The 144,179-nt window shown below is 38.9% G+C and overlaps 2 protein-coding genes across 2 annotated transcripts; one reads left to right on the top strand and one right to left on the bottom strand.

The window, feature by feature from the left end:
• Positions 1–25,726: 25,726 nt before the first annotated feature.
• LOC149820941 (S-adenosylmethionine synthase 1-like) lies at positions 25,727–29,189 on the top strand. The gene is made up of 2 exons (XM_089982553.1): positions 25,727–25,807; positions 27,731–29,189. The coding sequence occupies exon 2, from the start codon at positions 27,740–27,742 to the stop codon at positions 28,919–28,921; it is 1,182 nt and encodes a 393-aa protein (XP_089838679.1). The 5' UTR covers positions 25,727–25,807; positions 27,731–27,739; the 3' UTR covers positions 28,922–29,189.
• An 18,474-nt stretch (positions 29,190–47,663) lies between these two features.
• On the bottom strand, positions 47,664–96,705 carry CAF2 (RNA-binding CRS1 / YhbY (CRM) domain-containing protein). The gene is made up of 8 exons (XM_089982554.1): positions 96,019–96,705; positions 80,181–80,308; positions 60,963–61,188; positions 53,132–53,259; positions 49,679–49,826; positions 49,512–49,586; positions 48,445–48,771; positions 47,664–48,348 (listed from the first exon to the last, which is right to left on the bottom strand). Exons 1-8 carry the CDS (start codon positions 96,671–96,673, stop codon positions 48,284–48,286), a joined length of 1,752 nt encoding a protein of 583 aa, XP_089838680.1. The 5' UTR covers positions 96,674–96,705; the 3' UTR covers positions 47,664–48,283.
• Positions 96,706–144,179: the final 47,474 nt, after the last annotated feature.

Here is a 144,179-nt window from a genome sequence, read left to right on the forward strand (position 1 = left end):
ACAAGCTTCTAATACGAGCCATATGCAAAATCATATATCACATGCATAATCATCATAACTTAGCCATTGTTAACATTTCATTACTTCATGCATAAGTAGTCTGGTTTTTCAAAAGTTAATATGCTCATAATTGAAAACTAACCAAAATATAGGAAATATGGTAAGGACTGAATTCATCACAATTAATCATACCTCTATCCAGTTAAAGAACTTGTTTTTGGGTTCAAACCATCGTAAACCCAGAACCAAGGTCAAAGAAGGGGTAATTTCAACTTAGGAGTCACTTACCTAACACAGGAGACTACTCACAAAGTTTTGAGGGCAACTCTTGTTTAAAAGAGTTGATTCATAAACATACAAAGGGTCGACTCAAAACACAGAGGGTTGATTCAAAATACAAAGGATCGACTCAAAACACAAAAGGTCGACTCAAAAGAACATAGCCAAAGTATTTTGGAAGACTCAACTCTTTATCGGTGAGAGTCGACCCTTGCTAGTTTAGATAAACACGGCCATTTCGAGAGTCGATTCTTCAAAAGCAAGAGTCGACCCTCAGCTTGTCTAACCATTCTCTGAAGCAAAGAGGGGTCAACCTTGACCTACTAGAGTCGACTCTTGTACTTAACAGTATAGTTTTCTTCTTCAAAACCGAGAGTTTTATCAAATTTTGTCGAGTTAATTTTGTGTGATAAATGTATGAATTATATATATATACATTTTAACCTCGCATAATCCCAAGCAATATGCTTAAGATTTTAAGAAAATCAGGAAAAGTATCAAAAACATGTTGGATATTATATTATATGCGAGATAAAATTACTAATTTATTCTCATCTTAAAAGTTTGACTGTACCATTTAAAATGATACTTGAACTCATGACCTCTTTAACATAAAATAAAATGCTAACTACTATACCAAATGTACAAATGTTGACAATTCAAAAAAATATATATAACTATGTTTAAATTCGAGCAAACCAATAAACCCATTAATGACCCAACCAACTAATAATACAATCAGGTTCGTGTTTCGTATGCATAAAGTTTCAAGTTTCCAAACATAAAATTGGTTATGCTATTAGTGGGTTCAGTCATTGTTATGTTAATAGGTTTTAGGGTTGCCAACGGGTCTGGTTCCCGACCTATCAAAATCTATCCAAACCTAATAAAGTAATAAATTGTTGGTTCAGGCTTTGCTAAGTCATGATCATGCATAGCAAAACACGAACATGAATATGCTATTAGTGGTTGGGTCGTTATTCTTTGATTGACTTGTTAGAATTTATACATGGTTATAATTTTTTTTTCTAAAAATTGTTAACAAATAAATATTTTGTGTAGTGGCAATCATCATGTTTTATGTTAGAGAGGTAATGAGTTAAAGCATCATTGAAATCATTAAGGGTCAAACTTCTAAAATAAGGGTAAATTAGTATTTTTTTCTCAAGAGTTATAGGAGTAAAATGGTAACTTCAAAACATGAGTTGGTGTTTACCCAAGAACAACCTAATATTAATTCATAATTGAGGCAATTTGATTAACCCAAGTAAAAACTTTTGTGTGAATTTGCAAACTTTTAAACTTTTGGGGTGCGCAAAAAAGTTTGTGGGGTATTTAATTTTTTTTTAAATGCAAGGTTACTTTTTTTTTTGGTATTATAGGTTTTTTTAACTTTGAGTTAATTGAAAAGGAAAACACTTCTTTTTCAAAAAAGTGTCTTTATGAAGCTATCAAAGTTACCTTTTTGACCTCAAAAAGTAACCTTGCATTTGCAAAAATACCATTATTTTAAAAATGCTGTAGCCATTTTTTTAAATTTGAATTTATCTAATGTTAAACACAACTAATTTAATGTTAGATTAATCTATAAATATGCTGCCCCTTTTTTGTTAGGTCATGCTAGGACCCTAAAAAAAATCATAGTTTTGTGTGTTTTATGCTAAATCCAAATTGCTAGATATGTTTATCATTGCTTATTTATTAAGAATTAAGCTTTATTTCAAATTGATTTGATGTAAAAATATGAATATTTTATCATCAAATTTTAGTATAATATCAACTATTGATTTTTTTTTACCTCTTCAAAATACACATCTGCACATAAAAATGCTTAGTCATAAACATATTTTCTATTGAATAAACAATAATAAGTACATCTAACGGTTCAGATCTGGCATAAACACCTAAAACTATGATTTTTGCAGGGTTTTAATGCGATATAACTTTAAAAAACACCCCAATCCCAATCTTTATTTTGGGGCTATGAAATTTATTTATTCCTTTGTTTTTTGTATATTCTAAATCTCTTGATATCATGTTGGAGTTGTCCCTTAAAAAAACGGCATTATTTGTGAGCAAGTTTGGCTTGTCGAGTCCGAGTTCATATCATACAAGCCTAGGAATTTGACTCTCACTATGGGTGGCTGACCCATTGTGATCCGAACAAAAGTGATTTGACTTGCACTGTGGTGGTTGGCACGTACGAGTTTGGTGATCATGGCTTCACCGACCAAGCGGGGACCCACCACAGCCATAAACATTGTTTGGTTCCATCATGCATTACTAGGGTTTGGTAGCAAAATTGACTCTTAAAATAATGCCAGCATTTTTTTCTTTTTTTCAAAGGCAAGCTGGCGTTAGGCAGACCCTACAACGATATCATTGGGATTTGAACTTGCAACGTCCAAACACAAGGTGACGTGCACTAACTGCTCCTATGAGACACGTGGAGCCCCGGTTAGTAATGCCAGCATCTTTTAGAAAGCTTGCCAATGTGATTTAGCATTGGCATTTTTTGTTATTATTAGAAGCTTGTGTTTTAGGTGTGCACTAATTTCATAATGCACACAATTAATATGCTTGAAGGCCGTTCAAGTGGGGCAACACCACACACTCCCAATTAATGGACCCCACGTCCGGTTGGGACCTGGATATCCATGAAGGGATCCAGGTTCGTATCTCATTTTATGCACTAAATGAGCCACATGAGACAGTTGTGAACGGTCGTCTATGGATGTGGATCCACAATATTCTTTTGCGTTTGGAACAGGGAACTAGGAGCTCCAATTGATAATTAGCATTATCCAAAATCTATGTCACGTAGGGGGGGGGTACATGTACATAAGGTTCCATGTGAAAAAAATCAAAATTCAAAATTTATGATCACCCTTTTGAAAGTACCCATGTTATATAGCATGAAAAAACAAAATTTAAGAAAGAATGAAGACGTTACTAAAAACTTTTTACACTAAAAAAGATGAATGGACAAAGTTATAAAAAGGATTTAGTAAATAACATAAATATAAAGTGTAGCAACTCTCTTGGAGAGAGGGGTAAGCCCTAAGAGTTTTACGCTATCACGACAACAATCGTAAGTATGGCAGGCAGAGCCAACATGACTAGGTCTATGATCTTAGAGTGGTTTCTTCGATTAAAAAACAAACATAAAGTAAAGAAAGGACTCACAAATGATATTTTTTATTGTGAATAAATTGTTGGACATTTCGGATCGGGTCCAACCCTGACTGACTCGGTTTAACACAAGGCACTAATGAAGACAGTAATGGGGAGGGGGTTATGTGAATGTGAAGAGTTCACGTTTAATATGGCATGTGAAGGATTTACATACATGAATATCATGTATGTAATCCCCCACTCTCCCCCCACTATAAATTGAGGCATGGTTGCTTGATGAGTGCAACCAAGATGTCCTATTTCTCTCGTTTGGGTTTAGGGTTCTGCTAACCATCGACTTAACAACATGAGCTCATCATGAGTGTCGATAGGCTGAAGAGAATGCCGAGCGCCCACATCAATTCTCATTTCGTTCATGGTGCCTACCGGCATGCATTTTTGGTTTTTTACATTTTGGTTCTATCTTAGAACACCAACATTGGGTTATGGGCCCACACCTCGCATTTCACTATGTGTGTGGGTGCGTTGGTGCACTTTGTCGATTACTCATAAAAAAAATGGTTGCCTTTTTCTTGATGGTCTCTCATTTGGTCTCTCGGATGTCGAACATGATGAGGAAGAAGAAGGTCGGCGCACCATCGCCTACAAGTCGGCAGTTGTTGCTGCCTTCTTGGGGAGGCAGTAGTGGTTTTCGCTAGTGATCATCCCTTCGCCTTTTTTTGAATGCCCTCATGGGGTTTGTCGGCGTTGCGGATGACCTTGGTGTCTAGGGGCGATGCCAACACCGGTGGGTACCTTCAGCTGACCATCGTTGGTGACGATCGGTGGCGGAGGCTGGTTTTTGCCGAATGGAGTAGTATAATAGCATGGGGGGATGAAATCCCTATTTTCCTTTTTTTTGTGACCTCCACCACCACAACCATCGACGGTTGGCCCAGGGTGTCGACGACTGGCCCTCATCAACGACATACGGGGCTGGCTGCCAGTAGTGGGGTTTGTTTTAGGGGGGTTGCAGGAATAGGGAACATTGTCCCCTATGTGCAACCTCCCCATTGTTGCAGCCATTGGTGGATGGCTCGTCGTCATCGACCGGCCTTCATCGTTGGCTGCAGTGGCCGACCGTCGATGGCAACAACAACTGACGGAGGGTGGAGGCTGTCTACATAAAAAACAAAAGGGGAATATTGTTCTCCTTACTCGACGTCACTGGCGAAGGGAGACCGTCGGCCAAGGTGGGGGTCGTTGTCGCCAACGACATTTCGGCTGGCTGCCAGTGCCTGTGATCGCAGGTAGACAAAATGGGTGAGGGCAGCATGGTTGTGGCATTCAGTTTTTTGTGTAAATTGAACATCGTCAAGTTTCCATTGTGTAAACCGGGTAGATCGGGTATCAAATCCGCATTTGCGGGAGGACCTTATCCAGGACTGAGATTCATTATGGACTGGGTGGATCGGGTCTAGACTTGATGTTTGGGTCAGACTCGTACTTGGAGACCGAACTGGACCCAGACCCATTTAGGGTTTCAGGTCTGGTTTTGACCCAGATAGACCAAACCAGGATTCGGATCCAACCCAAATCCTTTGTGGAACGGGTCTGGATCTGGACCAATTTAAGGATCTGAATCTGACCTAGAACTTGTTTAGACCAGATCTGGATCATGATCAGGTCTGAATCATAGGATCCAACTCATGAACCGGTAATTAATGGGTCTAGATCCATACTGGATTCAGATCGGGAGGAATCCAACCCTAGTTCCATTGAAACTAAAACTGGATCTGGATTAAATTAGACCAGGTCCGAAATAAGGTCTGTGACGCCCCAAACCCCGACCTTGTAAAAACCTTTGGTTTTTGAGAATTTTTTTTTTTTGAAGGATATACAAAGTGAAAAACAACTAGCGGAAGTAAAGGAGGGAAACAGGGGTAAGGCAAGGGTCGCAAGTCTGAGCGAGCCACAGTGAGAAAACCAAACCACAGTAGACAAGTAAAGTATTCTTTATTTCCACAATAGTTACAATGATACAAAAACGAGACTGGGTACAAAAGGGACAGTCTCACAAAAAGGAGAGGTACAACCCCTCAAAACCCCAAAACCAGTAGAAGCCAGAATCTGCTGCAAAATGTGGGTCTCAAGGCTCCTGCTGTGCGCCGTCGCATCGCGCTGCGTCTACTCGTCACCTGCATCCCCATAAAACGGGGTCAGTACTCTTGCGAGTTGGTGAGACAAACCATCCATATATTATCATTTTTAAGAAAAAACAGAAAGTAAGCAACAAGCTACAAGTGTGCTAAGTACCAAACTATAACTATCATGATGGAACAGTTAGAAGCATTTGAAATAAATGTACCAGTGCGTGTCAAGTAAGTGCACGTGCCACAAGACTGTAAAACTACAAATAAGTAACAGTGCAGTCACTAAAGTAACAAAGCAGAACTGAACAACAGGAAGTAGCAGCTAAAGTAACCGAGTAGGAACTAACCAACAAAAGTAGTCACTGAACGCAAGTACATACGGCTCTGGAGTAACAACTACTGTAAGTCAGTGTGATTGGTTAGTCCTTATATTCATCTTTTTACCTCCTTCGGGTACGCGAAGGAAAACCCTCGAGTTCTGTGAGACATGCACCCGGCGTCTGTTATTCAATTTCTAATGTGGTAACCGGAGATGCTACAGAACGAGAAAACCACCTGCAGGAGACATGCAGCCAGGAGAGACCTTTCGCAGGGGTAAAGGATTGCAATCCGTACTACTGCAGTAGTAAAGGTCCCTGCAGAGGGTACCTTGACCTCCCTAACTCCGAGTGACTGGAGGTCAGAGGGCACATCGGCTCCTCTAAAGAACAAGTCGTAGTAACGACACGTCACTCGGGGCTGTACCATTCACCCTCTCCGTGGGTGACCAAATTGTGAATGGGGTGCGGCAGGTTTATCTTATTTAGGCTCATACTTCAAGTCATACCTTCTCTCGAGGTAGTCGTACCTCGTGGTCCCCGCGGGGTACGCAAACGAGGACTTGGCCTGCTCATTCACGTGCTCAGCCTCACACGGCCACCACGAGCACACCGCCTGTGAGGGCGATAATATACCATTTTATTCCATGCCTAGGGTGACACGAACATGTGAGCACATTCTCACGAACCCGAGCTATTGCCCGCAGACTCCAATCGAGTCTCAAAACCTCAACAGGGCAAAAGTGTCAACCCCTACGATAATTCGAGTACCCTTTCAAGTGTATGCCATGTAAAGCGCACCTCTGGTGCAGTGTATATCTATCGATATACGAGAGGGGTCCAAACACGAAGATGCTCGACAAGTGAGCTGGTGATGTAAGTGTCCGAACGTGCCAACTTGCTGTCACGAGACGGGACAACCCGCATAGGTGCAAGTTTGTCAAACCAAACGCGTACCATTTTAACACGACAACTCTCGTGTAGCGAGGCCATCCACCAGGGGTCCTCGCGAGTCCCACACTCACAAGTGTCAGGGGAAGAGAATTCAATATTATCCCATGCTAATGGGAATAACATTGGCATATCCAAAAGTGGGGTCCGCACGTCTGGGGCACGAATGTGACCGCAACTCTAAAGGTTCATAGAGTCGGACATCCCTATGCGTGTATGTGTCACACACCGCTTGAACCCCGTCCGCACTGCCTCTCTTACGAGTTTGCGGGGTACGAGCAACGAAAGCCTCCAACCGCAACATAGGTTGTTTGCCAGCTACACCCACCGCCTATAAGGCTCGACATTCCCTAACGGAACAAAAGGGCGACCGTTGTCACTGATGAGTTCCCTTGAAACTCCATGAGCTCGCGCCGACCTTGGTGCTACCCATAAGGGGGTTCAGACCCCGGGTTAGAGCACTCCAAGGGGCTGCCCAACAAGGGGACAAGGTTACCGGGTGCCTTAGCACCCGGTGCCACTGTGGCGCCATCGGGGAACCAAAAACCCGAAAGGGGGCTGGACAAGAGGCCTGGCTACGGGGGCCCTACCACCCTTGGTCCCCGCCTATCCACTGGCCAAGTGGGGCTGACAGCCTTACTGGCCTCAGCCCGCACGCGCCAACCCGGGTGTGCCCGCACCCGGCTAAGCCTAGTGCGCCCTTAAGGGTGCTAGGCCTAGCCCGGGGCCCACCAAACAAAACAAGGCCCCAAACGGGGTCTTGCCAGCACCCGACCAGACCCAGCTGGGTCCCTAAACCCTTTGGCCTGAACCCAGCCATGGGTTCGGACCATGGTGTTGGGCCTTAGCCCACACCCGGAGGGGAGCGGCTAACTCAACCACCCGGCTGGGTGGTTCAAGCCTATGGCCCAGGCCTGGACCCTGTTGGTCTAAGCCCAGCCGACCACCAGGGGTAGGGGCACCAGTTGAGGTGCCCCACAAGCACCCCTGGTCTGACCCACGGATGGGTCCAGACCAGGACACCCAGTGGGTGCATACCAGCCCACAAGGGCGCAAAAAGGGGAGATGGTGGGGCGCCCACCCAAACTAGGTGGTGCCACACCAAGGCGAGGGCCTAGACCACAGGGGGTCTAGACCCAGCTCCACTACCCCAGCGACAGAGGTTGCTGGGGGGGGGGGGCTACGCCTGGTCTGACCCAGCTGTGGGTCCAGACCAGGCCCACAAAGGGGCCAGCGCACCACTAAGTGGTGCGCCCAGCACCAAGCCCCGGGTGCTCTAAGCACCCGACTCCCAGCTGCTTAGTAGCCAACAGGCCAAGGGGGAGGGGGAGGTTGCCTGCTACAGACTCCAAGTCTGTAGCATCTGGCTCAGCCCAACCATGGGCCGAGCCAGGTCGCACCCACCTGGCGCACCCACTCAGTGGCTGCGCCAAAGAGGTGGCCCGGGTGCCATGCGCACCAGGCCACCCGCTTGCCAAAGGGCCTTGGCCCGGGCAAAGCACAAAGAAAAGGGGCCCATGCAAGCCCCTGGTTCGAGCCAAGTGGTGGCTCGAGCCAGGGCCTGCAGCCCCGATTTGGCAGGTCAAACCCTAACCAAAAAAAAAATCCCCGGGTGCTAAGGCACCCGGGTGGTGCGTGTGCACCCACCAAGGAAAGAAGGGGGGGGGGGGGGGTGTTCACCCATGGTGGGCTCACCTGTGGTGGGCTCGCCCCTGGGTGGGTTAACCCCGGGTAGGTCTGGGTCCAGGGTGGCCCAGACCACCCAAGCCAACCGCTGGCTGCAGCACCAGCTGCAGTCAGCCCATCCAAAAGGAGGAGCCGGACTGACCAACTTGGGGTCAGTCCAGGGCTCATCCCAGGGCCTGCAACGGCCTAGCCCACCACTTGTGGGCTCAGCCAGGCCACCAAACGGCCTGGGCTGGGCGTACAAGGGTCCAGCCATGGACCTTGCCCAGCACCAGCCCCCAAGGGGCGTTCTACAGCCATGAACAAGGAAAAAAAAAGAAAACGAGCATGCTACAACATTTTTTTTTTGGCAAAAGCTAAAATGAAAACAAAGGAAGGAGGGCTCACCTTGTGCTAGGTTGGCCCAACTGAACAGCAGCTCCAAGGGGAAAGGAGGGAGTGTAGAAAAGGAAGAAGGAGAAGAGTGGAAGGAGAGAGAGAGAAGTAGGAGAAGGGAGGAAGAAGGGAGCATCGACCCTCCCCCTCTTCCCTTGCTTTGCTTAAAAAGAGGGAGGGGGGAGATGGATGGTGGGGAGTGAAGGAGGGGAGATGTGTGGTCTCCCCCTCCCACGCCCCACCCTACTCTAAAACCCTAAGGGGGGGGGGGGGGGGGGTCTAAGGTACCATGTACCTTCCAACCACTCCCCTTAATCAAAGGGGAGTGGTTGGCCTTGACCTTTTAAGGTAAAGGTCAAAGCCTCCCACCAAAAATCGCCCACCCCTTTATATATATATATATATATATATATATATATATATATATATATATATATATATATATATATATATATATATATATATATATATTTTGAAAAACCTTGTAGGGGCTACCCCCTAAGGGGGCGCCCAGCCTACTCCCAAAAACGTGGGCTGAGCCCACCCACTTTTAAAAATGCCTTTTTAAGGCTTTCATTTGAAGATTTTCCAACTTTTAAAAATCTCCATTTTGAAAAGTGGTTTTTTGTAAATATGCCTTTTTATAAGCCTTTAAAAGGAGACATGGGCTGAGGTGGAGCCCATGTCAACTTCTCTAAATTCACAAACCTACCCCTTGTAAAATATTTTTCAAAAACCCTCTACTAGGTTTTGAGGATTTTGCAATTTACCTCTTTTCTTTCCTTTTGTAAAATCTCAAAAAGTATTTAAGAAAAGAACCATTCTAAACCAATTTAAAACTCAAGATTTTAAATTATATTTTGTAAATTAAGGTTTAAGCTTTCATAAAGTATATTTAACTTCTCAATTACGGTGAAATTGGGCCTCAGTATGATTCATAAATATCGATATACCCCCGTCTCGCCAAAATCCATGGAATAACGAGATATTGCTCTCGTTTAAACCCCAAATCCGGGGTGAACACAATATACACATAATCTATAAATATTGAGGTTGGATCCGTCGCGGTTTGCCCCGAATCGCCTCGTAGAGCAAATCCACACGATTCAAAACCTCAGAAAGCGATAATTGCTAAAATTGCGAGTATTGCCCGTGCCTAAACAAGAATTTCTCAACAAGTAGAAATATTTCATTTAAAATTCTTCAGAAAAACAGTGGGGCTTACAAGGTCCATGTACTATTTAAACCTATAAAAGACTGAATCAGTTCTGTGACCAATATAGGGCATTTCAAGACCGCTTCAGAGGTGTTTAAGACTAGTTCAGAGCATTTTGAGGCTGGTTTCAATATGAGGACCCTGGGTTTTACCCATTAAAGCATGTTTTGTCATTTTTTCATATTTTATACATGTTTATTATTATGGAAGCATGACTTATGCATGTCTAATACATGCATCTTATGTTATTTAAGTTATGCATGATATTTAAGTATGAATTGTAACTGAATTCATGATATATGTGATGTGTTTTCATCAAAATTTATGCATATAAGTTGAAACATGAATTTATATTTTTTAATAATATGATACATATTTTGTTATAAATATACATGTATCATTAGTGTGCATGGGCATGCTCCATAATACAAATATGTTTGTAGTAAAAAATCTTGATTAACTGACTCATGCAATCACCAAAGTGATATGAGTTGTATTGATTTAGAAATCTTTAGACTGTGTTAAGATACAATATTATGATTGTATATAACTTTATGAAACAATGATTATACCCAAAGGTAGGTCATTGTGTTTCAAATTCATACGGAGTGTAATAGTAAATGTGTATATCAGCCTATGAAACATGTTCGTACCTAAAGGTACAATGCTGAGTTGCCTTCAGTTACATGATTTACTAGTTTCACCAATTAAAGTCAATTTCTTGTGAATTGATGTGACAAAACAACTAAAAATATTATTATTTTAACCAAAGTGGAACGATAATGACCCAATTATGCTTGTGTCAAAAAAGATAAAATAATAAAGGGTCTCAATTTTTACTTTTTCAGCACGAGTCTCATTTATTTAATTACAAGGTTTTTTCCTTTCGTTTCATGTTGTACCGGGTTCTTTCATCATTGACTATTTTAGTAACATCCTCATGTTAGACATATCTAATTTTTCATATTGAAAAAAATTAATATTATGCACTCCGGGTCACATGGTCTTAAATTTGACTCTTAAGATTGATGAACCTCCCACTCTTATATAGCATCTCGAATAGACTTAACATGTTGCTTTTGCAATCTCAAGTAACTAAGAATATTTGAGGCGCCATGCATCAATGCAGGACAGTGAAGGAATTCCTGAGAGCCATTGAGGCTTAGTTCATCAGTTTTAATAAGGTTAGGGCCAGTACACTAATATCCAAGTTTGTGTCTATGAAATCATCTGGCGAAGCAGATTATATGCCCCCCCCCCCCCGAACAGGGCATCTCATGTTCAGGGGTCCCAAAAAGCACCATGTATTTAAGCCTGTGCATCTCGTATCCCCATGTTTGTCAGCATTAATTAGCATTGAAGTTTGATGCGATTGCAAAGACTTAATTACCCTCTCCTCCATTGGTGCCAAAAAAAATAACGATTATAGAAAAGGAGTGATTGTAAAGACTTAAGTGCCCCGAAGATGATTATTTAAGACCCAGTCTCTACACTGCAGGATTATCCGAGAAAAAAATCTCTCCTGGAGGAGGCCATGAACATCAACCCTCTCACTCACTCTCTCCCTTCTCTTTCTGCTTCTATGCATATCCAACAGAAGATCCTACATTGCTCCATCAAGCACCGACTGACCTGCACATTGACTGTTGTGGAGCCTAATTCAAAGTTTTTACCCTTACAGGAGGAGGGTTTGGGGGCTCCTCCCAGCGTGGGTAGCATCATTCAACTAAATGAGTTGTGGATCCTGATTCAGAGTTTTTACCCTTACAGGAGAGGGGTCTGGGGGCTCCTCCCAGCGTGGGTAGCATCATTCAACTTGAAGAGTTGTGGAGCCTGATTCAGAGTTTTTATCCTTACAGAAGAGGGGTCTGAGGGTTCCTCCCAGCGTGGGTAGCATCATTCAACTTGATGAGTTGTGGAGCTTGATTCAGAGTTTTTGCCCTTACAGGAGGAGGGTTTGGGGGCTCCTCCCAACATGGATAACATCATTCAACTTGATGAGTTATGGAGCCTGATTCAAAGTTTTTGCCCTTACAGGAGGGAGGTTTGGGGGCTCCTCCCAACGTGGGTAGCATCGAAACGAACCTTAATCATTTCGTCGATGGTGATTCGGCAAAACAATGGTGAGTCGGCGATCCGATGGTCATCCGATGAAACGAACCTGAGTCATCAAAAATGTCTGTTTAAACTTTTCATCGTCATCGTCTTCTTCTTCCTTCTCCGTAAAACACTGTAAAACCCTCTCTCTCTTTAGAGAAGAAATCAAGGGAGGCAAAGAGTTCCCCTTGGAGAAGGCCATGAACATCAACCCTCTCACTCTCTCTCCCTTCTCTTTCTACTTTTGTGCACATCCAGCGATTTGAAATATGACCTCCGGTTAGGGCGACATGGCCCTAACAAGTTGGTTCTAATTCGGGTAGCGATTTACAGCGATTTGCTTATTGAATAACACTACAAATCGTTATAGTGATTTGCGAAAGACACTACAAATCGCTATAGTGAGATCCAACAACACTATAAATCATTGTGGGGCTCAATGGAGACCCAAAAACACTATAAATTGCTATAGTGATTTGTGCAAGACACTACAAATCGCTGTTGGAAGACCGAATAACACTATAAATCGCTATGAGGCTTGTTGGAGACCCGAAAATACTACAAGTTATTGTACGAAGGCCCGACAATACTACAAATCGTTGTTGGGAGGCCGGATAATACTATAAATTGTTGTTGAGCTCGTTGGAGATCCGAAAACACTACAAATCGTTATAGGAAGGCTCGACAATACTACAAATCACTGTTGAAAGACCAGACAACACTATAAATCGTTGTAGAGCTCGTTGGAGACCCGACAACACTAAAAAACGCTGTAGGGGAGTCATTGAAAAAATCATGGGAAAGAAACAGAAAAAGAAAAATAGAAAAATCGTGAGAAGGGGTGTTACAAAAACCTCAAGCAAGAAATAACCGAAGGAAACTTGAGCCCCACGATTAAAAAAAATGCTTTATTGCTCTTTTTCGATAGTTAAAAGAGATAAAGAAAAAAAATTATACAAGGCCCCAAAAAAATTTGGTCCGGGGGGTGCTGCCCCCCCGAGCCCCCCCGCCAGGGGCGGCCCCCTTTGGACCCCGCCCGCTGACCGTGCAGCGGGATCCGCGCCGGGGGGGGGGAGCCCTAGGACCCCCCTCCTGTAAGGGCAAAAACTCTAAATCAGGCTCCACAACTCATCAAGTTGAATGATGCTACTCACGCTTGGAGGAGCCCCCAAACCCCCTCCTGTAAGGGCAAAAACTATGAATCAGGCTCCACAACTCATCAAGTTGAACGATGTTATAGTCAGTGTGCAGATCAGTCTATGTTTGATGGAGAAATGTAGGACCATATGCTGGATGTGCACAAAAGTAGAGAGAGAAGGGAGAGAGAGTGAGAGGGTTGATGTTCATGGCCTTCTCTAGGAGGAACTCTTTGCCTCCCTTGATTTCTTCTCTAGAGAGAGAGAGGGATTTACAGTGTTTTACAGAGAAGGAAGAAGAAGAAGATGACGATGAAAAGTTCAAACAGACATTTTTGATGGCTCAGGTTCGTTTCGCTGTGTAGACTTTAAAGAGTCAACATCATCTCCGACTTTCTGGATGGAGGACATGTTTGTCCTTTTTTTGAATCGTTTGTTTTTTCTTTTTTGAATGAAGGGCATTTTTGTCATTTTCTCAAACCATCATTTTATGAGAAGAATAGCAAGAAAGGGTACTTAAGTCTTTGCAACCACACCAGACTCCAATGCTAAGTGATGTCAACATACACGGGAATACGACTCCCATGTGCTTGTATACGTGGTGCTCATTCAGACCCCCGAACACAGATGTGGGATTCAGTGAATCATCGGGAGAGAACATACACCACTCTCTCATCATCTGCTAATAGTCACATCTGACAACACATCTTGGAGATGAGAAACATTGTATTTCAGTTGAATAACATGAAGTTTGCAATTTTATACTCCTTTTTGGTTCATCTAATTTTGATATCGTTGCCTATTGAATATGAACCCTTCAAGATTTTCTATAATACACATAGCGATGAGTGATCTTTTAATGACCTCATAACAAAGTGTGTTGAAGAGAAAAAAATACTGAAGGGTGAGAGGGTGCCAAGTGCACATATGACTTATCATAAGAAAAAACATAGGCCGGAGGCAAAAAAAAGTTTCTTTAAGAAGAACAAAAAAAAAAACTTCTGGAGAGAGTTCAAACTCTCAGGCAAAAGCTAAATCTCAAGCAAGAAGTTCTTCTATAAAGTGTTTCTTCTACAAGAAGAAGGGACATACAAATATGGACTGCTTGAAGTATAATAAATGACTCAAGAATAAATGTAATAAGTCATTTGTTTCTCATGAGTGCAATTTAATCCATGTTTTATTGCATAGTTGATGAAATGATGCTAGTGCTACGGTGCATATTGTCAACTCTTTGCAGGTATTTCTAAATAAAAGAAAACCAACAAAGTATGAAAAAACATCTTTTCAAGAAATAAGATATGTTTGCATGTCAAGAACATTGAAACCTACAGAGTTGTGTTGGAGTCAAGATTCATTTCGAATTTGGTTGATACATTTTATATTTCATCATATAGTTAGAACCTTATTTCGATTTCAAAACTTGATAAGTTTGGTTTATTTTTAAATTTGAAAACTTCAGGCTTATTATTATTAAAAATTATATTCTTGTAGGTTCTACTTATGTGTGTGATGGTTTGTATCGTTTGAAAACCAAATTTCGAATTTGAGAATCTCACTCTATTGAGAACATAATGATTGACAATAAACGTAACCTAAAAAAAGATTAATCTTATTTGCTTTGTCATTGAAGGTTAAGATACATCTCAAAAGCAAGAGTCCAAAGACTTGTGAAAGAATGAATTCTTGGATCCCTTGATTTCATAGATATTAAACCATGTGTTGATTGCACAAAGGCTAAGTAGTCTAAGACATATAAGAAAGATGTCAAACACAACAATGAAAAACTGAAAATCGTGTATACAAATGTTTGTGGGCTTTTTTCTTCGTATTACATAGGTGAAAAATATTTTGTTACCTTTATAGATGATTATTCATGGTATATGTATCTCTACTTATTATTTAAAAAAATTGAAGTCTTTCAAGTTTTTAAGGACTTCAAAAAAGAAGTAGAAAAACATACCAGTGAAGTTATAAAAGTGGTTAGGTATGATAGAAGTGACAAATATTATGGTTATTTCATTGAGATGAGACAAAAGAAATGACCATTAGTATGGTTTATAAAAGAAGAAGGTATTGTACCTCAATATACCCTTCTTGGTAGTGCATACCAGAATGATATAACTGAAAAAAGAAACCATGTGCTTAAAGAAATGGTTCGAGTGATGTTGAATCACTCAAGCCTTCCTTTGACCTTGTGGGGTGAAGCTTTTAGGATAACAATGCATATTTTGAATCATATTTCTACGAAGGCTATTTAAAAGACTCCTTATGAGCTATGGACTGGTAGAAAATATTCTTTGTCATATATGCACATATGGGAATGTCCAGCTGAAGCTAAATTATATAACTCATATATAAAAGTCTTTTATCCGATGATGACTAGTAGATTTTTCATTGGTTATCTAGAAAGATCAAAGGGTTTTATGTTTTATTGTCTATCTTATACACCACGGATAGTGAAAATATATAAAACAAGATTTATTGAAAATAGTTCTATTAAAATAGATTTATCTCAAAGTTTTAAATTTAAGAAAATGTAGGATTCAGGTTCCATACCTGTGAAGGATAATAACTCAATTTTTCTTATCATTGTCCCTTTAGATAATGCAAAAAAAAAAAAATGGGCAATGAACATCAATCCCAAATAAAACAAGTTGTTGATGAGGATATACAACAACAACAATATGATACACAGGTTCATTTGAATAGAGGTCTACGAGGACCAAAAAGTCTACTATCTATTCCTACTATGTGGTGTATTTGTAAGAGCTCAATGATGTCATAGACATTGATAATGACCTTTGTAGAAACCATTGAAAGTAAAAGATCAATACATTGGATCAATGCCACGAAAGAAAAGCTTGACTCTATAGCAAAAAACCAAGTGTAAGATCTTATACCTTGACCTAATGAAGTTAAGATATGTTAGTTGTAAGTGAGTTTTAAGACCAAGACAGACTCCAAAGGGCAAGTAGAGAGGTACAAGTCTCATTGCAAAGGGTTTTAAACAGATGGGGGACATTGATTATAATGAAACTTTTTCTCTTGTCTCAACTAAGGAATCATTGAGGATAATCATGACCCTCATAGCTTATTTTAATTTAAAGTTATATCAAATGGATATGAAAACTGCTTTCCTGAATGGGGATCAGGAAGATGAGGTATATATGCAACAACCTCTTGGCTTCAGTGTGGAAAACTCAAATCATTTAGTTTGCAAATTGAAAAAATCAATTTATGGACTTAAACAAGTCTTTCGCTAGTGGTATAAAAAGTTCAACAAGATAATTTTGAACTTTGGATTAACTGAAAACATTATTCATCAGTGTATATATCTTAAAACTAGTGGGAGTAAGTTCATAATTCTCGTTTTATATGTTGATATTCTTCTTGCAACAAATGATTTAAGCATATTATATAAGACAAAAGATTTTCTTGTGTCTCATTTTGATATGAAGGCTATGGGTGAGGCCGCATATGTCCTTGAAATTGAGATCCGTCGTGATAGAACTAAGGGTGTCTTTGGTCTCTCTAAAAGATCCTATATCTTTAAGGTTCTTAAAAGATATGTGATGATGAATTGTTCTCCTAGATCGGCACTCATAATGAAAGATGATAAATTGAACATAAATGATTGTCCTTAGAATGATAATGAAAAAGGTTAGATGACAATTGTCCCATATGCTTTGGCGGTTAGAAGTTTGCAGTACGCACATATCTTCACACGACTAGATATCACATTTGTTATAAGAATGCTTAGCAGATATCAGTCTAATCCAGGCATTGTGTATTAGAAGGCAACAAAAAAGGTCATGTGTTATTTGCAAGGAATAATGGACTATATATTGACCTACAAAAATGTTAACCACTTTGAAGTTGTTGAATACTCTGATGCAGACTTGGGAGGATGTCTTGATAATAGAAAATCCACTACCGGATACATTATTTTACTGACAGGTGGTGCCATCTCATAGAGAAGCGAAAAGCAGTCTACAACCGCTTCTCATACCATAGAGGCAAAATTTATCTTAGGTCATTTGAATAAGAAACTTCTTTATGTGTATTGGGATTGTTGACTCTATTGAGAGGCCACTAAAGATCTTTTATGATAATGAAGCTATAGTATCTTTCTTGAATAACAACAGGAGCTCAACCTTGTGTCGACATATGAAGTTAAAGTATTTTGTTGTTAAAGAAAGGACTGAGAATCATCAAATGTGTATTGATATAATCGGTACAAAGAAAATGACTGTAAATCTCCTTACTAAAGGGCTACCACTGTGATTATATTCTCAACATGTAAAGGGGATGGGTTTGTTTGATTCCTTCTGATGTATGAAAATATATTATGGTTATATGTGATCACATTTGTGAAGCTAAATTGATTCTTTATAATTTTGTGTATTGTTGATTCTGTATAAAAGATCTCACATTTGGGTAGAGAGAATAACATAATAACAATATTAAAGGACCAATAAAATGGGTTAGAGATTGACCTATTCATAAAGGTGAATTATATTACAATGCATGAAAATATGATATTTCATAAAGAGATGTTCATCTCTATAACTTGTATAGTTTATTCTTGTGATACCAAATAGCATGTGAACTCATATGAAAATTGAATCGAGATAACGGTAAAGAACCTCAATTTTGTGACTTTCTGTGTCAATGGGTCAAGTGAGAGAATATTGGATATTTCAGATTGGGTTCAACCCTGACTGACCCGGTTTGACATAAGGTACTAATGAAGGTGTTAGTGGGGAGTTAGTGGAGAGGAGGTTACGTGAATATGAAGAGTTCACATTCAATATGGCATGTGAAGGGTTCACATACATGAATGTATGTAATCTCTCACTCTCCTTCCACTATAAATTGAAGCGTCGGTGCTTGATGAGTGTAACCAAGGTGCCCTCTTTCTCTCATTTCGGTTAAGGGTCTTGCTCATCATCAACTTGACAGCTTGGGCTCATCATGGGCATCAATAGGCTGAGGAGAACATTGAGCACTCGCGTCAACGCTCATGACAAATGTATTTTTTATTTTTTTACATTCCTCTTTTGTCTTAGAACATCAACATAAATGTAATGTAATTACAAAATAAGATCCAAAACTAATGTGATACCAAGATCCAGTAAAGCTAGATCCATGCTATATTTAAAAAAAAATTATTTTTAATGCTACTTTTTGTGTTCTAGACTTTTCTTTCAAAAGGAGTTTTTTTTTGTTGCTGAAGAGGGTATGTTATAAACGGATTTTTGCTAACCATGTTCCCAACTGGGCAATGAATTGAACCTTTTGTGGCTTAAGTTGCACGGCTCAAAGATATTTAAGCAGGTTCCCAAACAAATATCACTCATGTTCTCAAAGAAATAGTCTCAGGCAGACAACTATATAAAGGTAAGCTGCAAAGGCTTTCTAGAGATTGATTCTTGAGTGCAGAGACAAAAAGAATCTTGATTATTCATTTTTTTTTCAAACTGGAGTTAGGCAGACCCCTACCTGTTTATTTAAAAAACCATACGAAAACCAGTTTGGACCAAGATTAGTCCACTTAATGTTGACATTCACTGCAGCCAATAGTCTGGGAATATCTTTTTGCAATTTTGAAGCTAGTTTGCACATCTTACGTATATTCAACAAGGTTGAATCTCCGAAACTCATTTAATTTCTTCCCATCCCAAAACTAACAATATAACTCAAACACCGCGTAGCCAGTAGGGGTGGCATGGATCGGAGAAAAATGGACCTCTGCCCGCCTCGCCTCGCCTTGCCTCGTTTGGATCGAGATGGAGGATATGAAACAAGAAATGGACCAAGGATGGAAGTTAAAATCAAAACACATGCGAGAATGGGGTGGGGATGAACTTACTCTTACTCCCACCCTTCCCCATCCTCGTCTCCGCCCCCGATACCCATTAATATATATATAGATATATATAGATAGAGAGAGAGAGAGCCGAACTATAACCATCAACATTACGAAACAGGTTCAACCAACATTGAACCTACCAGAACACCCACCAGACCCAAGACATGCCAAGGAGCCCCAAAAAGAAGGAAAAAGAAGAAAAAGAGAAATGAAAAAAGATAACAGAGAAACACGAAACAACTACAGTTAGACGGCGAGCATCACCCTGGATCATGAGTGGTCCTTGTAGGCAGATTGTGTTGTAGATCAGGGATGTTGATGCGAAGAATGGCGTACACGTCTGCCAAAATAAGGTTCACCATTTTGTTGAACACTGCTGGAATATGCCGAAAAATAGCATTGTTGTGAGTCATCCATACGGCCCACCATGACGAGAGAAGCCAGGTTCGCCAAATAATCCGCCAATAGTTGCAATGATGAACTTGCTTAGGACCCCACAGCAAGTCGCTGGCGAACAATTCCTGGTGCACGCTGACCCTCGGCTTATTCCAAGTCACCTTGAAGATGTTTTGAAAGACAGAGCACTCCCAAAAAAGGTGAAACGCATATTCTTCGGCCGCCTTGCACAACACACATTTACTCGGCAGATGGAATCCGATGGATTTGAGGAAGTTGTCAGTCTGCACCCGATCGTGTAAGATTAGCCAAGCCAGAAAACAAGATCTCGAAGTCGGACCCTTGCCCCAGAGCAGGCTCGTCGGAAACCGGTCCACCCCCCACGGAAGGAGAGCGAGGCAACCTTCTTTTGAGCGGAAAGATCCGTTCGGAGCAAAGATGTGTCCCACGAACTGAGACTGCGAGTCAACATTACCATTATGTAACAGAACCGCAAACCAAGCTTGGATCCATGATCGATGAAGCTTTGACATTGTTCGCTGACGCACGCTTGTGGCCCCCACCAATGATTCCACACCTCTGTATTTAGCCAGAAGCATGCTTGCACACGGGGACCCAGGTTGGTGTGCAAGCCAGCTCTGCTTCACGACGAGAATCATACTCCTCAGCCTTGGATCCTTGATTCCCAAACCTCCCCTATATAGAGGAAGTCGAAGTGTGTCCCACCCTATGAGGTGGCGTTTGTTGTTGGTACCTCGCCCCGACCAAAGGAAGTTCGCTACTACCCGAGTTAGCTTCTTACTAACCCCCATAGGCATCAGGAACATAGACATAAAAAATTCTGGCATAGCAGAAAGAACATGCTTGATGAGAGTCAGTCTACCCGCGATAGAAAGGTAGGAAGCTTGCCAGCCCGATATTTTGTTCTGAACCCTTTGAATAGTAGCGCTCCAGGCTGCCGTTGTTACACGACTGATTTGAAGCGGCAGACCCAGGTAAGAAAAAGAGTTTTTCGATACCGAGCACCCGAATATCCGCTGGCCCATGTCCAACATTGACGGAGGGGCATTGACCATGGATAGACAACACTTATCGTAGTTCACGAATAGCTCTGACATCGATAGGAAAAAAAGAAGGACAAGCTTGAATCTTAACATTTGTTGGATGGTAGCCCTTCCGAAGATAATTATGTCATCAGCAAAGGTCAGGATCTGACTACGACACTCCTGTATACCGAGAGACTCAATTAGACCATCCTCCACTACCCTCTTAACCAAAACCACAAGGCCTTCCGAGATGATGTTAAAGAGTAATAGAGACAGAGGACATCATTGCCGAAGACCACGACCAAGTTTGAACTGATTTCCCTTGACCCCATTGATCTGAATCTGTGACTGGGCATTGGTTACCAGCTCATGCACCCAGCTAGAGAAACGTCTACCGAAGCCCAGGTTCGCCAACATGTTGAAGAGGAACGGCCAATGAACCGAGTCATAGGCTTTATGAAAGTCAAGCTTAAGAGTGAAGAAGGCCACGCCGCTGATCTTGAGAGAGTGCAATACTTCTGTGGCCAAAATGAAGGAATGTTGAAGCCTTCTGTTAGGAATGAAGACAAACTGAGCCTCCGAAAAAATCCTAGGAGCGACTGAGCGCATCCTATTAGCCAAGACCTTGGCGATAATGTGATATAAGCTCCCTAACACTGATATAGGGCGAAACCGCTAGATATCCGATGTGGCTTCCTCCTTAGGAATAAGTGACACAATTGCTAGGTGAGAATGAACCGGCAGTCTGCCATTGCGATGAAACTCAGCGAAGACCCTAAGAATGTCACTCTTAACGCATTGCCAGAATATGCGAAAGAAATCCACTGGATACCCATCAAAACCTGGAGCTTTCCACCCAGACGAATCCTGCACCACCAAGACGATTTCTTCTTCGGTGAATAACCCCTGAATCGAGTTGGAGAGCGCTCGATCCAAGGACAAAAATAACGTCGTACCCATATTGCCACCTGCAGCTTGGTTGCAGGAATACAGATTAGAGAAATAGTTGGTGACAACATTGATTACATGATCGCCCGAAAAGGAGACACCGTTGATATACATAGAGTGAATCGCATGTCTTCGATGCCTGTGCGATGCTACAGAATGAAAGAACCTTGTATTCCCGTCACCCGCCTTAAGCCAAGTCACTCTTGACTGCTGCTTCCAACGAATCTCATCCTTTAGACGCCAAGATTGCACTAGAAGAGTCAACTCAGTCGATCTAGCATTGAGTCTTTCAATATCTGATGCATTCATATAGGTCGTATCCAAGAGAGACTGATTGCTAGAAGACAGCTCATGCTCCCAATCCTCCATATTTTAGAATTTGCTTATTTTATTGGAGATAAGCCAAGATTTGATATCGCAGGATAAGCGAAAAAGCTTAACCATGCATCTAGTAGCCGCCCGAACCGCATAACAAGGTCTACTCCAAGATTGTTGGACTAATGACTCGAAACCCGCCTCCTTAAGCCACCATTGCTCAAATCTAAAGGATTTGTCGTCGGTGAAGCCTTGTCCCCATCGGATAACAATCTGACTATGGTCCGAGATAGATGGTGGAAGTAGGTAACATGAAATGTCATTAATGTAACTCAGCAAATCTGACGAAACAAACACCCTGTCTAGCAGACGAAAGCATGGTCTAGATCGCCGATTGGTCCACGAGAAAGCTTCACCTACATGGGGAACGTGGTACAACCGGTTCATCTGAATAAAGTTTTGAAAAATCCTCATTGAAGCCGAGTAGGGCACCAGAATACTTGAGTCGATAGAAGACAGAAAGCAGTTGAAATCTCCCATGATAATATGTTGGTCCCCAAATGAAGCAATGACCCTATTCAAGTCCAACCAAAACTCCTCCCGCCGGCTTTGACGGTAGGGACCATACACCATAGTGACCACAACTCCATTTTTGCGTTTGGAGGAAGTGCAAGAGAGATGGATATGGAAAACATACCTTCATCCACCTGTTGTAAGGCTAGAGAATGCTTCCCGAGGATGAGGATGCCTCCCGCATATTGAATCGCAGGCTTGAAGAAGAAATCTGCGCCACGCCATATTTCGGAGACGACGGAGTTCGAGATATCTGTCATCTTCGTTTCACAAAGAGCAATCAGATCAGGCTTTTCTTGACGGATCCAACTCGCCAGGAAAAGACGTTTGGAGGGGCAATTCAGTCCCCGAATATTCCAACACAAGATCTTCATAACTGAAAGTCTGGAAATCCCCGAGGAGTGCGGATCCTCACAGACCGCCTAGGAGAGACCCCAGACTCGCCGGATGGAGAAAGCGAAGGTTGATGACGTCTCCTTATTGGGAGACCACCCCGCTCAGGTTGAGATAACCCCCCGACCGAAGGAGATAGGGAGCTGACGTTCGTGAAACGCCCATCATCCGCGACCAAGGTCGGTAAACGATCTGCGATCGCAGCCAAGGACTCACGCATAACAGAATCGATGTTGAGTAACTGGTTGTGGGTAAGCACGAGTTTGAGACGTCGAGCTGCATCGTCCACAGACAGACCCATAATAGATGAAAGATGACCACTCATAGATGACGAACCCACAAGCGACGAATAGACCGAGTTTGGGGAACAAGCTAATGGGCGAGGCTGCAAAATGGGAGACAACAGGGTTGGCCGGAAAAGGGGAGGTGAGTTAGGCTGGCGCTGATGGGGAGATGCGGAGTGCCCTTCACGATACTGGATCAACCTTTGCAGCAACGAGACACAGATTTTCTCCAATGGTTGATGGGGTGCTCAGCCTTTTGCGCAACTCTAGAAGTGCTCTAGAGAGAGAGAGAGAGAGAGAGAGAGAGAGAGAGAGAGAGAGAGGTGGTGGAGGCTGCAGATTTCAGAGAGAGAGAGATAGGCCTCCAGTGAGAGGCTGGAGGGAGCAGAGGACACCAGAGCTAAGTATGCTAGGGAAGGGGAAAATCCATCGGGGTGGGGTGGAGGTGACAGTGTAATACCCCGCTGGGAGCAGAGGACGCCGGAGCTAAGGATGGCGGGGAAGGGGAAAAACCATCGGGATGGGGTGGAGGTGTCAGGGTAATACCCCGGTGGGAGCAGAGGACGCCGGAGCTAAGGATGGTGGGGAAGGGGAAAAGCGAGAGAGAGAGAGAGAGAGAGAGAGAGAGAGAGAGAGAGAGAGAGGTTTACTCCACTGACAAAACTATTCAAAAGTGACTGAAATATTAGAGAGAGAGAGAGAGAGAGAGATGAAATGAAAAATGGACTAGCGATAGAGGTTAAAATCAAAACCCGTGGGGGATGAAGGTAAGGATGAAGGGAAAATTTTTGAGATGGGGCGGGGCTGGAGACCTTGTCCCCCGCCTCAACCTTGGTCCATTGCCATCCCTAGTAGCCAGCCTGACGCGAATCTAAAACCCCGGTGAGGGGCATAAAAAGCAATGTTATCAAAAGTGTATCAGCTATCAAATCGTTCGGCCAATGAGTCAGGTGAATCCAGAGGCGGAGCTGGGGGAGGGGGGGGGGAGGACTAGTCACCCAGTCCTGCCTCCTGAAACAGTTTTTTTTTGTAAAGCCCAGTCCTAGCCTAGCCTTGATTTCATATGAAATAGATTTTTATCTATTTTTTTAGCCCAGTCCTAGCCCTGCCCTGACTGCAGCAAATAATTTGATTTGTCCATATGAAATAGATTTTTATTAATAATTCTAGCCATTTTTTATTTTATCTCAATTTTTTTTTTTGGGGCGCTGCCCCCGAACCCCCGACTATCTCACCAATTTTTTTTCTACACCCCTGTTTGCCCCCCCCCCCACATGAATCCTAGCTACGCCACTGGGTGAATCGGCCGTTCTGAATACACTAAAAAATAATAAGAAAATATTTTGTGTCAATAAGAAACGTAACATATGTTAAAACCTTTAAATAATATAAAAAATAATTTTAAGTATTTTTTATATATTTATTAAAAAATAGCCGATTCAGGTCGGTATGGTATCAATTTTCTGCCAATACGACATGAATCGGACACCGATACTGACAACATCGATAAAAAGTGCCAGCCCAAATATTACTTAGGTCGTCCGGAACTAATATGCAGGTCGGATTTGGGTTAAGATTTTTGTTAGATATCCGATCTAACTTAGCTTTACCCTTGTGCTTTGTATGCATCTTTAGTGAATATAATCTCCTTATGGATCTAGGTTTGGGATTTTATGTTTTTTAACAAGAAAAAACCTGAATCCGACCACAAGTTATTTGGGTTGGTTTGGGACTTTGGGTGCGCCCGATGAATCTGAGAACCAACCCATTGACAGCCCTACTCCAGTCTGAATCTTTGTTATAGTGCTGAACCGTGTTCGTCTTGCATACACCGGATGTGGACCCAAAATGGCCTTGATTTTGATCCATATCTGACCTGTTCGAATCTATGTCACAAATATACAGCTACGACCCGATACATGACTCGAGTTCAACACACGTCTTCAAATTATTATTATTATTTTTTTTTGCAAATAAGATACGGCGAAACAGATTTTTGAATGTTTTAATCAATAAAAAATTATGATGTTTTAATATATAGAATTGTATTTTTTTACTGAAATATGATTAGAGAGCAACAAGATAATATTTAACAGTATTAAATAAATGTTTGTACGTGTCATAACCGTGTCATAGTGTCCGCCTCGTTTCGGAGACACTCGACCCTAAAATGGCGTGTCATTGTGACAGTGATGTCGAAGAGAGAGAGAGGTCTGGTCCGGGAGTTAGTCTAAACGGTCACGGGCAAAATGGTCATTGCAGCTGAAAGGGTCTGCAAATTGTCGGCAGCGGGGCTGGAGCCAAGAACTCGGGCAGCCAATGTTTGGGCCGGGGTTAGTGGGAGTGACCGGCTAGAAGCGGTGACCAAAGAGTCGTAACGCGTCGCTGTCGACCACCGACTCCCGAGGAGATCTGGCCGCACGATGGTCCACGATCCGACGATGGGATCCCTCGCTGGGGGTGAACCGCGGCCGTCCGATCTGGACTCTGAATCTTTGGCAGCTGGAGCACCCCGTCATGTGCGGACCGTGTGCTCTATAAATACTGTGTTGAGTTCCCTCCTCTCAATCCGCCGAAGAGCGTATCGTTTTGTATCGAGGGGTGGCTCTTCTACTCTGAGAGGATCCACGCACTACTCTCTTGCCCACCTAAGGTGCGTCTTCTCCGTGCTCTTTTCTTCCTCCTCCTTCCATTTCGTCTTTCCGTCATACTTTCTGAACCCAGATCTGTGGTGTCTCTAGTTTTCTCGGTTGAGATCTGGGAAATTTTTAGGGTTTTTTCTCTAGGACTTAGGGTTTTGCTTTTAAAAGGAACATATCTTATGCGAATCACTGTTTTTTATGCCCCTTTTTGGAGATTTTCTGAAGTTTCGGAACGAAACAGTGTTTTTCTTTGTGATTTGAATGTCAATAGTTGAATCCGTTGTAGATCTGTTTGTAGTGATAGTTTTTTCTGCGGGATCTAGGGATTTGGATCTGTAATAGACCTTATATCACTAATTTTACTTGGATCAGTTTAGGATATTGTAGATCTCTATAGATTTCCTCTATATTTCTTTCATTGGGACGGAATGATGGTTTTTTTTTCTTTTTAATGTGTTAAATAGTTTTTCTGGAGGACGTGGTTTGAATCTTAATTTTCATTTAGTTTCCTTTTTCCATGATTCTTGATGATAGTGTTAAAGACTGTAAACATCTGACTCGTTTGGGGTTTTCTCTGTTCTGTGATTTATTTGCATCTGGGATTATATTTTCATGCTGTCTATTGTAGTTTATCTGAGGCGAAGTTCATAATTGAGTTGATTTTGTAAGCCTAGATCTGATTTTTTTTCTTATTTCGCTATCATCATGTTTATGAAGGCATCTCGCTATTCGACTTATACTCTGCTTGATCCGGTCCAGAATTATGATTTTGATCTCTCTTTTCATGTCAAAGCTATTTGCTTCAGTACAGATTCAGTGGTTCCTCTTTGCAAAATCTCGACTTGCTTCCTTATTTCAGATTTAGAAAGAATAGGTTTTATTATGATTATAAATTTCCCTATGATGCCGAATTAAAACAAAAATGCTAGTCACAGTGCTATGAGAAATAGAATTTGTGTTAGCTTGACACCATTGGTTTTTTGGGTAGGTGTCCACCTTTTCAAAAATCTTTTCTTTTTGTTCTCCTGATACAGATTGGCTTATACCTTGTCGAGAACATGGTTTCCCCCTTAATTTTGTCCTCCATTTTTGTTGGTGTGACTATGTACCGAGTACTGTCTTGTCTGTAAGTCTTTTCGATCACAGGGATAAGGTTCAACGGTGTCCTTATCTTTGTTTTTGGTCTTTCTGTTTGCAATTCTCTGATGGATTCATCAGGCACTTTCTATCTTTCTTGCCTCCTCCTTTTCACAAGGCAGTGACTTCTTACTGATGTCATTCTGCTTTGGTATACTTCTGTTAGATGTTCAAAGTTTCTAAAATAGTGGGTTTTGCTTACAATTTTTTTGTGATTCATGCAAACGTGTAGGTCTTCTTTGTTTGTTTCTGGATCTTCACTAATATCTTGTCGTTGGCAAGTTCCACACAGCACAGCCTGATCTGTTCCATCAAATGCTGCACCATTTGGGCAGTCTGGTCATTCTTTTTCCATCCTACCTTTGACTTCCATTAGTATCCAGGCCACTCTGTGTGCTAGTTTAATTGTTCGTGCTTGAAACAAAATTATTGACATGCTCTGTCAATTTCACTTGTGTGCCACAGTGCCAGTGTTTTGTTTAAGCAATTTCTTGTTTGTTTATTAAGTTTGCCGGTACCTCTGTCAAACTGAGGTAATTCTTCCTATAAACACTGCAGCAAGAATCAGTATTCACAAAATCGGGATGACTTCCTGATTAGTGTTATCTGTTTCTGAGAATCAGGTTAGCTGCATGTATATTATTTGATACCATTTCTTGGTGTCTTTTGATTGTCCTTTGGGAATTCACAGGAGATGTAGAATGTAGTCCATGGCGTCTTGTAGTCTGGATGATGCTTAATTCAGATGTTCGTTAAAATCATGGGTTATACTGAACGGTTTCCCATGTTGTATGCAGCTTGGAGAAATGGAGACCTTCCTCTTTACCTCAGAGTCCGTCAACGAGGGCCACCCCGACAAGCTCTGCGACCAGATCTCTGATGCCGTCCTCGATGCCTGCCTTGAGCAGGACCCAGACAGCAAGGTCGCCTGCGAGACCTGCACAAAGACCAACATGGTGATGGTGTTCGGTGAGATCACCACCAAGGCCAATATAGACTATGAGAAGATTGTCCGTGATACTTGCCGCTCCATTGGCTTCGTATCGGACGATGTTGGGCTTGATGCTGACAACTGCAAGGTCCTTGTCAACATTGAGCAGCAGAGTCCTGATATCGCCCAGGGTGTCCATGGTCATTTCACCAAGCGCCCCGAGGAGATTGGTGCTGGTGATCAGGGGCACATGTTTGGCTACGCCACTGATGAAACCCCTGAGTTCATGCCCCTCAGCCATGTCCTAGCCACCAAGCTTGGTGCTCGCCTCACTGAGGTCCGCAAGAACGGCACCTGCCCTTGGCTCCGCCCTGATGGCAAGACCCAAGTGACCGTAGAATACTACAATGACAAGGGTGCCATGGTTCCGGTCCGTGTCCACACTGTGCTCATCTCCACCCAGCACGACGAGACTGTGACCAACGATGAGATCGCAGCTGACCTCAAGGAGCATGTCATCAAGCCTGTGATCCCGGAGAAGTACCTTGACGAGAAGACCATCTTCCACCTTAACCCATCAGGCCGTTTTGTCATTGGTGGCCCACACGGTGATGCTGGGCTCACAGGTCGCAAGATCATCATCGACACATACGGTGGGTGGGGAGCCCACGGTGGTGGTGCCTTCTCCGGCAAGGACCCAACCAAGGTCGACAGGAGTGGTGCATACATCGTCCGCCAAGCTGCAAAGAGCATTGTGGCCAGCGGGCTTGCTCGCCGCTGCATTGTTCAGGTCTCTTATGCTATCGGTGTGCCGGAGCCACTCTCGGTGTTTGTTGACAGCTATGGCACCGGGAAGATTCCAGACAAGGAGATCCTGAACATCGTGAAGGAGAACTTCGACTTCAGGCCTGGGATGATTACCATCAACCTAGATCTGAAGAGAGGAGGGAACGGAAGGTTCTTGAAGACCGCTGCCTATGGTCACTTCGGAAGGGACGACCAGGACTTCACATGGGAGGTTGTGAAGCCGCTCAAGTGGGAGAAACCCGCTGCTTGAATCGTTTGTTCCGTGCTATGTTTGGTTTCGTTTCCCTACTCCCTTCGTATCTTTTACCTGCCAAAGAATAGGTTGAGGATGTTTGACGCTAAAACTCGTACTGCTATTCTTTGTAGTAAAAATATGTGGTTTTTTGTTTTTTGGGGGTCTTGTTCCTTTTGGAATTTAGTATTTATATCAGTTTGTGTCATTCCCTCTCTGTTTGGAGACGGGCTATATCTTGATGTCTTGATTAAGCAAAATTTATGGGATTTGTTCTTAACTACAACTCAGTATCTATTTTCCTGTTAAGGTGGAAAACGTCATGCTGATGCAATAAGCATCTTCTGCATTCCTACTCTAATTGGTATTTTCGGGTGTCCTGAATGGTGATGTGGGCCTGTGGCGTTTTAAAGTTTTAAAGTACATGTCATGACTTGTCTTCTGCCTTTAACACGAGCTCTCTGCAAAAGGGGGGCACGGCATGTTTGTTTTGTTCAAGAAGCAATGCAGCATGGTCTGGCAACTACCAGTCAGGTGCTTCCATCACTCTTTGTGGGCTGGCTACGGAGGGTTCCATAAGAGGTTGCCTGTCATATGTCATCTCATTCTATTTCTGGATTCGATCAACTCTTTCCAAAGACCCAATGAATCCGTTTCGCTTAGGGATGGCATTGGACCGTAAGGGATGCAGGGAACAAGAACAAGGTCACCACCCTTGCTCTGTCTCAAAATTCTGCCTTCCATCCTCGCATTCATCCCTACACAGGTTTTGATTTTAACCTCTATTTTTGCCTTCATCCTCATTTCATGTCTTCCATCTTCGGTTCAAACGGGGTGAGGCAGTGCGCGGGACTTTGTTTCTTCTCGGTTCAGTGTTATTCTTATAAGTATTTTAGTTATTTTACTAATGAGAAAATCTTAAGTTCATCCCGGCTTTCATCTCTGCACTGGAACCATCATCCCCGTTTTATGCCCTCCATCTTTGGCCCAAACGGGGAGAGGTAAGGCGTAGCCCGTTTTTCCCCGGTCCACTACCATCCTTAGTTCCACTCTTCTTGATGACTGTCTAAGCTAGTGTTACTGGTGGCTTGCCTGAGTTTCAAGTCCAATTGCCCGAGGTAATCAAGTTCCTTTGAGTCCGGCCATCGGCTTCCACAAGCTTGGACCTGGTTTAATCCATTGACTAGCCAGGCTGCACAGTCCAATCGGGTATGATTTGTTCGTACAGTTTGTGTTGGGGTTTGGTTTGCTTTGCTTTGACCCAGGAGTCAAAAAGGTTCTTTGAAATTTGAGCGATTACCCACTTTGACGGGAAACTTCGTCAGCACAAAGGCCGCAGATTCATTGAATCTGGACAAGGAAAAGTTTATGGCTAAGTGCAGTGCGTGCTTGCTCCGGGCCAAACGCTTGTCACATTCGGGATCGGGATAGTTGACGAATGTTGAGGTGCCTCCAAAATTCGGAAGAGGGGAAGATCAGATCAGGTGCATTCACATTGCACACTTTGAGCGTGCCGCTGCAACTGACTGCCCTCCAGTCCATTCATTCCGGGAGTACAGCTTGACAGCTGTGGCACCCAACATAAATCAGGTGCAGCCGCACTGCAATGTGATTGCACCTGATCTACCGTCAATTCGGGATGCTCTTTATGTCAGCATATCCTTGCATGGCACCTGGTTGGTTTTAACATCGTCTTCTGATTTGGGATTATTTTATTTTTTTTCTGAAATTACGGAATTCTATCGGGCATTTTTCTTGGAAACAGAAAAGGAGATTTTGGATATTTTTTTGACAATTTTCAATGTTGAGCCTTTTTTATTTTACTAGGCCAAGAGAAAACCCCACTCTAGACTGCGAATTGGCGGATCATTCTTTTGGTAAAGCCTTGAGGGTCCTCCCTGCCCGCTTGGCAGTAGGTAGGGCTGGTGAACCAGCCTAAGAAACTGAAGGGTGTTCAAGCTTGGCTCCTTGTGGTGTGCCGAGCTGACCTCAAGCTTATGGTGAGATCATTAAGCACAAAGCTAGATTGTTTACAAAAGAAAAAAAATATATACGTTTTTAAATATTACAAATAATATTATTTGAACTGAAAACCTAGTGAGCTAAGGTGCTGAAACTGGTTCGTTTTACAAAATTGAACTCTAAATTTATTGTTTGCAAGCCAAGCATTTCAACCATTACACTCTAAAATATAAAATACATGCAAAATACTGAACCAAGCCCAGCCGAACACTCATTGTCTTTCTTCAGCTTGCCGAGTCTATTTCACAACACTAGCCAAGCCATTAGCAGTTTTTCTCGATTCTCAGCTAGGGATGGCAATGGACCGGGGTGGGGGGTGAGGGACAAGGTCTCCACCCCCGCCCCGTCTCAAAATCCTGCCCTTCATTGCCACCTTCATCCCCGCAAGGGTTTCGATTTTAACCTCAATCCCCGTTTCATGTTCTCCATCCCCGGTCCAAACGGGGCTAGGCGGGGTGGGACCCCATTTTCCCTCAGTCCACTGTCATCTCTAAAGAAGGATTGAGGAGGACAGGTCAAGGTGGGGATCGGGACGGGAATGGGGCAGGGTGGGGAAAAGCGTAAGTCCATCCCCGCATGGGTTTTGATTTTAACCTCCATCCCAGGTTCAACAGGAGTGAAGCAGGGCATGACCCCGTCTTCCCATGATCCACTGCCATCCCTATTCTCAGCCCTACCAAAGAGTACACCTAGCTTTGACCTTGCAATAAGGGATGGCTCCGTTGAACTATGGTTGTCCTGTATCAAGTGTTGTCCCTAGCCAGGAAGCTAGAGCCCTTGTGAAAAACAAAGTCTTAATGAAGAGCATTTGGTTTCATTTGCCGAACCCTTCCTGACAACTGGCTCCACATTGGACCTGAATCCAATTGAGAGTCATACAAATGTGTCGGGGCTAGCCTGCAGGGTCTGGTGATCTCGGACCTGGGTTAGGCCCATGAGATCCCGATCGACTTTTACCAAGGCCTGCGTGATGCCATACCCTATTATAGTCAAAAAGCATGAGCGGACACTCATCTCATTTGGTCAAGACCCATGATTAACTCATGTACATGTGCAACTGGGTCGGGTAGGGCCAAGCTAGGCTACATTGACTAGATATTTTGCCTAGATCCGAGCCTGCCAGAATTAGTTGTTGGGGCCAGGACCATGACTAATCGGGTCTTATGTACACATGTTGGGGTTATTGTCTCAAAATTATGTAGGTTGCACATAAATTGTCCACATATTACCCATCATTTCCTTAAATCTAGTTTTAAAAAAAAAATCTATTGAATATTGCTTGGTCCTAAATTGAAAGACAGAATATTTCACATGGGTTTATATGGGGTAGCATTGTTTGACTTTTTAGGACAATTGAACTTTGGATTGGCATAAATTTAATACACAAGATTTTGGTTGAACTTTTAGTAAGTTTTGATTGACCGCTTTGACCTCAACCCAATCCACTTAACTTTTTGTGCCGCCTTTGACTACAACCTAACCTGTCTTGCATGCACCCATTTATGAACAAACTTTTCAGAGCCCCTCCATTTATACCTGCCCATTTGACTTGCTTTGACTTTTTCTCGCCATCCTATTTTTTGGACCGTTTTGAAGCTAGTAAGGTCATATGTAACTGGTTGGCTCCCTTTTAGGTTTATTAAGTGCAACATGCCCATAACCCTCATTTTCTTAGCCATTCCCCCCTTTTTGGACCGTTTATTAACATGCCTTTCTTTTAAAAAAAATATGTAGTCATCTTTTTTTAATCTACTGATTTGCTTCAACAACAGTGACTCATCCACTTTCATCAAAACCATCCTCCTGAGTAACCCTGTCCATATAAAAGGGTATCTTGATGATTGTCTGCTCACCATCCTCTTTAAATGGTTACCTATTTGTGGTTAACTTTTGGCTGCTAAGATGCAGGTAGACCATGTCAACGGCAAACCCGTTAGTTACTTTTGCTATAAAGTTTAAGGACTAATTAATGAAGAAAATTAGATATAGAGCACAAGAAAATGAACCAAAAAGTCTCATTCATGCTCTCTCTCCAACAGAATAGGGCTGCACAAAGTCTCATTAGTCTTGCTCCTAAATTTTTTGAAGAAAATAATTGTATTGTCATCTCGTGGCTGGTCGAGCTATGCTCCACTAAAGTGTATTAAATAGTAAATCAATTTTTTTTTTAAATTTTTTTTTGTCAAATACTGCATGCAATATCCAACACGACATATAGGTCATGTATAGGGAGGCATTATACTTTAGACCTTCATGCTTATTTGAGATAACAGTAAGTTGTATTCCCTCATTATATTCATCGAAGCGTATGCATTCTTTCTTTAAATGTTTCAAAAACTATGCTCATGAATTCTTTGACTCTTTATTAATAACTGCAATTGCTTCTGAGAACATCTCACTACAAAGATTAATACTATAGGCCGACAACAATATACTCATATATCTTTCTTTTATGAATGTGCTATTTATGATAAGAACTGGAGGACATCTTTTAAAAAAATCATCGATGCTTAGATAGAAGGATAAAAAATTTTATTGAAATCAATATTTTTGATCGGTCTCAATGTATCCTAGCAATCCTCGATTAATCTTCATCAAATAATCTAAATAAGCAAGAAGCATATTGAAGGATTCTTCGAATGAACCATATAGCAACTCCTTGTTATATTTTCATCTATGCCATGTTTGATTGTAAGTAACCTCCACACCTTTCTCACGACTGATGTCATTCATAATTTTTTTTTGGAATTATCTTTGGGTTATCATGCATGTGTCTGTAAATAACACCTGAAATTCACTTGAAAGATACTTTTTCCACTACAATGTTGCCCAATGATTCACTACATGTATGCTCGCTTTGATACATTTTCACTTGAAAGAACACTTCTCATTGCACCTTTGTGCAATGAATCTTTCAAGGGCAATCAACTGTCATCTGCAGGTTCTTTCTTGTGCATACGACAGCGACTCTGTTATTGCAGCTCTTTAAAAATTTTGATTTATAGGTATTCCCGATTACATGATCTTTCAAAAACTCACGATAGTGATAGAGACCATTAAACCTTTTGCTGAAAGTAATTTCTTGATTGTTTGAACCTATTGTTAGCCACTAGAATTGTTTAAAATTATTAAGTTCGTTATACAAGAAGTTATACAAATGAGATGCCTCCACTTTAATGGTTTTCAATTGATCCTCATTATAGGAGAATTCATCGAACGAGAACCTATTCAACTATGTCTCGTTAGTATAATAACATAAAACAACTATATTGTGCAACAAATATTCATATAACTTATAAAACATACCAATGGTTCGACTTTTCAAATGTTATTTGTCCTATGTTATTATTATCTTCCTCCTCTCCCATCAACATGAAATAATCATCATCATCGATATCATCTGATTCTCTACTGTCAACGTGATAGCTATTGACACTAATTGATAGTTCTGTTATACAAACTAAATCAAAATTTATCGTATCTATTGCTTCCTTTACTTTTATACATTCAACATTCTTTCATTTTCAACATCCAAGATTGACCATAAAAACTTCATATTCATCATAAATTGCAAAGTCTAACAACTTATACTTAACATTGCCATCTGTCTGGGAAGGTTGAATGACATTCAAATTACTGTGATGAAGATCATTAGCACTAGTTTGCCTATGTGGTTCCATATCCTCTGCAGTGATCCTTTGATTATGTACATTAATTGTTTGTTCTTCATTGCTTGAACGTTGAACATCTATATCCCTAATCGATTCAAGAAACTGCATACCCCCCTCATGCTTGAACTGAATGTTTGGGACATTAATATCGTTCGTTGTTTAGGATAATTGGATGATTGCCAAATGACTGAGCTCGATAAATGGTACTTCAGATATATGCATATTCTTCACTTTTTTAACTTTGCGAGCAACTAAGTAAATGTCACAACGAAATAACATTTATTTCATATCATCATTGTCAAACACATCCATCAAGACATCCATCCATGTATGTTGGCTATTTAGGTTTGAAGAAAAACTGTATTAGATGATTATTGACTCTTTCATATATTCGGTTTTACGAGACATCAAAGCTACAAATTTCTTATAGTTATTATTTTTAAAGACAATTATAGATCTCCAAGTAGGGTGGTCAGGGTTACGGTAGTGTACTCTAACCATTTTACAATCTATGATTAATTATCTTACACCAACAACACAACATATAATTCATCTAATGAAAATAGCATGTGAGAAAAAGATCATTCATATACACTTCATACATTCAATTAATATAACTACCTACAACAACTACTCTGAAAACCAACTACCCTCAATAACCCCCTAACCCCTATTTAATGATTGTGCACAGTAAATATAAAATTTATGAATTTTACAAAATATTTAAATAAATAAAAGAGGATTTTATTTTAATTCTTGAATTATAATTTCTATTTAATTTTATCAAAAATAAATAAAAATTTAAAATTATCAATTATAGTGAAATTAAAGGTTTCAATGAATTTACAACTTGAAATTGAATTCCATAATAAAAAAAAATCTATTTAGATTTAAAATTTAGATCTGAACCTGGGGTAGATCCAGAATTCATTATCGAAAGTGCTTGGATCTAGTATTTGAATCAGGATCTCGGGTAGATCCGTAATTCATTAGTGAAAGTGGTTGAATTTGGTATTTGGATCTAGATCTTGAGAGGATCCAAAATCTACTTTAGAATTGGATATGGTTTGGGTTTGATCCAAATAGAATTGAATCCAATCTGGATCAAGGATCAAATAGAAAACTTGGATTAAGGTTTTAATTAATATTTTAAATTTAATATTAAATAGTCTATCTACTTGATATTTACCTAAAACTAAAAACCATCTTAATGTTTTCCTAAAATTTAATCTAAGCCATTAAGGAAAAACTAAATTAAATAATATATATAAAAAAAGAAGGAAGCAAGTGAGGGTCGCCCCTCCCTAGTGGGCCCCTCCTTAAATAAATGAGATACCACATTTGGAGGGCTTATTATTTTTGCTTGTAATTATGAGAGGAAGAGGAAAGGTGAATCACCCCTCCCACATCTCTAAGAGAAAAAAAATAGCATTTGATGTATGAAAAAAGAAGAAACACCATAATGGAACGTGACCTCTCCCGCTCCCTTTCTATATTAATGAGGCCCCATTTAAATCGCCTCACACGCATATCTCTCCCTCTACCTATCTTTCTCACTTATCTTCTCTCTTCCCTCTCATCTCCTTCCACATGGTTGAGAAATGAATTACTTTAATGGAGCTCATGTTGATCGAATGAGCGTACAAGCATCTGAGGTTTGATCAAACCCTGTTCCATTGTTGCTAATCGACCGATACATGGTATGGTTCTTTTATCATCGTGCGTGGGTGATGGGCCAGCATGTAGCGTATTGATCTACCTTCATCGATGATATTGATGGCATATTATGTGTGATTGAACCACACTAATATGTGTGTGATTCGAGTCTAATAAAAGAAAAAAGGGGTTTATATTATGTACATGTCAACATCACATGTTTTTGTCGTGTGTTGATTTATATGATGTTCAATACACACACACACACACACACACACACACGTATCGTTAGCATAAAAATCTCATTCATGAAAATTGTATTCATGTATTAGAGCATGCGTATTTAAATATCATTTTCCTTTATGTGAAATAAAAAAGATCAAGCATGAAATTAGGATTTCATGTTCGTATAAGATTTATCTCGTTTTGATTCCACGATCACTTGAACACACTTTGCGTGAATTAGTTTGTGTTATTTGTCTAAAAAAAGTTAGACATGAATGATTATTATTTATTTATTTTCAAGGTGATAAGAAAAACAATTTGGCTAAAAATTTAGATAAATTTTGGAATGTTACAACTTTGGTAATAGAGCCCAGATCTAGAAAAATGTAATTCACCACCCACGACAATGCTCTATAAGTAGAAAGTTACTTTTAGTTTTGAACTTTTTTTATGTAGAAATTATCTCGTGATTGCTAGATGGCATTAGAAATCCAGATGGATGAGTTGGTTAATGCCCTACACGATCTCATAGAGGCTACTATCATACATGATCTAGAGAAGTGCCAACCTTTGAGCAGTGGCTGAGTCTTGGACCCAATCGAGACTTGGTTGTTGGTGGTGTCGTCACCGCCTTAAGGGACAAACTTACCCTCGTAACATGGAGGATTGTCTTCTCTTTGTTGAGGCAGACCACACTATTCAGGACTGCCCAATAAGAAAGGTTGCGGATAGGAAGCGTATTGCTATGACAACTCTCGTTGTCTCGAGTCATTCGGTGGGACGTTCCCTTTCATACACTTTGGTAAATGAGGTGGATGAGAACCCGCCAAAGCAAAGGTGCATGGATAACACAAGAGAGTACTTCAGGATGTACTCATGCTACTCGTAAAAGATAGAGATTTTTTAGTAGTTGATATGAGTCGATGAATGGATTCGTAATAAATAAGTTCTTTTGTGGTAGTATTTTTGTAAGATCGAACATGGTTTGATGCCACAAAAAATTAATGGAAACACTACTATTATAATTAATAAGGCTTCAAAATTTCCTAATGATTATAAATAGATATGTTAGAATTTACACTTATTACAAAACCCTGACTAATATAACAGATGAGTCACTGCACGAATACCAATGCAAACGTGATTGTGAATATTTGCCAATGACTGATGGGTGTAAAGAGGCTTCATCATGGAGGCTCTTAACAACTTGGCGCAGACAATCAATACACACATCCAAAATTAGGGTAGACAGACCGTACCGACCCATGAAAATGTCAATCATGCTCAAGTAACTTATGAGAAGTTCTTGAAGTTGAACCCTCCTACTAACTCGAGAAAGGGCGATCTTGACATGGCCGAAAGTTGGCTCAAGGAGATTGAGTGAGCTTTACGTGTCCTGCCTATATCTAAGGACCGCTAGACTGACTTTGACATTTATCGACTGAAGGGAGATGCACAAAAGTGGTGGGATATAGTCTATGCAGTCCGAACAAGACCGATTCCTTGGGCTGAGTTCAAGGAGGCTTTCCTAGAGACTTATTTCCCTTTGCATGCTCGAGAGTGGAAAGAAGTAAGAACTTTTGGAACTCACCCAGGAAAACATGAGTTTGGTGGAGTACACTACTAAATTCAGAAGTTTAGAGTGTTGTTGCTCGAACCTATTTACCAATGATAAGGCTAGGACAACTAAATTCGTAAGGAGACTTAAGGACGACTTGAGATATCAGGTCATGACCAACATATCCAATTCATTTAGTGATGTCATAGAAGTGGCCACTACTCTTAGTGAGGAGTGAAAAAAGTCAAGAAAGGATAACATCAAGTCTAGTGATAAGGGTGGAGTCCGTAGGCCACCATTCACCGGAGGAAAGGGGCAACCTCTCTTCAAGAAGTAGACACAACAGAGAGGGAACCGCCCACCACTGAAGTAGAAGCAATTGTACCCAAAGTGCAATCATTTTCATCCATGACAATCGTCTCCTCGTAACACAGGAACTTGCCACTATTGTGAGAAAGTTGGTCATTACACTCGGGATGAAGACGATAGCGGACACACAGGGATAGACCACTAGAGGAAGGTAGCAGCAACACCATTAGCAACAACAACAACAAACCACCTAGAAGAAGGTTTAGGGGCGAGTTTATGCAACTACCGTTGAACAACTGAAGAAAGGCGACCTAGTGCAAGGTACAATTTTTGTTGTTGAACAAACGACACTTGCTTTATTTGATTACTGTGCAACACATTATTTTATCTTATTCGATTTTACAAAACAACTTAGGATATACATAAAACCATTAAATCATGATCTAGATGTGTATAACCCTATAGGTTTTAATTCAACATGTGTAACATATGTGGAGTTAGATATGTGCAGTCTACCTATTGATCTAATCATGCTTGACATAACCAAGTATGATGTGATCTTGGGTATAGATTAGTTGTACGAACACTATGCATGTGTTATGTACCATAAGGAAAATGTTGTATTGTCCCAACCTAGATGCCCAAAAGTAGAATTCAAACTCTCAAGACTTGTTCTAAAGAGTCGGGTCATCTCCACATTGAAAGCCTAAAAATATATAAGAAAATGATATACCACTTTCCTAGTCAACATGACAGTAGTGGATCCAAAACTAGTATCGATTGAAAGGGTTGAAAATTGTTCAAGAATTCCCATGTGTTTTCAAAAGAACTACTTAGACTTCCTGCATCTTTAATATCGAATTAGTACCGGGAACAACACTTATCTCCAAAGCAGCCTATCACATGACACCAACAAAACTAAAGTAGTTAAAGAAACAATTACAGGATATATCACCTTAGAGTGCACTTGTATTATTTGTGTAGAAGGATGGGTCAATTAGACTATGCATCGACTGTAAGATGTTGAATCAGGCCGCCATTAAGAACAAGTACACATTGCCCTGTATTAAAGACTTGTTTGATAAATTACAGATGGTGAATGTGTTATCAAATATTGAACTCAAGTCAGGCTATCATAAAGTCTGAGTTAAAGATGAAGATGTTCATAAGACGATTTTCAAGACAAGATATAAACATTATGAGTTTATGATAATGTCGTTCGGACTCATGAATGCTCCTGCAACATTCATGGATTTGATGAATCAGTTGTTCTGCCCTTACCTAGACTCATTTGCAATAGTGTTTATTGATGATATCTTGATATACTCTAAAGGCAGGGAATAACATCGAGATTATCTGTGGATCATATTGAAAACACTTAGGAGACACTAGCTATATGTGAAGTTCTTCAAGTATGAATTCTGACTCGATCAAGTGATGTTCTTGGGCTATATGATCTCGAAGGATGGTATGACAATGAACCCTACTGAGGTAAATAATCGATAAAAAACTTTTAAAGGTTTAAATTATGAAACAAATTGAAATTTGAAAACCCCAATCTTAATGATGCAATAGGTAGAAGCAATATTAAACTAAGAGCAGCCGAAGAATGTTAGTGATATAAGGAGCTTTTTGAGATTGACAGGCTACTACAGATATTTTACCCAGGACTTCTCATGAATAGCCATGCCCATGACTAAGTTACTGTGAAATGACACCAAGTTCGAGTGAAATGACAAGTGTGAGAAGAGCTTTCAGACCCTGAAGCAGAAGCTCACCTCAACCCCAGTACTAACTTTGCCATCAAGACATTGAGATTTTGTAGTTTACACAAATGCCTTAGGAACCAATTTAGGATGTATCCTGATGCAACACAGAAAGGTCATAGCTTATGCATCATGATAGTTGAAGATTCATGAGAGAAACTACCCCACCCATGATCTAGAATTTATCGTCGTCGTATTCATATTGAAAATATGATGACATTACTTATATGAAGAGCAGTTTGAGGTATTCACAGACCACAAGAGTATGAAGTGCCTATTCTCGCAAAAGGAGTTGAACATGAGACAACGACCCTGGTTGGAGTTCATAAAAGATTATGAGTTTACCATCTCGTATCATCCTGGGAAGGTCAACATCATGGCTAATGCGCTTAGCCGAAATGTGAGAGAAAATACCTTGTCTAGTCTGGTAGGACAAGGTTGAAAGCTTTTAAAAGAATTTATGGACTAGAAGTCTTTCTTTGATGATTCAAGAGTTGTTCAAATATCCTGTTTGATCATTCATCCTGAGTTCACTACCAAAATCACTGATGCACAAAAGGTGGATCCTCATAACGAGAAGCTAAAGGCGCCCGTTTAGTAAAAAAAATATTCTTTTAGAATAAAGGATAATGGCAACTTATGGATGAATGACCAAATCTAGGTACCGAATGACCCTAAATTGAGAGAAGAACTAATGGACGAGGCTCACATATCTAAGTACACCATACATCCAGGTAGTACCAAAATGTATAAGGACCTGCGATAGAAGTATTGGTGAAAGAGAATGAAATGAGACATTGCCAAGTATGTTTCGAGATGACTGACCTATCAACAAGTCAAAATTGAGCAATAAAGACCTAGTGATATGATGCAAAATGAAACTTTCACAGTAGAAATGGGAGGATATCATGATAAATTTTATGACAGGTTTATCCAAGACTCAATGAAAGCATGATGAGATTTGGATGATCGTTGATAGATACACTAAATCGGCTCACTTTCTACCCATTTGAGTCAATCAACCATTGAAAAGTCTTGCAGAGTTGTACATCATGAAGATAGTACGACTGCACAGGGTACCAATTTTGATTATATCAGACCGAGATCTTCGTTTCACTTTGCAATTTTGGAGACAACTGTTGAAATTCAGTATCACCTTTCATCCCTAACCAGACGGACAGTCAGAAAGAACAATCCAAACACTCGAGGATATGTTGCGAGTTTGCGTTCTCGACTGGAAGGGTGATTGTGATACACATATAGCATTAACGGAATTCGCCTATAACAATAGCTACCATGCGAGTATTGGGATGATACCCTATGAAGCCATATATGAACAACCATGTCAATCTTGAGTTTACTAAGACGAGGTTGGTGAGAGAACATTGGAGTCACCTATGGTGCTACAATACTACATGTAGTAGGTGCAAATGATCAGAGATAGACTTTGTGCCACCCATAGTCGACAGAAGAGCTACGCGGATAAATGTCGTAGGGAACTCATTTTTGAAGTGGAAGATTTTGTCTTTGTTAGGGTATCTCCTATCAAAAGTGCTTTTTGATTTAGAAAGAAAGGGAAGATGAGTCCTAGATATGTCAGACCATTCTTGGTATTAGTATTAGTGAGATAGTGTATAGAGTAGCACTACCTTCTCAATATTCGCAGATACACAACATCTTTCATGTGTCTATGCTGCTAAAGTATGTATCTAATTCATCCCACATAATACAGTGTGAATATATGGATATACGAGAAAATCTGATAATAGATGAGAGACCAGTGGAGATTTTGGACAAGAAAGAGCAGGTGTTGAGCATCAAGACCATTCTTTTGGTCAAGGTACGATGGCAATATCATGGCATCGAGCAGTGCACATGGGAATCCGAAGATGGTATGCAAGAAAAATACCCCCACTTGTTTGACTGAAGCTTGTACTAAATTTCGAGAACGAAATTCCTTTAAGGGGGAAGGATGTAAAACCTGTGAATTTTGTATAATATTTAAATAAATAAAAGAGGATTTTATTTTAATTCTTGAATTTTAATTTTATTAGAAATAAATGAAAATTTAAAATTCTCAATTATAGTGAAGTTAAAGGTTTCAAGGAATTTAAAACTTGAAATTGAATTCTACAATATCTATTTGGATTTGGAATTTAGAACTGGACCTCGGGTAGATTCGAAATCCATTATCGAAAGTGATTTGATCTAATATTTGGATCAGGATCTCGAGTAGATATGAAATCCATTAGTGAAATTGATTGAATTTGGTATTTGGATTTGGATCTCAAGAGGATTTGAAATCCACATTTGAATTGGATATGATTTGGGTTTGATTCAAATACAATTGGATCTAATCCGGGTCTAGGATCAAATAGAAAACTTAGATTAAGGTTTTAATTAATATTTTAAAATTTAATATTAAATAGTCTATCTACTTAATATATTACCTAAAACTAAAAACCATCTTAATATTTTTCTAAAATTAAATCTAAGGCATTAAGGAAAAACTAAACTAAATAATATATAAAAAAAGAAGCAAGTAAGGGTCGCCCCTCCTTAAATAAATGAGATACCACCTTTGGTGTGCTCATTTTTGTTTATTTGTAATTATGAGAGGAAGAGGAAAGGTGAATCAACCCTCCTTTCTAAGAAAAAAAATAGCATTTGATGTATGAAAAAGAAAGAAACACCATGATGGAACATGGTCTCGCCCTCTCCCTTTCCATATTAATGAGGCCCCATTTAAATAGGGAGCCTCACACGCATCTCTCTCTCTCTCTCTCTCTCTCTCTCTCTCTCTCTCTCTCTCTCTCTCTCTCTCTCTCTTCCCTCTCATCTCCTTCCACACAGTTGAGGAAGGAATTCCTTTAACGAAGCTTGTGTTGATCAAAAGAGTGTAGAAGCGTATGAGGTTTAATCAAACCCTGTACCACCGTTGCCAATCGACCGATACATGATAGGGTTCTTTTACCATCGTGTGTAGGTGATGGGCCAGCATGTAGGGTCATGCTGGACCACACATCAATATGTGTATCGATCCACCTTCATCAGATCGATGGCATATTATGTGTGATCTAACCAAGCTAATATGCATGTGATTCGAGTCTAATAAAAGAGAAAAGAAATGAGTTTATATTATGTACGTGACAACATCACATGTTTTTGTAGTGTGTTGATTTATGTAATGTTCAATCTATATATATATATATATATACATACACACATTGTTAGCATAAAAATCTCATGCATGAACATTTTATTTATGTATTAGATCTTGCATGTTTAAATATCATTTTCCTTTATGTGAAATAAAAAAGATCAAGCATGCAATTAGGATTTCATGTTCATATAAACTCTATCTCATTTTGATTCCACGATCACTTGAACACACTTTGTGCGAATTAGTTTGTGTTATTTGTTAAAAATATATATATAGTTAGACATGAATGGTTATTATTTATTCATTTCTAGCATGATAAGAAAAAAAATTGCTTGAAATTTTGAATAAATTTTGGGGCATTACAATAAACCCTAACTCCATTACACCAACATAAAAAATACTTAATATTAACTAAATAACAAGTAACCAAACATTAATCAGTTACAACACAAACAAATATATATCTATGAAAAAAAACCTAAACATAGAAAACCCTAAACGGTAAATCTGATAATAAATATTAAATAAAACACATAAAAACATACAAAAAATATCCACAACAACAACAAAAAACAAATACACATGAGGCTATTAAATGCTCATATCTACAAAAAAGAAAAAGATCAGAATGAAATATAACAATATGCATATATATTATTCGTATGAAACTCATCTTTCGACCTAACCATGAAGTCGATAAGAAGGATGATACTACAACCTCGTTAGAATGCAGCAAAAAAAATTCATGGGACTTGCCGCAAGAGGAGAGAAAAAATATTTAGGGTTCTAGAGGAAAAAGAGTTACGATTCTTTCGAGAAACAAAATAAAAAAAGACTTTATATATGATTAAGCAAAGTATGCTAAGTTACGCATGCTCGCACACTAAAAATTTGCATAAATCGATATGTATTTGCAGTTCTCTAGGGAGAAAATTTGCATATCTGAAAGAAAATTCGCATATCTGGGAGGAACTTCACATATTTGGAAGATATATATGCAAACTTAGTTAGGTATTTGCAAAGTTTTGAGGTTTGGCTTAAAAAGATGTTTGCAAATACTATTATGCAAACTTCATGATGTTTACAAAGAAAAACAATGTGAATCTCCTTTTAAGTGGGAGATTGTGATACCCGATGAGCGGAGCAAGATATAGCGCAAACCTCATGAGTTTTATATATGCAAAAGGTAAAAAGGTCTTAACAAAATTCGTTATTTATGGTTTTGGTCATTAAGCAGATTTTGGCAAATTATAGAGTTTTTAGGAAAATGCATCATTTTTATTGTATAATACAATCATTTTATGTTAGAAATTCCCTTTAAAGTTAACCTTAGTGGGCTACATACACATGCTCTACTAACGGGATTCACGGACAAAATTATTGATGACTTAAACAGAACTCGATACCTGTGTTCTTGGCTTCCCGTAACTGAACTACTGGTAAGGTTTCTCTAATCAGCCTAGTTACAAGCAAAAACTTTTGTACCATCCCCCAAAAAGTAGGTTTGTTATGAACCACTCACACCAAAAAACTTTAACAAAAAGAGCTAGTTAATGGTTGGGGACTCACTGGAAAGAACAATATGAAAATTTCACCACTACTTGCCCTAGAAAGAAAGATTGATTTGATTCACAGTCAACTTGACTTGCTTCCCTTGCTTGATTGGTAGCTAAAGCCGACTTACTGGTAACCCTTCATTCTTTTCTCATACGCCTAAGCAAGTGCCTTCTCTTCTAATTGATAGCTGAAAGTGAATAGCCTAACTGACATGGATATCTTCTTCAGTGCCTAAGCTTGAGCGCTTCTCTTTCCAACTGTGTCTACTACTTGAAAGTCACCCTCGACTTCCAGCTGTCCTGCTAACCGAAACTCACTTTCCCTAGCGCTTGACGGTGAGAATGGAAGTCAACTCTCTATGGTTTGCAGCACCTGCCATGGGCACTAGTTACTACTGACCACTATGTGAGTTCATGAACCTGGCCTTAAGGAATCAAGATCAGGTGCAATGTGATTGCATATTTTAGGTATGCGGCTGCACCTAATCTCCCACCATCTGCTGTTGGGCCCCACAGCTGACAGGATGTATCTCAAATATAGTGGGTGATCAGGTGCAGCAGCACACTAAAAGTGTGCAATCACATTGCACCTGATCCTCCCGCTGCATTAAGAGGGAAGGGTTATGTCGCTTCATGGTCAAACACAATCAGTCAGTGGTCACAACTTTTCAAAGCACATTTTCTTTTTGAAAACGATTCAAAGTAAAAATTTGAGAAGCAATTTTATAAAATTTAAATGATCACAATAATTTCACTAATTTAAAAATTAATTGCAACATCCCTCCAATTTCAAAATAATAAGCATCTCATACAAGGCAAATCATATAAACTATATACATAACCAACGGTACCTGATGGGTTTCAGTTAGAGCAAACATGTCAAAGTTCATCAGTGCTTAGTGATAAAATCTTGAACTCAGGAACTTGCAAAATGAACCAAATATTGCAGATTTATAGCTTTCAAGTTTCAAGTATTAATATTGAAATTTGAAAAGCTCAACGTGGTGTGACCTTGTATTGATTCCAGTCTAATTATTGCTATAAGGATAATTCTCATAATGAGCTGTCTAATTTTTACATTTATAAAAGTTAAACTATAAAAGAAACCCTGCAACTTAATTTCTCCAAACACGTAACCTATAAATCAATTAAGAGATACATAATCTCAACCACTCTATTGTTATGGTCATTTCAACAATATGTTCCTTATATGAGCCTAATAAATTCTTCTCAATTCCTTTTACTATATAGTATTTAACTACAACCATTGCAATATCCTGCTTTTACTTTTAAACTTAGGTTTTGGGATCTCCAAAAACTTTAATGTGTTCCCATTAAATACAACATAAGCTTTAGCCCCATCCATCTAGAAGGTAATTATATTAGGTCACCGTTGATCACTTAATCACAGACTAATCATAAGTTGGTTTATTTCAACAATTGATGCAACAAATATACAATCTAAATTCATAAAATTAGATTTTACAAATCATAAATTTATATCAGTATGAAAACCCAGCTAATAATCAATTCTTTCTTTACAATTAAGGCGTTTTATTTTCATGACTTCAGATAAGATTTGAATTATCTCAGAAAGGAGCTACTTTTAAGTCTAGGAGGTTAATATTTGAGAAACTAGTTGCCCTTGAAAGGATGCATGCATTGGATTTAGTAAAGTTCTCAACTAAAAATATTGTTATAAGATATAGGTGGATAAAAAAATCAAGACAAAAGTTGATAATAGTATGTGCAATATAAGGCTAAACTAGCAGCAAAAGGAATCAACAATTTGAAATTGACTATGCAGACACAAGCATCATCTATACGTCCTTGCAATTTGCCCTTGCAGGAACATGTACTTTTCCAACAAATTACATAGGTGAAAGCAAGACACAATACCGACCTTCGGCCAGAACATGGCAGGCATTACATTCATAGGTAGCTACATGGCTAAGATAGAGTGATTACAGGCTTGCTCCCAGGGTCGAATGAGACAGCTTGATGGCTAGGATGCACTATTATAACCAAGAGGTCTTAAGTTCAATCACATGGGTTTAATCCCCCAGCTTGCCTCTTGAAAAAAGAGAAAAAAAGGCTTGCACTCACAAAACCTGGATGTTGCAACAAAACACATTGGGTCCAGCCACTCACCCCTGCTTACAGTGGGTCGATAGGTAGGCCATACGAGAAGAGTATCAGTTTAGCATTCTTGAATCAGCCATAGTAGGGATCTAGGACTCGTGAAACACCATCAGACACAGGGAGGAAGTGAGAATGATCAGCTTGCACAAGCAACCCTTCAATTATAGATAAGCTTTTAATTAAGGATGTCTTTGCATATGATAAGTGATAGCAGCCTCCTTGATTGAGTGGAGGAAAGGAGAATGTAATAGTCAATTCCCTTATTTTTACATACAAGGACAACCACAACCTTTTTTAAGAATACTCCTACCAATTCCATAGGTCAATGAGAATTCTATAGAGCTAAAAATTCATGCAACCCACTACTAAAGTGTGTTCAAATATTTTCTATTTCATAGGAGTCCTCACTAAAGGGGATTCCTATTTACCAGTTAATTTCCTCAGTCAGCCCCTTATCCAAACACACCCTGTAACACCTAGAACACAAAACCGAAATAATGTACTGAAGCAGCACAAAGCATATCACCACAAACCAAAAGTAAATGCAAACAATTGTTTTCCGGTGCTCAGATGAGCTCAGACATTCAGAAAGCAGTTGATGAAATTACCAGGAAAACACGAAAAATGTAGCAAATATTTAACAAAAGGCATCTTTCTAATAGTACAAGGTTATAATTACCCACAAAATGAAGTACAAAATTGTTCCACTACATTCTTGGCATTGTTTACACATAAAGAACGTGAACAATCTTCAAGCATGAATACATGTATTCAACAACAAAGATAGAAGCAAAAAACAGCAAATTGTAAATGTACAAAATTGATTGCATTTTGTTTATTAACAGTGTACCTTAGCATAAAGAGATCTATCCAAGAAGTGCTTTCCATGCATGATTTCATTCTCAGCATATCATTAAGAAATTAAATCTCATATCTGAGCTTTTAAACTCCACAATCTGAAGATAATTCTCGAAGGGAGCAGGTGTGGTCTTCCATATTTTACTTTGTTACAAAAGAATGGCTTCCCAGAGATACTTGCAATGAATCTAAGATTCTAATCTGCCAACCTTTGTCAAAAAGCTAGACCATCCTGGGCCAGCATCACTATTTCAAAATCATCATCCTAGTCACAGCAATTAGTATGTTTTCTGGGAAAGAACAAACTGAATAATCAGCAACCATGAACTCCACAGTAAACACTTAACTGACTCAAACTTGTGATGAGGTTGTGATAGTCACCAGCCATTAGAAGATTCAATGAAATTACACCATAATGAGGCTCCACAGATGCCTATCATTAATATCTCATCAATCAATCAAGATTCTTGAAAATCATTCTATCATAATCCATGCAAGAGTTGTGCTTCATTTGTGGTGCTGCTCATATGGACATTAATGTATATCAATCCCTGCTGAGCCATTTCACAAGATAATCAACCGGAAATGAAAAAAAATAAACCAATTGCTATACACCTTTGAACATGAGATTGTCCCCACCATCACCAGCATCATCATTAACATTTGCAAGATTGGAATCAGAATCACTATCATCATTTACTGAAAATCCATTTGTCAGAATATTAGCACCCATTCCACCTGACAAAATGAGTGCTGGATAAGAATGCTCTGCTGCTTGGGAGTCGCCACTAAACTTTTCCACCTTATCCAAGAGAGAGTCAGGATCTAGATTAATCTCATCCAACAGAAGTGCTTTGCTTGAATCCAAAGCATGCTTCCACAATAGCATCAGTCTCCCACAAGTTGTAGCCGCCAATTTATCATCTGCAGCATCTGTTTGTTCTGCAATTTCCACAAAATTTAACTAATCTGAAATACAAGGGAAAATGTAATTCATCATGCAAGTGGAAGTAGATTGTGACATTTTCAGAAAATGCAAACAAAGACAACCATCTCGTCAACTGGAAATAGTTTGACCATATCGCACCATTTATAATAACTAAGTGATAAAAACTCCTTCACATGCCTAAATAGGAGACCACCACAGCCGTGGAAGGTAGAGTACACATCTTTATATCAAAATGAAGTATCACTATGAGAAATGGTTGTAGGTTAAGTAACATGAGAGACCATTATGGACAAGGGAAAATTTCCAAATAAAGTCTAGAACTTGCCAAGGCCAAGGAGTGAGGAATTTTTATCTTAGAGATGTAGGAGGTTCTAGAAAATAGGAAAATATGGTAAGAATTACAACTTTTAGATAGCTAATAAAACTAGAAGCATGTGGAACTATCATAGCAATGACAAAGAAGCACCATCATAAACAAGAAGTGAGTTTCTGTCTTGCAACTGTAGTTCTGAGAGATTATGCAGGCGGATATATGCATACATTTCAGTCAATCATATTTCAACTTACATGCAGTTCATTAACATTCAGCCAGACAGAATAGTATATATACATATGTCTTGTTTGATGTGAATTTTTTAAATTGAAAATTCTCTCACTAAAATTACGCTATTTTTGAAAAGAAAGAAAATCTTATTTGATTAAGTAGAATTCCATCAGGATGACCAGATCTCACCTTGGCTTGTTCCAGTGGAGTTATCAGAAGATTGAGATGCTATATAATTGAAGTCCGAATCTTCAACTGGACCATCTGTAATTTTAACTTGGAACATGGTCATTTACCAAAATACAGGTCAAAAATCCCATGCTCATACTGCTAAGTTCAGAAGTTCTAAAGCATACCTGAGCCATTCAAACTAGAGATACCACTACCACAAAGTGGATCGACCAGTAAAGAGGGAATTTCCTGGTGCATTGACTTCCAATCTTTACCTCTCCAAATTAAAACCTGCTCATTGTCGAAAGAAAGCAAGACACAGGGAACCAGTTCCTGATAACAAAGAGAACCACTCAATATGCATGATCAGAATCAGTAAACTCTCACTCACTTTACAGCTACATCAAATCTTCTCTGAAGTAGCATCATATCTTATCAAAGTCCTGCATGCATTTCACTCACTCACTCATGCACACACGTGTGCACACACACATAGAGTCAAGTGCATGGATGGGCCTCATACACTAAGAGATTCCATCAATGGTGATGACTGAAACCAGTGGCTTGGGTACACAACCGAGTATGCAGGTGGGGCCTATAAACTGACAGTTTCCAGCATTGGTGATGACAGAAAATGGCAGCTTGATTAACATCGTAAAGGGTGATTCTCATCTATCAATATCTCACATCTCCATGGTTGGAAACTGGCAGTAGCACATCCATTCGTGCAACTAAACTTCGTACCAAGAGGTCAATTAAGACCCAATTTGACAAGAGAAAAACCCACTCCTTTGACTGGCATTTTGGTATCAGATTGCCTTAAAGGATTTCTGGAAACGGATATTTTTTGCATGTCAGACACCAGAGAATTGATTTTTTTTAAGAGAAAAGATAATTACAAATTGAGCAGCAAGTTTCATCAACAATAAAAAAACAAAAAATCATATGCCTAACAGATTGGATCAAGGTATGCATGATTTAATTCAACCGACTCAAATTTGAAGCAATGAAACTGGATCAATGTAGCTATATATATATATATATATATATATATATATAGAGAGAGAGAGAGAGAGAGAGCAGGTTTTCTTTTCTTTTCTTTTTTTCCCATTGAAAGGCAAGGGCTTTCCCAAATCCAAAGCAAGCTACTAGCAGCATGACACAAGAATAAATGTGGTTTTTACCAGTCTCCACATGGCAAAACATAGAGACTCCCCCCTCTTCCATGTAACATGGTACAACCAGGTCCGCGTAGCCATGTAAACATTGTACAGCTCTGGCACTGGTACTACCATGTACAAGTCAAATGGGTTTCTAATCCGACCCATTTTAACCATTTTATGGTCCGTTCAACATGTGGTCAACATGCAGAATCAAAATTGGCCAATGATATGTATATTATATTTTTAATGTGTTTTATCCTTTTATTTCATGATTGACTATATAAATAACCATGTACCATTCTTTTAGAAATTTGTGTCTTAAGCCCTACCTGCACCAATACCTCTATGACCTAGACACGCAAATGCACACACACATATGCATACACGCACATTATACTATATGACTATTTATAGGCCCAACAGTTGTATACACATATGTGTAATTGATAGTTAGGGGTGGACATCGGGCTCGGTACCTGGCCTGCTAAAAGTCGGGCTCAAGAGTGCATTCGAAAATTGAGCCCGATAAGAATTGGGTCGAGCCGATATGTCATCGGATCTGGGTCAGGCTCAAAGTTATCGGAAGCTTCTTAGATAGGTGGGAAGCTCGCTTCCCGGAAACTGGCTTCGGAAGCACGATACTCCACGCTTCCAAAACTTGATGAGAACCTCGATTCCCCCACGCTTCTCCTATGCTTTCCACATGCTTCATCTATTCTTCTTATATGTTCTCCTACTCAACTTTTCATGTTTTTTATGTGTTTTCTCTCACTTTTCTCACTCACTTTCATGTGTTTCCTCTAAATTGGTAGTCATCATTTTTAGATTTTGTTAAAATTTTAATTCTTACACTAAAAAAATCATGAAATTTAATATTAGTTACTTTTATTTTAGTTTTTATTTGTGTCCCATTTTGATTCTCATTCAATTCTTATATTTCTTTTTTTATATTCCTCGCTTCCCGCTTCCTATACATTTTAAAATACATTGCTTCTCGCTTCCGCTTCCCGTATCGTTTCCCGCTTTCACTTCCTAGTCTGACAACCTTGGTCAGGCTTCAGCATAGGCCCAAATCAGACCTTTATTATACCCATTTAAAGCTAAACATGTAAAGGTTATATTATATAAACCTGGCCCACCAACCAAACCCCAAACTTAATTTCAAATTTTGAAATAAAAAAAGTGAATTGTATGTGGTAGTGGGAGCCAGCTGGGTTTGACTTTATAGAAGGCTGACATGATGTGATGGAGAGGGGGAACGTTTACCTCTACTCTCTCTTCTCTTTGGGACATCAATTCTCTCTCTCTCTCCATTGGAGAACTGAACCTCAGACCTTCAATGGAGCACCACCAGCCATGAAATGCAAGGTGGAGGCAGCACCAACCCATCTGACTGGTGATTTATGGTCAAATAGCAGCACATGGTCGAGAAAGGAAGTGATAAGAGCCTCTCACTCTCTCTCTAGTTTCTGGGATTCTGCATCGACCAGCATAGCCCACCAGATGTGATCCTAGTATGTGGGTACTAGGCAGGACTTTTTTACCCACGCCGAGCCTAAACCCGACAAAAGTCAGGTCAGGTTCTCTGCAGGCTTGGGCATGAGTCATGCATGTCGGGCTCCGCCATTCTCGATGTCCACCTTTATTGATAGTATATACACAGAAATTATAGATTCAAACACAAAACTGAAAATCTCCCTGTTTTCTTTTGTGTGTAAAAACACAACAATGAAAAACTGCATTCACTGGTGTTAGTAAACAGAACTGATTTGCAAACAACCTGTGTAGTGATGATTGTTGACTAACAAAGGTCAAGTTCTAGAACCAATCTAACTTCACCAAACCATCCCTTGAGTCAGGCGATCAATCAATAGTTTATAACTAACAAGCCTTTGCATACCCTAGACATCAGCATTTCTTAGTATAATCAGAAAAACATAGATTTGTATGACAAAATTCCAATAGTCACATGAAATTCAAAGGATTATATGGTGAGCTATGTCACACAGATACTCCATTTTGACTCCTGTTCTGTATCCCTTTATATACAAGTCATTGGGAACTTCATAAAAATGGCCATATCCCCATATCCTCAGCCGTACCCATGTGACATAGATAGTGAGAATCCATTGTTCTTCTCGTTTCCTCATTTTCCAGCACATCTGGTTTGATTGTTTTGCAAATCTGAATTTTCCATTTCATAAGAGTTAAGTGCAACAGTCTTCAAATTTTTCAGTGTTTGATATTGAGGTTCTAGAACCCTTTTCTTCTCCATGATTGACACTCATGCCAATTCAGACAAATGTAAGCAAGATATTATGATGTTTTAGATGATAATATCATGTCCTATCCAGAAAAATTATGACCAATACTTTAGATCATTCAAATATCAAATGAAACAATTAATTACAAGTAATCAGCAGCAAAGAACATGATACAGGAAAGACAAGTAAAGATAGTCAAATAGATACTGACCATGAGTTTTGCACCTATTTTCTTATAGTCACTTGCATGCATTCCTTGGCAATTTATCTTCACCAAATGGGTTCCCTCAAAAGCTTCTTGAACTTCCTTCACAAGATTTACATAAACTCCATTTTTGGCTACAAACAAGGTCATAGGTGTAAATAATTAGTTACTACCCACTTCTTTAAAAGGAAAATGAAAAGATCCAAATCTGCAATCCCAATTAGGCCCCTAACGAATAAAATCTTCTTTACACAGCCAGAATGTTGAGGCAAGAAATCAGTCTCTCTCTCACTTCCAAGCAATAACTGAGACCAGTAAAAGTTGTCCACTCAAACAAGTATCACTGAGAAGTTCATTTCATTTATCATTTGTAAAAAAAAGTAAAGGTCAATATCACTTGCAGTTCCTCAGAAATTGAATTTCATATGAGAACATGAGGATGTAATCATCATGAGATTAAAGTAGTGCAGATCTGTAATTGGCTCCCAAAAAACCAATTAATGTGATATAGATAATGAAAAATATTAGCAAATATATTGTTGAGAATAGGTGGTTTTAAGTAGAGTTATTTTTCATTAAGGTGCTTTTTGTAATTTAGTTCTTTATAATAGGGCTGTATTGTAATTAGGTCTTTAAGCCTCTCTCTATTTAACATAGAGAGAGGCCCTAATCTCTATTACGAGTTCTGAGGTTTTCTTTGCAGCCGTCTCTCTCTCTTCTCTCTCTCTCTCTTCTCTCTCTCTCTTCTCTCTCTCTCTAGGGTCCAGGTCATCTTCTACATGGTATCAGAGCTGTACCGACCGTGGGAGCGTGATCGAGCGTGATCGTGGGAGCGTGATCGACCGTGACGAGGGAGTGTGATCGAGTCTAATCAAGGCTCGATCGATCGTGGAGGCCATCGTGATCGTGATTCAATACCTAATCAGATCGTGATCAAGGCCACCAGATCTGTCAACAGATCTAATGAGTAAAACAAAAAATACCTAATCAGGTCAGCGCTGAAATTTTTTTTTTGGATCTGTTGACAGATCTGATCACGCTGTTGGTCGTGGATGCTTGCTGTGAGTTCGCAGCTGTCGTGGATGCTTGCTGTGAGTTCGCAGCTTCTTGTTTTATCGTTTCATGACTACCTACTGTCTCGGTGGTATTTCCTGCCGTCAGTTTCGTGGCTACCTGTTGGGAGTTGATTGTTGTTGGTATAGTATACACTGAACATGTTGTGAGATATTGCTATAGTTGCTGTTGGGAGTCTGATTACTGTTGGTGATTCTACATGCAATATGGGGTATCTGATTACTTAGTGGTGTTGCTCGAAAAAAAATTAATGACGTATTGTCAAACTGTATATGTCTGGGGAGCTGCCCCTGTTATGGAAAAAATTTTCTGCATATGCAGAAGTCGTGTTAGCTGTGAATCACTGAAGTGCTGAATTATTTGTCTGCTTGTGGGCTGCTGCTCACTACTGTAGTGGGGTTTTTTTATTGTTGTTCGTAAGTGAACAACTGCTGGTTGGAATATCAGTTGGCGTGTGGGTGTAACACGCGGTTTTTTTTTTTGTGGTGAGTGTGGAGACTGTCCAGTTTTTTTTTACCTGCAGTATGGCTGAAACTTCGAAAGGTGATTCAAAATTGGAACATATGGGAGAATATAAGGCATTTGCCAATCCCTTTTCGTACGGCTCGTCTGTAAGGTTAAATGAAACTAACTATGCCAGGTGGTCCAGAACATTTATGATGTCGGTATCTGGACATCGTAGAAAACATATCTTGTTGGAAGATGGACCCACTGAAAAGGTGGGAAAATATGTTACCTGGGATGAAGATAATGACATAGTCATGTCATGGATTATGAATAGTGTCGAAGCCCATATTGCAGATGGTTTAATTTATTATAATACAGCCAAACAGATGTGGGACAATCTTCGAGATACATACTCACAAGAAACTAATGTGAGTCGTATCTTACAAGTCGAACAGGAAATATACAATTTACAGCAGGGAGATCAAACCTTGGCCCAGTACTATGCCTCCGTAAAAGCTGCTTTTGAAAGACTTAATGCTCACAGACCTCTCTGTTGTTCGAAACAAAAGGATCATCAAGAACAAACTATGGTTGCTAGGTTTCTTACAGGTTTATCTTCAGAATTTTCTGTTGCAAAAGTCCAAATGTTGACTGGGTCGGATGTGCCTACTCTTGCTGAGGCATATAACCGTCTAAGCAGACTTGTTATATCTCTTCCACATTCTCAGCCTATGACTCAGTCTTCTGCCTTAGTTGTCTCATCTGGTTATGGACGTGGAAATCTTCAGAACATCAGAGGACGAGGTCGCGGCCGAGGTGTGGGAGGCAGAGGAAAGCTTCAATGTACATTCTGTGGAAAATCTGGACATTTAGAAGATCGTTGCTGGGATAAGCATGGCCGACCAACCTCATCTTCATCAAAGTCATATGCTCCTAGAGCTAATACTACTTCTCTCGAGGCAACAAAGGCACAAGACAATATTTCTGCAAGTGACAGTAGTATAACCCTCAATCGTGCTGAATATGATGAGCTGATAACTCTTCGTCCTTTGAGCTATACCTCTCCTGTTGCTGGTGTTGCCTATTCAACCGGAAATCTTCTTCATCCGACTGACAGTAAGTGGATTATTGATTCTGGTGCATCCAGACATTTGTGTGGAAATTCACTTGTTTTTTCAGATCTAAAGGATATTAACGCTCAGCTTGGAGTCTCATTAGCCGATGGGAGTACCTCCCCGGTTGTTGGTCAGGGAAATATTTCTATATCCTCCTCATTACAGTTGAAAAATGCTCTTCATGCCCCAAAATTTCCTCAAAGTTTACTTTCTGTGAGTTGTCTTGTAAAAGAACAAAACTGTAGAGTAATATTTGATCCAATGGGTTGTCATTTTCAGGATTTGCTGACAGGGAAGAAGATTGGTGGAGGCTATGAAGAAAATGGAATCTACTACTTACATCATCCAATGGGTATTGTGCATGTTACAGTGGACCATTCATTTAGTCATGTTCAGTGGCATCGTCGTCTTGGTCATCCTTCATTGTCAAAGCTTCGTTCGGTCTTTCCTCAGATTCCCTCCACCACATCATTTCAGTGTGAAGCATGTCAGTTGGGCAAGCATCATCGAAGTTCGTTCCCTTCGAGTCAGAGTCAGTCTAGTAATAAAGTCTTTGAACTTCTTCATGCAGATGTATGGGGTCCTAGTAAGATTCCTACTAGGACTCAGTGTCGATACTATCTAGTTATTGTTGATGATTTCTCTAAGTTATCATGGGTGTTTTTAATAAAGGAACGATCTGATGTTCCAAATATTATCAAATCTTTAATTCTTGAAATAAAGACTCAGTTTGAATCAAGTGTCAAGATTGTTCGCACTGATAATGCTCTCGAGTTTAAATAAAAAAGTCTGTTACAATTTTACCATGATAGTGGCATCCAACCCCAAACTTCCTGTGCCTATTCATCTCAACAAAATGGGGTGGCTGAGCGAAAACATCGTCACCTACTTGATATTGCCAGGACCATTATGATCCAATCAAATGTTCTTGCGTTATACTGGGGAGATGCAATTACAACCGCTTGCTATCTGATCAACCGCATGCCTTCCTCTTCTGTGGGTGATCAAATTCCAATTCACATCCTAAAACCAAATACCCCTCTCTTCTCCCTCTCGCCCAAAGTGTTTGGATGTGTTTGCTTTGTGCACAAACTTGGCCCTGACCGTGATAAATTAGCTGCTCAAGCTACAAAGTGCATATCTATAGGTTATCCCAAAAATCAAAAGGGATATCGATGTTATGATCCTACTTCTCGCCGAGAGTATGTCAGTGCGGATGTGTCTTTCTTGGAATCCACTCCATATTACTCTAATACTGGTTCCCCGCTGCAGGTTGATCCAGCTGAGTCTTGCCCATTACCTATACCTCCTTTTCCCTTGGAATCCGTGCCCTCATTCCCGAACCACACTTCATCCTCTTCCAGATTTCATAATCCTCCATTGGTATATGTGCATAGAGATCCACCTCCGCAAGTGCCTCCATCTTCCCCTGAGGTAAGTTCTACTGACAATAATGATCTTCATGATGATGATAACAGGCCGATTGCTCTACGAAAGGGGACACGACAATGTACTTTATATCCCATGTCTCGTTTTGTCTCTGAAGCCAGAATTGGAAATCAAATGAAATCTTTTATTTCAGCTTTATCTGCTGAAGTTATTCCTCGGAACTATCAGCAGGCCGAGATTCATACTCACTGGAAGAGGGCTATGCAAGAAGAAATGGATGCCTTAATATCTCAGCATACTTGGGATCTAGTTGATTCCCCTGCAGATGCTGACATTGTTGGATGCAAATAGGTATATACGATAAAGTACAAATCTGATGGTTCAATTGAACGGTACAAGGCCAGATTAGTAGCCAAAGGGTATACTCAGACATATGGTATTGATTTCTTTAAAACTTTTTCTCCTGTTGCACGAATGGGTACCATTTGTCTTGTTCTCTCAGTAGCTGTGCAGCATGGTTGGAGCCTGTCTCAATTAGATGTGAAAAATGCATTTCTATATGGGGACCTATCTGAAACTGTTTACATGCAACAACCTCCAGGATTCGAGGTTGAGGGGGAGTGTCAGAAGGTGTGTAGATTGAAAAAGGCAATTTATGGCTTGAAACAAAGTCCTCGTGCATGGTTTCAGAAGTTGTTTGAAGTAATGTCAGGTTTTGGCTTTGATAGGTCAGCAGCAGATCATACACTATTCATAAAGAAAACTAGCTCTGGCATAGTTGTTATGGTGGTATATGTGGATGACATCATTCTTACAGGTGATGATGTGAAAGCTATTGAAGCCACAAAGGCTCATCTTCACAAACACTTTGTTACAAAAGACCTTGGTTCACTCAGGTATTTTCTGGGTATAGAAGTTGCTAGGAGCCGTGAAGGGATGGTGTTGTCTCAACGAAAGTATGTTATTGACTTATTAAAGGAAACAGGAATGTTGGGAGCTAAACCAGCAAATATTCCCATGGACCATAAAGTTCAGTTGTTTGAAGAAGGGTCAAAACTGGTTGATAGCAAAAGCTATCGCTCCCTAGTTGGGAAACTACTGTATGTAACTGTGACTAGGCCAGATATTGCTTTAGCAGTGAGTAAAGTCAGTCAGTTTATGGACAAACCTACTGAGGTACACTGGAATGCAGCTATTATGATTCTCAGATATCTAAAATCTTCTCCTGGAAAGGGGTTATTGTTCAAGAAAGGTGGACCTCTGGATATAGTGGCCTATTCTGATGCTGACTATGCAGGATCTATAGTAGATAGAAAATCTACCACAGGATTTTGTGTGTTCCTGGGAGACAACTTAATCTCTTGGAGAAGTAAGAAGCAAAATGTGGTTTCTAGGTCTAGTGCAGAATCAGAATATCGGGCTATGGCCCAAACAGTTGCTGAATTGATGTGGGTTCGTACTGTTCTTCTTGATCTCCAGGTGAAGGTTTCTTCTCCCATGACCATGATGTGCGATAACAAAGCTGCAACATACATAGCGAACAATCCTGTATTTCATGAGAGAACAAAGCACATTGAGGTTGATTGCCACTATGTAAGGGATATGGTTCAAGCGGGTCATATCACTACCCAATATCTAAAGTCAGAAGACCAAGTTGCAGATATGTTCACAAAACCTCTTGCCAGACCAAATTTTTCAAAATGTTGTGACAAGCTGAGTATGATCGATATCTATGCTCCAGCTTGAGGGGGAGTGTTGAGAATAGGTGGTTTTAAGTAGAGTTATTTTTCATTAAGGTGCTTTTTGTAATTTAGTTCTTTATAATAGGGCTGTATTGTAATTAGGTCTTTAAGCCTCTCTCTATTTAACATAGAGAGAGGCCCTAATCTCTATTACGAGTTCTGAGGTTTTCTTTGCAGCCGTCTCTCTCTCTTCTCTCTCTCTCTCTTCTCTCTCTCTCTTCTCTATCTCTAGGGTCCAGGTCATCTTCTACATATATAATGGAAAAGGCACCATGCCACAACAAATAACTTGATTTGGATACAAATAAAATGAACCAATGTTATTCCTAGAGTCTTTGATTGCATATACTATGTTCATACTTTTCCTCAATCTAGGGATAAGCATGATCCTAAAGATGTCAAATGTATTTTTCTAGAATACCCCCCCAATCAAAAGCGTTATAAGTGTTATGACACAGTAAACAAGAAAAGCTATGTGACGATGGATGTCATATTTTTTTAATATAAACCATTCTTTCATAGTGAGGGGGAGTTCATTGAGGGGGAAGCAAAAATTGTCCCATGTTTGCCCTTAGTTCATGTGGATACCCATGAGAGTACCTTGGAAATAAAGAGTAACAAGGATGCCAAATAGTTGAAAGTGTACAAAAAAGGTGAAAGGGAAATTGTGATATCCGAACCTCTCACCACCACTATCAATGATACTTCCCAAGAGTTAGATCCTGATGTTGCACAAAGTGAAGAGACTACACATGTCCATTGCACTTCGAAAAGGAAAAAAGATTGGTACTTCTCATCCTTTATGCCACTTCATTCAAGGCATTTGTGGCAAACTCCGAGTCAAATCCTATTCCTAGGAGTGTTGAAGAAGCATTGAGACATCCCAAGTGGACAGAGGCTATGAAGAATGAGATGGAATCATGGAAGCTTTGAAAAAGAACAATACTTGGGAGATAACTTCTTTGTCTGAATGGAGAAAGCCAGTGGGATGTAAATGGGTGTATACTCTAAAGTTTAAAGCAGACGGATCTATTGAGAGACATAAAGCAAGATTAGCAGACAAGGGTTATGGCCAAGCGTATGGGATAGATTATCATGAAACTGAAGAATGATTATTCTAACTTTTTTATAAGAATTGTCATGCCAAGAAATTGTCCATATATAGATTATCATGATCTTACCTTCCAGCCCTCAACCACTGCATTTTCATCTCCACAGTAAGAAAAGTAAAACCTTTTTTAAACAAGATGAGGGGAACAAGATGTCAAATGCCCACGCTTTTCTCTGTTAAAGACTTAAGGTCTTATTGTAAATAGTGTTGTATCTTTTAGTTTACTGTTTGGTAAGAAGAGTAAGTCTTAATTTATGTAAGTCTAATTCTGTCCACATTTTAGTTTCTATTGTAAAAGTCAACAAGAGGCTGTACAGGTGCATTTTAGTCATGAGTTCTTTTATGAATGAATGCAGTTTTTCCTCTTTTGCTCTCTTCTTGAAATGGTATCAGAGCTAGGGTTTAAGGGGAGAAGAGAAGATTGTGAAGAGGAATTGGAGATCAAACTACATCATCTTCACCATCCCTACAGTAGTTGTTGCCTAGACCTCAGCAACACCTGGGCTGACTGGGGTGTGGTGATTTGGTTCTCTTTGATTTGAGTTGGGGATTCAGTAGAGTGTGATTTTAGGAGAATTTACAATCAAACTCAATTAGATTTGGATAAATTTTGGACTATCCTACTTCGCCTCCACTCATGCCTCCTCTCCTTCCCTTTCCACAATCCTCACCTTTTCCCCCAGACGATCTTTTGCAATCTGTACTAGTACAAAATCTATGACCTAAGTATTATTCTGAGACATTTTTATACCTTATTCTGTTACATGATAGAAAGTTATATGTCAAAGAGTTTCAATTGAAACAGGTATAGTGAGGAAGAACGATAAGCCAATTAAAATACTTTAGTTAGTAATTAAACAGAAACTAACATTTTGCCCAAATTACATGGCAGTGGAGTGAAAAGAAATAAGACTATCAAAGTACATAAATAATCTAGAAAAGAGAAAATGAGAAGGTACCTAGCTTACAAATTGGCAGCAAATTCTTCCCCTTCTTTCTCAGTTCATCTGCCTCAACTTTTGTCAGTCCACCTGGAGCTTCTTGGATAAGCTTTGGATAGACTGGAGCAGCAGGCTTCCACAACATTATTGGAAGCTGTGGACGGGTTTTATGGTTGTAGTTTCTGCCTCGGAAGAGATATACAACCCCACCAACTCGGTGGATGATCTTGCCACCAGTTTTTTCCTGCCATTATACAATGAAAACATTTGAAAGACAAGGCTAGAAAAGCAAGCAACTTTATTTTATAAAGCGCTTTCAAAATAAATTCGACTGTGACAACAAAATGGAAGAACCTTTTAATCACATTATGTATCCTGACATCATGAATTAAACATATCAAGGCAAATTGAGTCACTCAAAAGTGTCAATTTATCATACATATCTAAACAGAATACTAAAGAGAAAAAAAAAAAAAAAAATTGACTTAAAGCCTTTTGCTTTGAAGAGTTGGAATACAAAATGTTGAGAAGTGTAATATGTTGATGTATCATATGTAGCAGTCTTGTGGATGACTACATGAGGGTGTAGACACTTGGTATATGTGCTGCTTTTCAGTGTGAGGCTGGTTTACGCCTGCATATAGTGTTGTGGGTGCCATTATTGGTGTGGTGGTTTTCTTGGCTTTGTTTGTGCAGAGTAGTGTAGCACAACTATATTGTTCTTCTTGGGAGTGTGTGTTGCTTGTTTGCTTTGTGTGAAGGTATATCTAATTTTGTAGTTGGAGCTTGGGTGTGATGATGGACAAGAAGGAGAATATTCGGATTATCCCCATTAAATTCAATGGGATGAACTTTGCCTATCGGGCAGAGTTTATGCGAACGGTCGTCAAAGGGTATGGATAGATTTGGTTTTTGGATGGGCTTGGGGGTGATGATGGACAAGAAGGAGAATATTCAGATTATCCCCATTAAATTCAATGGGACGAACTTTGCCTATCAGGCAGAGTTTATGCGAACGGTCATCAAAGGGTATGGATATATTTGGTTTTTGGATGGGACCAAAACCAAGCCCAAGCAAAGGGATGCCAACTATGAGACGACTATTGTAAATTGGGAGAGAGACAATGCCAAAGTGAAGTCATGGCTCTTGGGGTCTGTGGAGCATAATATTTCGATAAATATTATGAAATATGAAAATGCCAATGATGCATGGGAATACAGGTCTATGAGCAATCTAATTGGGCAAAGAGATACCAATCAAAGCAAGAGTTGAAGTCACTAAGGTAAGGAAATGAGTCTATTCATGACTTTTATGCTTGATTTCAGCAAGCATCAGATGCCTTGACTTTTATGATGGTCATCACAAAGTGTGATAAGTGTAGTGAATGTGCTGAGTGTAACAATTGGGATGTGGAGGCCAAGGGCCAGAAATGATAGACTTTCTCATGGTACTACGTCCTGAATTTGATAGTGTATGTAACAATATTCTCCACTGGTCCTTTCTCCTTACATTGGTCCAGACGTTGGGTGAGCTCCTTGTGGAAGAGACTAAGCTCAAGTCTCTCAGTGGTCAGACCCCATCAAAGAGTGTGCTTGCAGTGACTCGTCAATTGGGGAGTAGAGGAGGTAGAGTTGAAGGCCAGAAACTCCATCCAATGCCATTATTGTATAAGCTTTGGGCACATGAAGAATTCTTGCCTAGTGTTTAAAAAGAAGGGTGGAGTAGTGGTTGTCTCTACTGAGAAAGAGAGTCCCAAGGCTAAGACTAGTCCATCTGATGTGAGCAGCATTGGTTCTCAAGCTGGTGTGTCTCCTATGCAACATACTCAATATTAGTTATTAGAGCAAATGCAACAACTACTTCTTATGCAATCTACCACTGCCCCCTCTATCTGTGGTCCTTCTTCTTCTAGTACTGCTTATGTAGGTATTCTTGGTAGTCCCTATGGTTGGTTGATAGTGCTAGATTTCTAGGCACGTGGTACGCCTTACTTCAAAAAGGTTGAACCTAAGGAAAAGGACACTGGTGATTTCTCTTTCTTAATACATTTTCCTGTGGCAAAGGAAGTTAAAAAAACTATGGGGGTTTAAGGGGGGATAACTCAAGGGAAAGAGTGGGTTGGGTCTATCCTACTCCATAAGACAAAACAATGTAGTAGAAATACCAGTTTTGGATCTGATAGAATCAGAGAAAACAGGAAATTCAGACTCATCGTTAAAGCAATTTTGATCCCCTTCCAGTTGATTCGGAGCACACATGTCAATATTCTTCTCCTTCTGCATCTTCTCCTCCTCAAATATGTTGTAGCTATAGAATTTATATTCCTCCCACTCATTTTGTGTCTTATGATTTCTTCTTTCCTCACTATCGTGCTTTTCTTACTTTAATCTACTCCTAATGTCGAGTCTATTCCTATACAAAGGCAACTTCAAAAGAGAAGTGGCAACAGCAGATGGATCAATTGAGAGATAATAAGGTGTGACTTGTGGCTAAGGGTTACAACCAACAATTTGGAATTGAATTTGCTGGGACGTTTGACTCGGTGGCTCATATGACAACTATAAGAACTTTGTTTGCAGTGGATGAAATTTGTCAGTGAAACCTTTGGCAGCTAGATGTGAAAAATGCTTTCTTGAATGGAGACTTGAAAGAGGAAGTTTATATGAAACTGCCTTAAGGGTATTCAGACTCTTGGGGTCGAGTATGCAGGTTGAGGAGAGCTCTATATGGGCTCAAACAAACACCACGTGCACTGTTTGAGAAGTTTAACAATCCGGTAAAATCTGTTGATTTTGAGCAGAGTTATCATAACCTTGCTTTGTTTGCCCTTTTCTAAATATGGAAAATGTATATTGCTCTTATATATTGATGATATGATCATCATGGGAGATGATGTGCAGAAAATTGTGGACACCAAGAAAATACTGGCCACCATATTTAAGATGAAAGATCTAGGAAATTTGAAGTATTTCCTAGGATTGAAAGTTGCATACTGAAGAAGAGGGCTATACCTGTCTCAACATAAGTATGCAAAACATCTAGTGATGAAGGCTTGACTAGCAGATGATTATAAGAGAGTTGTTACTCCTATGAACATGTTTTTTGTTTAGATTCTTTAGAACAACAATGGAAGGGGTTTCTTCTGCAAGTACTAGCAGATCCACTACAAGTTCTACATTTTGAGAATTGGAAGATGTGCATAACTTGAAGCAAAAAACTAATGATCCATCATGGAATTGGGCCTACTGTAAGGATAAAAAATATTTGAATTTTGTGATGTGTGGTCAATGTAGATCAACTTATAAATGAGGCATATACAAAATAAAGCAACATCTATTTGGGAATGGAAGCAACGTGAAGACCTATGATAAAACAAATGCAGAAATCAAGCAAGTACTTTCTAAGTACATGGAGGAATCAAAGAAAAAAAAAGATGGAAGAAATAAGAAAAAGAGTTAATATATACAAAAGATATGAATACATGTTCTCAGCTTCTGATTCTGGTAAAGGACCTATTGCAATTTTGCAAATAGAGGGGCAACCGAATAATACATTTGGCTTAAAAGGACCTATAGATCTATTGTTATATTATGTCTATTGCTATTAATTTTTTTGTATACATGATTTTATTTTTTGTATATTGCTTATTCACATTGTTAGTTATATGGTTTGGTTATTCAATTGTTTATTTATTCTTAAATTTTTTTAGCGGGTTATCAATTGCATGGTAAGTTTATTCAATTGTTCATTTTTTTCTTCTTATTTTTCAATTGCTTATATTATGTCTATTGTTGGCTTGTTAATTTTTTTGTATACATGATTTTATTTTTTGTATATTGTTCATTCACATTGTTAGTTGTATGGTTTTTTATTCAATTATTTATTTATTCTTTATTTTTTAGTAGATGATGTAATATAATTATTTTGTAGTGTTTTGATCATGCATATATTTTGCATCTTATATATATATTTTTGTAGAAGTTCCAATGAGATGCACAAGAACCGAGGCAGAGAGAGAGACGGCAGTGAGATGAGAAAACTCGTTAACCTTGATTAGGGCTAATTTCTATGTTAAATAGAGAGAGACCAATATAAAAAAATTACATACAAGTCCCTCATTCAGCAAGAAATATCAAATAACCTACTTTTAAGAAACCTTAAACTTAAAACCTCTTAATCTCAACACTCCCCCTCAAGCTGGAGCATAAATATCGATCATGCTCAGCTTGTCACAGCATTTTGAGAAATTTGGTCTAGCAAGAGGCTTTGTAAACATATCTGCAACTTGGTCCTCAGACTTCAGATATTTGGTAGTGATATGACCAGCTTGAACCATATCTCTTACATAGTGGCAATCAGCCTCAATATGCTTTGTCCCCTCATGAAAGACAGGATTGTTCGCTATATATGTGGCAGCCTTGTTATCACACATCATGGTCATAGGAGAGGAAACCTTCACCTGAAAATCATTCAGAACCGTACGAACCCACATGAATTCAGCAATTGTTTGGGTCATAGCCCTATATTCTGATTCTGCACTCGACCTAGCAACCACATTTTGCTTCTTACTTCTTCATGAAATTAAGTTATCTACCAAAAACACACAGAATCCTGTGGTAGATTTTCTATCCACTACAGATCCTGCATAGTCAGCATCAGAGTAAGCCACTATTTCTAGAGTTCCACCTTTCTTGAATAATAACCCTTTTCCAGGAGAAAATTTTAAATATCTGAGAATCATTATAGCTGCATTCCAGTGTACCTCAGTTGGTTTGTCCATAAATTGACTACCTTTGCTTACTGCTAAAGCAATATCAGGCCTGGTCACAGTTACATATAGTAGCTTCCCTACTAGTGAGCGATAGCTTTTGCTGTCAACGGGTTTCGACCCTTCTTCAAACAACTGAACTTTATGGTCCATGGGGATATTAGCTGGTTTAGCTCCCAACATTCCAGTTTCCTTTAATAAGTCAAGAACATACTTCCGTTGGGACAAAACCATCCCTTCACGACTCCTGGCAACTTCTATACCCAGAAAATATCTAAGTGAGACAAGGTCTTTTGTAACAAAGTGTTTTTGAAGATGAGCCTTTGTGGCTTCAATATCTTTTACATCATCTCCTGTAAGAATGATGTCATCCACATATACCACCATAACAACTATGCCTGAGTTGGTTTTCTTGATAAATAATGTATGGTCTGTCGCTGACCTATTAAAGCCAAAACTCGACATCACTTCAAACAACTTTTGAAACCATGCACGCGGACTCTGTTTCAAGACATATATCATCTTTCTCAATCTACACACCTTCGGACTGTAAAGCCCCTGAAAAAAAATCCGTGTCGGACACGTGCCTTGCACGTGTCACAGTCGGTCCTTCGTGTCGGACCCGGACCCGAGCCCGAACTCGGACCCGGCTTCTCGATCGTTCGAGAAGCATGTGACTTTAATAAGTCACAGGCGTCTCGGGCGAGGGGCAGAACCCCTCGCCCATTCTCTCTCCTCGCCCGATCTCCTCTGCTCTGTTACCCTCGCGCTGCCGCCGGCGATCGGAGACGCCGACGAGCGATTCAGTCCGGCGATCCACCCTGCGGCCACCGACGTCGGCCACTCGTGGCCGGCCACCTCTTCGCAAAAAACCCCTCGCTGTCTCCTATGTCGCTGACGCCGGCAACTCGCTGTCGGCCACCCTTTCTTCCTCTCTGCCTCCCCGTCGCCGGTAGTTGCAGCCGACGACAGCCTTCGAGCTTAGGCAACGCCACCACCCTCCGTCCAGTGGCCTCAGCCGACAGCGGCCTTCGAGCATCGTCGACCCTTCCCCCTTCTGCCGTCAACCCTCCCTGTCTGGCCATCGGCTGTGCCAGGGACCTCGTGCGCCGACGACCTTCGAGCCCTGTCGGCCATCAACGTCGCCACCCTTGTCGAGGCAGCTCAGCCGACAGTGGCCCTCGACCTTCCAGCCCTGACGACGTGAGATTCCCTCCTCTTCGTCCCGTGTGCAGCAGGAGGCCAGCCACCTGTTCGATCATCGGCTGTGTTAGTGCAGCCTCCGACGACTCCCCTGTTGCTGCCGTCTTCGGAGGTAAACCCTCCCCTCTCTTTTTTTTTCTCGTTTGGTGGTGGTGGACCTGAGCCACCATGTGGGTGGCTATGTCTCCCTAGGAGGGAGGTGCTGAGCACCTCCCCTCCTTTCCACCTTGTGTCCCGGTGGGTCGGCAGGGCCCAATCGAGCCCTGTCACCCCCCCCCCCCCGGTCTCTTCTCGCTTCATCGGGCCGGTAGGGGGCTCCGTCCCCCTGCCATTTGCTTTGTCGGCAGGGGGCTCCGCTTTCCCCCCCTGGCCTTCTTGTTGTGCCGGTAGGGGGCTTCGTCCCCCTGCCATTTGTTTTGTTGACAGTTGGTTCCTCTCCCCCTGTCCCTTTTGTGGGTTCTGCAAGGGGGCGAGGCTCCCCTTGCATTTGTTTCCTGGCAGGAGGCGGAGCCCCCCTGCTCTCTTGTTCCTTCTCGGCAGGGGGTTCTGTCCCCCTGCCTCCTGCGTTGTGCCAGCAGGGGGCGAAGCCCCCCCTGCTTTCCTGCTTTCCTGTTTTCGAGCAGGGGCTTGCCCCCTGCATCTCTGTTGTTCTCCGGCAAGGGACTTTACCCCCTTGCCTTGTTCTTGTTATCGGCAGGGGCAGAACCCCTGCCTGTTTCGTTCCCAGTGGGGGGCTGCGCCCCTGTCTCATTTTCTGACAGGGGGTGTTCCCCCCTGCCTTTTTGTGGCAGGTGTGGCAGGGAGCTTCTGCTCCCTCCCCTGCCTTTCTTTGTGTTGGCAGACAGAGAGCTCCTGCTCCCTGCCTCTACTGCTCTTGCCAGACAGGGCTGAGGCCCCTGCCTCTGGCACCCTTGTCTGCAGGATGCAGAGTTCCTGCATCTGCCTCCTGCAGGCAGGAGGCCTTGCTGCATCTGTCGCTTGTTTATTTTACGGCATATACTAACGATCTAAGTTCTCCAGGTTGAACGGTGGATCCAGCTCGCCCTTTGTGGCTCGAGCTTTTGTTTGTCTACGCTGCATGCGTGCGAGGACCCGCAACCCCTTGAGGTAGGGGATTCTTGCGTGAAAGGACAATGAACTGATAAATGCTAAAATAAGAAAGATAACTAAAAGAGGACGATATATGTATACGTATAATATATATATGTATGTCTTTACCTTCAAGGACGCGGTTTCGCGATCCTTGTCCTCTTTACTTTCTCGCACTTTCCTTTTTGTCGCCGTCGCGCTATATGTGCCTAGGTTTTCCATTCCTGTCTTTACATTCCATGTCTTTTAACTCAAGGACGTGGTTTCGCGATCCTTGTCCTCTTTACTTTCTCGCACTTTACTTTTCTGCTGCCCCGCGCTTTGCGCCCTGGCATTTACTTGCTTATGTCTACTTTGTTCTCCAAGATGCAAACCCTGGTCCTCCTTTACGTTCTTGCACTTTACTTTCTTGCATTTACTTGTTGCCCCGCGCTTTATGCGCCATGGCCTTGCTTCTGCTTTACTTTTCGTACTTTATTTTCCTGTGTTGTCGTGCTTGCTCTTGCACTTACCTTTTGTATGTGTTCGTCTTTACCTTGTTGCCGCACTTCGTGCATATGCCTTGCTCATGCATGTATTCTATCTTTGTCGTATGCTTCTTTACTTGCTTACGCTTATCGATCTATCGAGGTGCAACCCCATGCCTCGTGAGTCGTCATTTACACATGCGTAGTCAGTATAGGATCTTGTACCTCATGAGTTGCTTACGTAGTTGCCTCCTTGTGCGTTACGATGATCGATGTATGATCTCATACCTCGTGTGTAGTTCTAGCGTTCTACCATCGCGGTGCAGCTTCGCCCATCGAGTCTTGTCACTCGATTTGCCATTGTATTAGTGTGTGCACGGGTTTGTCCCTTATCAGCTTGCACTCCCTGAGTGCAGCTTCGAGTGTATAGTGTATAGTGTTTCACTTGTCTTACAAGCCACGACACACACTTATGCACTTCGGTTCTCCAAAGACATCGTATTAGGTGTAAACCTATTTTCAAGATGTATAGCTTCGTAAAGCAGAGATAACAGCTGAATCTCTCAAATTGATGTATTTGGGATAGGTGTGTTACAACCTTAGTTCACCTATCCGATACGACTCAGATAGCCTTGTTTAGAAGCCTGTGCACGAGTAGGGCGGAGATCCTAGCGAGGTACTTGCGCCATCGCTAGATTGGCATTACCTCGCCTCTGATGCGAGACCTAGTTTCTAGACTTTTTGGTTCAACCAAGATTGTAACGCCTTCCTTCCTTCGTGAAGGTATTGTTGGATCTCTTACAAGGGATCCATGTTCCTCCTCTTGTAGTTGTACCCTTAGTCACGTACGATATGTTTGGACTATGAAGAGCAGGACGAAATGTCTACAGTAACCTCTAAGCGTGTATTGACACAGTAAGCTAATCCTGTTATGTTGATTTCGCCTAATGGGTAGAATGTTTGCGATTGTCTAAAGGACCCGAGCACGATAAGTTGGAACTTGAATGAGTTCACTGTGGGCTTCTGTAAAGCAGAAACATTGGGATTTCCTGCGAGAGATCCATGCCCCTCTCATCGTAGTTGTACTTTTAAACAGGTACATTGCGTACTACGATGAATAGGATGAGAGGTCTATGATTGCCTCGAACATGCAATGGCATGTGTTTGAGATCACAAGAGTGATGTTTCTACCCTCACTACGGATTGGCCCTTTTAATCGCGGTTGTACATTTGAATAGGTATGTTGCGTACTGCGGTGAGTAGGATGAGAAGTGTGTGGTTGCCTCGAACGCGCAACGGCGCGTATAACTCACCTAAATAATAATCATGTGCCTTCACAGGCAAGATGCTCGATTGGGTTGAAAGACCAGAGCATGTAGAATGGGACGGCAGTTAAGAAACCCTCTGTCGTACTCATTCGGGACAATTCATCAAGAGAGATGATGGATGGTACAAAACTCCGATGGACAATCATTAATGGCAATCTCGGGCAAAGATCCGACCTTCCTCAGTCATCGGAAGTTAGGAGAAATCCTTTAGGCCACTTCTACAGAAGTTCAGATGCGCATCCATTGGGCCTTTGTTTGCCTTTGGGGAATTACTCTCTTGGTCATTGGCCGTCCCCTTAGGAAGCAGACTCAGTCAATCATTCGGGGTATTATAAAATACATAGCATAATGGACTCCCGAATCGATCTCGGTTGTTTCTACGTTTTGCCTTATGCGTACTCACAACGACCTGCTCAATAATGAGACAAGATATAACTTATACACATGATCATGAGATATGCATGTTGTGACGTGCATAGTTTGCTTGCTTGTTAGCTCGGTACGCTAATCGTTGAGCTATATATGCCTGTCGAGGCGTTACCCTTGTTGGTTAAACTGCTTGCGCGGTTTTGCTAAGTAATGACTATCTTCTCATACTAGTCCATTACTTATAATACTAGCATTATGCTAGTTATTGCATATTGTGATATAACTGCTACGTGATTGCTTATCATAGCTATTGACTGATAGACTGAACCATATAATAGTACTTGTACGTATTACGAGTGTTGTTATGAATACTTGTCTTATGCAATTGCTTTGCTTGACTGGTGGATAGAGTTAGTTAATCTTCACCTATTATATCTGTGTGATTGTTATAGTTGCTTGTTTAGCACTATAATCCTTATTGCTCTTGTACGTAGCTGTTTGTCTTAATAGAGCCTTGCTTACTCTACAGCATATTTGGTTAGATCTGCTAGTCTTGTTTGTTCTTGCTTAAGCTAGCGTTTATCTTATTGCATCTTTTTGTTCCTTCTTGTCCTTTGCACCCTTACTAGTCTGTTGTGAGACTGACCCATTCCATGGGCAGGGGGTGGTGGACAGGTTGAGACAGCTTGCGATGGCACGATGACGCGATGCGTTCAAGGCAAGACCCTTTCCTAACGTTGCGCTCCTGGGGACCCTTTTGATAGATGTGGTATAAAGTTTCTTTGAAAACATCTCTTTTGATTAGAACTCTGGATTTCTAAAACTGTATTACCAAAACGTGGTTCTTCTTTTCATTTCAATAAAATATATACTTGAGTTGCAAATCGGTTTGTAAGGGGAAGTCTGCTTTTGTGTTGTAATGCGCCCAAGGTCTAGGGACTTGCTGTTTTGAACTTGATCTTCCGCTGAACTGTTTTAAACTCTGATAAATGATTAATTTCAAAGCTTTCAACATTTTTCATAAAAGGTTTCAAGTCCACGATTTTGGGGCGTTACACTGACACTCCCCCTCAACCTCAAATCCAGAAGGTTGTTGCATATAAACTGTCTCAGATAGATCCCCATATAGAAATGCATTTTTCATATCTAATTGACACAAACTCCAACCATGATGAACAACTACTAAGAGAACAAGACGAATGGTGCCCATCCGTGCAACAGGAGAAAAGGTTTCAAAGAAATCAATACCATAAGTCTGAGTATACCCTTTTGCTACTAATCTGGCCTTGTACCTTTCAATAGAACTATCCGATTTGTACTTTATTGTATATACCCATTTGCATCCAACAATGTCAGCATCCACTGGGGAATCAACTAGATCCCATGTATGTTGAGACAATAAAGCATCCATTTCTTCTTGTATAGCCAGCTTCCACCTGTTATCTAGCTCTGCCTGTTGATAGTTCAGAGGAATAGTTTCAACAGATAAGGCTGAAATAAAGGTTTTCATCTGATTTCCAATTCTGACATTGGACACAAAATAAGATATGAGATATAAGGTACATTGTCGAGTCCCCTTTCGTAGAGCGATTGGCTTGTTATCATCATCATGAAGATCACTGTTTTCAGTAGTACTTACCTCAGGAGAAGAAGAAGATGAAGGCACCGGAGGAGGTGGAGCTCTACGCACATATACCAATAGAGGATTATTAAATCGTGAAGAGGATGAAGTTTGGTTCGGTAATGAGGGCACAGACTCCAAAGGAAAAGGATGTATAGGTAATGGAAAAGACTCAACTGGATCAACTTGCATCTGGGAACCAATACTAGAGTAATATGGAATGGATTCCAAGAAAGATACATCCGCACTGACATACTCTCGGCGAGAAATTTGATCATAACATCGATATCCCTTTTGATTTTTTGGATAACCTATAAATATGCATTTTGTAGCTTGAGCAACTAGTTTATTACGGTCAGGGCCAAGTTTGTGTACAAAGCAAACACATCCAAATATTTTAGGTGAGAAAGAGAAGAGTGGGCATTAGGTTTTAGGATATGTAATGGAATTTGATCTCCCACAGAAGATGAAGGCATGTGGTTGATCAGATAACAAGCAGTGATAATCGCATCACCCCAATATACCGCAGGAACATTGGATTGTATCATAAGGGTACGTGCAACATCAAGTAGGTGCTTGTGTTTTCGCTCAGCCACACCATTTTGCTGAGATGAATAGGCACAGGTAGTTTGCGGTTGAATGCCATGATCTTGGTAAAATTGTAAGAGGGCTTTTGATTTAAACTCAAGAGCATTATCAGTGCGAACAATCTTGACAACAGATTCAAATTGAGTTTTTATTTCAAGAATTAAGGATTTGATAATACTTGGAACTTCAGATCGTTCTTTTATTAAGAACACCCACGACAACTTAGAAAAGTCATCAACAATAACAAGATAGTATCGACACTGAGTCCTAGTAGGAATCTTACTAGGACCCCATACATCTGCATGAAGAAGTTCAAAAATTTTATGACTGGACTGACTCTGACTCGAAGGAAACGAACTTCGATGATGCTTGCCTAACTGACATGCTTCACACTGTAATGATGTAGTAGAAGGAATTTGAAGAAAGACATAACGAAGCTTTGACAATGAAGGATGACCAAGACGACGATGCCACTGAACAAGACTGGAGTAGTGGTCCACTGCAACATAAACATTACCCACTGGATGATGTAGGTAGTAGACTCCATTTTCTTCATAGCCTCCACCAATCTTCTTCCCCGTCAATAAATCCTGAAAATGACAACCCATCGGATCAAATATCACTCTACAGTTTAGTTCTTTGGTAAGACAACTAACAGAGAGTAAACTTTGAGAAAAAATTGGAGCATGCAGAACATTTTTCAATTGTAAGGAAGAGGATATAGAAACATTTCCCTGACCAACAACTGGTGAGGAACTCCCATCGGCTAATGAGACTCCTCGATGAACATTAATATCCTTTAGATCTGAAAAGAAAAATGAATTTCTACACAAATGTTTGGATGCACCAGAGTCAATAATCCACTTACTATCATTCCCTGTTGAGTAGGCAACACCAGCTACAGGAGAGGAGGAGCTCGAAGGGCGAAGAGCTATTAGCTCATCATATTCTGCTCGACTGAGGGTGATACTGTCACTTGTAGAGGTATTATCATGTGCATTTGTTACCTCTAGTATAGTAACATTTGCTTTTGGAGCATTTGACTTTGATGGAAAAAAAATAGGTCGGCCATGCTTATCCCAGCAGCGATCTTCTAAATGTCCAGATTTTCCACAGAATGTGCATTGAAGTTTTTCTCTGCCTCCTATACCTCTGCCACGACCTCGTCCTCTGATATTCTGAATATTTCCACGCCCATAACCAGATGAGACAGCGAGAGCAGATGACTGGGACACAGGATGAGATTGTGGAAGAGAGATCGCAAGTCTACTCAGACGATTGTATGCATCAGCAAGAGTAGGTACACCGGATCCAGTCAGCATTTAGACTTTTGCAACAAAGAATTCTGAAGATAAACCAGTGAGAAACCGAGCAACCATAGTTTGTTCTTGATGATCCTTGTGTTTCGAACAACAAAGAGGTCTGTGAGCATTGAGTCTTTCAAACGCAGCTTTGACGGAGGCATAGTACTGGGCCAAGGTCTGATCTCCCTACTGTCAATTATATATTTACTGTTTGACTTGCAAGATACGACTCACATTAGTCTCTTGTGAGTACGTATCTCGAAGATTATCTCACATCTGTTTGGTTGTATTATAGTAAATTAGACCATCTGCAATATGAGGTTCAACACAATTCATGATCCATGACATAACAATGTCATTATCTTCGTCCCAAGTAATATATTTTCCCACCTTTTCATTTGGTTCAGTTTCCAACAAAATATGTTTTCTACGATGTCCAGATACCAACATCATAAATGTTCTGGACCACCTGGCATAGTTTGTTTCATTCAATCTCATAGAAGAACCATACGCAAAGGGATTTACAAATGCCTTATATTCCCCAATATTCTCATTTTTGGAATCAATTTCGAAACGTCACCCATAATGAATAATACTAACAGGGAATGAGAGATATTTGATGCTAATACTGCTGCAAAAAAAACAGATTCACTCTCTTAATCACTTATGATTAAAAATTTTAATGTTCATCAACCACAAGCCAACTAACACAGGAGCAACATATTTCATAATCTTGTGTCAGTCAATTTCCACGAGCACCCAAAGTTGTTCAACCCACATCAGGGATAAAATCATGTCAGCAAAGAAAAACAATGTATTTCACCCTCATACGACAACCTCTTTCACAACTACACAGGGTTATTTAACCCAAAACAGAGATCAGATCAGGCAATGAGATCTGAGAAAAATTGAACCACGTCGAACTCGGCATCCAGGTTCACGACCACAGATAATATGAGCAAAAAAAATAGCACAGGAAATGAGATCTGAGAAGAACAGAACCACGTCGAACTCGACATCCAGATTCACGACCAAAGATAATATGAGCACACACAAAAACAAAAAAAAAACACAGAAATCACGACAGCTGCTCCCAGACACAGAAATCACGACAGCAAAAAAAAACTCCAAAACACAGGATTTACGGCAAGAGAACAACTTTCACATCCAGATCCAAAATTGTTGCTTATCAATATAGGTTTTCTTTAGTTCCACAAAAAAAACTTTTGTTTCTTCTGCGCACCATTCAACTCTGCCATATCCTGATCCTGATGACACGCAGTCACCGTGTCCCTTAGATCTGATGACAGATCTGTGTCATGACCTTAGTCAAACACTAGATCTATTATCAGATCTATGCAAAAATAAATAAATGTGCACACCTGTTTCCAACCCTTTTTTTTCTGCCTTTTGTTGGTGTAGATCGATCACGATCAATCACGCTCCCGAGATCTACTGCTTTGATACCATGTAGAAGTTACAATGAGATGCACAGGATCTGAGGCAGAGAGAGAGAAACGACAGTGAGATGAGAAAACTCGTTAACCTTGATTAGGGCTAATCTCTATGTTAAATAGAGAGAGGCCAATACAAAAAAAATTACATACAAGTCCCTCATTAAGCAAGAAATATCAAATAACCTACTTTTAAGAAACCTTAAACTTAAAACCTCTTAATCTCAACAATTTTTATGCATGATCCGTCAAAAAATTGCATTAAAAACTCATTCTTATCAGTGTTTTTTAGAAACTGCTTTGAAATTCAAAATAAATATAAAATCACATTTTTAAACTTTTCCCTGCGTTTTTCAGTGTTTTGATTAGTTTAGGATTCTTTAGTTTGTAGTTTAATTAGTTTAGGAATTGCTAACTAGTATTTTACTTTGTTTAGAATTGCTCTTTTATGAAACACGTTTTTCTAGAAGTGTTCTTTTAAAAAATTTGAAAACTAATTGGAGTTTTCTGAAAAAAAAACATGTGACCTAATTTTTTTAGTATAAAAAATATTTTTTCAGCCATAGGGGGTGCCTCCCTCTTGAGAAAAAAGTGTGATCTCCTTCTCCCTCTCTCTCTTCTCTTCGTCCTTTTCGTTCCCAATCGATTTTCCTTTTTGCTCTTCCGTTCTCCCCCTTTCTCTTCTTGCTTTTAATCTCTTCTAGCGCTGGTTCTTCTTGTCCCCATCGTCAGAGGCATGCGCAACTCGGAGGAAAGATTGTTTCTTCTTCTCAACCCTTCCATCGGAGGCGAATCGTGAGGTTTGCTTCTTCTCCCCCATCTCTCCATAGATTATTATTTAGATTAGTTTTTATTTATCTCGTAGAATACATACATTATATTTCATCATGGCATATAGCATAGGTTAATCTTCATATACTCGTTGCATTTAGTTTAGATTGTTTGCTTTTATTCATTGCAAAAAGAATATATATATATATATATATATATATATATATTGATCTCATATCTAGCATTGCATATAGCGTAGTTTAGTTTTTGTCGTGTCATTGCATGCAAACTAATATAGATCGTTAGGTTTAAAATAGTTTCTTTTTATGATTTTCGTGATTTTAAGATAGATTAGGTTTAGAATTAGTGTAGATTTAATTTAGAATAGGTTCTTTACTGTCGGTATTTATTAGATTAAATTATTTAGAAAAATAACTTAGCCGATTTAGGGTTTTGATAAATTTTTTTATTTCATTTTTGTCAATTAGATCGGATTAGTTCTTATTTATTTACATTATTAAGTTAGTTTATTTAGTGTTTAATTCATGTTCATGACTTCCATTAATTGTTTTATTAGTTTCTATTATTAGTTAAATTAGATAAATCGATGAAAAATAGATTAGTTATTTAGTTTTTTTAATTTAGCCAAACAAATTAGTTCTATTTATCAGTTAGTTAATGTTAACTTTAATTCCAGAATCTTTGATTTCAGCACTTAGTTAGATATTTAATCACGTTATTTCTTAATTATCGTTTTTAATCAATAGAATTAGTTAGCCGATTTATGCTTTTATCATTTTCTGTTTAAACAATAAAGTAGTAGTTGTTTTCTTCATAGAATAATCGTAGTGTTCTGCAGTTTATTTTCATTCAATTCATTAGTTAGTAGTAGTTTACTGCACATTGGTTTGCTTAGCTTTAATTTCAATTCGGTAGTTACAATAGTTGTAGTTTTATTAAATACATAATAGCCGATTTTTTCATTAGTTTATGTGCATTGATAATCAATTAGTTAGATATTTTAATTCAGTTTGTTATTATTTCCGGCAATCATTAGTACAATCATTAGTAGTTAGATTTAGATTAATTCATTAGTTTACTTCAACTTTTGATTTCAATCTTGCATGTAAATCGGGTAGGTTAGTCAATTAGCATAGCCGATTCTTTATTTTGTTTATTGATTAGTTAATTAGAATAGCTAGCATAAGTTAGTTTTTATTATTCTTTAGTTTCAGATTTGTTAAAGTTAGTCCTACAATCCGTACAGTAGCTTAGTTAGTTTATTATTAGGTTGTTACTTAGTTATTTTATTAAATTCTTGAATTAGTAGTTAGCCGGCTAGAGTGTTTTTGGTTTAGTAAATTAAATTTCTTGAATTAGTTACAACAACAACAACAACTACGCCTTCATCCCAAAACAATTGGGGTCAGCGATATGAACCAAAAAGAAATTCATTTTGGGTCTTCCACATGAATCCTTTTCCTCCAATCATTTCTATCCAACGCCATGTCCTCGGTGAGGTTCAAAGCATTCATATCCTTTCCTATCATCACCATCCAAGTCTTCCTAGGCCTACCCCGACCTCTTTTAACTAATATATTTTCCCATTTCTCCAACCTTCTAACTGGAGCATCATTAGGCATTCGCCGAATATGTCCAAACCACCGTAAACGATTCTCTCGCATCTTATTTTCAATGGGTGCAACACCTACCTTCTTACGTATCTCTTCGTTCCGAATCTTATCTTTTATTGTATTTTCACACATCCATCTAAGCATCCGCATCTCAGCTACACTCATTTTTTTAATATGATGTCTCTTGGCAGCCCAACATTCCGTACCATATAGTAAAGCGGGTCTAATAGTCGTCCTATAAAACTTTCCCTTCAACCGCAATGGCATTCTACGATCGCACAGCACTCCAGTAGCACTTTTCCATTTCATCCACCCAACCTTTATCCTATGATTTACATCTCCATCAATTTCTCCATACTTTTGAATGATGGATCCCAAATATTTGAAATAATCATTCACCGGTATATCTTGCTCACCAAGCTTCACTACACTCCCATCACTACTTCGTTGCTTACTAAACCGACATTCCATATATTCAGTCTTACTCTTACTCAACTTAAAACCTCTAGCTTCCAATGTCTGTCTCCATAATTCTAACTTAGCATTAACCCCAGCTCTAGACTCATCAATCAAAACAATATCATCAGCAAACAACATACACCACGGTACATTTTCTTGAATTGATCTCGTAAGTTCATCCATCACTATCGCAAATAGGAAAGGGCTTAAAGCAGATCCTTGATGTAACCCAACCGTTATCGGAAAATTGGTTGTCACCCCTCCACAAGTGCGGACATTGGTTACTACTCCTTCATACATATCTTTAATTATACTAATGTACTTGAGAGAAACACCTTTCTTCATCATTGTCCACCAGAGAACGTCCCTAGGTACTCTATCGTATGCCTTCTCTAAATCAATAAAAACCATATGCAAATCTTTGTTCATCTCTCTATATCTTTCAATAAGTTGTCTAAGAAGATGTATAGCTTCCATAGTTGATCTTCCAGGCATAAAACCAAATTGATTCTCCGATATCATGACAACCTTCCTCAACCTAGACTCAATCACCCTCTCCCAAAGTTTCATAGTATGACTCATGAGTTTTATACCACGATAGTTTGTGCAATCTTGTATATCACCCTTATTCTTATATAAAGGCACCAAAGTACTCTTCCTCCACTCATTAGGCATCTTATTTGTTCGCCAAATCAAGTTAAAAAGATTTGTCAACCATTCTAAACCTTTCTCTCCCAAGCATTTCCAAGCCTCGATAGGTATACCATCTGGGCCAACTGCCCTTCTTGACTTCATTTTCTTCAAAGCCTCTGCAATATCTTTCTTTTGAATCTTGCGCATGAAGTCACGATTTATCTCATGAAAAGGAATGGAGAAGTCTCCAAGATCTTGAGCATGACTATCATTAAATAGCTTATCAAAATAATCTTTATTTATTTCTTGTTTGATAGTTAATTAATTAGTTGAGTTTCTTGAATTCGGTCAGCTTGTTTTCTTGCTTTCTTAGTTAGTTAGTTTTGATTTATTTCAAGATTACATAGTTTGTTAATTAGTTTGTTATTTGTTACATGTTAGTTACTTAGTTTGATTTTAGTTAATTATTTGTTATAGTTTGTTAGATTAGTTTTTTGTTTTTCTTACTTGAAAGATTAGATTTTGGTATTATTTATTTGCTTGGTTTTGCTCGGTTTGTGTTTTTGTTTTGCAGAGAAGCGGTTGGACGTACGATATGCCCTTAAAAGTATCCCTAAAGAGCCCTCTGAGGTCCCCAAAAGGCCCTTCAAGCCCTCAGAGAGACCTCAAATTAATTAAAACCTTTTAAGAATGAAACACTAAAAGTCTTTTATAGCATCTTGAGGTCAAATGGAAGCAGTGGAGATTAAAAGGGACTATAAACTCAAACAACTGAAGACCCTTTTTATTTTTATTTTAGATTAGGGTTATTTATTTCATTAATTTGGAGTCTGTATAAGGCCAATTATTATTCTTTTTGAGCCCTCTGCAAGAGGGAAACACATTATAATAGTTATTATTATTTATTTTTATTTTAAAGGCAATAAAGCTTGCAATTTGTGTGGAATACAAAGTTTTCTCCCATTTTCTGAGTTTGACCCAGATCTCACCCTAGTGTGAGCCGGTTTTTAGTATTTGGTGTGTGGCTTTCACAAACGTTTTTATCAAAAACATCTTTTAAAAATCTATTTCATAAAACTTACACCATGTTTGACAACACGTTATGTTTTGTTTATTACTTATTGATTGATTTTATGTTATATACATGTTTGTTATTAATTTTAGCAGTTTGTTTACATATTTTGTGTGTGTGTTTTAGTTTTTTATTTGGGGCACCGACTAGTCTGCCTAGCCCTGCCTAGTCTATTTAAGGGCTCACTACCTAGCGCCTTTGAAACAAGCAAGGATTCCAACCTTTATTAAGCCATGAGGCCAAGAAATTTGTTACAGAACTATGCATTGAGAGAATAGAAGAAGCCAAGAAAAATTTCATGTATTTAATAATATATATCTGCATAAAGAACTACATAAATATGAACACATTAAATTCATTTAGAAGCATACATATAAAGATATATAACCAAAACATGGTAAAACCATTTACTTAGTCTTGGAAATTTGTTCCAGATCGAAAAGAGAATCTCTAAACTAAAATGTTGAGAAATAACCTCAAGATGGTAGCAAACATTGTCCATGTCAACAGTTGGAACGCCTAAGCACCGAACCTTACAAACCTCCTGTCGCCTCCAATGTGTATGTATTAGCTCTAACATGTTATGTGTCAATCCATCCCTGCCTGAAAATCAAAAAGACAGGTGCTCTGTGTTGAAATCTAGCTGCATAAACCACATAACTCTAAATTCATTTAATTTATTACTTTTTCCTGAATCTACAAAGAAAAATCAAGAAAACAGTGCAGCAGCTTACACAACCAGGCTAATGGTGGCACATACCGTGTGCCCATATTTCTCTTGTACATATGTTTGCACATATCTGGATGTCAGCATGTGTGAGGTGATAAAAGTTAAAGCATCTAATTAGATAAAATGGCCATTATACCTTTTAAGACCCACTAACACTTGCAGCCAGTTGGCTGCATTTGGACTGTCCAAATTTGACACAATTTAGTGGATTCTATAAAAAGAAGACCAGATTTTCCTTTTAACAAAAGGCACATGCTTCTAAGATAACTTACAAGAATGCTACCCCGTATCATAGACAACCCAATTTTATGAAAAGTAGGATATTGGGCACACTCACTCATGCACACAGGCACAGGGTATTTTAGACATTGCAATCAACGGAAATGATGCTAACTTTAGCATAAAGGGTTTTAGAGTTAGATTAGCCTATATGTGTATCTGTATGTGCATGTGTGTGTATCAAGAGAGAGATGAGAGGTAGAGTAAACAAACAGTTGACCTCCTCATGGACATATTTTGAAGTAATACTTTAAATCTTTTGATCTATATATTAGATTCTGCTAGAGGTTTCAGCAAAATTAGGAAAACCTAAATTTCTTTAAAGGTTTTGATCCATATATTACATTCCTTTATAGGTTTCAGCAAAACTAGAAAAATTCTAAAAATAGCAACAAATATTAAATTTGAGTAGAATGCACACCTGGCCTAAGGTTTTAACTTTTAAGTCTAAGGAAAGTAAGCAATATTAGCTAGTTCATGTTGTAAAAGATGATTTTTTTGTGGGGAATTGTGGTGAGACAATTCACCAATAGAGAGATTGGCGCAAGGCACAATACATTGGTGGCTTTCTTTAAGGTAATGCGCATTCCCCCACTTAGGTGCAAGGAGTTATGATGCCTACCTTGGGAATCCCCCACTTAGGTGCAAGGAGTTATGACGCCTACCTTGGGAATACAATGAGCCAACCCATTGTGTTGCGCTTCTAGTAGGCTTGTATGACCATTAGAAGCATAAATAACTATGCCAAAGAGCTCTTGATAAGCAATAAATTTGAAAGAGTATCAAGCTGCAAAAACAATGTCTCGTTACTGCATATGAGAGACAAAGCTTTGAGCAACCTGATGCAAAAAATAGAATTGAAAAAATGTCATGTAAAGAGGAAGATAAAGGCCAACAAAAAGGAGATATTGTAGTGCATTATGTTCATTCGGGTGATCATTTACAGATGACCAGGGATTTATTTGTCAAAGGGTGTGTCTCATTAGAGACAACCCTTCAATCCAATGGATGCATGTAGACACCTATTCATGATGGGCATATTAGATAGTGTACTTGTTTTGTATTTAAGTTTGGATCCGGATCCGGATCCAAACTACTTGTATGTACCATGTCCACAACATAATGGCATACTTGTAAATAGCCTCAACTTGTCAGGGTTATTGTGAAGGCTATGTATTAGGGCTTTTGCCTATATATTGATGAAATAGGTCACGGTTTCTCATTATGAAAACCGTGACTCATTGCAGCCTCTCTTTCTTCCTTCTCTTAATTTCTCGTTCGCAGGTTATGGAGAAAACTCACATGGTATCAGAGCACGTCTGATCCGAGGGCTGAAATTCTTCTACACAGGTATGTCCATACAAGATCTTCCTTTCCTTCCGTACTTTCTCAAATCTTCCTTCCTCTCTTTTCTTATTCGGTGTGGTTGCTGGAATACGAGCACGAGCCCAAATCTTTCTTCATCTATTCCTCTACTGGAATACGAGCCCCAGGTACTTCTTCAATCTTCCAGTTCCTTTCTGCAAAAAGTCAGTCTGATTTGCGTATCAGATCTGACGTCTTACCCTCTGTTTTCACTCTCAGATCTGAAATCTAAGAATATGTCTTACCTTCCCATTCTTCTTCACATCTCTTTGCATCAAATTTGATTGCTGAAACTGATTTGGGTCTGGGCCAAATCAGTTTTCACGATATTTTTGTCCATCAAATCAGTTGATCTCTTGAACTGATTTGGATTTGTGTCAAATCAGCTTTCACGATTTCTCTGCTTTCACGATATCTTTTGGGGTTTTATCGACTGCTCCAGATCTGTACATCAGATTTGTCTCTCCCCTTTCCATTTGATTTCACAGATCTGTACATCAGATCCGTACAGCGATATTCTTTTTGTTTCTGTTTTACTATTGTTGTGTGCAATTTTTATATATATATACAAAAAAAAGGAAACCCCCAATTGTTTTGGGATGAAAGCGTAGTTGTTGTTGTTGTTGTTGTATACAAAAAAAAGGAAAAGTCTTAGCTTCTTTGATGAAATCAGATTAGACCTGATAATCTAGGTATCAGTTCTGATAATCAGATTCACGCTGAATACTCAGCTCTCTGCTAGTTAAAAAAAATTGCTGCATTTATATACTGATTGCACACGCCAATAATATTCTTTTTCTTGTTCTAAGTCATGAATTCTTCTTCTCAAACTTTTCTCTCATCCAACTTTCTTGGCCAACTCATTTCTGAAAAACTTACCAATTCCAATTTGTTGATCTGGAAGAGACAAATTCTTCCATTCATTAAAAGTCAAGGTCTTTCTGGACATTTAAATGGATCAATTTCAGCCCCTCCAGAATTTATCATACAAGAAACTAAGGATGAAAACGAGGCTTATTTTATACAATGAATACCAAATCCCCAATATGAGAATTGGATGAAGCATGATCAAGCTGCAGTTGCTTTCCTTATCTCCACTATCTCTCAAGAAGTATTGGTGGGAATTCCAGATGAGTGTTCAGCAAAAGAATTATGAGACAGGCTAGTGAAGACATATTCTCAAATTTCAGAGGCTAGAATTTCTTTTCTTCAGCGTGAATTTCAACTCCTCACAAAGGGTTCCATGTCTCTCATGGAGTACTTGAACAAGGTTAAGAGCATAAGTGATCAACTAGCTGTTGTCGGGTATGAAGTTGTAGAAGGATAGATGAGATGCACCGAACCCTAGGTAGAGAGAGAGAAGGGAGAGAGAGAGAGAGAGACGGTTGCACAATAAGAAAACTCGTTAATTGATATTAGGGCTACTCTCTATGTTAAATAGAGAGAGGCCAAAAGAATAAATTACATCTAAGTCCATCATTAAATAAAAATTTCAAATAACCTCTAATCTAAGAAGATTTAAACTTAAAACCACCTAATCTCAACACTCCCCCTCAAGCTGGAGCATAGATATCAATCATGCTCAGCTTGTCACAACATTTTGAGAAATTTGGTCTAGCAAGAGGCTTTATAAACATATCTGCAACTTGGTCTTCCGACTTTAGATATTTGGTAGTGATATGACCAGCTTGAATCATATCTCTTACATAGTGGCAATCAACCTCAATGTGCTTTGTTCTCTCATGGAAGACAGGATTGTTCGCTATATATGTTGCAGCCTTGTTATCACACATCATGGTCATAGGAGAGGAAACCTTCACCTGAAGATCATGAAGAACAGTACGAACCCACATCAATTCAACAGTTGTTTGTGCCATAGCCCGATATTCTGATTCTGCACTCGACCTAGAAACCATATTTTGTTTCTTACTTCTCCAAGAAACCAAGTTGTCTCCTAGAAACACAGAATCCTGTGGTAGATTTTCTATCCACTACAGATCCTGCATAGTCAGCATCAGAATAGGCCACTATCTCCAGAGTTCCACCTTTCCTGAACAATAACCCCTTTTCAGGAGAAGATTTTAGATATCTAAGAATCATTATAGCTGCATTCCAGTGTACCTCAGTTGGTTTGTCCATAAACTGGCTAACTTTGCTTACTGCTAAAACAATATCCGGCCTGGTCACAGTTACATATAATAGCTTCCCTACTAGGGAGCGATAGCTTTTGCTATCAACCGGTTTTGACCCTTCTTCAAACAACTGAACTTTATGGTCCATGGGAATATTTGTTGGTTTAGCTCCCAACATTCTTGTTTCCTTTAATAAGTCAAGAACATACTTCCGTTGAGACAAAACCATCCCTTCACGGCTCCTAGCAACTTCTATACCCAGGAAATATCTAAGTGAACCAAGGTCTTTTGTAACAAAGTATTTTTGAAGATGAGCCTTTGTGTTTTCAATATCTTTCACATTGTCTCCTGTAAGAATGATGTCATCCACATATACTACCATAACAACTATGCCTGAGTTAGTTTTCTTGATAAATAGTGTATGATTTGCCGCTGACCTATTAAAGCCAAAGCGTGACATCACTTCAAACAACTTTTGAAACCATGCACGAGGACTTTGTTTTAAGCCATAAATCGCCTTTCTCAATCTACACACCTTCTGACACTCCCCCTCAACCTCGAAACCTGGAGGTTGTTGCATGTAAACAGTCTCAGATAGATCCCCATATAGAAATGCATTTTTCACGTCTAATTGGCACAAGCTTCAACCATGCTGAACAGCTACTGAGAGAACAAGACGAATGGTACTCATCCGTGCAACAGGAGAAAAGGTTTCAAAGAAATCAATACCATATGTCTGAGTATACCCTTTCGCTACTAATCTGGCCTTGTACCTTTCAATAGAACCATCAGATTTGTACTTTATTGTATATACCCATTTACATCTAACAATGTCAACATCTACTGGGGAATCAACTAGATCCCATGTATGCTGAGATACTAAAGCATCCATTTCTTCTTGCATAGCCAGCTTCCAGCGGTTATCAAGCATTGTCTGTTGATAGTTCAGAGGAATAGTTTCAACAGATAAGGCTGAAATAAAAGTTTTCATCTGATTTCCAATTCTGGCATCGGAGACAAAATGAGATATGGGATATAAGGTACATTGACGTGTCCCCTTGCGTAGAGCAATAGGCCTGTTATCACCATCATGAACATCACTATTGTCAGTAGAACTTACCTCAGGGGAAGAAGAAGAAGGCACTTGCGGAGGTGGAGCTCTACGCACATATACCAATGGAGGATTATTAAATCTGGAAGAGGATGAAGTTTGGTTCGGTAATGAGGGCACAAATTCCAAAGGAAAATGAGGTATAGGTAATGGAAAAGACTCAGCTGGATCAACCTGCAGCGGGGAACCGGTACTAGAGTATATGGAGTGGATTCCAAGAAAGATACATCCGCACTGACATACTCTCGATGAGAAATAGGATCATAACATCGATATCCTTTTTTATTTTTGGGATAACCTATAAATATGCATTTTGTAGCTTGAGCAGCTAATTTATCACGGTCAGGGCCAAGTTTGTGAACAAAACAAACACATCCAAATATTTTTGGCGAGAAAGAGAAGAGGGGGGCATTAGGTTTTAGGATATGTAATGGAATTTGATCACCCACAGAAGATGAAGGCATGCGGTTGATCAGATAACAAGCAGTGGTAATCGCATCACCCCATTATAACGCAGGAACATTAGATTGAATCATAATGGTCTGGGCAACATCAAGCAGGTGCCGATGTTTTCGCTCAGCCACCCCATTTTGTTGAGATGAATAGGCACAGGAAGTTTGAGGTTGAATGTCATGATCTTGGTAAAATTGTAACAGAACTTTTGATTTAAACTCAAGAGCATTATCAGTGCGAACAATCTTGACAATAGATTCAAACTGAGTTTTTATTTCAAGAATTAAGGATTTGATAATACTTGGAACTTTAGATCGTTCTTTTATTAAAGACAACTTAGAGAAATCATCAACAATAACAAGATAGTATCGACACTGAGTCCTAGTAGGAATCTTACTAGGACCCCATACATCAGAATGAAGAAGTTCAAAAACTTTATTACTAGACTGACTTTGACTCGAAGGGAACGAACTTCGATGATGCTTGCCCAACTGACATGCTTCACACTGAAATGATGTAGTGGAAGGAATTTGAGGAAAGACCGAACGAAGCTTTGACAATGAAGGATGACCAAGACGACGATGCCACTGAACAGGACTGAATGAGTGTTCCACTGCAGCATGAACATTACCCACTGGATGATGTAGGTAGTAAACTCTATTTTCTTCATAGCCTCCACCAATCTTCTTCCCCGTCAGCAAATCCTGAAAATGACAACCCATCGGATCAAATATTACTCTACAGTTCTGTTCTTTTGTAAGGCAACTAACAGAGAGTAAACTTTGAGGAAAGTTTGGAGCATGAAGAACATTTTTCAACTGTAAGGAGGAGGATATAAAAATATTTCCCTGACCAACAACCGGGGAGGAACTCCCATCGGCTAATGAGACTCCTCGATGAACAGTAATATCCTTTAGATCTGAAAAAACAAGTGAATTTTCACACAAATGTCTGGATGCACCAGAGTCAATAATCCACTTACTGTCAGTCGGATGAAGATGATTTCCGGTTGAATAGGCAACACCAGCTACAGGAGGGGTGGAACTCAAAGGACGAAGAGCTATCAGCTCATCATATTCAGCACGACTGAGGGTGATACTAATGTCACTTGCAGAAATATTATCTTGTACATTTGTTGCCTCGAGAGTAGTAACATTTGCTTTAGGAGCATATGACTTTGATGAAGAAGAGGTTGGCCGACCATGCTTATCCCAGCAACGATCTTCTAAATGTCCAGATTTTCCACAGAATGTACATTGAAGTTTTCCTCTGCCTCCCATACCTTGTCCACGACCTCGTCCTCTGATATTCTGAATATTTCCACGCCCATAACCAGATGAGACAACTAGAGCAGATGACTGAGTCACAGGCTGAGATTGTGGAAGAGAGATCGCAAGTCTACTCAGACGATTGTATGCATCAGCAAGATTAGGTACATCTGAACCAGTCAACATTTGGACTTTTGCAACAGAGAATTCTGACGATAGACCTGTAAGAAACCGAGCAACCATAGTTTGTTCTTGATGATCATTTTGTTTCGAACAACAAAGAGGTCTGTGAGCATTGAGTCTTTCAAACGCAGCTTTGACGGAGGCATAGTACTGGGCCAAGGTCTGATCTCCATGTTGTAAATTATATATCTCTTGTTCAACTTGCAGGATACGACTCACATTAGTCTCTTGTGAGTACGTATCTCGAAGATTGTCCCACATCTGTTTGACTGTATTATAGTAAATTAAACCATCTGCAATAGGGGGTTCAACACTATTCATGATCCACGACATAACTATGTCATTATCTTCATCCCAAGTAACATATTTTCCCACTCTTTCAGTGGGTTCGTCTTCCAACAAGATATGTTTTCTACGATGTCCAGATACCGACATCATAAAAGTTCTGGACCACCTGGCATAGTTAGTTTCATTCAACCTTACAGAAGAGTCGTACGAAAAGGGATTGGCAAATGCCTTATACTCCCCAATATGTTTCATTTTGGAATCACATTTCAAAGTTTCAGCCATACTGAAGATATAATTCTATTTCAGCAGAGATAAAATCTGGACAGGCTTCAAGCAACATAGGGAATAGCGTGTGTTACACTCACACATCAACCGATACGACAACCAGCAGTTGTACACAATAAAAAAAACTACGACAGTAATGAACAGCATCCCACAACAAGAATATTTTCCCAGCACTGCAGGGAATCAAGCCTGTTGTTTCCACAACAGTAATGAACAGCAGCCCACAAACATGAATGATAATTTTAAATTTTTTTCAGCACAGTAGGGAATCACGCTTGCTGTTTCCATATTCTGAAATAAACTACCAACTGAAATAAAACAACCAACTAAAATCCAGGGAATCACGACCAACGATAATATGCAGACACAGAAAATGAATCACGACAGTTGTTGCTCCCAGACATATATAGCTCGACAGCCAACAAGAATACCAGTTCTTTAGGGCACGGTTAAACAAATCAGTCATATCTCAATCACAAGCAACAGCACAATAAGTGAGATTGTTGCTTCTCCCAAACAGCAGGAAATCACGAGAAAAAAAATCACGACAAATGAGATTGATGTTGTGCCCAAACAGTAGGAAATCACGACAAATGAGATTGTTGCTGCTCCCAAACAGCAGGAGATCACGGCAGGAAAACTCAGCAAAAAAAATCACGGCAGGAACAAAAATCCAAAAACGAGGAGCTACCAGACCAACGACACACATCCATATCTGCTCCCTTAGATCTGATGACAGATCTGGGTCATGACCTTGGTCAAATCTCAGATCTTACACAGAAAAAAAACAACTGACCTGATTTGAATATTTTTTTTTTTTCGTTGGTGTAGATCAATCGTAGATTGATCACGATCGATCACGCTCCCACGATTGACAGCTTTGATACCATGTAGAAGGATAGATGAGATGCACCGAACCCTAGGTAGAGAGAGAGAGACGACTGCACAATAAGAAAACTCGTTAATTGATATTAGGGCTACTCTCTATGTTAAATAGAGAGAGACCAAAAGAATAAATTACATCTAAGTCCATCATTAAATAAAAATTCCAAATAACCTCTAATCTAAGAAGATTTAAACTTAAAACCACCTAATCTCAACAGAAGTGACAGACAAAGATAAAGTCAGGCAATGCTTGAATGGATTGGGACCGAAATTTCATGTTCTTTCGACCTCATTGTTATGTCTACCCAGCTTACCATCGTTTGAAGACTTGCAAGTGAAACCACTTCAATATGAGATGACCTTAAAGGGGATGTCACATGACACTAGTGGACAGGTTCTTGCTACTGGAGTTTCTTTTGGCCAGGGACGTGGTGATAGTCATTTTGGTGCAGGCAGAGGACGAGGACGAGGTACTCCAGGGGGGACGTGGGTTACTACCCACCCCAAATGCCTCTCCTTCTTATAATATGAAAAACGTGCACACCTGTTATCTCTATAACAAGCGAGGTCACGTCAAAGCCAACTGTTGGCACAATCCACAGAACAAAGGAAAGTTCTAAAAAGGTGAGAGCTCGTCAGGACGAAAGGAGAACCCTTCAAAGTTTGGTGGAGATGTGAAAGAGCTTCTTTTGGCCACATTGTCTGAACTTGATCTGAAACGCGATGATAAAGTTGCCTGGTACATTGATTCAGGGGCAGCTACTCATGTCACAGGTAATGCGGGTAAATTCTCTACTTTAACTCCCTATTTTGGAAAAAGTAACATCGTCACTGGAGACAGGTCACATCACCCCATCACCCACATTGGAAATGTTTCTATCCCCTTGCCTAAATCCCCACTTTATCTTTTTAATGTTCTTCATGCCCCAAATATTACAAAAAATATTGTTTCTGTTTCTAAGCTTGTTGATCATACCAATTCTTCTATTGAATTTAATTCGTCTTTTGTTTATGTCAAGGATCTACAAACGAAGGAGACGTTCGCTAGAGGGGAAAGCCGGGGAAATATGTATGTCTTCCAGGAGGATCCTTCTACTTGTGTTCGACCTACCTTGAAGTCATCTCCTCAGTCTATGTCGTCAAAGAATATTCATGTGTTCAATTTGCAATCTTCAAATAAATGTAATAAGCCTGATTTTTTGCATTTGCATCTTGGTTATTGTGGTCGAGTCTTTGTTGAGCGACTAGTATCTGATGGTCTTATTCCTGAGTCTAGCCTGATTCCTAGACCAGATAATAAAATGTGTTCAAGTTGTCAAATGTGTAAGAGTCATGTTCTTCCTTTTCATTCAATAAATGAGAGAGCTTCAAGGCCTTTTGAAATCGTCTATTCCGATGTATGGGGACCGGCTCCTAATCCTTCTAATTCTGGCAGCAAATATTATGTTATTTTTATTGATAATTTCTCTCGCTTCACTTGAATATATTTCATAAAGAATAAATCGGAAGTCTTCTCTATTTTTCGTTGTTTTCATGCATTTGTCAAAACTCACTTTTCTTGTAATATTTTACATTTCCAATGTGATGGTAAGGGGAATACTCCTCCAGGGATTTTATCAATTACCTCCAAGATAATGGGATAAATCGTAGAGTATCTTGCCCGCATACACCCCAACATAATGGAGTTGCAGAACGGAAACACTGTCACATTGTGGAAAGCGCTATGAACATGATGTACAGAAGTCATACTCCCATAGGACTCTGGACAGAGGCCTTTCATTCTATTGTTCACATTATTAATTGTTTGCCCATGAAGCTTTTAGAAAATAAATCACCTTATTTCATCCTATTTGGGAAACATCCTGATTATGATGAACTAAAAAATTTTGGCTGCATGTGTTATGTTCATATTGACTCTTCTCTGTGAAACAAGTTTCAGGTTAAGGCATCCAAGTGTAGATTTGTCGGATATGCAGATCACCACAAAGGGTACAGGTGTTATGATCCTGATAGCAGACGAATTAAGATATCTAGGAATGTAGTTTTTGATGAAAATGATTTTGGAGATGAAGAATATGTTTTTGCCCAAACTAATATGAATGCGCTATTTTATGATCCATGGCTCAGTGCAGAGCTCTTTCCTACAACCAACAATGAGTGTTTTTCCTCCTGTGCTCAAGGAACATCCTGTCAAGATGGATACAGTAGCATACAGGAACTTGAAATAGAACATCCTCCAGAGATTAACAAGTTTGCTGGGCAAGTTTATAGGAGAAGAGAAAGGGACTCACTCTTGACTCCGGATGATATTGAACAAGAAGAGCCTATGTTTCATCCATCCAACGACATTACATCTCTAATTTCTAATACAGTAGCAATTCCGATCAGACGATCTGAAAGAGCTCGGCATCCTATTGAAAGGTGGGTCAGTTATGAGAATTTCACCACGGATTTTCAGTTATTTTTGTCACAGATTAAGAAAGAGACCGAGCCTAGACATTTCCATTAAGCCATTAATTCCAAAAAATGGATTCAAGCTATGAATGAAGAGATGGAAGCCTTATACCAGTGTCAAACATGGACAGTTGTCCCTCGACCTCCGGATAAAAATGTTGTTGGCTCACGATGGATCTACAAGATCAAATACAAATTGGATGGGAGTGTTGAACGATACAAAGCTCGTCTCATAGCAAAGGGATTCACTCAAGAGTTTGGACAGGACTATGATGAAACTTTTAGTGCAGTTGTGAAAATGGGCACAATTCGCATTGTTCTTTCATCGGCTGTAGATTATGGTTGGAGAATAAGTCAACTAGATGTGAAGAATGCCTTTCTTCATGGGGATTTGAAGGAAGAAGTATACATGGAACAATCGCCAGGATATATAGAAGGAGATTCAAAGGAGTATGTATGCAGATTAATCGAGCACTCTATGGACTGAAACAAGCATCTCGATCTTGGTTTGAGAGTTTCTCCCTAGAAATTCAAAGACATGGTTTTTATCGATCGCAATTGGATCACTCCCTCTTTATTCTTCGAGATAAGGAGTTTACTACCTTCTTGTTGATATATGTTGATGATATAATTATTACAGCAAGTAGTGAGAATCATGTTCAAGAAACTAAAGATCTTCTGAGTCAAAGGTTCAAAATGAAGGACCTTGGAAACCTTCGATACTTTCTTGGAGTAGAGGTGGATAATCAAGGAAATAAGCTTACTTTGACCCAGCATAAATACACCTTGGATCTGTTAGAAAAGGGTGGAATGAAAGATTGCAAGCCTCTTGCTACTCCTAGTGTGCTTAACCAGAAACTAAGTGTGCAAGACGGAGACTTGTATCATGATCTCACCAAATATCGGAGTCTAGTGGGAATGCTTCAATATCTTACTTTTACCAGGCCCGATATTACATATTCAGTCAATCAAGTTTCTCAATTCATGCATGAGCCAAGGACGGGACACATGGATGCAGTAAAAAGGATACTGAGATACTTGAAGAGTACTGTTGGAAATGGACTTTTGTACACCAAAAGCAGATCCATGAATATTGCTCATGACATCATTGTTTATTCAAATGCAGACTGGGTCGGAGATCCTGATGATCGAATGTCAGTTTCAGGGTATGGTGTTTTCATTGGTGCCAATCTTGTTTCTTGTAGTAGTAGAAAACAAAAAGCAGTGACTAGATCTAGCACAGAAGCAGAATACAGGACGATGGCTACTGCTACAGCAGAAGTAACATGGACTAGACATTTGTTAACAGAGCTAAAAGAGTTGATTGCTAGTTGTTCTCTCTTTTGTGACAACCAAAGTGTTATTCAAATATCTCTTAATCCCATTCATCACAGCAAGACCAAGTACATTGAGATTGATCAGCATTTTATCAGGTAGAAGATTGAAGAAAAAGAGATTGAGCCTCATTATATTAGAACAGAAGACCAAGTGGCTGATTTGTTCACTAAAGGACTCACAAAGTGTCATTTTTGGTTCCTAAAGAGCAAGTTGTCCATGATCCAAAATCATGCACAACTTGAGGGAGACTATTAGAGAGTGTACTTGTTTTGTATTTAAGTTTGGATCCGAATCCGGATCCAAACTACTTGTATGTACCATGTCCACAACATAATGGCATACTTGTAAATACCCTCAACTTGTCAGGGTTATTGTGAAGGCTATGTATTAGGGCTTTTGCCTATATTTCCCATTATGAAAACCGTGACTCATTGCAGCATCTCTCTCTTCCTTCTCTTAATTTCTCGTTTGCAGGTTCTGGAGAAAACTCACAGAGATACCCGGTCATTCAAATGTATGAATGTAAAGACATCGTCTATTCCAACTGTTGTGTCCAATAGACACATTTAAACTAATGTAGATCTTTTACTTACAAGTCAAATTTTACATAGCATACTCTTGAAACCCAACGATGATGGTACCTCTTCAAAAATTTTGTCTATTTGGCACAACAGTTGGATCATCCATTTGAATGAATAGGCGTCTATGCCCATCATGAATGGATGTCTACACCCATCCATTGCACTGAAGGGTTACTTTAATAAAATATACTTTTTGACAGATATAGCCCCTAGTCATTTATAAATGATCACCCAATATCTTTCCTTCTTTGTTGGCCTTTATCTTCCCCTTTACACAACATTTTCAATTTCATTTCTTGCATCAGGTTGCTCAAAATTTGTCTCCCACTTGTAGTAAAGAGACATTGTTTTTTGCACCCTAATACTTTGTCAAATTTAAGGTTTATCAAGTTCTCTTTGGCATAGCTATTTCTAAATCCAACAATCATGCAAATTTACTAGAAGCACAATGGAAGGGGTTGGCTCATTGTATCCCTAAGGTAGGCGTCATAACTCCTTGCACCTAAGTGGCGATGAATACAAACTTAAAGAATGTGACTGGCATAACATGCCTTGTGCTAGTCTCTCTATTGGTGAATTGTCTCCCCATAATTCCTTACAAATTTTCCATATCTTTTACAACAATTTAAGGTAGTATTTGAGAATCGCTACTATAACTTTTTCAAAGCACATTAGCCATGAAACAGAGTTGGATATATTTAATGGCACCAACTTCGAGTGTTTGCAGCAAAAGTTCTTGTTTAAATTAAAGTTGGAAATAGCCTATGTTATAAATAAATCATGCTCGATCTTGCCTCCTACACCAAATCCTCCATTGAATGTTGTCTCTAATAGATATCATACAGTTGTGGCATCACCACCATCTTCTTCTTCATCAATTGGAGCATAATGACTACCTATGTCAGGTCATATTCTCAACACAATAACTGATCCTCTTTTCAATCTCTACTTAAGCATGACAATAGTCAAGGATCTATGAAGTATTGGAGAAGAAATACAAAAACAAGGACTATGGCAACAAGAAAATTTTTGTGAGTTCATATTTAGATTTTAAGATCAATGATGATAAGTCATTCTAGCACAAGTAAATGAACTTCAACTTATCATTCATAAGATAAAATCCGAAGGCATGTATTTAGATGAAGGTTTTCAAGTTTCTGTTATGATTGGTAAATTGCTAAGTCTTAGAAGGATTATAGAAACTCTCTTAAGCATCGTAAAGAGTCCATGACCTTTAACACATAAGAATTGAAGAAGAAACTAGACTTTATGACAAAAGAAGATGTAGTGGAGCAACCCTCTAAGGTTTATGTGGTAGAAAGTAACCTAGACAAGAAGCCCATGCATGCCAATTTTAAATATTCGAAGAAGCCTAAGAAGAATCTCAGGTTTAAAAAAGATAAATTAAAAGGAAGATCATGTTATGTTTGTTGCAAGAGAGGGAATATTGCTTAGTATAGCTTTTATTGCAAGAAAAATGGGAATCAAGCCAAACCACAAGAAGAAAAGTTTGTTTATTTGTTGTCATGATCTCTGAAGCTAATATAGCAAGCAAGGAAAATGAGCGGTAGGTGGATTCTAGATCCACTAAACATGTATCTAACAATAGACACTTGTTCAAGACATATAAACCGGTAGAAGATAGTTGCAACTTATTTATGGGAAACTCATCTTTGGCAAAAGTATTAGAAAAGAGAGTGTGGACTTGCACTTCACCTTCAAGAACATCCTCACTTTAAGATATGTGTATCATGCACCTCATATTCAAAATAACTTGGTTTCGGGAAATTTATTGAATAAGAGTGGTGGCTTCAAACTTGTATTTGAGTTTTATCAATTTGTATTCTCCAAGAATAAGATATTTTTAGGCAAAGGATATGCCATTAATGGGATTCTTAAACTTAATGTTATGAATGAAAATATGTGTGGAAGTTTATCTTTATGGCATGACAGATTAAGACATGTGAATTATGGTTCTAATCGTAAATTCATGAATGATGATTTGTTGCCTAGTGATGTTAGTTACTATGATCATGAGTAATGCCAAATATGTGTTCAATCTAAATTTGCTAAGCATCATTTACATAAATCATTTAAAAGTAATATACTTCTATATATTGTTCATAGTGATATATGTGATCTTAAGATCACAAGGAAGTAATAATTATTTTATTACCTTCATAGATGATTATTTTAGATACACATACGTGCACTTGTTAAAAGGAAATGATGAAGCACTTAACAAATTGTAATTTTTGAGAATGTAGAAAAGGTTTTAAATAAAAAGATCATTCATATTAGAAGTGATATAGAAGGAGAATATACATCTAATGCATTCATAGAATTTTGTCATAATCATGGAATAATGCATCTCATACCAGTCTCTGTTGGTGAATTGTCTCTAAAAATTCCCCACAAATTTCCATATCTTTTACAACAGTTCAAACGATTGAATGTGAACTAATCAGTCCCAACAAGTTCCATAATCAAAAGCAATCTAATTTTAACCACTTTAAACTTTTGCCAATGAGAGCCACAAATTCCACCTTACACCTGATCATGTTTCTTTCTCAACTGGAAAAAAAAGACAGGTGTTTAAGATCATCAACTTCACACATTTAACCAACGTTTCAATCTTGGAAAATTCTCACCAAGCAACTCATTCATTTAAATCACTGGAAAAACATGCAAAAATGAAATGTTCAGAAAATGAAAAAGGAAATGCCATCCAAAAGTTCAAACCTCGAGTATCATGGGGGCAAAACTAATTTCAAAATGGAAAATTATTGCCTTTGATGATAAAAGCGTTCTCAGTTTATCCAAATACACTACATTATTAATGGGATACATCAGAAACCAATTTCACATGAAAGTAACAAATAAGAACACAACAGATTTGGAATCTTGTAAATCAAACTACCTTGACTGAAAGAAGTATTAAAGAGAGAGAGAAACCCTAACCCAGATTCACTTGACGATTCCCCGAAGCTAGAGGCTTAACCAGAGCCCGAATCTCCGCCCTCGATAATGGCTTCCCCAAAATCTCCTCCCTCGTCTTCGTCTCCTCCCTCCGGACTCCGGAAAGGGGGAACAGCACCGGCATCTCCAACTGCTTCCCGCTGCCAGCAGACTCCTCCGGCGGGTTCAACGGCTCAAACAGGGGGATCCTCTTCTTTTTCTTCTCCTTCTTCTTCTTCAGCGGGGGCTTTCCAGTCCACGGCCTCGGCATCGTCGGCGGGGCGAACGGGAGGTGCGCGGGCTCTCGGATCGCTAGCGGCTTAGCCTTGGGCGCCTCGGAGTAGCTGAACTGAAACTCGAAGGGAGCTCCGGGGAGGAGGTACGAGATGCCGGATTCCCCCACGAACACCGACCGGTCTCCATCCTCGGTGGCGATTACACCACCGGAATTAGGGACCGGGCGGTAGTATTTGGTGCGACGGTGGGTGATTTTGAGGGCGGGATTGGGAGGGTTTTGAGGAGGGGAGGGCTTCTTGGGGGGGTACCTGGGGATGGGGATAGGAGGTAGGGGCGGTTTTCCGGAGACGGAATGGTTTTCCGGTCGGCGGGGAGAAGAGGAGAAGAGGTTGACGCCCGGAAGAACGGCCAGGGTCACCATTTCCGTCCAACCGCATGGCCGGAAAATCGTTGCGGTTTTATCCGTTTGTTGAGATTCGTGAAAGCGGGAAGGCGATAAGGAGATATTTTGGGATTCCCGGACTCGGATGGGGTCCAGTTGATTTCGGGTTTCGTCTAGGTTGTCTCCAAATCCAAATTAACGAGGAAAATTAGGGATATCAATGGGTCCGATTTGGGCAGCCGAATCCACGAAAATGAAGTTGTCGGATTTGGGTTCAGGTTGGGGTTTTGTCAGGTCAAGAAGATGAAATCCCAAACCTGGATCTGTGTAATTTCAAAAACTTACTTTTACTAAAATACAAATAGAACACTCGGAGTCGAGCTGGATGGTAAAAATCATAACCCCAAACCTGGTCTGCATATTACTTACTTGGGGTTTGGGTTGGGTTAGACACCTGACACAAACCCAACCCATTGACCACCCCAAGCAAAATGTTGTTAACTCTCTCTCTCTCTCTCTCTCTCTCTCTCTCTTTGGGTTTTATACCCATGGCTCGTGCAAATGTGTTTGATATAAAGGATGATATACATATGAGGCCAGAGATGTTTGTATTCCGTGGAGTAGGCTTTTGAAGTTCGAACCAGCATGACCGAGATGTAAATGGCACAGATTTTTTGAGTTCAATAGTTTCATTTAGGTCCAGCTGTCTCGAGATGTAAATGGCTCGTATTCTGGTCAGATGTAAAGTTTACTGAATCTGACTAATCAGATTTAATCTTATTCAGAGTTGGATTCAGTTGTAAAAATGAAAAGTGGTTGTATTGTCCTTGTAAAATGGTGCGATTTTGGAAATGCCTACTAATTTGCCAAAATTCTCTCATGCTCAAAATTTTAATTTTGACTTTTTTAAGATATTTTTACCCTTCACACAAGAGAAGTTGTTGATGTTTATGCGATACGCCATGCGAAGTAAGCAACATCTCAATAAAAAAGAAATTGTATGAACATTTTATGGACCTGATAAAATCCGCATAAAGTATTTGTGAACCGGGCTAACTTGAACACCAACACAAGAGATTCACATATGAAATGCATGAATCTTCCGAAATTTGCAACCTTGTTGTGAATCTTTTAGAATTTAAAAGTTCAACCTTGGCAGGTTCGATTCATATATTTACGGCAGGCTTGACATTTGCGTAGATGTCGTGTGAACCTCCTATAACTAAATAGTCGCTTAGTCAATACGTATGTCCACACATATCTTTATGACATTCACAAATATTAGTTGTGAATGTTCTTACCTTCGCATGTTTACTGACTAATTGTAGTTTTCTTATTGCATATCTATCAATGACATGACCTTCGTACAGATACCATCTGAACCTTTTTTAACTAAAAACTCGCATAAAGTTTGTGTATACGTTTTGCAAATATGTGTTAACATTCACAACCATGTGTTGTGAACCTCCTTACTCCATATGTTTACTGACTGATTGCAGGTTCGCATCACACATTTATAAATGTCACAACCTTCACGAGGATACGGTGCAAACCTCCTTTAACTAGAAACTTGCATAAAGTCTGAACATACGTTCACAAAAGACTCGCATTTACAAATGTCCTTACCTTGTATGCTTTCTGTTTTCGCAAATGCCTTTACCTTCGCACCATATATTTGAGGATGTCCTTCTGACATTTACAAAGATGACTTGCGACCATCCTCCGTACATGCGAAGCTTTAGAGCTCAATTGAAGATATGCCAAACAATTTCATATTCAACATGAGATTCACAAATACTCTCATGAGGTTTCTTCATGGTAACATTTACAAACCTTTGTACGCACATTAAATGTGACTCTTCGTGTTTAAAAAAGCTCTATTTTGCATTTGAGGTTCTTTTTTGAAAAAAAAAATAGGGATTTTTAGCAATGTAATCCACAACCTGTTTTTTATCGAAGTGTCATTTTTTATTGCCTTATCTTCGTCAATGTGCCATTTTTCTTGCTTTATCTTCATTGCATGATAGAACAACATTGGCGAAGAGTTTTTTAGCATCTGACATATCATTGATGGCAAGATTTTTCACTAAGCATATTTTTAAATATGTTCTTGGGCTTGAGTTAGGAGTTTTTGGGCAAGAGTAAGCTCGGTTAGGTGAAGGACTAGGTCAATGGTTAAACTCAGGTAAACAGTGTATAGGTTTATGATAGGGTTTGGTAGAAAAATCTATGCGACCAAACGACACTATAGAAAAATCCCAAATTTGGAGAGATATTTCTAAATACCTAGGACTAGGTACAATTAACATTTTAGGGTCAGTGACGTAGAGAGGGAGATAATTTTAGGAAGTGGTCAGACAGACATGACAGGACAGAGACAAATTAGGTTTTAGGGAAAGACAAACCAACTTGCAAAAATGAGTTCTCTTTGTAGAGAGCTCAATAAAACATGGGATTTGGAGGGTAGACGCTAGACGCCCTAAAGTATACTGAGTCCAATTTTCAAACTCAAATACTTCACTGATTAGGCTAGGAGATTTTTTGAACTCTGACTACTTTTTAGGGTAGGTCAGAAATTAGGCTTAGGATGAAATGGGTTCGGGGCTTCTAAGCTAAGTTTGGGGTTAAGGGAAGAGTTTACATGACTTATTGGACTTGGGCTGACTCAGCTAGGTCTTTTACATAAGCTGGTTCAGCTGGGTAAGGCCAGGGCTCCACGGGTTAGCTTGGACAAGGTTAAGACTGTCGAGAACTAGAGTTCAAATCGTCGGGGACTCAGGTTTGAACCGCTAGAGAGAGGTGGGCCTTGGTTGTAGCCTTGGACCACTGAAATTAGCATACCCACTAGGAATCAACACACCTAAACATGAGCGGGACTAGCCTTAAAGAGAGAAAGAGATGAGTCAGGGTAGGGACTCGTGAGAGAGAGAATTGAGTCAAGTGAGAGAGTCATCCTTACAGTGAGGGGAGACAATTTTGAGAGAGAGGTGAAAGTCAAGTTCAAACTAATTTCATTTCCTTCATTATCCAAGCCAACACAAAGGCCTCTATATATAGGCCTAAGAGGACATCTAATGCCTTACACAATTAACAAAACATGGAATAAATAAAAACCTAAAAGTAGATAGAACCTAATAGGCAAAAGTTAAATCTAGTTAAAATCAATTTTGATTGGCCAATTTCTATACTAGTCTTAGTCTTCCACCCCATTCTTAGTTCCTTCATACAGTTCAACTGGCACACCTCCTTAGAGAGCTCCAGAAATAGGGAAAGATGCTTATAATAGTGCTATCGAAATTCAACAGATTGTTTTTTATGAAATGATATTAAAAGCAGTGAAAGGAAATTTGGTTTATGACAAATGATTTAAGAGAAAACACTCAACATTGAACTAAACCTAAGATTCAAAACCAACTAATCTTTTCCTGTAATACCTAACAATTTTTCAGAGATTTTTTGTTTGAATATAAATATCAAAGGTAATGAATATTTTTGGCAAACTAATTTATGATTTTTGAATACACGATTGCAACTACATCAAAATTCTAAAAACAATGCAAGTGATTTCATCAAAATTGGAGCTCGTAAGCTCGCAAAACTTGCATGTCAACCTCAAGGGAAAATTTATAATTTAAAGGTTAGTTGTGTTCGTATTGAAAAACCAAGAAGAACGATTTTGATTTCATTGAAGTCAGAGTTAAAATGCATTTGAAACATGCTCGGCAAATGCTAAGGGTAAAATGATTATTTCATAATTATCGTTGAGGTATCTATAGCCAGAAGGTCATACCCATCCATCCCATGGTTGACCAAGCCCAGTCAACCATATTTATTAATTTCATAAAATCATATATATATATATATATATATATATATATATTTATAAGAACACATGTACATTAGTTGGATCTAGTTGGGAAAACTGGATTCCCCAACTGAACCTTATCCAAGGTCTAGATCCAATGCCCATTAGACAACCATATCGAGGATGACCACAGTTTACACTTCCATGATATTTCACTCTTCACAAGTGTTGAAAATTTTCAACACTTGTGACTAATTAAGCCTTCATGTGGTGCCCTCGGTGTTGCCATTAGGGGTGGCAATCGGGTCGGGTTGGCAGGGTCGTGTCAGCGTAGGTCAGCATACCTCAACACGAACCCGACCCGTTTATTAAACGGGTCGGCTGTGGCAAACACGAACCCGACCCATTTATTAAACGGGTAACCCGACATGACATGGTTAACCCGTTTAATAAACGGGTCAGGTCGACACAACCCTATTACACGACACGGTGACCCATTTATTAAACGGGTCGACCCGATAACATAGACCCAATCTTTCAATAATTCAAGATTCAAAAGAGGTCTGGATAGAACAGAAAGACCAGTTCCCATTCAGAATAAAGGAAGAAATCCAAATCCAAAAAGAGAAACGGAAAAGAAGAAAACCTCCACCTGTTGAGAAGAGGAGCAGATTTCACCCAAAAGAAGAGGATCAAGACAAGAAGAAGTAGAACGTTCACGATGAATGACAAGAAGTTGTATGCAGCTCTGTCAAAGAGCAGCCAGAAGGTCGAAGCCGCCACGAGGACTGCAATGCAGACGTTCCGTCGCTTTCATAATAGGATATCAGCAACTACAAGAGAAAACCCTATCTCTGATCAGCAATCGGCACCCAAAACCACAAAAACTCTGGTTAATTCCATCTCAAATCGAGCGGGAAACCAATGAAATCAATAAGCACAAGGCCGATTGAAAATCGTGATAAATACAGACAAATTTTTTGCATATGTAGTAAAGATTCGAGAAAAGAACCTGCTCCCCCCACCGAGGGATCGATGAATGGACTTCTTAGGGTTAGGGTTTTCTGAGGAAGGAGACTACTGGTTCTCGTCCATCTCGAGGAGAGGGAGACGAGAGAAATGTGAGGAGAGAGAGAGAGGAAGAGGAGCATGCTTCAGTCAAGACTCAGCCAAAACAACGGGAGAGGTCTCAGGCTCTGCGGCTGCGGCTTGTAAAGTTAGGAGTTAGGGTTAGGGTTAGATAAGTTAATAACTTTATATATATATATATATATATATATATATATATATATATATATATATATATATATATATATATATATATATATAAATGGGTTGCGGGTTGACGAGTTCGTATAAATGGGTTGACCCGTTTATTAAATGGGTCAGACGGGTTGGCATACCCCTAACATGAACCCGACCCGTTTAATAAACGGGTTAGGCGGGTCGACCCGTTTATGACACGAACCCGTTTAAGCCAAACCCGAACCCAGCTAAGAAGCGGGTTGGTGGGTCATGTCAGATTTTGCCACCCCTAGTTGCCATTTGGCAACACCAAGGGCCACTCTCTTGCCTATTTAAAGAGGAGCAGAGAAGCCTCTTATTCCTCATCTCCGACACTCCCCACTTCATGTTTCTACTCTCTCATTTTTCTTCACTCAACCCAACAACTTCCTCTTCCACACATGGTGGTGCTGCACCACCTACATTAGCTGCACTACCCAACCACCATCACCATCTGCTCAGCCCCCCTATTCACTTGCATAGCACTCTACTCCACCGAACCTAGCCACCTGTTGCATCTGCACAGGCTTGCATCCAGCCACCATCCTCACCACAACCTCCCCTTTTGCAGTCACCTAAATCAGCCACTCCATCTACCACCACCACTCAGCCATTAGCCAACCACCTGCAACTGAATCACCACCATCTCCACCACTTACTTCAGCCATCTGTCACCTCCAGCCATCTTACCGCACCTGCTCACCACCGAGTTCACTAGTCCAGCATCACCATGCTAAGCTCACCCGGCCTCCACCAAGTTAGACAACCAAACTCGATTTAGTTTTGACTAAGGCACTGACCTGAGTTCCTCGCACTATCCAATTCAATCACTATCATCAGTCTGTAATGCAACTCACTTCACCTTCGCACACCAAAGATTATCGCAGAGGAAAATTCTCCCAAAATTTTTGGGAATTTTTCGTTTCTTATCACTGCGCCCTACAAGGTAAGTTCTACTGTCAAATGCGTGTGATTTCTGAATATATATATATATAACTAAATAGTTATACTCCGCCTGTGTATAACTGTTTAGTTATACACTGTCGGTCCCAAGCCCGGATAAAGGAGGAGGGTTGCAGTAGGCCTGTGACAGCCAGCATAAAAACTTAGTCATACCCTATGAATATGAACCAATATGAGAATTTTGTTGGGGCGTTCCCTACTGAGCGACACACTGTACTCTATAGGTTCGGAGGCAGTGATAAATGGGCAAGGGTTGCTAGGTCGTCGCCTGGAAGCGACGCGTCACACCGGTGCCCGGGTGTGGTGTCAAATAGGCAAGGGTTCCCTCACTTTGTTGGACGGGTGGGGGTAAATAAGTTAGTCCAAGACCATAAAATTAGGTTAGCCACTTGGAACATAGGGTCTTTAACTGGTAAGTTGGTAGAGTTAGTAGATGTTATGTGTAGGAGAAAGATTGATATTTTATGTCTACAAGAGACCAAATGGGTAGGTGAGAAAGCAAAAGTGATAGAACCTTAGGGATATAATATTTGGTATACAAGAATAAATAGGAATAGGAATAGGAATGGAGTAGGGATTGTTATGAGTCATGAGTTTATAGATAATGTAGTTGAGGTCCGTAGGAAGGGTGATATGATTTTACTTATTAAATTAGTATTAGGTATGGATATTATTAATATTATTAGTGTTTATGCACCTCAAGTAGGTTTAGATGATTCCATTAAACGTCAATTTTGGGAAGATTTAGATGGAGTAGTACAAGGGATATCTTATGGAGAAAGGCTTTTCATCGGCGGTGACCTTAATGGGCATGTAGGCATTAGTAGGGATGGATTTGAGAGTATCCATGGAGGCTATGGTATAGGAGAAAGAAATGAAAGTGGAAAAAGGATTTTAGATTTTGGTTTGTCCTATGATATGATCTTAGCAAACACTTGGTTTAGGAAGAGGGAGTCTCACCTAGTAACATTTAAAAGTGGGGTTAATACGAGTCAGATAGATTTTTTCATACTTAGAAAGAGAGATAGGGGTTGTTGTATCGATTGTAAGGTTATACCGGAAGAAAATGTAGCTACACAACATAGAGTCTTAATTTTAGATCCTAGAATTAGATAATACCGCAAAAGGGATAGACATAGGATAGATCCTAGAATTAAGTGGTGGGCACTGAAAGGAGCTAAACACGAAATGTTTGTAGAGCAGGTAGTTAAGGAAGTTGATTGGTGTCTCGAGGAGGATTCAGAATCAATGTTGAATAAGATAGCAGATGGCATGAGAAAGGTGGCTAAGGAGGTATTGGGTGAGTCTAAAGGTGATGCACCGCTAGGTAAGGATACATCATGGTGGAACGAGGATGACAAATTAGCTATTAAGGTTAAAATAGAGTGTTATAGAAATCTAAGTAAGAGTCGTGATAATGAGAATTTGGAGAAGTATATGATAGCAAAGAAGGAAGCTGAAAAAGTAGTTTGGAACGCGAGGGATAAGGTATATAAGGAGGTTTATGACAAGTTGGATACCAAAGAGGGCGATAAGGATAGGCTTGCAAAGATGAGAGATAGGAAATCGAGGGATCTGGGTATGGTTAGATTTATCAAATATGAAACACAAAGGGTTTTAGTCAAAGATGCGGAGATTAAGGAGAAATGGAAAGATTATTTTGATAAGCTATTTAATGAAAGTCATACTCAGGATCTTGGAGACTTCTCCATTCCTTTTCATGAGATGAATCGTGACTTCATGCACAAGATTCAAAAGAAAGAAATTGCAAAAGCTTTGAAGAAAATGAAATCAAGAAGGGCAGTCGGCCCAGATGGTATACCTATCAAGGCTTGAAAATGCTTGAGAGAGAAAGGTTTAGAATGATTGACAAATCTTTTTAACAAGATTTGGCGGACAAATAAGATGCCTAATGAGTGGAGTAAGAGTACTTTGGTGCCTCTATATAAGAATAAGGGTGATATACAAGATTGCACAAACTACTGTGGTATAAAACTCATGAGTCATACTATAAAACTTTGGGAGAGGGTGATTGAGTCTAGGTTAAGGGAGGTTATCATGATATCGGAGAATCAATTTGGTTTTATGCCTGGAAGATAAACTATGGAAGCTATACATCTTCTTAGACAACTTATTGAGAGAAATAGAGAGAGGAACAAAGATTTGCATATGGTTTTTATTGATTTGGAGAAGGCATACGATAGAGTACCTAGGGACGTTCTCTGGTGAACAATGATGAAGAAAGGTGTTTCTCTCAAGTACATTAGTATAATTAAAGATATGTATGAAGTAGTAACCAATGTTCACACTTGTGGAGGGGTGACAACCAATTTTCCTATAACGTTTGGGTTACATCAAGGATCTGCTTTAAGCCCTTTCCTATTTGCTATAGTGATGGATGAGCTTACGAGATCAATTCAAGAAAATGTTTCATGGTGTATGTTGTTTGCTGATGATATTGTTTTGATTGATGAGTCTAGAGCTGGGGTTAATGCTAAGTTAGAATTATGGAGACAGACATTGGAAGCAAGAGGTTTTAAGTTGAGTAAGAGTAAGACAGAATACATGAAATGTCGGTTTAGTACGCAACGAAGTAATGCTGGGAGTGTAGTGAAGCTTGGTGAGCAAGAAATACCGGTGGATGATTGTTTCAAATATTTGGGATCTATCATTCAAAAGTATGGAGAAATTGATGGAGATGTAAATCATAGGATAAAGGTTGGGTAGATGAAATGGAAAAGTGCAACTGGAATGTTGTGCGATCGTAGAATGCCATTGCAGTTGAAGGAAAAGTTTTATAGGACAACTATTAGGCCCGCTTTACTATATGGTACGGAATGTTGGGCTGCCAAGAGACATCATATTCAAAAAATGAGTGTAGCTGAGATGTGTATGCTGAGATGGATGTGTGGAAATACAATAAAAGATAAGATTCAGAATGAAGAGATACGTAAGAAGGTAGGTGTTGCACCCATTGAAAATAAGATGAGAGAGAATCGTTTACGGTGGTTTGGACATATTCGGCGAAGGCCTAATGATGCTCCAGTTAGAAGGATGGAGAAATGAGAAAATATATTAGTTAAAAGAGGTCAGGCTAGGCCTAGGAAGACATGGATGGAGGTGATAGGAAAGGATATGAATGCTTTGAACCTCACCGAGGACATGGCATTGGATAGAAATGATTGGAAGAGAAGGATTCATGTGGAAGACCCAGAATGATTTTCTTTTTTGGTTCATATCGCCGACCCCAATTGTTTTGGGATGAAGGCATAGTTGTTGTTGTTGTTGTTGTATATATATATATATATATATATATATATATATATATATATATATATATATATATATACACACACACATAGGATTTTGACTAAAGTAATTTTTGGGTTCGTATCATATTTGAAATAAAACAAGTATTTCAAATAAAATGATAAGTTTTGATACATATCCTACTTGAAATAAAATAATCATACTTCAAATAAAATAATAGTTTTTATACGTACCATGCTTTGAGAAAAAGGATTATATCTTGAATAAAATAATAAAATAATAGTTTTTGGTACGCATCATACTTAGCATAAAATATTATAAAGATGCATGCATGTATTTTGAATAAAATAGTACTTTTCACTTATATTTCACCTTGAGAAGATAAAATATTAAATGCATGCATAGAATAACCTGCTCCACTGTTTAGCTCAAGAATAGAGCTCTGGGTTCAAAGAACCCTAGTGACAATGGAATAGTCCAGTCCAAATAAAAGAAAAAAGAAAATAGTTGTGTCCCAAAAGAGGCCAAGATCCGAGAGACTTTTCCGTTATACAGTAGTGTGTAGGGCATACTTTCGCTCTGGTATTAGCTCGTGTATAAGCTTGAAATAAATTAACTCTTAAAGTGCAAAACAAAGCACTATCTGATAAATAAAATATGCCTACACACAACTTAAGATATTGATCCGCCATATTGGAAAAATGCTCATAAATATAGAGCAAGTACTGATTGGGTCGGGTACACATACATGACTTTGGTTATTTCTCAAAAAATGAGTACTTGGATAAATGAACCCGCATTCTAGCCTACACAGTGTAAGACACTTAAAATAATCCCAAAAATAAAGATAACCCTTGTGACCCATTCTTTTTGGATCTAACCCTTGGAGAAGGTAGATGGTACAACCTCGAGTGATTTTGTTTTGATTTTTGGGAGCAAGGCATCCCAGTGGTCTCCACTCACTCGTAGGTCTATAGAGGTTGGAGCTATCTTGGTATCCTAGGTGATAGATCACCAACTACTGCAATAGTCTAGGATACATCCTACTTTATTTTCTGCCTTAGCAGTGATTCTCCCAGTCACAGACCACCTGGTTTGGGTCCGCTATAGCCAGGTACCCAGGATTAAAACATCTGAGAATAATACACCCTCGGAATGCCTCGACTATTTGCGATGGTCTTCCCCCACATACTAGGGTGGATGGTTAATTATTGAAACAAAGACCCTTTTTAATCATAGTTTGAAATGAAAATATGCCCTAATTATGCAAACAATTATATTTTGTATTCTGTCTTATTTTTAGTACAAATGTTTTGTCTGAATTAACTGAACATGTTTAATATTCTGAATTATCGAAATTAGTATAGACTTACAGGACCGTCAGAAGTCTAACCCTTTAATGGGTTTTTGTTTAAATACAGATCAGTGAATGCAGCAGGGCAGGAGCGGCATCGAGGAACTAGTACTCTCCAGAGGATCCAGGGACTAGCTTGGGACTTTTGTTCATAATATTTTCTATTCCCAAGTTTTGAACTATCTGTATATTTTATTATAAACGATGTAAATAATATTTTGGTTTTCACTCTGATAATAGCTTTGTCTTCTTTCATCCCTGTGGCTCACTCAAAATTTTTAAAATCGGACTCAATATTAAATCATTTTCTGCTGTCAATATTTAAATAGAACAAATTTCAAAATTTTAGATGAAATTTTGGGTTTTAAATTTCGAGGCGTCACAGAGCTGGTATCACAGCCCTGGTCTGGAAGGACTAGTCCAAGATCTGTCCTGCTGCCAGCATTGCACTATAAGTTTTTTTCTTAAATATTTTGTATATAAAATAATAAGTAGGATGTTTACTACTAATATTTGTTTTGATAGATATCTTACAATGACATGATTAAGGCTATCAATGCCTTGATTGAGGAAATCAATCAACAACTGATAGAAACCTGCCAAATGAGGCAACAAATTCAGGAATTGATTCGTATGAATACCAATCCCCAAATGGGCGAATGTCATAGGTGCCACCAGGTGCACATAGCACAACTTTGTCCTATGAACTAAGAGATCCGTGAGTTTTGTGGGGAATTAGGACATATTATCAATGAATGTCAAATCAAGCACTGTCATGTCAAAAGACATCAAGCAGGTCATGACCTCTCTGACAAGGCTTCATACACTAATTGTCCACCCCCTACAAATCAAGACTTCGCTCACGAGACATTACCTAACAATGACCCCCTAACAACCACCCCTTGAGCTGATAGAAATTTCTTTAAACTCTTCTGATGTCGAGAAATCTCCATCATCTGTCTATACTCCGGCTCCACTGGCTCACAATCTGGAGTTACCTACTCCTTTTGACTACCCTCCATATTCGCCAATACCAACCTCTTCCGAATATCACTTAACTTCATCTTCATCTGACTCAACTCTAGATTCACTAAAGTACACACCGGCAATTCTTAGATATCCTCTATCTCCAATCCCAAGACACATAAAATGCAAGGAAGTATCTGGCACAATTTAGGGGGATACCTTAGAAAAAAATAGAAAGGGTTGTTTTGGAGTTGCCTGTTGAACTCCAAATAGTTAGATGACCTTTTTTACTGTTAACCACTCATGCTGGTAATTTTACGACTATTACGAATATTATGAATACTATTTTGTTATTTCTTTGCAAATATCCATTGTTTATTCTTGGGTCATTCTAACGTAAAGGACAATTTGCTATGCGAGAAGGAATCTTGTAACGACTCCAACTCATACTCCTTGAAAATGCAATTTTTTTTAAACCATTGTAGAAATGATCCCAGAGACCCGGGCCTTTACAGTTTCACTCCTCATTGGATAACCAAACACACCACAAGGGATCTTATATTTATCACCCCAAATTATAGCAACTTATTATTTATTAATTATGAAAGAAAGAGTATTTAACAATAATTACAAGAGATATATCCGAGTTATTTAAATGACAAAAAAGTAAATAAAGGAAAACTGCACCATGTTGTCACTTTGTGAACTGTCTAGCAAAAGTGTGACACTCATAGCTCTTCCAGAAGCTAGTCACTTTACTGACCCTCTACGGCTACAAAACCAGTAAAAGGTGTCATAAATCTGAGAAATTATGCGTATGAATCCCTCTAGTGAAATAAATGAGCATAAAGAATACATATAAGATTTATGCAATAACTTAGAGGTATACAATTATGACAAATTCATGATTCACTTAAGCACTCATGTAATAGGAAACAATTATTAAGCATGAAAGAACATTTAACAAGTAACAAGAATCACAAATTTAGCAACACACCCATTTAACATGCTTTAGAGAACAATATTATGCATTCACCAACATTTATCAGTTAAGGAAACAGGTAGACGTGCATGATCTAATGCATAGCAAAAATATGTATGACTTCAGTGCAATGCATGAGTAAATTATTATCTTTCATTATAGTTTCCTTTTATATGCATGTCCCTATTAAATGCACACAATTTAAGTTTCCTTTTTCAATTATCGTTGCCCATTGATACACCAAATGGGTACAATTTTTCGAGGTCAAGTAAGGTTCTCAGGGTAACTTAACACATAAGTTGTAATTTATTATTGAGTTTCAAACTTAGCCCTCGATCGAATCACCTTCGAAACATTAGACCTCTACATCTAATGTCGGGACACTAAGGACCTCAACATCCAATAGTGTCACTTGCGTCGTATACCAAAATAACATTTGTGTCTAACACACTACCCCTAGGTAAAGTGGCAGACTCTCCCTAAAATTGTGGCCAGGAGAAAGAACCTTAATATCGGGTTCAGGGATAATAAGTAAAGCACACAGAGTTTTGTATCCTCGTAGTCCCCCAAAACTGAGTCTCTAAGATGCCCATTCTTTCGATGAAAGATCTCAGATCATATATTACTATTCTTATTCATTATCTTTTTATTAAAAGTCAATTATTAAGTTTTGCAATTCAACATGCAACAACAAAGGCAAAAGCTCACATCTACCCTTGCGAGAGTCATCACGGGACTCCCGGCCGTGGGGAAATACATAGAATAGTATAAACACAATGCAATAAAAATAAATGTGATTTTTGCGATGCGTTCAAAAGCAAATAAAGAAAGAGCATCCAGTGCTCAAGGCTCTCCAAACCTGCGATGATTTACTTGGATCATCGATGCACTATATGCAAAAATCATGAATAACATACCACAATGCATTACTTCTGAATGCTTCTCGATGCACATTCATAAATGCCATTTAAAGATGTGCTTAAAACGATAATATGCATGTGCATGAATTCAGAAATTTATATTCATTGCATGCTTTCATTTGATTTGCACATTCATGTCAATTGCATGATTTCATTTAATGCATTTATTCATGGCTAATGCATGCTTTAATTCACATACTTATGTCACATGCAAGCTTTCATTCATGAATCTCTTTAAACATGTGATTACTTGTGCAACTATACATATGTAACATGATCTAAAATTTCAGATTTGCACATGTTCACAAAATACCCATGTAATTAACATTGCATTTGAATATTGATCATGCAAAATTAGTCAATCATAAGCATGTGAAAATTGCTTTCTAACATGCACATAGCTGGAGCCTTCACAATAGCAAAATCTGGAAATTTACAAAAGCAACATATAATAAATTTTTTTATAAAAACAAGAATTCAGCACCCTCAATTTTTTTTCTAAAGGGGTTTACACCCAGTTGGCTGGGGTTCCAAATAGGCCCAGTAGACCCTGGTCGGCTGGGTCTAATCTGAATAGACCTCAGACTGCCCAGTCCTGCCCTCATACCAGACTGTGTCTGGTAGATCCCTGTCAACCCGGGATAGCAGAGCCAGCCCAGCCGACCTTGTCGGCTGGGCCTAACAGCCCATACATAGGCCCAGTTTGGGCCTGTGTGTGTTGTCAGAGCTGGACAACCACCAAACTAAAAAAATAATTACTATTACTTTGTTTTTTTTTCTTTAAATAAAACGTGACCCAACCGACCTAGTGGCTGGGTTAGTCACACAACCCAGCCAACTGGATCAACTAGGGTTGGCTACCCAAAGGCTCAGCCGACCGTGGGTCGGCTGAAGCACGACAATATTAGAAACGAAACCCCTCTTTTTTTTATGATCTAATGTGCATGAGCCTGTCACATCTAATAACCATGAGAAAGATGCATATACAAATTTCCCAACAATGCATACTTATGTATGCACTTAGGCATATGTATAAACACCAACTTCCAACACCCTTAATATGCATATTTAACCAACAAAACAAAACAGAAATCATGACTCATAATCAGACATATATATTTTTTTTGAAAAGGATGAAAGAACATCTAGAAATCAGCCATGGAGGAAGATCCATAGATCATCCTCCATGCATTTTTGAGAAAACAATCATATAAACATTTTTCCCATGGATTTCATCCGAGGTATTACAAGAAATCGAACCGACATTCAATTTCTCACTTATATTCAAAGGAGGAGACCCGTACCTTTGCATGAATTGAAAGAAACGAGAAAAAATAATGGTGGAAAAGGAGTTTGATGGCTCGAAAAAAAGATCTTCTTGTTCCTCCTTCTTCCTCTCTTTCCTCTCCTTCCCTTTCAATCTCTCTCTCCTCTTTCCCTCTTTCTTTCTCCTTTTCCTTCTTTCTTCTTTTTTTTCCCTTTATATAATGAGTGGGAGAGGGGGTGACACCCCCCCCTTTTCCGGCCCTTTCTAAAAGGGCTAGAGAAGAGAGTTTCCAATTTGAGAAACTCTTCTCTCCATTTTTTTTTTGAAACTTCTTTAAAGGTTGGCTTTTACACATTTGGTCCCCAGATATTCACCACTAAGAAAGATCGGGCAATAAAGTTTGCTTGATGCCTAAAACCGTCCCTCCTAACTAAAGTGCTTACCCATGAGCTAGAAATGCTAGACAAAGCCATTGATGCGGCTATAATACTTCAGGATCATTGGGAAGAATCACAAAAACAATAACCTCATCGATCTAAACCACCAAACGGTGGGCAGAAGAGCTGGCCCAAGAAGAGATTTGAGGATAAGAAGTTTGCCCTTCCTGCCAAGAGGCAGAGGCTACATAATCGACCTTGATCGTAACCACAACAACAACAATTGGCTGAGCTTTGTCGCACTTGTAATCATAGCCATCTGAGTCAACCTTGTTATCGAGAGACTAGCAGTTGTTTATATTGTAGTGTTATCATTGCAAAATTTTACTTTTGCAAGTCAAACTGACATTTGAAAAAACTTTTGAAAATAACTCACATCCGTTTTAAAATGCAGGATAATTCCGAAAAATGGGACTCGCCTGTCGGTACGAGGTTCAACCGTTCCTGGCACCATAATCAGGGGTAATTGAACCAATGATCAATTTGGTGTTTTACTTTGCTCAACTTGTTTAAATTGATGTTCTATTCCTGAATGCACAAAGAATCAGGCATGTGCTATGAAATTTTGAAAAATGCATATTGAAAACATGATATTTGCTTGGAATAACTGAAAATATTTGGAAAAAACAATACTTTGAAAATCATGAATCACATTTGAAAATATTTTTTTGAAGAAAAAGAAAATCGATTTCTGAAGAAATCTATGTTTTGAGAAAATCGATTTCTAAGAAAATTCAAATAACTTTGAGAAAATGGATTTCTTTTAGATAGAATTAGAAAATATATCAAAAGGGATGGGTGTGTGGCCCTATGAAAGTTCTTTTATGATACAGTCTAACTTAGATGAATGAATGAATGAATTTGCAAAAAGTATTTTCTAAAGAATTTGAGAAGATCATTTGAAAAAAGAATTTATGTGCCTTATAGAATTTTGATGAAATAGATTCTTTACATATCCCTGACTATGACCACGAATATGTATTGAATAATATCTCATTTGATTCTAAAAGGAGAAAAATGTTTTGACAACTTTGAAATATGCAATGATTTCTGAAAATGCCTAAGAGTGTAGGTCATTTGTGGCTTAGAAAAAGATGATAAATCTGGGTTTCGTTCATATTCTGACTATGGCCATAAATATGAAACCTACCGAGTTTATCAACTCCTTAAAAGCTAGTGCACGTGCCATTCGTGTAGACCATGGTGAATTTGAATATGCATGAATCATCATCCATCACACATTGGCATTATTTAAAGAAATAAACTATATGTAATGCAATCCTAAAAAGCTAGAATATATTTAATCGCATCCTGTACAAATAAGTATGCGCATACAACATTCCCTAAAAAGCTGACTCTAAATGCATAAGTTTGAAATAGTTATAGGACCTCGTACCGACAGGCGAGTCTCATTCTTTGAAATTATCTTGCATTTTAAAACAGAGGCGAGTTATTTTCAAAAACTTTTTCAAAAGTCAGTTTGACTTGCAAAAGTAAAATTTTGCGATGATAACAGGTTTGGAGACCGTGATGGGACCTGTCTTTGTCTGATCAATCTTGTGCTTTGCTCTATTCAACTTATCAAAATTATGTTCTACAATGTCAACTCTATATTTTGTGAACCTAGGAGCCTAGAATCAAACCCAGCTGACATGGATTTCATGTATACTTAGGCATGGTTTGGTAGGACCGATTAAGGAGGCATTATTCATGGTCACCTAGACTTAGGTCTCATACAATCTAGGATTTGATTGAAAACAATGTTTGCTTCTTATAAATTTTTCAAAAATTCTACTTCTTTAAGTCATTAGAGCCTTTCATTTTCTTGCATGTTGATCATATTTAAAAAATAACCCCACCTACTTTTACCTGGCTACCACATTGCTGGGCTTTCTTCCAAAACCATAGTTTGGGACAAAGCCTCACAACTGGGCCACCTATTTGGGTTGATCCCCTTTGCCACGTACCGAGGGCCATACTCCAAAGTAAATCGGTAGGCGCTCAAGGATGTTGGAAAACATGAGCCTAGAACCAGAGAAATTGATTTTATGTCACGTACATTGAGCATCGGTTCGAGTATATCAGCATATCATGATTGGACACAGATGATCTGAACATTAGGGTTAAGATTAGGGTTATACATCTATTTTAAAATTTGTGCATCTAGAGTCAGCTTTTAGGGAATGCTGTGTATGCATACTTGTTTGTACAGGATGTGATTAAATGTACTTTGGTTATTTCCCTTCATTCTCTTTATTTTCTCATATTTTCCATAACTTTTTCAAAAATACTAGACGATTTTCAAAATCTCCTATTTTTTATGTACTGCCTAACATCCCCTTTCTACTTTTCAAACCTCAAACGATTTTTTAGAAAAACCTCTATTTTCTTCAAAACTCTAGGTGATTTCCATCCTTACTTTCCTCTAGATCTTGAAGTTCCAGCCTTATTTTGATCCTGCCTGCAATCTCTTCAAAAATTGTGTGGTTTTCCTCAAGTCTTGTCCTTTATCTTTATTTTTCAGTCTATCCTGATGGCATCCAGTCAACTTGATTCAGTCCTTTTTGAGGGTCATATCTCCTATGAGGTGCAGCCAGGTCTCCCCGATCATCAAACTCTGAACACCAAACCTTTCATTCTCCGGTGGTACTATTATTGACTCAAGAACTTCTCCCGTATGTTCCCGAACCATCTGAGTGTCTGCGGATTGGAACTTGCATCAGCAATGGAAGACCATATCATCACTGGCAGTTTGATTCAATCATTAGCAAAGTGGTAGAATCCGCGTACCTGTACCGAGATGTCTCTACTACTGGACGAATTTTTGGATATCATGGGTCTACCTGAGCCAGCTGGTCAGCCAGATGATCCCATAGAGCAATAATTTTTTATCAACATCAAGGGACTTGACCTCCGAGATGCTTTATCCCGTATGACTGGATGTAGATCCTCGCCACTAATAGAAGTCTATGAGACTCAATGTGTTGATTTGTTCAAGCTATACCGACAGTATAGAATTTTTAAAGAAGTCGACTCCTTATCTCAAGTAGCACGAGAAAGGATTCAACATGCAATGATCTTCTGCACAGTAGGACTAGCCTTCTTCCAGGATGGACAGAACTACGTTGATATCAGAATAGTATAACTTTTGTGAAGATGGAGAAGTCGGCAGACCAACCGTCTCTCGATCGTCATGGCCACACTTGCCTTCTTATACCATGGATTAACCCGTTTGTGCTTAAAGATTCCATCTTAGTAGAAGGGTGCATCTATGTATTACAATCTTGGTTCCTCCATCATGTGTCATCTCGAGCCAGCTCATTCAGATACAATAGCAAGAAGCCACTACCTACTTCTCGGTATAGATTTTTTATTAAGAACCTTCATGAAGAAGAAATTGTGTGGGACTACTTCGACTGTCAGGAGTCACTCCCTCGATACACTTATGCGTATGGCAAACAATTCAAGTTACTTATACCTTTCTTCTCCGTTTATTATCAACTAGAGCGATATGTCAGGCAGTTCTTGTAGAGACAGAAGCGCATTGAAGCTCGATTATTGTAAGGTATTATGCCAAAAGTCGATCTGAAGTCTGCTCAGTGGTCCAGAATATACCATTCTGCCAAGCATAGCTGAGATTCTTTTGTTAGCCTCACTATTTCTCCTGGTCCTCGAGTGTCTTCTGATTATCATGAGTGGTTGCAAATTGTTTGTCCGCCCCCTCTCTGTCAAGTCTATTATTAATAAAATCATTCTTCTTCAGCAAATAATTTTTTTATTATGGTTTGACGACCTCGCCTAGGTAACAAGGCATGTTTTAGTTGTTTATTTTCTTTACAAGAATAACAATGCAATTATCGTGATTCCAGCGATGACCCGATCGCTGGTAATGGGATATCCTTCAAATTGTCAGCCTAACTCTCATCAAATATTTCTCTCCTATTTGTTTTATCCTAAAACTATTCGTCAAAACTAATTGCACATTTTATTCTGCATAGAGTATTTGCAATCCTACATGGTTCATACAAGGTCTGGCAAGAAAACTGCATCCGTCCAACATATCGATCAATCCTCTGCATCTGAAAAAGAAATGGCCTCTCCATGATCTCCTAGGGATCAAAGTCAGCAAGACAATGATGATGTTGATCCTCAAATATATGCATTGTTTCAGAAAATGATGAAAAAGATGTTGACTGTGCAAGCAAAGGCTAGTTCAGGCAAAGCCTAGAAAAAGGCTAAGGGTCGGACAATGAAAAAGTATATGAAAATATCAAAAAAGCAAAATCACCACGAAGATACATCTGATGAATCCGAATCAGTGGGTGACACCGATGAAGAGTATGAGATTCAACAGGCACTTTGAAAGTCAACTCAGGGGCAAGGGTCAGCCTATAAGTCCAAGGATTAGTCTGTTAATGACTCTGATCAGCCACAACTCAAAGATGTGGTCAAAATGGTCAAGGATCTGCAAGCTCATGACAAGGGCAAAAAGGTCTTCACGGGTGAAGATTTTTATGATGGATTGGATGGGGATGATAGTCTCGATAATCTCCCTAGGAAGTTTATCAAGTTCGATGGTTCTGGCGACCCTAAAGCACATCTCGCCATATTTTTCGCTGAATGTGCAAAGTTGAAAAGGGACAATGTAAACACCCCAATTTTTTACCCTCATCCAATGTTTACATTTCATGTGTCATTGAATATCACTGCATGCATTCGACATGTTATTTCATGGCATTGCATAACATTGCACGTCATTTCATCTCATTATCGAGATCCAGAACTCATGTTTTCAAAATATTAAATCCAGATTCGAGCTTTTAAAACTTTTCTTTCAAAGTCAATTTCAAAACCTGGGTTTTGAATCAACATTCTACCATTTGTCAACCTCCAAGATCTTATATTTTGAAGTGTTTTTCTCAAAAAACAATTTGGATTCATTTTAAACCCAATTTCAATCGATTTCAATTCTCAGATGAGACCCATTTAGGTAGTGTCACTTCTGGATTCCTTTATTTATCGAAAATCTCGAAAATTTCAGAGTTCTAGTTGGATAAGGATTCTTTATTTTCATCTTTTTGAATCTTTTTAAAACTCCATTCTTATTTTAAACCAGTTGTGGTCATATCCTTGCACATGCACAAGCTCATAGGGAGTTGACAAACTTGGTGGAATTCATATTCATGGCCATAGTCAGAATACGAATGAGACCCAGATTTGTGATCTTTGTATTAGCCATATTCAGCCTACACTCTTAGGCTAACTTCAAAATGCACTGCATTTTTCAAAAACATAAAAGGATTTTCCCAATTCCTCAAAGAATTCTCTTTTAATTCCATATTCATTTATTTAAATTTACAAATTTCAATTTCAATTCAGAGGGATCGATTTTCTCAAAATTTTCTAAGTCTTACTCAGAAATTGATTTTCTCAAAATTTTGAGCTTTCAAATGGTATTTCAAGTATTTTTCAAAGTTCAAAATTCGATTTTCCAAGTTATATCTTCAATTTCAAAGTTTGAATTCAGAGAAATCAAGTTTTTTCAAAGTTATTTGAAATTCCTTAGAAATCGATTTTCACAAAACACTTGGATTCTTCAGAAATCGATTTTCATTTTCCTCATAAATGTTCTCTCAACAAGGCTCACGATTCTCAAAAAGTCATATTTTCCAAGAATTTTTTAAGTATTTCAAATATTCAAAGCAAAGATCATGTTTTCAGTCTGCATTTTCAGAAAATTCATAGCACATGTCTGATTCTTTGTGCATTTAGGAAATAGAACACAATTTAAACAAGTTGAGCAAAGTTAAGCACACTTTTGATCCTTGGTTCGATTACCTCTGGTAAAGGCATCATGAACGGTCGAACCTCGTACCGACAGGCGAGTCCCATTCTACAGAATTTTCTCGCATTTTAAAACGGAGGCGAGTTATTTTCAAAATCTTTTTCAAATGTCAGTTTGACTTGCAAAAGTAAAATTTTACGATGATAACAAGTTTGGCGACCGTGATGGGACCTATCTTCGCTTGATCAATTATGTGCTTGACTTAGTTCAAATTGTCAAAATCGTGTTTCATGGAATGTCAGCTTTTACTTTATGTTATCATGTGAACCTAGGAGCCTAGACTCAAGCCGAGCTGACATGAATTGTATATAGACTAGGCATGGTTTGGTAGGACCATATTGAGGAGGAAATTTTCATGCTCGCATAGACCTAGGTCTAATACAACACTCCTCAATCTAGGATTTGTATGAAAACAATGCTTGCTTCTTCAAAAGTTTTAAAACCTCTAACTCTCTAGGTTTTAGAGCCCTCTGTTTGCTTGCATGTGCTCATTTTTCAAAAAACCACCCCACCTATGTCTACCCGATCTTCACGTTACTGGGCCTTCTTCCAGAACCATAGTTCAGGACAAAGCCTCACAACTGAGCCACTTATTTGGGCTAACGCCCCCTGCCACGTACCAAGGGCCATAGTCCAACGTATATCGGCAGACGCTCAAGGTTGTTGGAAAACATGAGCCTAGAACCGAAGAAATTGATCTTATGCCACGTACATTGGGCTTTGGCTCGAGTATATCGGCATAGCATGGTTGGACACAGATGATCTGAGCCTAGAGTCAGGATTGGGGTCCTACAAGCTATTTCAAAATTGATGCATTTAGAGTTAGTTTCTTAGGGAATGCTATATGTGCATAATTATTTGTGCAGAATATGATTGAATGTATTGTAGTCATTTTCTCTTTATTTTTCCCAATTTTTCCAAAATATTGGATGTTTTTTTTAAGATACCTCATTTTCCAATTTATGAATTTCTCAAAAACCCTGGACGATTTTTCAAATTCTCTTCTATTTCCTTCAAAACTCTAGGTGATTTTCCATCCTTTCATTCTTCTAGATCTCGAATTTCCAGCTTTATTTTTCTTATCCTGCCTGCATCTTTTTCAAAATCCTTGTATTTTCCCAAGTCTTATCCCATTTTTTTATCTTTTTCAGTGTGATGGCATCCAGTCAACTTGATTCAGTCTTTTCTGAGGGTCACATCTCCTATGAGGTGCGACAAGGTCCTCCCAAACATCGAACTCTCAGCTCCGGATCCTTCATTCTTCGGTGGTATTATTCATGGTTCAAGAACTTCTCTCATATGTTTTTGGACCATTTGAGCGATTATGGGTTAGAACTGGCATCCGCAGTAGGAAAGCAGACAATCAACGACAATTTGATTCATGCACTAGCAGAGCGGTGGAATCCGCACACTTGTACTTTCTGGTTTCCATGGGGAGAAATGGCTTTGTTGATTGATGAGTTTTCAGAAATTATGGGATTGCTCGAGCTAGCCGGTTATCCAGAAGATCCATTGGAGAAACAGTTCTTAATCAATGTTAAGGGTCTGGATCCCCAAGGCACTTTAACCCGCATGATAGGACGTAAGTCTTGGCCATTGATCGAGGAGAATGAAAATGAATATGTGAACTTGCTCAAAATCTACAAACAGTATGGGGCATTTGTGGAAGTCAGTTCCTTATCCTGAATAGCTCGAGAGAGAATCTAGCATGCGATGATCCTATACACTGTGAGATTGACTCTCTTTCCAGATGGACAAAATTACATGGATATCAGGATAGTTTAGCTCTTGTAAAGGTGGGGAAGTCGACAGACCAGCCACCTCTCCATAGCCATGGCTGCACTCACTTTTCTGTACCGAGGGTTGACCCGTTTCACACTCTGAGAATCAATTCTAGTCGAAGGGTGCAGTTATGCCTTACAGTCCTGGTTCCTCCGACATGTGCCAACCAGAGCTAGCTCATTCAGATACAATGGCGAGAAGCTTCTTCCAGTTGCACAATACCGGTTCTTGATCGATAATATTCAGGAAGAAGAGGTCGTGTGGGACTACTTTGATCGTCAGGAATCACCTCCCAGATATACTTATGCATATGGCAAATGGTTCAGGCTGCTTGGCCCATTCTTCTATATATATTACCATCCAGAGCGTTGTGTCAGGCAGTTTTCTCAAAGGCAGAAACGTGTAGAAGCTCGTCTACTTTTAGGGATCATGCTAGAGTTCGATCTTGCATCAGTGCAATGGTCGGCATACCATTCTGCCAGATATAGCTGGGATTCCTTTGTCAATCTTACTCTTTTCTCGGGTTCTCGAGTGTCCAATGATTATCAGGAGTAGTGAAAAATTGTTTGTCCCTCTCCTCTATGTCAAGTTTATTATTAAATCATGTTGCTTTCAATAAAATTCTTTTCATTTTCATTCTATCATAGTTTGACAACCTCGCCTATGTAACAAGGCACATTTTCAGTTGTTTATTTTGCAAAGAATAGCAGCGCAATTGTCGTGATTTCAGCGAGGACTCAGTCCCTAGTAATGGGACATCTTTCAAATTGTCTACCAGATATTCAACAAATATTTCCTATTTAAAACTATTTTCAGCAGCTAACCCTCAGTATTGCTCTGCAGAGAGCACTTGCATCCTTACATGGTTCAGACAAGGTCCGACAGGAAAACCGTACCAGTAAAACATATCAATTATTCTTCAGCCTCAGAACAAGAAATGGCCTCTCCACGATCTGCAGGAAACAAAAGCCAACAGGGCAACGATGACATTGACCCTCAGATGTATCTATTATTTCAAAAGATGATGAAGAAAATGCTGATAGAAGAAACAGAAACCAGTTCAAGAAAGATTCGTAATAAGAAGAAGGGCAGGGGCCAAACAGTGAAAAAGAACGTGAAAATCCCAAAGAGGTAGAATTATCATGAGGAAACATCTGATGAGGCAGAATCAGTGGGTGATACTGATGAGGAATATGAAACCCAACAAGCAGCTAGAAAGTCGACTCAAGGGCAAGGTCAGCCTATAAATCCAAAAATCAATCCGTCAATGACCCTACTCAGCCACAACTCAAAGACGTAGTGAAGATGGTTAAAGATTTGCAGGCTCGTGACAAGGGCAAAAGGGTCTTTACAAGTGAAGACTTCTATGATGGACTGGATGGGGATGATGATCTCGACAATCTCCCCAAGAAATTTATCAAATTCGATGGCTCTGGCCATCCAAAAACACATCTCGCCCTGTTCTTTGCAGACTGTTCCAAGTTCAAAAGGAACAATTGAGCCATGTTCCTCTGTTTCTCCCGTAGTTTGGAAGGTATCGCAACAAAGTGGTACTTAGAGCACATTAACCCCATAGAATTAAAAGAGTTTGACAAAGTGGTCAATTTGTTCATTGAGCGCTTTTTATTCAATACTGAGGCACTCCCGACCCTCAGCCACCTCTGCAGTCTGAAAAAAAAAGAAAATGAGAAAGCCAGGGATTTTATTCATAGATGGAGATCCGCTTGTAACAAGATGCGAGATCCACTATCAGAAGGACATGCATTGTCCTTGATTTTGAGCAACTTCCTGCAACCCCTAAGGGGATTGATTTCCACTTCGCCATCAAAAACTTTTATTGAGCTAACAGAACGAGCCAAATGGCTCGAGTTGAGTATAGAAAATGGATCCTACAAGGGTTTCACCTTCACCAAGGGCAACAATCAGCAAGAATCTAAGAAGAAAACCCATTTCACCTACTCTGGCAATAATAACAAAAATCAACATAAGGAAAATGAGAAAGATCACAGTTATGGGTCAGGGGGTTCAAACCCCAACAAAAATAATTAGAAAGACAAATCAATTTCTCAGTATGGAAAACAACCACAGCAGACTCTTGAACAGGGATCGAGACCTCAGGAAAAGCCAAAGCGTGAAGGGTGGAGTTATAATCGCAAGTTTACTCTTCTGGATCATTCCCTCGAAACGATGTTAGAATATATGCTCATCAATGACATGATTAAGCTTCCAAGGGTAGCTGATCTACCAGTGGTTATGGGTAAAATGAAGGACAAATTTTGTAAGTTCCACCGAATAGTAAGACATGACACTGAGAACTGTTTCATTCTAAAAAACATCATACAAGATTATATTGATAAAAATCTGCTGGTAGAAGGTGTCGAAGATGAGAAAATGGGAATATTAAATCATCCCTTCCTTCAGCATTCAACCGTAGTGATATCTAATCACCCATTTCAGCCACAAGATCACATTCAACCATGCCCCAGCAGTGATATTGATATTCAATACCAGGTGTTAGTATTACATAAGGCTTAGGCCAATGCTCGAAAGATGGATCTCGTTTCAGCTTTCAGTAAGCTGAAAGACTCAGGAGAGCCTGTTGGGGTATCTCCTGAAGTGGCCAAAAGAATGTCGTGGTTCCCCAAAAGCTTTATTAAATCAGTATCTGAAAAAGACAAAGCATCAAAGGAGAAGGTCGATACAGTGCAAAAACCAATTACTGCCCTCTCAAATATCCCAATCCTTGAATTGACGCGTGTTTCTCCCAAGCATCAGCAAGTCCTGGATGACTTACTGCGAAAAATCAAGGTTAAGTCAGACACCACTCCTGAAGACATGGCCTAGATCGTTAATCAGACAATGACCAATGCTCCCATAACATTTTTCGATGAAAATCTACCCAAGCCCCATGCATTTCATAACAATGCTCTGTACATTGTCATTCGAACAAGGGAGATGGCTATACCCCATGTGCTAGTGGATGGAGGCAGTAACCTCAACATTTGCCCCAAAATGACTACCAAGGCTTTAGGTATAAAAGAAGAAGAATATGCACCAGATCCAATCACCATTTACGGATTTGATAATCATGGACAGACAACAAAGGGCAAGATTTTCCTGGAAATATTTATCAACTACTTTGTTCACATAGTACTTTTCTACGTTGTCTATGTGCCGTCAACGTATAATCTTCTATTGGGGCGAACGTGGATTCACAACGCCAATGCAGTGCCATCCACTCTACATCAGTGCATTAAGTGGTCTAAGGGCGGCATGATTACTACTGTCTTGGGGGAAGACCTAGAAGAGAGGCTGCCTCAGCCTATGATTCCCCGGCTGACCTATACTGCTGACATTCCTAGCATCAGAGAGAGTGAAGAAGTTATTCTCAGTGAAAGCCTCGAGATGTTGAAGCTAGAGACAGCATCAGAGACAAAGCATATCACAACAATGGTCTGATGGCAAGGACCACATTTCTTCAAAATTGGAGGTTGTCTCAATTATAACACTTTCAGAGATCATCTTATATTCCCAAAATTCATAAAAGTCAAGAAAGGATTTGATATTCTACTGAAACACGACTATCAACCTTTCAAAGGCCTAGGCAAGAATGGAGGTGGCCGGCTGGAGCCCGTAATCCCGGATCATCACCCGTACAGAGCAGGGCTGGGATTCAGAGGCAATCACTCTCACAAGGATACTATCTTCATCAAGGGGACCCATTAGGAGCATTTGTTATCATTCTTTTTCTACTTCAGTTCTTTGATTCTTGCATTTTGTAGGGATGATATCCTGCTTCATTTTATTTCCTTTATGTCATTATTTTAATCTTCAATAAAGTTATCAATTTTTCTTGCCTATTGGGATGCCATCCTTCCTTTCCTCCTCTACAATTTGTCTTCGAAATTCGTTGTCATGTATCTTTTCTGCTTCACATAATTTGTTTCATGATAAGTCAACTTTTTTTGAAATGCTACTCCTTTTCAAAAATTTCAGAATGTCTTTACGATCAATAAGGAGACTAGTCGTCAATCCATCAATCGTGTCGAAGTCCGCAAAGATCTATCAGGTTAAGGCAAGAACTGGAAACAGTAAAGTCACGAAGCAATCATAAGAAGCCGTAGAATTTGATTCATCTCTTCAAGAGTTGCCAGAGTTTGTAGCGATTCAGAAACATGATGATCCATCGACTCTAGTTCAGGACCCAACTGAAGACATCAATATTGGTTCAGAAGATAGTCCAAAGATTCTTAAAATCGGCATTGGTCTGAGCGTAGATGAGAAAAAAAGGCTCATCGACTTTCTCAAACAATACCAAGAAGTGTTCGCATGGACTTACGAAGATATGCCTGGTTGAGATGCTAAATTGGTGGAACATCGCCTCATTCTGAAACCTGATGCAAGACCAGTTAAGCAGAGGTTGAGAAAGATGGATCCTCAAATCGAGCAGCAGATCAAGGACTTGAGGATTTGCTTAAAGCAGGATTCATTCGAGCAATAGATTATCTAGATTGGTTGGAAAATATCATAGCAGTTCCCAAGAAGAATGGCAAAGTTTGGATCTGTATCGACTTTCGTGATCTCAATAAAGCTACTCTAAAGGATGACTATCTGCTCCCAAACATTGACCTCCTAATCGACAACACAGCGGGTTATGCTATGTTCTCCTTCATGGATGGATATTCTGGATATAATAAAATCAAACTGGCTGCTCGTGACCAATCCAAGACATCCTTCACCATGCCATGGGGTACTTTCTGTTACACGGTTATGCCATTTGGACTTAAGAATTCCATAGCAACTTATTAGCGCGCGATGGCTACCATCTTCCATGATCAGATGCACAAGATCATGGATGCATATGTTGATGATATTCTAGTCAAATCCAAGGAAGAAGAAGATCATATTGATGCTCTCAGTCAAGTCTTCAAGCGGCTCGTTCTTTACAAGCTAAGGCTCAACCCTCATAAATGTGTTTTTGGAGTCAAGTCAGGCAAATTGTTGGGCTTCATGGTCAGCAAAAAGGGGATAAAAGTGGATCTCGCTAAGGCAAAGACCATCATTGACGTGCCACCTCCGACTACTCTCAAAGTTTTGTGCAGCCTTCAGGGACGTATGCAATCAATTCGGCGATTCATATCCAATCTTGCCATGAGATGTGAGACTTTTAATCATTTACTCAGAAAAAGAGTAAAGTTTGAATGGGGCAAGAGTGTCAGCAATCATTCAAGCGTATCAAAAAGTATCTTCTCAATCCTTCTGTCTTAAAACCGTCAGAATTGGGGAAACCGCTTTTGCTATATATTTCTATTAATCAAGTTGCTTGCGGCGGATTCTTAGCGCAATATGAAGAAGGCAGACTGATAAAACATGCCATTTACTATGTGAGTAAGACTTTTATTGACTATGAAAAGAAATATTCTTAAATATAGAAGACATGTCTGCTCGCAATTGAACGCATGTCTGCTCGTTATTTTATTCTAGCCGATGTTCTTTATCGTCGTGGGTTCAGTTTTGAGTATTCCAGGTGCCTAGACGAAGAAGAAGCCAAGGAAGTCATTCGAGAAGCGTACAAAGGCATTTGTGGCGGCCATGTTGGTTACCAAACTCTTGTTAAGCAAATCATTCAGGCAGAATATTATTGGAAAACCATGCAGTAAGACTGCTATCATTTTATAAAGAAGTGTGTTCAGTGTTAGATACATGCACCTTTTATTCATGCACCAACAACATATTTGCAATCTGTCATCTCTCCATGGCGATTCTCTATGTGGGCCTTCAATGTCGTAGGTCTCATCACCCTCCTGCTTCAAAGGACCATAAATATTTTCTTGCCGCAACAGAATACTTTACTAAATGGGTGGAAGCCGTCACTCTACGTACAATAGAGGGCCGACATATGGTCTCATTTATTCACAAGAATATTCTTTGTCGTTTTGGTATACTGCATGACATTGTTTCAGATAATGGTACTCATTTCAAGAATGAGAGAATGAAGACCTTTTGTTCGAAATTCAAAATTCATCATCATTTTTCAGCTCCATACTATCCCTAAGGGAATGGTCAGGCAGAAGCTACAAACAAAATTTTGATTCGCATCTTGGAAAGAACCATTGAAACGAGACGTGATTGGCACATGAAAATCTATGATGCACTATGGGCATATCGAACCACCGTTCGGACTCCAACCAATGCAACTCCTTCAGAACTTGTTTATGAAACTGAGGTAGTATTGCCTCTTCATGTTCAGAAACCTGTCCTTAAATTTGCATCTCTTCTAGAGCTACCACTCGATCAGTGTTAGCAACAGAGGTTGATATTGCTTGATCTACTCGATGAGAAAAGACTCAAAGCAGCAGAGCATGCTGAGTCTTATCGTCAGAGGATAGCGAGGCAATATGCCAAGTCGGTCATCGAAAGAAGATTTCAAGTCAATGATTTGGTCCTCAGATCAACAACTCATCTCAAGCACCACCCACACGGTAAATTGTCACCAAACTGGGAAGGGCCCTACGTGGTCAAAGAGACATTACCACATAATTCATATCGTTCGATTAATGCAGACAGAGTAGAATTACCCGATCCTATCAATGCCTGACATTTGAAGAAATTCTATACTTAGAAAACTTCTATTCTACCTTTTGTATCCTTCAATAAATCCCCTTCCAATAAATAATCAATTATTCTTTTACCAGAACATTTCTTTCTCCTAGACTACACTGGGGCATTTTTGTTATAAAATTCATCTTTCATTCAAAATACCCTGTATGCAGGCAGGATTAAACGAAATCTTTCATCATTCGATTATTCACATTAATTTGCATATATTCACGTTTATTCACATGTGTTTGCATTTGCTTACATCTATTTTGCATTCACATTAAATTTTCATTCGGGACACGGGACAAATCTAGAGATCTCGATCAACTGTCTAAGTCTTTGTGAGGATGAAGATTGAAAATCTCCCATCATAACTAACGGGCAATCTTTCAAAGTTCAGTGCTCGTACTGGTAGTCTTTTAAAATCCAGTGTTCGTACTGGTAATCTTTTAAAATTCGATGCTCGTACTGGTAGTCTTTCAAAATCCAGTGTTCATACTGGTAATCCTTTAAAAATTGGTGCTCGTACTAGTGATCTTTTGAAATCCAGTACTCGTACTGGTAGTCTTTTAAAATCCAGTGTTTGTACTGGTAATCTTTTAAAATCCGGTGCTCATACTGGTAGTCTTTCAAAATCCAGTGTTTGTACTGATAATCCTTTAAAATCTGGTGCTCGTACTGGTGATCTTTTGAAATCTAGTGCTCGTACTAGTAGTCTTTTAAAAAAATCCAGTGCTCATACTGGTAGTCTTTTAAAATCCAGTGCTCGTACTGGTAGTCTTTTAAAATCCAGTGCTCGTACTGGTAATCTTTTAAAAATTCAATGCTCATACTGGTAATCTTTTAGAATCCAGTGCTCATGCTGGCGATCTTTTAAAATCCAGTGCTCATACTGGTACTTTGTCAAAATTCAGTCTTCATACTGGTCGCAATCCAAACACTAGACTCACATTGGGGTTCAGATTCAATATTAATCTTCAGGTCTGCGAACCAAACAATCTTTGTTAGACCCTTGAGTCACTCCGTTTTGTCAATCTGACCTTCAGGTCACCAATTTTGTCAAACCTCTGGTTATTCATTTTATCAAGCAAACCTTTGGGTTATCAAATTCTATTAAAATCAGTCGTATCTTTCCAACCTTCAGGTCATATCCGACAATTAGGATCTTTCAAGATTCAACCTTTGTGTTGAATTCGTTCGCCAACTAGCTCAAAATCAATTATTAATCATTTCTCTTGCGAGGGACCCTTTCTCTAGGGAGAGTTCGAGGGAGATCATTATTTTCACATGTCTTTATTGTTCGTTCGTTGAACCCCTTTTCTAGGGAGAGTTTGAAGGGACTTGTGCTTCATGAACAGTTTGCAAAATAATCCTTATTGTCGCACAAGGAACCCTTTTTCCAGGGAGAGTTTCGACGGAAGCTCGTTCTTCTTGTAACCCCAAATATCTTTTGTTAGGCCATCTCCATCATCGAGGACCCTTTTTTTAGGGAGAGCCACCTCGCTGCTCTATGATATCCTTCCAACCTTTGTTAGCGGCCCTCTTTCCATAAGAGAAGTCTAGAAATAGGGAGTTTTGCCGAAAACTTTATTTCTCTTCGAAAGTTTGTTTTACAAACACCTCCTCTTTAGGGAAGAGATGAGTATCTTTTTGTTACCCGTTCAGGTAAGGGTCAAGCCTGAGTCTCTTCTTTGGGGAAAGGAGAGGAGAATCTGGCCATGGGTGTGCATTTAGACCTCAAGTGATTTCTTTCACCAAGGATTCCAAGAATATTTTGCCAATTTGTCATGAAAAATAATTGTTGACCTCAAAAATCTTTTACTGCACCAAAAAAAATTACCTCAAACTACTTACAGTATTACCTCCAAAAGGAGTGAAGCTTTTGCAAAGAAGGATTCAAAATCCAAAATTCTTTCTATTGATCAACCGAAGGGATGAAAAATAAATCCTCGATATGGCTAGCAAAGAAAATTCAATGTTGTTGCAAAGCCATAAGTGATCGATATTGATCGCAGTCAATAACACATTTTTAAAGATCATTCTTGTAAAGACAAGGCAATCAAAATATCATGGGTGATGAAAAAAATCCACTCAATTTTCATATCTCCTCAATCACTTAAGCTGCAATTAAATATCTGCAAAAGGGATCTCTTAATTGTCGTCAAGTTGAAGATGAATTATGCGAGTTAGACCCTTAGGGCCAAAGAAGATTTGGATCATCTCTGAGATGAAGAAGTTTGTGACAGATCTTTTCAGGGAAAGTTCAGATCACCACCAAGTTGAAAGTGAATGCGATGAACCTCCCGACAAGCCTTAAAAGATATTTAATTTCTGCTATCATCAAGAGACCACCAACCAATGAGCTAATATTGCCAATATAACCCCTGAGGCAAAGAAAGATCGGAGCATCTCCAAGATAAAGGAGTTTGTGACGTACCCTTCCAAAAAGAGAGAGAGAGAAAAAAAAAGCTAGGACATCTCCAAAATGAAGGATAATGTAATAAATTCCCCAGAAAATCAAAAAAGCTCCAATTCGGTCAAAAGAGTATAGAAAAACCATCATGAGAAAAGAATCCCAGGATATCAAACTGCCAAATCTGTCGAGAATTCTCTTTAATTTTGTAAAGTTCTTTTATCAACATCCTTTCACCAATTGCTTTCACAATGAGAATTCTTCTTTTCCGTTCATATCAAGGAAATTGATAGCCTCCTTAAGAGAGTCAATTATAAGTAATTTGAATTCGAATCTTAATTCTACAAATTTAAGTTCAGTTGGAGGTAATACTTCAGGTAGAAAAGAGGGAATATTTTTCATATAAATATACTTACATTTCAATCATTTTTTAATCAATCACATTTTTTATCTTATTGGCAATCTTTTCAAGTTACCCTAACAGGAAGTGAGAGCTTGATATATATTTTTTGATGCATCCAGGCATTGTTTTTATCCCTTTTAGGATCGGATGACGGGAGTTATTCAAGATCCTTCCCTTCTTGTTTTAATCTGAGTGCCTAGGCTCTCATATTCACACACTTCCTTGTGTTCCCCACTGTCTCGCTATAGACAGTTTCCGTTCAGGATAAGGGTTAAACTTGAATCGCTTCTGCAAAAGGTCATCTATTTTAAAAGCCATCTAGTCTTAGCAATGAGACGCCTAAGATCAATCCCTTTTCAAGCTTTAGGGAACCCCCTTTCTTCCTTTTGCAAATCCCTGTCGGATTTATTGTGCAAAATTGGAAGGTCCCATCATGGTTTCTTCATTTGAGAATTCTGTTTATCGTCCCCTTTCAGGTTAAGGGTTAAGCCTGAGCCTCATTTTTCCACGAGGTATCGTCCCTTTTTAGGTTAAGGGTTAAGCCTGAGCCTCGTTTTTCCACGAGGTATCATCCCTTTTCAGGTTAAGGGTTAAGCCTGAGCCTCATTTTTCCATGAGGTATCGTTCCCTTCAGGTTAAGGGTTAAGCCTGAGCCTCATTTTTCCACGAGGTATCGTTCCCTTTCAGGTTAAGGGTTAAGCCTGAGCCTCATTTTTCCATGAGGTATCACCCCCTTCAGGTTAAGGGTTAAGCCTGAGCCTCATTTTTCCATGAGGTATCGTCCCCTTCAGGTTAAGGGTTAAGCCTGAGCCTCGTTTTTCCATTAGGTATTGTCCCCTTTTAGGTTAAGGGTTAAGCCTGAACCTCATTTTTCCACGAGGTATTGTCCCCTTGCAGGTTAAGGGTTAAGACTGAGCCTCATTTTTCTATGAGGTATCGTCCCGTTTCAGGTTAAGGGTTAAGACTGAACCTCGTTTTTCTACAAAGTATCTTTCGTCCCATCCAAGTTAAGGGCCAAGATTGAGTCTCATTTCGGTAAGGTGAATCTTCTTTTTTATTCTCCATGCCATATCTGTCATTACCGTAAGAGCCAATTCTGTCATACCTGGTGAGATTCTCCTAACTGGGGCATTTTTATAGTCCAAATTTGGTGTGTTTTTCTTTGCCACTAAGATCGGCTTCCAACCGGCTTAGTAGCAAAGAGGGGCATCTGTAAATCCCCAAATTTTTACCCTCATCCAATGTTTACACTTCATGTGTAATACCCAAAATTTTTAATGATTTATAAATTCTGAAGAAAATTCAAGTTTTAATTTTTATTTATTCTGAATGTGAATTATAGTGTTAAAACCCTTATTTTTATGGTTAGTATTGTTCAAAGTAAAGATCTGAATATATATTTAAAATCCTGATAAAATTTTGTTGAGGCTTGTTCAAAAATCAGAATTCAGGGACATTCTAGTCATTAATCAAATTGTCAAAGGGTAGCTTAGTAATTTGCCAATTCAGTGGCATTTTTCGGTAAAATACCCAACTATATAAGGTCAAAATAGTAATCTTTCTTTTAGGATATTTTCAGGGAATTAATAAAATTGTCAGGGACGAAAATGGTAATTTACCATTCTCAATGGCAGGCTATGTAATTTATTGAACTACAGAAGGACACTCAAGTAATTCTAAATTCCCTTATGGCATTTCTGAAAGATGGAATTGAGCTAAGGTTAACTTGGGTATTAAAAAGTAGCAAATTGAATAAAATATATTAATTTATAATATTTTAATCTCAGACCATGGTTTTAGAAAAACCACTGGCCCAAAACCATGGACAGACCATGGTTTTCCAAAACCATGGGAGGACAAGTGTCACTCCTCAGTGAGGAGGTGACACTAAGCCCCTCTCTCTCTTTGACACTTGTCAGAAGAATGACAAGTGTCATTAAAAAAATTAATTTTTTAATTACTTTGGTGACAAATGTCACCAAAGTGGGCCCCACAAGGGGGGGGGGGGGCGACCTCCCTTCTCTCTCCTATAATTACCCCTCACCCCCTCTCTCTCTACCCAAGTTCAAAACCCTCCCTTCACTCTCTAAGCTCTCTCTCTCCTACTTTCTCTCTCTACCTTTGATTTTCTCTCTCTAACTTTTAAACCAAAACCTCCGTAGAATCTCAGATTTTTTCTGAGAAACCTCTTCTAGCCCTTTTCCTCTTTCTTTTAGCGAAGTCCGTTCTTCTGCAAGAAGCTCCGTCAGATCAGAAACAGCCTCGGAAGCACTACCTGCAGGAGTTCTGCTAAACTTAGCAGAAAAGTCAGATTTGGATAGCGGAAGCGCTGCTCAAATCAACTAAACAAGGTTAGTATTCAAGAACCATCTTCTGAATTCAAATTCTCCTTCTAAACCCCAATTCTACTTTGTGTGGATTTAAATTTTGACAATTTTGTCAAAATTTAATCCAACCCAGCCTCTACGCAAGGGAAGTTCTGTTCAAATTTTTCTAAATATTTTTAAGTATTCCGAACTACTTTAGCAGTAGTTCTGGCAAAATTTTCTAAAAGACTTTTAAAAAAAAAATGAGTTTTTATAGCAGGAGTTCTGTCAAAATGATTTAAAGATTTTTGAAAAAAGTAGAATAAGTATAGCAGTAATTCTGACCAAATTTTTAAATAATTTCTAAAGATTAATTATTTTAATCAGAATTTTGGCAAAATCTTTTTAGATAGTTTAGAAATTTTTAGTAGAAGATATATCAAAATTTTTATAATTATTTCAGAAAAAAAATGATTTTTATAAAAGAAATTTTGTTAAAATTTTTCAAAAATCCATTTAAATATTTAATTCAAAATTTTTGAAAAACCTTTATAAAAATATTTGTGACGTAAAGTCATGTTCGAATTCTTACAACTCGAATTCAAGTTCAAACCCTTTTTCGAACATTTGAGTTATTACAGAGGAAACTCTGTGAAAATTCTTATAAAAGTTTTAAAGTCAATTACAAATATTTTTTTAGATTTTTAATAATAATTTCTTCAAAAGATACTTCTTTAAAATATAGGGCAAATACTACTCGAAATTCGATATAAAAATATTAACTAATATAATGAATTCTATCAGATTAAATCAAAGCACGAGCGCTTTATCCTGTTCTCCTTAAGTTCTATCAAAATCCAAGTAAGTTATTCTATCAAAATCTTATAATTTTATATTAGACATGCTTTTGATTCATGTTTTTAATTCGTGCATGATTATCTAAATTTGATTCTTGATCAAATGCATATTTTAATATCCGCATGAATAAATATTTGTTTTGAATGGCAAAATTTTCAATTTTATGATTTGAATAAAATTTTGATGGATACTATGATCAAAACTTTGATTTTGATAAAAGAATTTGTATAACATGTTGATTTTCGAAAGATTTTATTATTGCAGGAGTCATGTCTATACAAACTTAATTCTCGCCTTCATAGGCGAATGCTCGTTGTGATAGAGCAAAATTCTGGATGGACTGGATACATATGAACCGTGTTTATTTGAAAGGAATGATTTGGCTATTGAGCCTAGTTTTTAAAAAGATGAAAAGTCCTATAAAAGAATCCTTCAAGCCCATCTAGGTTTAGCCTACCCTGGAAGGGGTAGTGGTACAACCAGGAGTGACATTGTGAAGATGATGATTGTTGGGAGCGATAGATTCCCTGGACCTCCTGTCACTCGGGTTGAGGAGGTCGAGACAACGGGTCTCAAGGCTGCCGCATGCCAGTGGATGCATCCAACTCTCCTTGTTTGCTCGCCATTGCTGAGAATCTTCCCGGTCGTTGACCGCTCGCATGGGAGCCCGTTTCACTCAGGTATCCGGGTAATCCACAATAGAATAATATACCCCCGGAATACTTAGTTTGAGATCGGAGTACTCTCTACCGTACCAGGAGGGCGTTAATATCGAAACAATGACCTTTTTCTTCCACAGATTTTGATCTGAAATTATGCATTGTTGATTTAACACATAATCATGTTTTAAATTGTTTTTAATTGCCTTATTTTTAATTGCATAATTATTCTTGAATGAATGCATTTTGATTTGTAAATTATTGAAATCATGCTTAATATTTGAATTGTATGGTTTTGATTAATGACTTACTTGGCTATCATAAGTCTAACCCCGTTTTATGGGGATTTCAGGTTCAAATATGGAATAGGAAATCTTACAATGGATGTTGGACAAGTGTGGCATCGAAGAATCCAGATTCCCAAGATCCTGAGATTAATTTAGGATTTATTTTAAATTTAATCCTAAATGTTTTCATTTTTGAACCTTATGAAAAGACTATGTATATAATGTTAATATAAATTATTGTTGTTTTTGTTGTTAATTGGAATGTGACGTGCCTGAGGTTTAGGAAACCGAAAATCAAAAATTATTTCCGCTGTTTAAAAAAAAAAAAAACTGCATTTTTAAAGGTTTTAAAACCCCGGGGCGTTACAGTTGGTATCAGAGCAGAGTTTTGGGAAATCTGGTTCGAGATCCACCTTGTTCATACATTACACTGTAAGTATGTACTTTAGATTTTTATTTTATTATTATTGTTAAATCATTATTCTTCTTATAGATGACTCCTCAAGATCTGGTCAATATCATTAAAGAACTTGTCAAGGATGTTCAAAAGCTAGAAGAATCACAGACAGTACAAAAACGGATGGTGGATAATTTAGAAAATCAAGTTCTAAGTCTCACAAAAGAAAAAGAAAACTTAGAAAAATGTCATAGGTGTTTACAGACCCATTTATCACAACCTTGCCCACTGGAATTGGAAGAATGTTTATTTTGTGGAGAAGTTGGGCATATAGAAAAAGAATGCCAAGTGAAGACGGGTTGCATTAAAAGACAGCAAGCCGCTGAAAACCTACCAGATCAACAATCTCGTGTGGTTATTCTTGCTCCTCCTCCTCCAATGGAACCTATTGTCATTTCATCTGACTCACCCATAGTACCTGCTTCTGCACCCACTTTAACTCCTTTGGACTTTGTATTTTCACTCCAACCTCCTGATCCTATATATACCCCAAGAGAACCTACGGATGATCTTAGTTTATATTTAGGAAATCCAGATAAACAAATTTATAATATAGATCCAAATGTTGCAGGACCTTCTCATCCACCAGGGCAGATTAGGAACAAGAGGAATTATTTGGGAAAATTCCTCAAGCTTCCATAGGATATCTTTTGTTAACTTTTGTTAAATATGTAAATTCTTGTAAATATGGGTTTTGATGTATATATATGTTCATATGAATAAATGTTCTTTCTACTTTAATCTAAGTCTGATCATTATTTATCAAGGATGCCTCGTCAAGCATCAAAGAAGCAACCCAAGGAGCAGAATGGTCAACAAGAATTCATTATGGAAACATTAAATAATTTGGCAGCTGTTATAAGAGATGAGAATCAGAATAGGCAAGACTCAGCTACATCTTCAAAATCCTATCAAAACCATAATGAAGTATCTTATAAGAAGTTTCTCAAATTAGATCCACCTACATTTTCAGGAAAGATGGATCCAGAAGCTGCAGAGGTTTGAATCCGAGAAATAGAAAAGATTTTTCGTGTTCTGACCGTATCTGAAGATCGTAAGGTCAACTATGCAGCATACAGATTAAAGGGAGATGCAGAAAGATGGTGGGCATCCACTTTAGAAATTAAATTTAGCAATGGATCCGTTACTTGGGAGCAATTTGTTGAAATTTTCTATGCTGCATATTTCCCAAAGCATGAAAGAAGCCGTAAGATGAGGGAATTCCTTGAATTACTACAAGGAGGACTCTCTTTATCTGAATACATTACTAAATTCAGAAATTTAGAGAAGTATTGCCCAAATGTCTATAATACGGAAGACGAGAGGGCAATGAAATTTACTAGAGGATTGAAACCAGTTCTACGAACCAAAGTTCTCACTAGTAGGCCAGAAACTTTAGACAAGGCGGTGGAAATAGCTACATTGATACAAGAAGATTGGGAAGAAATACAGAAGAATCAATCTGGCAGAACGGTTTCTCAATTCAGAGGCCAAAGGAGTTGGCCTAAAAGAAATTTTGAAGGAAGAAGGTTCATCCCTCCAGCAAAGAGGCCACGACAGCAGTTTCAAGTCAATCAACCACAACTACCAGCTACACAACTACCAGCTAGATCGTGTCAGAATTGCTATCGATCCCATCCAGGACAACCCTGCCCCCGAACAACTGGTGGTTGTTTATATTGTGGTAAGTCTGGCCATTTCATTAAAGACTGCTATAAAAAGGAAATGGATGAACATGCTCGAGGCCTTATTAGACCTCGCCCTCAACAACAACCCCAGTATCCGTACCAGCAACATCAACAACAGCAACAACAACAACAACCACAACAACAACAACGATCGCAGAATAAAAAAGTACCAGGTCGCGTTTATGCCGCCAATGTTGATCAACTACCTAAGGGTGACCTGATTCAAGGTACTTTATCTATAGCTGGACATGCTGCTTTTACTCTATTTGATTGCGGTTCAACTCATTCTTTTATTTCCAAGAAGTTTACTACTTTACTTAATATGGCTATCAAGTCTTTGAACTGTGCTTTGGAAGTGGTCAACCCAGTAGGATGTAAATCTTTTTGTGGGTTATACTTGCCGAATCTAGAAGTATATATTGAAGGACAGAATTTACCTGCTGACCCAATTCTATTAGACATGTCAGATTTTGATATTATATTGGGTATGGATTGGCTACATCAACATCATGCAAGAATATTTTGTCAAGAAGGAAAAGTTACTTTTTCTCAACCAGGTATTCCTAAGGTAGAATTTAGATTATCCAATTCTACTCCTAAAAATCGAGTTATTTCTTCTTTAAAGGCCCAGAAATATTTGATGAATGGATGTACGGCCTTTCTAGTCAGCATTACTCTTGCCAGGCCAGCAGAAATTTCTCTTGAAAGTCTGGATATTGTTCGTGAATTTTCAGATGTTTTTCCTGATGAATTACCAGGACCTCCTCCACATAGAGAGATAGAATTCAGTATTGAGTTAATGCCAGGAATTGCACCAATTTCTAAAGCTCCTTATAGGATGGCTCCAGCAGAACTCACAGAATTAAAAAAGCAATTATTGGAATTAATGGAGCTAGGATTTATTAGACCAAGTATGTCTCCCTGGGGTGCACCAGTATTATTTGTAAAGAAGAAAGATGGGTCATTAAGATTATGTATAGATTACAGACTTCTTAATCAAGTTACCATAAAGAATAAATATCCGTTGCCACGAATTGAAGATTTATTTGATCAATTACAGAAGGCTAAGGTATTTTCAAAGATTGATCTTAGATCTGGATATCATCAACTTAGAATCAAGGAAGAAGACATTTCTAAGACAGCCTTTCGGACAAGGTATGGACACTATGAATTCACTGTCATGCCTTTTGGACTTACAAATGCACCAGCAGCCTTTATGGATCTTATGAACCGTGTGTTCAGACCGTTTGTAGATACATTTGTGATTATTTTTATTGATGATATTTTAATTTATTCTGAAAATAAGGAACAACACCAGGAACATTTAAGGATTATTTTGGATACTTTGAGGAAAAATCAGTTATATGCCAAATTTTCTAAGTGCGAATTTTGGCTGGAAAAAGTTATGTTTTTGGGTCATGTAATTTCAAAAGATGGAATCTCAGTAGATCCTGCTAAAGTGGAAGCAGTATTAGAATGGAAACAACCTAAGAATATTACAGATATTCGAAGTTTTCTTGGACTTGCTGGATACTACCGAAGATTCATTCAAGATTTCTCCCGTATAGCATCACCAATGACTAAACTTCTGAAGAAGGGTGTTAAATTTGATTGGGACATTAAATGTGAAGAAAGTTTCCAAATTTTGAAAGAAAAGCTCACTACATCTCCAGTACTTACTTTACCCTCGGGACATGGTGGATTTGAGGTATATGCAGATGCTTCTGGTACTGGTCTAGGTTGTGTATTGATGCAACACGGAAAAGTTATTGCTTATGCATCAAGACAGTTGAAAAATCATGAGAAGAATTATCCAACCCATGACTTAGAACTTGCGGCAGTTGTTTTTGCACTAAAGATCTGGAGACATTATTTATATGGAGAACAATTTGAAGTATTCAGTGATCACAAGAGCCTCAAATATTTGTTCTCGCAGAAAGAATTAAATATGAGACAGCGACGTTGGCTAGAATTTATTAAAGACTATGAGTTCACACTTTCTTATCATCCTGGAAAGGCGAATATTGTAGTTGATGCTCTTAGTCGCAAAACTAGGGACACTTTGGCAAGTCTCATAGACAAAGAATGGAAACTTATTGAAGATTTCATTAATTGGAAACCCTTTACAACTGATATAGGAAGGATTTTATTATCAAACTTAATTGTTCAACCAGAAATCCTCATCCGAATTATTTTTGCACAAAGTAAGGATTCTCAACATGAAGAATTTTTAGCTCGAGCCCAACAGGAAGATGATGTTTCTTTTCGACTTAAAGAATATGGGAGTATTTTGATGAATGATCGAATATGGGTACCAAATAACCCTGATTTGAGAAATGAAATCCTTGAAGAAGCCCATAAAAGCAAGTATACTATCCACCCAGGAAGTACAAAGATGTTCAAAGATTTGCAAAGAAAGTACTGGTGGACTGGTATGAAGAGAGATGTGGCAAATTATGTTTCAAAGTGTTTGATTTGCCAACAAGTTAAGGCAGAACATTAGAAGCCAGGTGGAATGATGCAACAAATTGAAATTCCACAATGGAAATGGGAAGAAATTACTATGGATTTCATAGTGGGTTTACCAAAAACTCGAAAACAGCATGATGCAATTTGGGTTATTATTGACCGATTAACTAAATCAGCTCACTTTCTACCTATTCGTATAAGTCAATCTTTGGAAAGTCTGGCAGATTTATACATTCAAGATATTGTAAGACTACATGGAATACCATTTTCAATTATCTCTGATCGTGATCCCAGGTTTACTTCTCGATTCTGGAACCAACTTCAGCAGGCTTTGGGAACAAAGTTAAAGTTCAGTTCTGCATTTCATCCCCAAACTGATGGACAATCAGAGCGTACTATTCAAACTCTGGAAGATATGTTACGCGCCTGTATGCTAGAATGGAAAGGAGATTGGGATATTCATATTATGCTAGCTGAATTCGCTTATAATAATAGTTATCATACCAGTATTGGAATGGCGCCATACAAAGCTTTATATGGAAGACCTTGTCGATCGCCACTCTATTGGAATGAAATTGGTGACCGAAAGTTAGAGTCACCAATGATACTACAACATTATACTGAGCAAGTAAATTTGATTCGAGACAGACTACGCGCTGCCCAGAGTCGACAAAAAGGATATGCTGATCAAAGACGAAAAGAACTCGCTTTTGAAGTTGATGATATGGTCTTTGTCAAAGTATCTCCAACCAAAAGTGTGTTCAGATTTGGAAAAAGGGAAAGTTAAGTCCTAGATTTGTAGGACCTTTTAAGATTTTAGAACGAATCGGTGAAACTGCTTATAGAATCGAATTGCCTCCTCAGTATGCACAGATTCATAATGTATTTCATGTTTCAATGCTGCGAAAATATGTTTATGATCCATTTCATATTATCCAGCATCAAGATATAGCAATTCGAGAAGACATGACTGTTGAGGAAAAGCCTATAGAAATTATGGATAGAAGGGATCAAATTTTGAGATCAAAGACTATTCCTCTCGTTAAAGTCAGATGGCAGCATCACGGAATTGAAGAATGTACTTGGGAACCTGAAAACAGCATCAGAGAGAAGTATCCAGAATTGTTTGTTTAAATTGTACATAAATTTCGAGGACGAAATTTTTTCTTTTAGGGGGGTAGAATGTAATACCCAAAATTTTTAATGATTTATAAATTCTGAAGAAAATTCAAGTTTTAATTTTTATTTATTCTGAATGTGAATTATAGTGTTAAAACCCTTATTTTTATGGTTAGTATTGTTCAAAGTAAAGATCTGAATATATATTTAAAATCCTGATAAAATTTTGTTGAGGCTTGTTCAAAAATCAGAATTCACGGACATTCTAGTCATTAATCAAATTGTCAAAGGGTAGCTTAGTAATTTGCCAATTCAGTGGCATTTTTCGATAAAATACCCAACTATATAAGGTCAAAATAGTAATCTTTCTTTTAGGATATTTTCAGGGAATTAATAAAATTGTCAGGGACGAAAATGGTAATTTACCATTCTCAATGGCAGGCTATGTAATTTATTGAACTACAGAAGGACACTCAAGTAATTCTAAATTCCCTTATGGCATTTCTGAAAGATGGAATTGAGCCAAGGTTAACTTGGGTATTAAAAAATAGCAAATTGAATAAAATATATTAATTTATAATATTTTAATCTCAGACCATGGTTTTAGAAAAACCACTGGCCCAAAACCATGGACAGGCCATGGTTTTCCAAAACCATGGGAGGACAAGTGTCACTCCTCAGTGAGGAGGTGACACTAAGCCCCTCTCTCTCTTTGACACTTGTCAGAAGAATGACAAGTGTCATTAAAAAAATTAATTTTTTAATTACTTTGGTGACAAATGTCACCAAAGTGGGCCCCACAAGGGGGGGGGGGGGCGACCTCCCTTCTCTCTCCTATAATTACCCCTCACCCCCTCTCTCTCTACCCAAGTTCAAAACCCTCCCTTCACTCTCTAAGCTCTCTCTCTCCTACTTTCTCTCTCTACCTTTGATTTTCTCTCTCTAACTTTTAAACCAAAACCTCCGTAGAATCTCAGATTTTTTCTGAGAAACCTCTTCTAGCCCTTTTCCTCTTTCTTTTAGCGAAGTCCGTTCTTCTGCAAGAAGCTCCGTCAGATCAGAAACAGCCTCGGAAGCACTACCTGCAGGAGTTCTGCTAAACTTAGCAGAAAAGTCAGATTTGGATAGCGGAAGCGCTGCTCAAATCAACTAAACAAGGTTAGTATTCAAGAACCATCTTCTGAATTCAAATTCTCCTTCTAAACCCCAATTCTACTTTGTGTGGATTTAAATTTTGACAATTTTGTCAAAATTTAATCCAACCCAGCCTCTACGCAAGGGAAGTTCTGTTCAAATTTTTCTAAATATTTTTAAGTATTCCGAACTACTTTAGCAGTAGTTCTGGCAAAATTTTCTAAAAGACTTTTAAAAAAAAAATGAGTTTTTATAGCAGGAGTTCTGTCAAAATGATTTAAAGATTTTTCAAAAAAGTAGAATTAGTATAACAGTAATTCTGACCAAATTTTTAAATAATTTCTAAAGATTAATTATTTTAATCAGAATTTTGGCAAAATCTTTTTAGATAGTTTAGAAATTTTTAGTAGAAGATATATCAAAATTTTTATAATTATTTCAGAAAAAAATTGATTTTTATAAAAGAAATTTTGTTAAAATTTTTCAAAAATCCATTTAAATATTTAAATCAAAATTTTTGAAAAACCTTTATAAAAATATTTGTGACGTAAAGTCATGTTCGAATTCTTACAACTCGAATTCAAGTTCAAACCCTTTTTCGAACATTTGAGTTATTACAGAGGAAACTCTGTGAAAATTCTTATAAAAGTTTTAAAGTCAATTACAAATAAATTTTTAGATTTTTAATAATAATTTCTTCAAAAGATACTTCTTTAAAATATAGGGCAAATACTACTCGAAATTCGATATAAAAATATTAACTAATATAATGAATTCTATCAGATTAAATCAAAGCACGAGCGCTTTATTCTGTTCTCCTTAAGTTCTATCAAAATCCAAGTAAGTTATTCTATCAAAATCTTATAATTTTATATTAGACATGCTTTTGATTCATGTTTTTAATTCGTGCATGATTATCTAAATTTGATTCTTGATCAAATGCATATTTTAATATCCGCATGAATAAATATTTGTTTTGAATGACAAAATTTTCAATTTTATGATTTGAATAAAATTTTGATGGATAATATGATCAAAACTTTGATTTTGATAAAAGAATTTGTATAACATGTTGATTTTCGAAAGATTTTATTATTGCAGGAGTCATGTCTATACAAACTTAATTCTCGCCTTCATAGGCGAATGCTCGTTGTGATAAAGCAAAATTCTGGATGGGCTGGATACATATGAACCGTGTTTATTTGAAAGGAATGATTTGGCTATTGAGCCTAGTTTTTAAAAAGATGAAAAGTCCTATAAAAGAATCCTTCAAGCCCATCTAGGTTTAGCCTACCCTGGAAGGGGTAGTGGTACAACCAGGAGTGACATTGTGAAGATGATGACTGTTGGGAGCGATAGATTCCCTGAACCTCCTGTCACTCGGGTTGAGGAGGTCGAGACAACGGGTCTCAAGGCTGCCGCATGCCAGTGGATGCATCCAACTCTCCTTGTTTGCTCGCCATTGCTGAGAATCTTCCCGGTCGTTGACCGCTCGCATGGGAGCCCGTTTCACTCAGGTATCCGGGTAATCCACAATAGAATAATATACCCCCGGAATACTTAGTTTGAGATCAGAGTACTCTCTACCGTACCAGGAGGGCGTTAATATCGAAACAATGACATTTTTCTTCCACAGATTTTGATCTGAAATTATGCATTGTTGATTTAACACATAATCATGTTTTAAATTGTTTTTAATTGCCTTATTTTTAATTGCATAATTATTCTTGAATGAATGCATTTTGATTTGTAAATTATTGAAATCATGCTTAATATTTGAATTGTATGGTTTTGATTAATGACTTACTTGGCTATCATAAGTCTAACCCCGTTTTATGGGGATTTCAGGTTCAAATATGGAATAGGAAATCTTACAATGGATGTTGGACAAGTGTGGCATCGAAGAATCCAGATTCCCAAGATCCTGAGATTAATTTAGGATTTATTTTAAATTTAATCCTAAATGTTTTCATTTTTGAACCTTATGAAAAGACTATGTATATAATGTTAATATAAATTATTGTTGTTTTTGTTGTTAATTGGAATGTGACGTGCCTGAGGTTTAGGAAACCGAAAATCAAAAATGATTTCTGTTGTTTAAAAAAAAAAAAAATCTGCATTTTTAAAGGTTTTAAAACCCCGGGGCGTTACAGTTGGTATCAGAGCAGAGTTTTGGGAAATCTGGTTCGAGATCCACCTTGTTCATACATTACACTGTAAGTATGTACTTTAGATTTTTATTTTATTATTATTGTTAAATCATTATTCTTCTTATAGATGACTCCTCAAGATCTGGTCAATATCATTAAAGAACTTGTCAAGGATGTTCAAAAGCTAGAAGAATCACAGACAGTACAAAAACGGATGGTGGATAATTTAGAAAATCAAGTTCTAAGTCTCACAAAAGAAAAAGAAAACTTAGAAAAATGTCATAGGTGTTTACAGACCCATTTATCACAACCTTGCCCACTGGAATTGGAAGAATGTTTATTTTGTGGAGAAGTTGGGCATATAGAAAAAGAATGCCAAGTGAAGACGGGTTGCATTAAAAGACAGCAAGCCGCTGAAAACCTACCAGATCAACAATCTCGTGTGGTTATTCTTGCTCCTCCTCCTCCAATGGAACCTATTGTCATTTCATCTGACTCACCCATAGTACCTGCTTCTGCACCCACTTTAACTCCTTTGGACTTTGTATTTTCACTCCAACCTCCTGATCCTATATATACCCCAAGAGAACCTACGGATGATCTTAGTTTATATTTAGGAAATCCAGATAAACAAATTTATAATATAGATCCAAATGTTGCAGGACCTTCTCTTCCACCAGGGCAGATTAGGAACAAGAGGAATTATTTGGGAAAATTCCTCAAGCTTCCATAGGATATCTTTTGTTAACTTTTGTTAAATATGTAAATTCTTGTAAATATGGGTTTTGATGTATATATATGTTCATATGAATAAATGTTCTTTCTACTTTAATCTAAGTCTGATCATTATTTATCAAGGATGCCTCGTCAAGCATCAAAGAAGCAACCCAAGGAGCGGAATGGTCAACAAGAATTCATTATGGAAACATTAAATAATTTGGCAGCTGTTATAAGAGATCAGAATCAGAATAGGCAAGACTCAGCTACATCTTCAAAATCCTATCAAAACCATAATGAAGTATCTTATAAGAAGTTTCTCAAATTAGATCCACCTACATTTTCAGGAAAGATGGATCCAGAAGCTGCAGAGGTTTGGATCCGAGAAATAGAAAAGATTTTTCGTGTTCTGACCGTATCTGAAGATCGTAAGGTCAACTATGCAGCATACAGATTAAAGGGAGATGCAGAAAGATGGTGGGCATCCACTTTAGAAATTAAATTTAGCAATGGATCCGTTACTTGGGAGCAATTTGTTGAAATTTTCTATGCTGCATATTTCCCAAAGCATGAAAGAAGCCGTAAGATGAGGGAATTCCTTGAATTACTACAAGGAGGACTCTCTTTATCTGAATACATTACTAAATTCAGAAATTTAGAGAAGTATTGCCCAAATGTCTATAATACGGAAGACGAGAGGGCAATGAAATTTACTAGAGGATTGAAACCAGTTCTACGAACCAAAGTTCTCACTAGTAGGCCAGAAACTTTAGACAAGGCGGTGGAAATAGCTACATTGATACAAGAAGATTGGGAAGAAATACAGAAGAATCAATCTGGCAGAACGGTTTCTCAATTCAGAGGCCAAAGGAGTTGGCCTAAAAGAAATTTTGAAGGAAGAAGGTTCATCCCTCCAGCAAAGAGGCCACGACAGCAGTTTCAAGTCAATCAACCACAACTACCAGCTACACAACTACCAGCTAGATCGTGTCAGAATTGCTATCGATCCCATCCAGGACAACCCTGCCCCCGAACAACTGGTGGTTGTTTATATTGTGGTAAGTCTGGCCATTTCATTAAAGACTGCTATAAAAAGGAAATGGATGAACATGCTCGAGGCCTTATTAGACCTCGCCCTCAACAACAACCCCAGTATCCGTACCAGCAACATCAACAACAGCAACAACAACAACAACCACAACAACAACAACGACCGCAGAATAAAAAAGTACCAGGTCGCGTTTATGCCGCCAATGTTGATCAACTACCTAAGGGTGACCTGATTCAAGGTACTTTATCTATAGCTGGACATGCTGCTTTTACTCTATTTGATTGCGGTTCAACTCATTCTTTTATTTCCAAGAAGTTTACTACTTTACTTAATATGGCTATCAAGTCTTTGAACTGTGC

This window comes from Nuphar pumila, chromosome 12, assembly GCF_984573655.1.
Source record: "Nuphar pumila chromosome 12, dmNupPumi1.hap1.1, whole genome shotgun sequence".
NCBI classification, from domain to species: Eukaryota; Viridiplantae; Streptophyta; class Magnoliopsida; order Nymphaeales; family Nymphaeaceae; genus Nuphar; species Nuphar pumila.

Coding starts and splice junctions, on each gene's coding strand:
- LOC149820941 (XM_089982553.1), top strand. CDS start 27,740: ATGGAGACCTTCCTCTTTACCTCAGAGTCCGTCAACGAGGGCCACCCC.
- CAF2 (XM_089982554.1), bottom strand. CDS start 96,673: ATGGTGACCCTGGCCGTTCTTCCGGGCGTCAACCTCTTCTCCTCTTCT. Junction 61,189..80,180: donor ATGTTTGCTACCATCTTGAG/GTTATTTCTCAA, acceptor GTATAATGGCAG/GAAAAAACTGGTGGCAAGAT. Junction 48,772..49,511: donor CTCCACTGGAACAAGCCAAG/GTGAGATCTGGT, acceptor TGGAAATTGCAG/AACAAACAGATGCTGCAGAT.